General features: G+C 40.8%; 1 protein-coding gene and 1 long non-coding RNA gene across 4 annotated transcripts; one reads left to right on the top strand and one right to left on the bottom strand.

Annotated features, from left to right (window-relative positions):
- The first annotated feature begins 9,349 nt into the window (after positions 1–9,349).
- antxr2a (ANTXR cell adhesion molecule 2a) lies at positions 9,350–92,784 on the top strand. The gene is made up of 18 exons (XM_031734858.2): positions 9,350–9,550; positions 9,660–9,870; positions 16,146–16,217; positions 19,088–19,159; positions 20,243–20,324; positions 20,408–20,512; positions 20,765–20,833; positions 23,479–23,559; positions 26,548–26,608; positions 26,708–26,803; positions 30,749–30,818; positions 40,900–40,978; positions 41,466–41,561; positions 47,788–47,838; positions 49,865–49,954; positions 51,383–51,550; positions 52,101–52,181; positions 90,237–92,784. The coding sequence occupies exons 2-18, from the start codon at positions 9,698–9,700 to the stop codon at positions 90,273–90,275; spliced, it is 1,485 nt and encodes a 494-aa protein (XP_031590718.1). The 5' UTR covers positions 9,350–9,550; positions 9,660–9,697; the 3' UTR covers positions 90,276–92,784.
- Positions 92,785–115,244: 22,460 nt separating this feature from the next.
- On the bottom strand, positions 115,245–119,590 carry LOC120443123. 3 transcript variants are annotated; one of them, XR_005615158.1, is made up of 4 exons: positions 119,357–119,590; positions 116,896–118,970; positions 115,953–116,767; positions 115,245–115,835 (listed from the first exon to the last, which is right to left on the bottom strand). It is a non-coding gene; the product is annotated as an uncharacterized LOC120443123 (long non-coding RNA). The 3 variants fall into 3 exon arrangements; XR_005615159.1 differs by having other exon boundaries at positions 116,896–118,057; positions 118,929–119,590; XR_005615157.1 differs by having other exon boundaries at positions 116,896–119,590.
- Between the last annotated feature and the right edge of the window lie 24,589 nt (positions 119,591–144,179).

Below are 144,179 nucleotides of genomic sequence, written 5' to 3' on the forward strand. Positions count from 1 at the left end.
AATTTAGATTATTAGAAGTACTTCTTTGTTTTTGTGATTTTGCTGTTTGTCACGGGTTTATCTCTTGATTAGCTTCAACACCTCAGTGCTTACATAAATTAGCATTGTTTTAACTGTCGCTTTTGATTTTTTTCCCCCACCTTAACAGCCCCATGACAAATTGATGCACAACAACTATTTTCTCAAGCCACTGGATTCTCGTATATGCTTACATTTCCCAAATAATGGGAAATACATGCTTGTTGTTTTTCTTCTTTTTGTTCTCTTTGTTTTGTGGGGCTCTGCTCAGGATACATCAAGTTAGCTAGCATATACGGAAACCAAATGGCGTGCAAAAGAATTAACATTCTAATTAAAATCTAATTAGACTTTGATTTGCTAGATAATTATAATCGTGTGTTGCTGTTCTCTGGACTATTCAGATTTGATGAGGTGTGTTATGGTAATTACCTCACTGATATGGAGTTGTGTGACAGCGTAGTTTTCACAATGAGGCAAAACAAAAGAAAATGGGTTCAGTTTGTTTGTGTAATCCGTGTTTCAGGAGAAGCTGCGCTGTGAATAATTAGTTCTTATACTTAAATGAGGTGAAAGTACTTCCTCGGAATAGAAAATGTAAACAACGAGCAGTTCTACAGGCAGATGTGGACATCAGTATTTTTATATTACTGTCGTCTCTAACGTATTTGCTGGCATTTTATGATTTTTATGAGTAATGCTTTCCAAAGAATAGTGTTGTTTCAGCTTTATTCAGCCATTTGCAATGTTCAGATCAGAAATACACAATATTGTAAATTTTTATTTTGAATGTCTTTAAAGCAGATTTGTCAATTCCGGCTTTAAAAGGCTTTCAAACACTACAAACATTGTAAATTTCAGAGGGAGATTATCTAAATAGATCTTTTATAATCAATAATGGTTAAGCTACTTTCCCAAATTCCTTCACATCCCTCGCTTGCATGTCTCTACCTTATAAGTATGTTGCCCCTTCTCACTCCCGAGGCGTGATATAGTTATGATTTTTTCAACTTTTTCCCTAATACTGATGCCTTGGGACCTCTTGATCTCAATCTTTTTACGATAGTTTCAAAATAACATTTCACTGTGGCAACCTTGTCCTTGTAGAGTTAGTTTAGTTTAACCTCTTAACATCCACATCACAGGTAACCCATCCAGGGTTAGATGATTAGGGGTTTGAGTTAGGTTTTGATAGATTTCAAAGACAACATGGAAGAGTTATTCCAGAATGCTTATGCCCTAGCAGTTGAAAAGGCTAGTTTCATAACTGATGTATGATAAATTTCTTTATTGAAAAGATTGGCATGTTTGTCTCTATTCAGCTTGCTTGATTTTATGAGTTTGTTATGGCACCAAAATAAAATTCATGATATGTCAGTGTACTTTATAAATGTACTTTTCTTAACTTGGAGATGGAGAGAAATGAAGTTATGTGAATGTAGCTTCTTCTTCTTTTTCTTCTTCATTAAGCTGCTTCCATCTGTCTCCATCTCACCCTGTCCCTAGCGTCTTCCTCTGTCCATGCATATCCTCTTTCACTACATTCCTGAATCTTCTCTGAGGTCTTCCTCCTTTCCTCCTGCCTGTCAGCTCCGTCTTCAACTTCCTTTGACCACTCCACTATCCCTCCTCTGCAACTGTCCAAACCATCTCAGTCTTGCCCCTCTGATTTTGATATTATATAGGCACTGTTTCAGTGCTGATGGGAGCTACCTCGATAAGCAGAAATTGCAGTAAGTGTTTAAAATCTTTTAATCTACCTTTATTTGGAACATTTGTTGTAGCAGATACAGGTAAAGCAGGAAGAGCTCAACAGCAGCTGTGGCATTAATTTCATAGCCTGGAGTCACATCTACTGCAGAGCCAGCTGCACGCACCTTGTTCAAACAAAAGACGTGACTCATCACTTACGACCAAACCTGGAATTTCCTGCGTAAAACACCACCTGATGAAATGTATAACTGGTGTTGAATGTAACCTGAGGGGAAAGCTACTGAGATATGAAGGAGTTATGAAACTTAATTACTCATCTAGAGTCAATAGATACAACTGTGAAAACATTTGCATTATCTGTCTTGGTTTTCCCTTGAAGGCTTGGTTTTGGAATGCTCCTTGGCCACATGTTCATATTGCATTTGGTTAAATGGTGCTGTGTGGCTCGGTGGGTGGAGGATGGCTTTTGTTTTATGCATACAGCTCCATGGTACGCTGCCAGAATTAGAGACGGGGGTGGGGGGTGGCGGTTCAGCTCCCACTGTAGATCAATGTGTAGAGCAATGCACTAAGTCGTCCAGGTTGGGGGATTTAAAACTGCACAATGAGCCATTTATGCTGATGATGGAGGCCGATGTAGTTCTGTGATGCCCCTTGAGTGTAAACGCAAATTTAATTTCAAATCCAACCACGAATTCCCAAAGATCTGATTCAGATCATCATCTGTAATCCTTGCAAGCACTGAAAATGTATATGAAAAAACAAATGGCCACCACATCAAGTCCATTAAACTGCCTATAACACACTTCTTTGAGGAAACATTTGTTTTCATTCTTTCTTTCTTTCTGCATGTTTGTTTTTCATATTTGTTTTACTATCCATACCTACCTGGCTGTTTGTGAAAAAGTTATTGCCCTTGACATCTATCAGTCTCGAACAGTGTTGGGTAAGTTACTTTAAATTAGTAACTTAGTTACATTACTAGTTACTTCTCTAAAAAGTAACTCAGTTACTTCAAGTTACTCGTTACTTTCAAAGTAACTAGTTACTAGGGAAAGTAACTTTGGTTTTACTCAGAATTCTCTTGTTAATGTGTTGCTTCTGTAACTGGATACCCAGCCAGACTGCCAGTCTTCTAGCTTGCTTACTTGCCACAAGTGCACTGTGCCACCTACCAATAGAAAGGAAAAAATAATGTGCACATTTCCACGAGAGAAATCCCACGCCTGGACCGTCGTTGACCGCCACATGATTCTAGCCTGCTTTTTACATCCAACACAAAAACTGCAGTCGTGGTGCTTTCAACTGTACTCAGAACTCGGAAATTCTGCCTTCTGAATAGGAAGATGTAGGTAACACCAGACTGCAGATGAGCTGCATCCAGGGCTGGACTGGGACAAAAAAAATCATCCCGGGCATCTTGACTGGAGACCGGCCCACCATTATAGGAAAAATCATAAAGCCTTTGAATGAAAATAAACACTGTTGTGACAGTGATGTACACTGTTCTGATGGTATATATGTATCAATCTATCAATTGTTTGTTGTAAGACTCAGATAATTATATTTTTAAAAGCGAGACATTTTAAATGAGAATAAGAAAGAAAAGTATTTCCTTGTGCCCCCTTTCCCTGTTAATGCCCCTACCTGCCCCCTGGCAACACTTTGCTAGACCCGCCCCTGCACAGTTACCAGCTGTCAGCTACATAGAAAAGGATCCTGGTGTTATTTGTCTCTCAGAAACAGTTCATAACTTCCTTCAACTCATTCATGTCACCTAAAAGGTAAACCTGTTTCTCCATCACCTGTTCAGCTCTGATGATTCAGTAAGGACATCTCCTGGTTTCATCTTCATGTTTCCCTCTCACCAGATAACCAAACCGACATCATGACCAGCAGCTTTACAGCTGTGGCTCCAGCAAACATCAGCTGATACTAGAAATTAATATTAAATAAATTCTAACAACAGCTGATCAAGCTTAAACGTGCTGCTGTTGTTTAGCGCGACATCCGCTGGATTCCTCTTTAGTGGGCGATAAATAAACAAGAGAGAAAAGCCGATCAGCTGATCACTGATCAGTTTCATGATTGAAGTAGCAACAGGAGAGGGAGGGGGAGAGAATGAGAGAAGAAGAGGCAGCTGACAGCGTAAACAGAATAAATCCAGCTTTGTGTCTTTTTATTGTAGCTACAGTCCGGGACAAACTGTTCCTTTTCACCTCAATACCAAGCGTAATATTTTCTCTGAATACAAGGCGATTCCGTTTTTTAGGGCACGTTTGGCAACTCTAATAATTAACTGTATGAACAAAATAAAGTTCGACATCAGTAACATAGCACCCACCCAGCTGTATAGAAACTCTGTCATGCTAGCTAGCACGCAGTACGAAAAAAGTCAGCACAACGAAAATAAACTCCACCTAAACTTGGTTTATATCTGACCCAGATAGACTGCAGGTCATAACTTCTTACCTGAAGTTCAGTTCACCTGACACTCTCGGACAGGCGGCTGCTTCGGGTCTCTCCTCTTGCCTCCCTTTTCCTTCATCAACCTGCTGGCTTCCACCACTTGCTAATGTTATTGAATCTGTGGAAGCTCGCGATAGCCACCACACAGTAACGAATAACGAGCCTTTCTAAATCCCAGTAACGAGTAACGCGTTCCTGGTTTGGGCATAATAACTAGTTACCGTGCTCGTTACCACAATAATAACGTAGTTACTGTAACGCGTTACTTAATAACGCGTTAGTCCCAACACTGGTCTCGAAAGTGCTACCAAGCCCTTTCTAATTCAATTCAATTCAATTTTATTTATATAGTGCCAAATCACAACAAAAGTCGGCTCAAGGCGCTTTATATTGTACAGTAGATCGCACAATAATACATACAGAGAAAAACCCAACAATCATATGACCCCCTATGAGCAAGCACTTTGGCGACAGTGGGAAGGAAAACTCCCTTTAACAGGAAGAAACCTCCGGCAGAACCAGGCTCAGGGAGGCGGGGCCATCTGCTGCGACCGGTTGGGGTGAGAGAAGGAAGACAGGATAAAGACATGCTGTGGAAGAGAGACAGAGATTAATAACAGATATGATTCGATGCAGAGAGGTCTATTAACACATAGTGAGTGAGAAAGGTGACCGAAAAGGAAAAACTCAATGCATCATGGGAATCCCCGGCAGCCTACGCCTATTGCAGCATAACTAAGGGAGGATTCAGGGTCACCTGGTCCAGCCCTAACTATATGATTTAGCAAAAACGAAAGTTTTAAGCCTAATCTTGAAAGTAGAGATAGTGTCTGTCTCCTGAATCCAAACTGGAAGCTGGTTCCACAGAAGAGGGGCCTGAAAACTGAAGGCTCTGCCTCCCATTCTACTTTTAAATACTCTAGGAACAACAAGTAGGCCTGCAGTGTGAGAGCGAAGTGCTCTAATAGGGTGATATGGTACTACAAGGTCCTTAAGATAAGATGGGGCCTGATTATTTAAGACCTTGTATGTGAGGAGCAGGATTTTGAATTCAATTCTGGATTTAACAGGAAGCCAATGAAGGGAAGGAGAAATCTGCTCTCTCTTTCTAGTCCCTGTCAGGACTCTTGTTGCAGCATTTTGGATCAGCTGAAGGCTTTTCAGCGAGTTTTTAGGACATCCTGATAATAAAGAATTACAGTAGTCTAAGGCTTTAGGACTGCAGTGAGCCAGGGTAACAGCTATTATCATACCAAAATTACTGCAAGAGCACATCAACAACTCATCCAGGACGTCACAAAAGAAAGCAGAACAACATCTAAAGAACTGCAGATCTCACGCAGCTCAGCTGAGGTCAGTATTTGTGATTCATCAGTGAGGAGATGATGCAAAAATGGCATCCATGGGAGGCTCGTCTACCCAAGACCTTTGGGACTTTTGTGATGGCCTGGGGCTGCTTCAGGATGACCTGATGCGACCATGAATTTTGCTCTTTACCAGGGAAATGTCCGCTCATCAGTTTCTGCCCTGAAGTTCATGCACACTTGGGTCATGCCGAAGGACAGCGATCTTAAACGCACCACCAAATCAACCTTGGAATGGCTAAAAAAGGAAAAAAACAATTAAGTCCCAGTTTTGGCATGAACTTAAACAGGCCATTCATGCTGGAAAACCTTCCACTCCAGAAGAGTGCAAAGACGAGTGTGTGAAGACTCCTCCACTTATTGCCAACTACTGCAAACAGTTAATTGCAGTTCTAACTGCCAAGGCTGGTACCATCAATTATTCAGGCACTTTTTCACACAGGTCCAGGTAGGTTAGGATGGCTTTTATTACCTCTTGGTAGATGAAATCATCATTTAAACATTGCATTTTTATTTACTCGGGTAATATTAAAAGTTATTTGATGATCTGAAATGCACGATTGTAATTTATGCAACAAACAAATAGAATTCAAAAAGTGGGCCAAATATTTTTTCCACAGCACTTTATATAAAATCTAAAGGAGACAGACTGGAGATTAACAAATGAGAGGAGAGGCTTCTAAAGCTTCTCATTCTCGTAAAAATTGCAACAAATGCCACAATAAAAAATTAAGAAAGCATGTGTGTCCTTAAGCAATATCTTTTTGTGAAACATCTTGGATTTCACACATGGTGGACCTCACATCTGCAGCCTCTTCCTGTGCTTGTGTAGCCAGCAGACTTTCTGCTTCCCTTGGAGTGACTGTTCGATCTGTATTGGAAAAAGAGCTTTGGATGCCTTCTCTGTACGCCACGTGTTCATACAGTTTGAAATGAAGCATGTTGCAGCCAAGCTAATGTTAGTGCTCCAACAAAAGCCTCTTAACTCAGATGTCATAAGAATTTAGGGAAATTGTGTCATTATGAGAAAAGGAGAAGCTGAAGCATGTGTGGTTATTTCAGCTTTCATAGCCTGAAAACATAAATCATTAATCATTTCTCTCAGTTCCATAGATTCCCTGTGCAACAGGAAGCTTTGGAGCCTTGGAGCCAAAATAGCTAACTATATCCATTTGGTTTAAGAGCAACAAAAACACAATTTTTTTCACCAGGTTACCAAGTCTTTTGAAATGTCTCTCCGCGGTTTTTGAAAGATGAGACATCTGAGCAGAGCAAAAACAAAAACATTCTTTATCCTTCTTATGTGATCATTATTGTGTAGTCCTCTTCATAAGGTGATACAGATGTTGGGTGTGTGCAATAGGAACTCCAGCACTGCATAAGAAACAGCTGGTTCCATCTCGTGCATGCGCACTGGACTGGACTTGAGGCTGATGACGCCTTCAAGTGCCGTCAGAATAACAGCACTTTACCCAAGTTGGGCAAACGTTAGAAAAAAAAAAATAGGTCAGTGGATGACACATTCATCATCAGCACCATATTAGTCGCGAGCAGTTTTGTGGTGATGTCATATTTATTGTTTATTTTTTAACAGCCTACAGCTACATCATTAAAACCATTCGTTAACTCCGAGCACGTTCAGGAACTTTGGCAGTGGATCAGTGGATCCTGTGGGCTGTGTGGGGTGGACTTCCTTGTATCTGGTTTGTTCCAGCTTATCCTGCGGATGCTTAATCAGATGGGACGGTTTGTAGTTTGTAGACGGTAATTTGGAGGAAATAAACATTGGTTTTCTTTTTTTAAAGGTTGTAACATCAGGGCCGCCATTTCAGTGGGAGGAGGCAGGCAGGTGGGTGTTTGGTCTGCAGTAATCAGTAGCGGTTTTAGATACGGGCGACACGGGCGGTTGCCCGGGGCGGCATCGTGATGGGGGGCGGCATCACGGGCATCGGCAAAAAAAAAAAAAAAAGTAAATAAATAAATAAATGCTCGTACTCATGCTGCCCCGACGGCAGCCAGCGCATATTGGGAATGTCATAGACACCAATCGGTTTTCTATCGCCCATTTGCTGGGAGTAAGGGCGCCCTCCGTTTGCGAGGTGCGCCTGCTGCTTGCGGCACAGGGAGGAGAGGGCGGGGCGGCGGGGGATTCTCTGACCGGCTGGAGCAGCATCTAATAACCAACTCGCAAAATAAAACAAAATAAAAACAAAACAACAAACACGAAAACACCGGACATTATGATACAGACTTATAATTTGCACCGATGTTTTTCGAAATGCTATACACGAAAACTGAGCGCGAGAGCCCTCGGTGCGCCTGCGCGCTGCTGAAGTCAAAGTAAACTTTATTGTCACCTCCGCTACATACAGTCCAGTATATAGAGAGACGAGACGACGAGGCTCCAGTTACAGCAGTGCAAGTAAACAAACAATATATATAGTAGAGTAAGAAAATAAATATACACTTTAGGACTCGGGGTAAAGGGATCAATAACAATTTAAAATTTATAATTTACAGTTTGATGATTTAAAGTCTCACACATAACCCGTCGAAAGGGGAGGGAGACCTGCTGCTTCCAAATAGAGCACATTTCATTCATAATGTTGTAAATCCAAGCCCATTATGTATTCATGATTTGAATCCTGGGTTGTGTGAAATCCCAGAAATACACCCTAGACAAAGTTAATCTGTGAACTAAGGTGTAGGTCTATTAGGTTATGTTGTGGTGATCCTCTGGTTGAGGGATGGGTGTTCATACTGGAGTGCAAAATTAAAACGAATGGAAGATGGACAAGAAAAGTTCAAAGCCATCAGGTGCTCAGTTTAGAAAAAAGAGAAAAGAAGCGGAGGAGAAACAAGCAGAAGATGCAGGTAACCAGATGTGTCATTGGATAATGGCAGGTCATCCTGAAACAATCAGAATCAGAATACTTTATTAATCCCTAAGGAAATAATGTGGGTTACAGTTGCCCCAAGAAGAAATGGTAAAAATAGTAACAGTAACAGACTAAACTCCAAACAATACATTATGTTACAGATTTTAATATTAATTAGTCATTGTCAATTGTTGATTTGTCCTGTTCTCATTGTATGACCTAATTATGATGGCTGTTTGGTAGCCGTTTGCATACTATGCATACTCTCTCTCTCTCTCTTCATATGTGTGTGTGGACAACAGTTTTATGTTAAATCCTTAACATGTTTTTGTGTGTGTGTGTGTGTGTGTGTGGGGCCAGCCAGAGGAGTGTTCGCCCAGGGCGCCAAACAGGCTAGGACCGCCACTGGCAGTAATATTAGGGCAGAATGACTGGCTGGACAGGTTTACCAGCAGCACAGTGTATTTTAACTGGATGATCAAAGTTATATGCTTGACCTGTCACTTTTCTTGGATGGTTACATTTTTATGATTTTGTCCATTTTGTCCAGGTTAAAACACCTTCAGTGCGTTCAGGCTGTAGGCTACAGTAAAATGATGGACCTGAGTGATGATGGCATGGCCTTCGGGAAGATGAGCACTTTTAATCTGCATATTTTTATATTTTCATATTAAAAAACCTAAAAAAGGCAAATGTCTTGCAATTTACTTACAAAACAGTAACAGTAATATTCCTTTCCACCGCTTAACAAAGCATCTATTGTGTGCTTATTAAGAACATTTCTCTCCATTTACCAGCTTTGTTAAATTCAACACGAGCTCTTTTCTGGGCACATCTGTAAAACGAAGCAGGAACTTCGAAAGAAGCGATTAATTTTGTACCAAAGCTACGCCTCCAGCACTCAGCAGTACGAGTTTTTGAGCAGCTCTTGAAGGAAGCTCAAAGTTCTCACAGTTTGTCTCGGTGAAGTTTGGTAAAAGCTGAGATTTTGGGGTTTCTTCCGTCTGGGGTTTTGCGTGTTTTGTCGCCAGGTTTGATTTTTTTGAGGATGTGAGTGAGCAGTGAGTCACAACGATGTAGAAACTTCACCGGTGACGTGACGTGACGGTGATTTCCTTGATTTTGTTGCTCAAATTGTTAACTTGGTTGTTTTGGGAGAAGTCTGACATGCAGCTCCTCCTCCCCGAAAACTCATTTAAACTTTGATTTTTCTCAGCGAGCATCGACTCCTTATCGTTTCTCTGTGTCGCAAACATGCGGGAAAAGTTGTCACGATATTTTGGCGCGGAGGAGAAACTTGTGCGTGGACATAGCGGCTGGACTTCGGCGGCGGTCGCGGTGCTCCTGCTCGGGTTGTTCGCCTCGTCCTGCTGGGCAGAAGAAGCGTCATGTCACGGAGCGTACGACCTCTACTTTGTTTTAGACAAGTAAGTGAAAAGTGCAGACAGAGCTGGTGAACTCTAGATGACTCCTGTCTGATCGTGCTGCAGCAGCATGCATGCGTGTAGCTGCTTTTTGTTATGAACTCTGGTGTTTGCCTGTGGAGGACGAGCCGGTGCGCCCCTGGGATGATGATGGTGGGATAGTTTGGTTTGGGTGGACAGGTTTTCTGCGACCTGATTAGGAATATGAGTTTTCAACATATCCTGTATTTTTTGCAGACTTTGTATAAATTTGTGGCACTATAAGGTTTACAATGGGTTACTGTTACTGGCCGAAAAAACACTCAGGTCAGCATGCGTTATGGAGATGAAGTGCTACAGCCAGGAGCTTACCTAAGGGAGGGGGGGGCAAAGGGTTGTTTAAAGTGATGGGCCCCAATTGGTGCCTGCTACTCCACTTTAGTTTCACTGCAAACTTTATACTCTCTAGTCATTCCATTTATTTCATTTTATCTATTATTTTTCACATTTAAAAAAATAAATCTACTTATATGTGATGCTGTTTTGGTACTGAATGGCACTTTTAGCTATTTTCTTATTTCCCAAGGGGGTCACATGGATTCCCATGTGAGAGTTGGCAGTTTTTGCAGCTGATGAAGTCTTAGTTTTAATATCCAAACATCCAGTTTGGAGTGGCCTGGCCTAACTACCTCTGCCTGAATCCCATCTGTTGACATCAGCAGCAGGCCCCATTAATGCTGATTTGGCTGACTGGGGTAAAAATGTGTTGTTACAGAAGTGGGGTTGGACAGGGGGAGGGAAACGTAACAAACTAAAGCACTTTAAGTTATGATAAAAATGAATTGACATGTAATGGTTAACTATACAACTGAAACACAATAATCAACTGTGAAGTGATGGAGCTAACAGAGTCCAGTCTGGTTGCCGTCTCACACACACACATCCATGCATGTTTTAAATTCATGTTTGCAAAGAGACAGTTAGGAGTCATCTAGTTTTTGCATCAAAGATGTCATCTGTTCTGGTAACATCTCCAACACTCAAGTTGTTTGGCTGGGATTCAAAGTGGATTTCTAACTATTGCTGAAGTTTGTGTGTGCGAGGCGACTGATGGATACAGTCAGCTCTAATGAAGCTTCCCTGTGCTTTGAATATACTGTTGTTTTGCTAGAGTGCTTAAAGCTGTGGATGTAAAAGACCTTATCACTGAAGGTGATTACAAGTTCATTTGCCAAGACTCACAGTATAAAGAAGGAATATGCATGACAGCGTGCAAACTGATCACTCCTGGCACATGCTTACTTTGGTGTTGTTATGGCTAGCTGGATATCTTTTACATTCTTTGGAGTCTGCTACAAGTGGAGACTGGTTCATATTCAAAGTGAATAAGCTGCCGGCACGAGTCTGTGTTCAGGTCTACTGATATCTCAAAAATGCATCAATTAGATCCTGGCAGGAGTTTACTAGTGTGATAAAACCTGCTTCTGTATCATATTTTCTTTTTCCAGAAGTATAACAGTCTTTATTTTCTTGATACATTTAGGAGAAGACTACAGCAGGTCGGGGAAGTATAAAAGGTTATATTTACTGTGTTAGCATCCCGTTCATTCTCACAGCAGCAAATATGTCAGCCCTAACTGCGGCTTAAGAGTCATGTACATAGTTATGCAAGGCAAATTGCACAACAGTTTAAATGATGTATCACATGAATTACAGCATGACAAAGGATGATAGATTAGTAACTTCACTCATTTCTGTTGCTGCTGCATCACAGGGTTTTGAAATTAGGCAGTGTGTAAAATCGCACTGCTCAGAAGTTTGCAGATTGCAATCAATAAGTTGTGTTTTCTTTCACCTCCCAATTCAAGTAGATAATCCTAGTTATGGTGGTCACTGTAGGACAAACAACTCTGACCCCCAGTCATCTGTAGTCACTGTCAGTCTGCTGTTTGTTTCATCTGTCAATATGCAAAACTGTAATATGCAAATATGTAAAGCCTTGTGAAAGTCAGTGGAGCTGACTTTTGTCCAATGATTCAGGTTTTAATATTAGGCTTCAAACTTTCCTTTTTACTAAAGCATATAGTTAGGGCTGGATTAGATGACCCTGAATCCTTTCTTAGTTATGCTGCAGTAGGTGTAGGCTGCTGGGGAATTCCCATCATGCACCATATATTTCTTTTTCAGTCACCTTTCTCACTCACTGTGTGTTAATAGACCTCTCTGCGCTGAACCATACTTGTTATTAATATCAGGCTCTCCTCCACAGCATGTCTTTGTCCTGTCTTCCTTATTTCTCCCCAACCGGTCGCAGCAGATGGCCCCGCCCCTCCCTGAGCCTGGTTCTGCCGGAGGTTTCTTCCTGTTAAAAGGGAGTTTGATGTCGCCAAAGTGATTGCTCATAGGGGGTCATAAGATTGTTGGTCTACTATACAATATAAAGCACCTTGAGGCTACTGTTGTTGTGATTTGATGCTGTATAAATAAAATTGAATTGAACTGATACTGAGGTGAGATGTTGTGAATATCCTGAACCTTTCTGTCAGTGACTGTGAGCCGGCGTTTCTGAAGTTTTGGACTCAGACACTTAGTGAATAAACTCTCATACAAAGTGAGGATGTAATAGCACTGCTTATCAGAGACATTTAGACTCGGCTGATATAATTTTACCTTCTAACCAGCTGTTGTTGTTTAGCTGGCTTGTTGTCAGCTGCATGTCTAATCTCCTGTTAGTTTTCAGTGTGAAGTTTTAATCTGAACTATAACTAAAAAGTGGAAATGGAAACTGGGATTGCCTTTTAATGTAATGTAGAGCCTTCAGTTGGTCTGCAGCTGCAGGAACTTTGGATGAATTAAAAACAGCAGATGATGATTATGATGCATTGGCAGTTTACAGTTTATGTCTCTGGAGATTTCATGACAGGCCTTGAAAAAGGCCTCTGTTTGGCTGTTCGGCTGTAAAAAACTTTGATAAATGTTCGGGACTAAGGTCAGATATGTTAAAAAAACAACAAGTGAACTCGAGATCAAGCCTGGGCTGTGACCGCTCAAGTGAATGATACTCTCGGGCTGTGTCTTGGTTACGTGGAGTATTGCAGTGCCTCGTGGTTGCATGTGGTGAAGCGAGTACTGTGACAAACCTCATACCACCACACAAGCGTTACCGTGACCTCATCCAAATTTGAACAAGTAGTTTCGCACCCTGAACGTTAACCAGACTTTAACCATAACATCTATGCTATGTTTAAAGAGCATAGTTGGTAACATGTCAGTAACATGTCATGGGCTTTTTATAATGTTATCATTCTGGGAAATGCTGAAATGTTGAGAAGAGGAAGAATGAAGGTTTCTCACCTGTTGCTGTGTTGTTTCATTGTTTCAGTATCCATAGCAACAACTATCTGATGTGACAGCAGAGCATCTTCTAATCAATTAATTAATGTCTTGTAGTCATTGATTAAAGTCTTGACTTAAGTCTTTAAAACCTTTTTTATGTGACAGCATCAACTAGTGTGAGTTTTAACACATATAACCTTTCTTATCCTCGAATACCATCAAAACCACCCTTATGGTGCACCAACAAACCCAGTGCAAGCAGCTTCGAGCAGATGTTGATGCTGCGTTACTTCCTGTCTTTCACTCTCTCACAGCCCTGCTGCAGACATCACACATGCAGAGACTTCACAGCCACATTCAGTTCAGCAAAACTGCTTTGCAGAAGTAGTGCCATGCAAAAAGACCTCCTGTATATGAAGGAGAGTTTACAGCCTTGACAGCAACTGTTTTTAATCCCATCCTCCCACAGCTTGGACATGTGCCATCATGTTGAGTTGAAACACTGCTCGCCTGGCCGTTTTGTGTTTGGCCCACCCTGCCCTGGATAAAATTGCATAATTACAGGATAATGACCAAAGTTTTTTGGCACAATTTTGACGGCGTGCACACAGCTTTGCTGGTTCAGCATTTCTTTTTTATAAATTTGCCGAATCTGTTGGATTTACAAATGCAAGTTTACATGTTTGAAATGTAAAAAGTCTGAACTTTAGTGTTTTTTACTTGTCAGCTTGCAGTATCTCTAAGTTTACTTTATTTGCGCAGCTATGATGGCTCTACTTTAGGATTTCCTGGTTGAACTGATAAGACTGTGCTGTAATGTTTGTGGCAGCAATCACTGCCTTACTTTCTTCTTTCAAAACCCTTTTCAGAGCATCTGTCAGTCACACAGTAACACAAATCATAATCCTTTTGGACTCTATTAGGGAACCAACATTTACAAGTGAGCTTCCTGTTTTATAAACTAGCAGTTGAGTCCAAAAACCCATCGGGCAAGTGTTTACTGAAAGTACAGAGCAAGAGAACTGAGAGCTACTTTCCCATAGACTTCCAGTAGTGCAGTCACCACTGCAGGCCATTAGATAAAATGCTGGTTGGTGGCACTTCTGCACTAGCTTCACTTTTTAGCCTCACTTTTCATCTTTTTCCATTCACACTTGGCAACCAGCCTGTACATCCTCAGTGTGATGTCAAAGAAAACCAAACACTGATTGAAATGGTTTCTATTCTGCAACCAGTGGATTGAGCATACTCCACCTGGAGCTGTATTAGCCTTAAAGATTTATGAACATAAAAGACAGGTATTTCCAGCCTGTTAAATCATTCTGAGATAGTTTATTTAAAATGGAGGCTAGCTCAACACTATGAGAGCGACCTCTGCAAACTCCAAAAGCAAGAAAATCCCTGCAAAAGGTGCAACAACACACCAGCTAATCAAAACAGGTTGAAGGAGGAGATACTATCAGCTGATGCTGTATGACCCTGCAGCGCTCGCTAGTTAGACTCCATATCACAGGAAGAGCAAACAGGAGATGGAAATTACTGATTTGGTTACTTGGTGGAAGTGACTTCCATCCAAGTGACTTCTTCAGTCTCAGCGGACTGCAGGTTTCCCCAATCTTATAAACAGTACAATGACTGAAACCAGCCCACTGAAGGAACAATGGGCTGGGAGGTCAGTTCCTGGGGAAACCTGCAGTCAGCTGAGACTGAAGAGGTCACTTGGACGAGTGACGAAATGTTTCTCCCACTGAAAACGTCCAGATGAACAGAATCAACTTTTGGGATTTACTTACCTGGATGATTGAGCACGCATCAAGATATGCAAATTAATCTCTGTGAATTTTGGCACCAGGTTACAAGAGCAAACCCAAATGTTAATACACCAAAAAGAAAACACTCAGAATAAGATGTTTTTGTATTGTTATGAACACATAAGTAGATTAAGTTGGGAGCTTAATGCAAATAAACATTCAAAATTGCTCATTATAATTTTTTTTAAACCAAAGATGACAACAACTTAAAACTTGTTTGTTTGCTCCAGCCAGTTATCATTAAACCCAAGCATCGCACTGAACAAAGACGATGACATTGAGATCCTCCAGAGGCGATTCTCATCCCTTTAACTATTAAACCAATGTTTAGCCACAAAGAACTGTCTTCTAATTATATGCAGAGTCACCAGCGTTGTCAAAGTAGAGTGAAACTTCTTTATTCTTGCCTCTTTCCTCCGCTGTGTGTGACCTTGTCTATGGGCAGCAGGGAGGAGAAAGAGGTGGCATGAAAGATGAGCCTCCTAACGGTCAAACTCTTCTTTTTTATGTTCTCCGTACATACATAGAATTGTAATTATTGGTTTAATTACCTCTTTGTCGTTATATCAAGGGCACATTTTACACACTTTGTTCATTGTGGTCAGATCGACTTACTGAGGGGTGAGAGGGGCCAAGGGCTATAGGTTCACACCCACCTTGGAAAATTTATGTGTCATTTTTGGCAATTACCAACACTTAATTAGTTTTAATGAGACAAAAGACAGTAGAACAAGCACTCGCACCTTATTCCATCTTTCTCTGCATTTCTCGTCTATGTCACGCCACGGGCCTGTCAGACATCGGAGAACTCCAGTGTTACAAAACTGCACAAACTGCACTTAATCCAGTTATTAAGTTAAATTGCATTCAGTTGCCTCAACCTCTACCCGGTAACTTCCTGTTAAATTTCAGATCTGTTGGCCAACTACATTTGTAGAGAGGCAAGCCTCGTGTGAACGTTCGAGGATTCTAACAGCTGAAGTGGCTGCTGTAGTACACAGACTTTGCACAATTATCCAGCATGTGGCTGGTGTTAAATGTCCAACTGTGGTTGTGGTACAAAGCACAAATACTGTACAGTATTTTACTCCCCAGCACACAATCTGCTGCAACCGATGAGCTGTGAGCTGACTGTTGTTTTCTTGTTTTCAGGTCTGGAAGCGTTGCTAATGACTGGCGTGAGATATATTCCTTTGTGAAGAACCTTACTGACCGGTTTGTGAGGCGAGTATGATATTTTCCTATTTTCTCACATTTTACGGATGTTTAAAAAGAAAGAGGAATAAGTTGGGGAAAATGGAAGAAGGCCTTTTATTCTGTTTTACATCTGTTTGACATCAGCATGGTGGTTTTATGGGATAAATGTCTATCACTCAAGCGCTCACACCGTTACTTCCAGCCAGTTGCACTGATTTAAATGACTTCCCACCTGTTTTACAAACTATCATTGTGCAGAATCTATGGCATCCGTCTTGCTCATAATTCATTAAAAAGACAAAACGGCAGAAACCGGCTTGAAACGTTCAGCTTGCATAACGTTTGAGTCAAACGGCGCCTGCCAGCACAGTACAGACGGTAGCGACCCAGCCAGAATGAAGTGGTTGGTTGAAGAAAATAGCAAAGGCACCAGGTGGGAGTGGGTGGCAGAGAGGAGCAGTCTTCTGGGCTGTGAGAATGGCCATTTGCACCAGGGGGGGTCCGGCTCCACACTTATCCCCTGCTTCCACCACAGAACGGCTGACAGGCAGACAATGTACAGTAAAGCAAAAGAACACTGGAAGGCGATGAGGACAATCTGCTAAACAATGCTCGCTCACCAAGAGCACTTCTGTTCCGCCATGTGGAGCAAACTGGACTACTTCATCACCCCCCTCTCCACCATTCTCAAAGAAAAAAAAACCCAACACCACCCTCTGATTTGTCCTTGGCATCAACTGCGTCTTTATCCCAAGTCTTTCTTAGAAATAAGAAAAGATCCCAGTATTGCTAAAGAGGTACCAAATAACATCTTAAGCTCCAGTGAAAACCTAAAGTTCGACGTTAAGTCACCACCCACGATTTCTCATCTGTGACTTGCGCGCGGTTAGTTTTTAGTCCACATATGACTCCTGAAACTTGCAGACAGGATGTGGATGTATACGGCTGCTACCGCTCCCTGCCAAATCTGGCCGTGTGGCTTAAAGATTGTGCTATCTTTGCGGGGGAGGATCGCGACTGGGCCATGTGTCATGTGGGTGAGAAATATCAGCACCTCTCCTTATGCTCTGAAGGCTTCGGATCTCTGAAGGAAACACTTAATTATCTGAAGTTTAACTCGCTCTGTGGGATGGCATCCGTGTGCTTTCTGTCTGTAGCAGAGGTGGGAAGTAACCGAGTGCATGTAATTGAGTACTTACCAGAGTACTGTTTAAGCGACGCAGAAGTACCCTTACTTTGGTTACTTATAGCATCCTGTGATTTCACGGTTGCACGATGTTTTTCACCCTAAATTGTGTCGCTGATTGGAACGACGAGCTCTATCGCATCGCTATTACCTTTATGCACAGGATAAAAACTTTAAGGTCAAGCTTGCAGCGTGAGATACTTCTGTCTTTCAGTTGACTTGGACGTTTCGCTCTGCAGCTCGCAGTTTGTCTGTGGTCTGGTCTTTTTTACACCATCAAACAGTTGATGCTTGAAAAGCTAAACTGTAGGACACCAGCCTCACGATGACACGTCTATTTTTCCAGTACTCCTTTATTTTAAATTAACAGGAAAATGTGTTACAGTGAACGCCACATTTAGCATGAATGTCTCTCAATGCGGTCACTTCTCAAACCCACTTCCTTGTAATCATATTTTAGGCGGCTGTTGGCAGAAATATTTCTTTCATCATTAGTATTTTTAAAATAAAAAATCCCTTGTAGATGTTCTCTAAAGGTTTAGTGAATATTTAATTAGCCTGTTCGATATTTTGTGCTCCTTTTAACCGACAACCCCATCACGCCGTTGTGATTGATTTCAGTATTCTAGTGAGCACGAGTGAAAACGTGTCACGCCCTGCTAGTGGTTACCTAAAGCTTCTTTGGATTTTAGTTTGTTAACTGAATTTTACAGTGAAACCTTACACCGTACTAAAGAAATGCACTTGTAGTTCATGTTGGCTTAAATGAAAATATTGAGGAATCATTGTTTTTTAATATTAAAACTAAATAATTCCCCCAGTACTGGTCAGATCTTGTCATTTTTCAAATCCAGCTTAGTCAGAGCTTTTGTCCATGTACAAATATATGGAATTTTATATATTCTATTTCATGTATTTCTCGCTTTATGTCTTTAATTTCAGTTCTAATGTAATTTTATTAAGCCCAGTTTTGGGGAATGTCACCATGGTTGTGTACAGGACTCAGAAACCAGCCATGTTTGTTTAAAAAAATAAATTATTAATAATTCATGAGCCGGCGAGCGAGTGCTGGGAGATGACAGAGCGGTGCTGAATGTAAACAGCACTGGCTGTACTGCGAACACTTGACGCCACACTCTTTGGTCAGACACACATCGAAGTGTCCAACGTGTCGTTTAACACCCTTAAAAAGTCACAGGTACAAAATATATATATGTTCTATACTATATTTGCGCCTCTGTGTGTGCGTGCGCGTGTGTGTTTGTGTTTGTTCGTGTGTTTACGCGTGACTCATAACCACAACATGTTTCCTGTCTTATTAATCACTTCCTCAGTCCCACAGAAGCTGCTTTAAGTCATCCACTAATATTAGTTGACATTAAAAGAGCCCCTTCTGTTTGGTTCATTATTAATGCGTCTTTAATTCCCTTTAACTGAACTGAACTCATGTAAAAGCTTTATATAACACTGTCTGTCACACTGACACATTCCCAGCTAGTCTGAGAACTTCACGTGTTTGATTGTGGCCGCGATCGTTTGATAAAGACGACAAAGGACAGAAGTGCTGATTTTTTCACAGGATAATAAAACGTATCATATTGCAGGGATAATTTTGCCATTGTTATTTAAAACAAGCAGCTAAATGAGACATTTAGAGCATTGTTTCTGTTTGTTTCTTTAAAACGAATCCCTGTTCACTTCTGTTTTTCAGTCCGAGAATGAGAGTCTCGTTCATCGTTTTCTCAGGCCAAGCCAAAATCCTGCTGCCTCTGACTGGAGAAAGGTATCGAACTCTGAAGTGAACCCTCAGTGGCACACACATGTACAAAAGTACAGCTCATTGTTTTTATTTATTTTTTCATTTTGGTTTCATCACCACCTTGGCAGCAGCTTTGAGATGATGTTGTAAGAAGCTTTCAGAGTTTGTCACAGTCTCCAAACTCAGTCATCCTTTATTTAAGACGAGACTTTATTGATCCCACGGCGGGGACCATACATATATAAGGGGCATTATGCATGAAGTGGTAACCATATTTTCATGCATAATTGCTGTTTTTCGTAACTAAAATTGCAGAAGGGTTTTATATTTTAATATTGGAATTGAGCATTTTCACGTTTTCATCATGCTAAAAAGCTTAAATGTGAGGATCGATGATCTGCATGATAACTATTGATTTAGCATTTTAACCCCAAAGAAGAAAAATGTTTATTTACTTGATCTGAATTCCAATTCCTTAAATTAATATTAAATACTTTGACAAATAATAATAAAAGCATTTTTAAGTGTCTTTTATTTTTTGGTTTTTACCACTTTAGGGTATGAATAATTTGGCAAGTGGCATGTGGTCATCAAAACCACATCAAAATTTAGCACCATTTTAAAAAATGACATAAATACACGTTAGACAAAAGTGTGATGTGTGTTATTTCTAGAAAGTGAAACTTTGTTTTAATATCAAATTAAGAAAACAGGGGATGCACAGCTGACGTGAAAAGACACTGGCATCTGCACTGGAAACATTTTGGAACATGGCTGATGCTGAGAGTTTATTATGAAGAATAAAATAAGTGGTTTTTAAAGATGTTGGAAATGTCTTTGTTATCTTTGAACATTAAGCCAAACAGCAAAACTGATACGAAGAACAGGAACAGTAGCCACCAATGTTAAATGGTGGCGTAACTGTAATGATGATATTGTAGTCAACAAAGCTGATGTTGGCCTGAATAGAGAGTGTCATCATGTAGCTGCTGTAGAGACATTTTACAGATCAGTATCAGTACTGCCAGAGAACACGCTGAAATGTGATTGTGTGTCAACACGTGGCGCCAGCCGCTAAGTGTTTCTTTATATCGTCAACATTTTCAGACACAAGATTGAGGAAGGTCTGCGGCTTCTGAAAGATGTGACTCCAGCAGGTGAAACATATATGCACAAGGGAATCGAACAGGTTAGTTTTCCCTCCTTTTACTAGGTAAAGTAATCGCAAAACACAAATCTGATAAAATGCTCATCACTGATCTGATCTCGCAGGCCACCGAGCAGATACAGCAACAGTCGGTCAAGTCCTCCAGCATCATCCTGGCTCTGACGGACGGGAAGCTTGCGGTTTATGTTCATGAACTGACTGTAAAGCAGGTGATTTTCATTCTGACCACAGCTCTAAATGTAGCTCATCTCCCCCCTTCCCTTGCTTTCTTACCTCAGCGTAGTTTAAAATTAAACTCTCCATTTTCCTCATGCAAAAAATAAAAACCTTTTTTTCACTTATTCAGTTGCACAAGTATCTGTTCATCTGATTATTTGCACTCTGTTTCATGATGTTTTTTCTTTTTCTTTTTTTAAATTTCAACCTGTTGCACATCATCCTCGCATTTATTTGATCTGCAGGCTGACGAAGCGAGGAAATATGGCGCTCGTGTTTACTGTGTGGGTATCAAAGAGTTTGATGAGCAGCAGGTAAGAGGGCTTTAATCTTAATCTAAACATAAGACGAGTCTGTCACTGAATGTGTGCTCAGTGATTACGATTTTGGTGTAAGACACATTGGCGTGTTGGAAGAGTGTCAGGAAAAGGTAAACAACATCAGTGCTTTTACCTGTGTGGAAAAACCAGGGGAAGTAGCAGGACACCTAAAAGTGTTCTCGCTGTCAAATTTTCACCTTCTAAAAGCTTGATGGTGGCCAGAAAAAATAATAATAATTTACATTAAAGCAGAGAACAGAGTCTTCGGGAACTAAAGCTTGAATTCATGCCAGGAACACCGGATGTACAGTTGAGGGAACATGTGAAGTCTTTGGAATTTCCAGGATTTCTGCATCGATTACTCTTAAAATGTTGTTGATTCTTCGTCTGCTTTTATAGACAAACACCAGCTGAAAATACTTCTAACATGTAAATAGTTGTGCTTTTTCTACCTTTCTGAATGCTTCAGTAAGCAGCCATAGTCACTAGAAAAAGCAATGTAGTCATTCATATAACTACTGCATGATGTGGACGAGCTTTGGACCCGGAGCCATATTTCTGGGATGTCTTCATCCTGTCAGCTTGATCCAATTGTAAATTCAGTGTTTACTCATCGATTTCAAGGCGTACGAGGACGCCGCAAAGCTAAACCAAACCATGATGCTGCCTCCGTCATGCAGAGCGCACTTCCTTTAGTCCTCCACTGTACAGCTTTTTACAGGAAAGCCCAGCTTTAGTCTCATTTGTTGAAACTTGAGAGATGCTGCAGTATTTATTTGCAAAGCTTCCTTTGGTCTGTGTCAGTTACTGCAGTTACTGCGGACACGACCCCTCGGTTCCTTTCCACTCGCTTCATTAGAAATTCCTCTGTAGGCTTTTCCAGCTTCTTGCTTTTGTGAAAGCTGCTGTAATCAAAGCTTAGTTTACACCACCCAGCTATTCTCAAGAAACGCAGAGCTCGACAGTAACCAGACTTTGTATGCCTGTGATTATTAGGAACACCTCAGTCCAAGCAGCTCGTGGAGAACTTGTAAGCATAAAGGCTCACTTTTTTTTCAGCCTGCAGCGTGTCATTGTGAATTAGATTAAAATAAATAAATTCATGAATAATCAGTGCAGAAATGTGTCTAATCCAAAGCTTTTTTCTTGCACCCGCACGTGTGACCAGTTCTCTCATCTTAAATCAGTCTTGCTTTCAGGTGTTGATCTTAACCCTATAATGCCCTTTGTATCATATTTGATACATGAGTTTCTGAGACCTGTATCTCATCAACACGATCAATACTTTCCATGATTTCAAAATGTTATGGACAAAACTTTTTTTTTGTCTAAAATTAACATTGGCAACAAAAAGTTGCCAAAAACACCCAATATATCAAATGTGATACAAAAAATATATAATAAAAATATATCATACGCAGCATGATATAGCAAAATAAAATGGTGGATTTTGTTATAATCTCAGTTCCAAAAAATCAGAATTTTCTGTCTGTTTTTTGTTGGGTCTTACAGGGTAATATTAGTTTTCATTCCCAGTGGTCAGTCATTATTTTCCCAAAATAAGCTGGAATACTGTACATGACTTTCTAGGGCATGATATTTAAATATTTACTCTTTTTTTAGATTATATGATCAGTTATTACTTTTATACTTTTTATTTTTGGACAAGCTTCCTTTTGAAATGGAATAATAGAGTGCATAAAGGGCGTGCACGCTAATATTTTTGGCTCATCGTGTGTTTATTTTTCACAACATTAAACAAGACGTGGAAATTTAAACCGCTCTGAACTTTAAAATAACATTAAATTGAGGTTAATGACTCTACAAATACTTGATACTAGCAATATGACCAAAAAATAAACTAATACACAGTAAATGAAAGTGTGATCATACAGTAATCGTTAAAGTGTGTTTATATTATTAAGCCAGAGAAGCAAATTCTAAAAGGTTGATTTAGCGTGTCGATGTTTAATGTGTAAACATGGCTTCAGCCGAGTTATTCTGTACAAATGTTGGAAAAAAGCCACAATTGTTTGATGTTTTTTACACACAGACAGTCCGGCAGGGTCGCGCAGCCATGAGAAGATTATATTAAGCAGTACAGAGTACACAGGAGTGTAACTATTAAGGCTTAGTGTGAGCATTTGTTGTAATTAGAAACTGTGGAGTAAAAGCACCATTTCTGTTGGCTGTGAAATCGCTTATTGGCTCCTCACAGCGTTCACACTATTTTTATTGTATTTATTATTTGTCTCCGCAGCAAATGATGAGTTTGTGCTCATATCGTAAAGTGATGTCAAGAATTTCTTCCCTCTAATGTCACCGATGCTCAGTGCTGTCTGCACTTTTACTGTCACTCTTCCAACATGGTGGCCTGTCCCTTGTAACCATTGGTAACCATCCTGTGATGAGAACTTAAGTCAAAAACAATGGCAATATTGCTCCCAATTTGTGCTGCAATTTTTTTTTTATAGTTGAGCAAAGTGTTTGCCACAGTCATGCCATCTGTTTGTCTCCTCCTGCCCATAATATGAAAGGAAAGACAGAGCTCAGTCATAAAGAGGAAAAGAGAAAAAGAAGAAAGCCGTGTTAAATCAGCACTGCTCCCTGTTTACTCCATTCTTTCGTGATTCCAACAGCTTGCTGAAATTGCGGACACCAAAGACCATGTGTTTCCTGTCAAAGATGGCTTCCACGCTCTCAAAAGCATTGTCAACTCTGTAAGTTTGCCTGACGTCTCTTTTTTTGTGTCTTTGTGAGGTAGCTTTGTCATTCGTGTGGTAGACTAACAAGCTGTGGGTTTCAGCTAAACCTCTCTTCTCCGTGTGCAGGCACAGCTCCGCTGCTAACATAGTGCACGCTGTTTGTCAATTCAGCAATTGAGTAAAGTTGTTTCCTTTGGCTTCATGGACGTCTCTCACAAATTAGAGCAAAACCTCAGTGGACTTCCTGCTACACTGTTTGGAAAATGTCTGTGGAAATAACTGGTCGCTGTGTCCTCATTTTGCACACAAAGAGGGAAATGTCTTAGCCACTCTGTCGCAAATTACACGCTGGGATGGGAACAAGTAGTCACTGTCCATGTAGCATCCGCTTCACGCTGTGTTTTTTATTGTGTCACAAGGCGTGAGTGCAGCAGCAGGGCTTCAGTAGAGCTAATTCTTATTTTTTTAGATGATTTTTTCAAAATAAAAGCTGGTATAACCCACCAGTGCGACACAGAAATCAGCGAGTCGCCCTCAGAGAGTAAGAGTCCCTTAAACATTGTTTAAATGAAGTTTCTCGAGCAGCCTCCTCATCCTCTGCCAGCCAGTTAGTTATACTTTCCATGTGCTGCAGCTTTTAGCCTGAATGCTGTCAGCCAAGGTGGGGGTTTGTATGGCAACATTTTGACATGAGTGTGAGCCCAGAGTCCTGCAGAGCACTCTGACCCGAGCTGGACTTACATGAGCTGAAAAGGCCAGCAGTGTTTAGGAAAAGAGCAGAGCTAAATGCTGCTGTCAGACATGCAGCTGGAAGCGCACAAAGCTAAAGGGTGCGACTTGTTTCTGTGTGATGCAAAGAACCACAAGCTATGATTGATGGCTCTACTTTCAAAACGACTGTGATGTAGAGGAAACTGCTGCTTTCTACCTTTGTCTTATGAATCCAAAGATAAACGGGAGAGATGGAGATACTTCATGCCAGTTCTTTATAAATTTGTTCATTTTATAGATTATTTAAACACAGAAACATATAAAGCTTTTAATTTAAGCACTGCAGCTGCTGTTAGTAGAGTCTCGCTCGTGCATGTGCAGCCATGATTCATTAAAAGCAGCTGTAATTGTTGTTGAACTATTGTTGAGTGTGAGTAACCACAAAAATGAAAATGTTCTCACATGTAAGTCCAAGAATACTGTCAACTGTAAGAAGTACAGACATCCAGCTTGTAACAATTAAGATTAGAAGAAGATAAAAGACTTTGGGGTGAAGGGTGAATATGATTACTGATATTTTGAAGAAAATGCTTCAGTCTGTTTATTCTATCAGAAAGAGAGCTTTGTTCACAGGGGCACTCGTGCCATTAAAGGCACATCTGCGTGTTTTTGTGCTCTTGAGACGCTCGAACCGTTATCCAAAGCGCCTGAAAGCCTGTCCGAGAAAGTCCAGGACAACAACAAAAAAGCTCATCCCCTCAGAAGAGGAGCTGAGTGCAGTGACGCTTCCAGCATCCAAATGAAACGAGGAGCATTCCTCTCTGATTAGTAATACTGGATTCCTGACTAGTTGGCCTTCTTGCTTCTCTGTTGGATTTTGAGGATTTGAGATCATCTGTGCAGCCTTTTGCTGCAGGATCCACCCCGCCTCTGTGACCAGCATGACAAAACTCGCAGGAAAAAGCTCAGCAAAGTTGGGTTTCTGCACCCTGGTTTATTTCTTGTGCACTGGCCCTTTGTTGTCTGAGCTGCAGGCCTTTTGGGAAAGCCCCAAATTCAGGTGCTATCAGTAACTTCCTTTCCTACTGGACTGTTAAACTCTGCACCATTAGTTGTTATCTTGCGGCACTTTACTGCAAAATAATGCATATGACAAAAAGTTCATTGCCATATGAACCTTTCCACTTAATTATTTCCACAAAGTGATTAGACCAGCCTCATCCTTGCAGAAACCCCCGCCAGTTACAACACTGGCTGAGATATTTGGATGACTTTGGGTATTTGGACGCCTGCCTCCTTTTCCCTCTGCAGCCCGTAAATAATGTTTGTCACTAGATCCCAGAGAAATGAATAGCTGCTGTTTGAGTTGAAGCAAACGGAGGCCTCTAATCTCAGCATTCAAAGCTTATATTTTAATATCTTCAAAACACCGAGGATCTAGTTTGTGGATCCTCTAACCCAAACAATTTACCAAAATTTCCTTAAAAGTGAAAAATTTCTGTGCGTGCGAGATGGAATTTCTTCGAGTGGAAAATTTCACTAGATGGAAAAACTGTGTAATTCCTGAGGTCCTCCCATTATTTTAAGCTTAGGGAGGCAAACAGTCAGTTGTTTTTTTTTTTTTTATTTCCCCTTTTTTTTTTTCTCTATCGCACTGCCAACGAAGTAATTAGACCGGGAAAATAGTGGCACAGAGGAACAGCAGCAGATCCTTTTCCCTCCCAGCTGTCATCTACAACCCTCTCCCCTTTTAACAATTCCATATCAAACCGTCATATTTAATAAGGCTGCTGTAAACACTTTGGTCTTCCACTTCTCAGATTGAAGTTTAACCCAACATCAAATGAAAGGTTCAAGTGTCCTATATTGCAGTTAATATGCTTCTTTTTACTGACTGTGTACTGGGATTTGCATAGTTTGTCCTTTGTTGATTTATTGAATCATAGCCGATAGTGCGGCTCCATGACAGTGGGCTCACACAGGCTCTTTATATGGTAATGCAGGATCCCCGAGGTTTTTAATCGAAGTGAGGAACAGTAATAGTCTTGCATAATTTTCCCATAAAAGCTGACACAGCTGCTGTTCTACCTCCTGTTCTCCTCACCGCTGATATTCAGTGCTCTCCTTTAGCCTCCAGGTCCAGATGAGGAGCAAGACATTTCTCAGGTGTTGCACTCTAATCTGTTTTCTAAACTTGACAGAGTCGATAACGGCCAGGACTTGATGTATTTATTCTCAGCCATCAAGCAGTAATGTTTGCATTTCATTTCCCCTTCCCCTCTTATCCTCAAGATATTAAAGCGATCGTGCACAGAGATCCTGAGTGTGGAGCCCTCCAGTGTCTGTGTGAATCGTAAGTAAATCCTGATCGAGTTTTTGGAATTTTCAGATTGATATGTTTTGGTTAAAATTCGTCCTCCGAGCTTGTTTGCTGTTTGTTTACATTCCACAGAGTCCTTTGATATTGTCCTGAGAGGGAACGGCTTTGCCCTCGGACGCAGCAATGAGGGCGTCGTCTGCAGCTTCATCATTGGCCAGCAAACCTTCAGTAAGTGGAGAAAACCCAGAGTAAAAGCTTTATCTACATACACCATGTAGTGAGGTGCTCAAAGTCTTTTAATGTCATAACTCACTGTGTTCCTTCGGGTGGACTTAATTGGACTGGTGTGTGCAGTAAACTGTCACTGATGGGCGTTAGTTGGCAAACTAATCTAACATGGTGAGCGTGCAGTATTCAACTCTGCACAGTTATTGATTAATAATTTGAAATGGCTCTTAAATATACACCACAGATTCCAATCATAGGACAGTAACTCCCCTTTAATGAACTGCTGAAGCCACATTGTCAGATATAATCGTGATTACCCATGACCAGAATGATGTCCTGACGAGCTCGTTACATCCTGCACAACCGAGTAATCGTTGCAGCTAAGCTGTCAAATGATCATTGGCCCAGTCCTGTTATTCACACAACACATTCACATCTAAAACTTTTGAAAATATTTGCTCAGATTTGTATTTTTATAGTGTCGTAAGTTTAAATTTTGCTTGTGGTATTAAAAGTACTCTACCAGGGAAATCGAAAATCATAAAGAGGAAGTCAGCATGCCCGCAAAGGAATTTTTTTATGAAGACAATATCATGTGGCTGTCTACCACATCCTGTCCATACAGTCTTCTTCTTTGCATGACCCATATTTCTTTGCTCCTTCCAATAAATATATTTCCCAATCTTCTGACTAAAAGGTTCAAAATTAAATTAAATTGAATCTTCCCGTTGCTCACACGGCATTTTTTTCACGTCACGTCTTCTGAAATGTCTTCTTTATTTATATAAACAGTGTTGGTCAAACTACTTGAAAAAAGTAATTAGTAACTAATTACTGATTACTTCTCTAAAAAAAGTAATCCCATTACTTTATTGATTACTTATTTTCAAATTAATTAGTTAGTTACTTAGTTACTTTTTGAAAACATGATACACAACCTGAATATGTCATAAAGCAAAAGAACTTTCAGCCCAGTTCTATTTTTTCTGCATAATCCATCATAAAAAATGTAACCACATGAAAAAGTCTCTTTGTAAAAATTGTTTTATTAGTTTTAAGCTTTTAATTTTATGCACATTGCATCAAGCAAAAATTAAATTATACGCAACAGTCTTTGACTTGAAGAAATTCTTTAACATTTAAGCCTATTTTCTACATATCCCAGCATATAAAAGTAAAATATTTTTATGTTTGCACTCTTTCAAATAGATGCAAGTGAAACACAGCAGAAAATAATAAGATCAAATATTCAGCAGCTCTGAGTCCTGTCGCTCTTAAATCTATTGTCACCTGTTTATCAGGAGTGGGGCAGGTGGAGGTTTGCCCAGTGCCACAGCGGTCATGTCAGTGGGAGGATTTGCGGGTTTCTCTGTGAATGTCACATTCCCGTGGCGGCGTGCTCGCTGCTCGCTCAGAAGTTTAGGGGTTTTTTCTCTGTAGACAGAAGTTTTCTTCCCATGCAGAGTGAACAGCGGACGCTAATGTTTTTGTCACTTTTTACAGAATCAAACTCAAAGTAATGTGAGTACTTCCACTCTTTAAATGCGGCATGGTCGTTCTCTCTCCCACACTCCATATTATCCATTGTTGATCTACACACGTCTGTTGCCACGAACGTCGCACACAAACAAAATCACGAGTTAGTAACGCAGTAACCTAGCGAGCTTAGATGGAAAAGTAACAGTAATCTAATTACTTTTTTGCAATAGTAATCCCTTATTATGCATTACTTGAAAAAAGTAATCAGATTACAGTAACGTGTTACTGTACTGGCGCCTCAATGGACTTTATATTGCAGAGTAAAAACCAATACGCGATGGGGAGAAACTCCAACAATAATATGAACTCTCACGAGCAAGCACTTGGCGACAGTGGGAAAGAAAAACTCCCTTTTAACTGGAAGAAACCTCCAGCAAAACTGGGCTCAGAGACGGGCTTCCATCTGTTGTTAGAGGGGAAAGAGAAGAGAGCAGAGGCAGATGGGACAAAAGGCACACACGGGCAAGAACAAAGCAACCATCAAACCTTAAAATGTGTACTGTGGACATTTTTTCTTCCAAAAATTTGGAAAATAACCCAAAACTTGCAATAATAATTGCAGAATAACCCAAAATCTCAGCAATGTCCTAAAAGCAAACAGTAAGTGTTCCATCTGCACTGAGCTCAGCAAATTGTGTTTAACGTTTTTGTACGCTGCATCCTGAAATAGCTATCTTCACTCTGATTAAAGTTTTCCCCAGAGCCACACTCGCACTAACAGACCTCCACCCTCTTTCTCCACTGCTCTACTCTATGAATGGATCTCGTGTGTTCATTTATAGTGGGAAAACTATGAGGATTTATTGTCTTTTAAGGACGTAACGTGAGCTACACAGACATGGAATACCGTATGAGTTGGAACATCTTCATCTCACTGAGATATGAAATATTCAGAGGTCGGAAATGGCAAAACAAACCCGGCCCGGACATGTCTGTTATCTCACTCATCTGAGTGATCTGAATTCAACAGAAGGAAGGGGGGGATGTACAGTAGGTCACCGCGCTCCTTATTTTGTGCTTGCAGTCTGTTCTGATAAGAAATCCTTTTTTTAGGAAGCAAACGGGATTTGGCACCTCGAGCCAATCTTTTAAAGCTCTCATTTGGCCGTGGGATCTGTGGGATCGGTGACTGCCAATGACAACACTTCCATCCTTGACAAGTTATTTTTGATTTTCAACATTTCAACTTGACTAAAATACTTGGAACATATTTTTTCCCTTTAAAAAAGAAATTCATCTGATTTAGGAAGCGGCCATTAGCAGATGTCTTCCTGTTAGTCCTTTCTCAGTTTAGGCTGTCTCACATTCGCCCACTTGGGGCTATTTATTCCCTTACTGGCTTTTGCATGTGTTCAGTCCAGACCTTTTTAACAGTGGGGCACCTTATAATTATGGACAAGCATCATGGCAGCTATGGAACACAGCACATATGTGAAGCAGATGCTTCAGTCAAACCGGTTGGATCCCTCTGTAGAAAAGGAGGAACAAGTTTCAATCATCGGAGTGACCTCTGTGACTGGAGACGCTTCAGGTTTTTGTCAGGTTTTTGCTGATGAACGCTCTCAGATTATAATCCAATCATTTAGTTTATTTTGTGCTCAATTGAGTCCCAGTTCCAAAATCTCATAGGATAAAAAATCCTGAGCATAGAAGAAATGTTCATTAATACAAGTTAAAAGTTAAAATGTTAAAAGTAAGTTAAAATGTGACAATATCCCTGATTTTTAGTCAAATGGGATAGATTTTTATGCAGGTCTGTACAACACAGAGGCTCACAGAGGCTTGTTGGTTGCCAGAGAACCCCAGAACTGGCAGGTTCACCATGAGCGGAGGTCATCCTGTAGGGCTCTGGCAGCGCTGCTTTTGTTCCTCCTCTCACAAAGCAGCAGATACCTGTCTTACTGTTGGGTTGATGCTGGCCCTCTGCAGCTCTCCTTATGTAACTACCGCTCTGCTGCACACTGTTGAGACTATACTGGGCGAGACCGCAAACTCAACCTGAACTGGACGCAGTCACCATCTCATGTTACCAGTAGACCAGAACTAGAGAACAATCGGTCAGGAAGGTAAGGAGAGAGCAATGGTCTGTGTCCACCAACAGCAAAAATAATTCTGTTTTGTCTTGTTTTTGGTCCTCCAGTGGACCTGTTCTGTTTTAAATCACACCAGAGCAGGTGACATGGATTCGTGATGGTTTATACTTTCTAACAGGACAGTTTTGTTTCTCTGAAGTTTAACTGGCTTTGTGTTACGCTGTAGTGATCGAGGGTTCCCTTCATGTTTCGGCTGTGTTGATAGCACAAGCACAGATACATAAACAGATACTGTGTTACAATCCGTAATCCATACTTACCTCATTAAACAATCTGCAAAGTTAATAACAAAACTTTTTTTTATTTCTTCCAGCTGAGAAGCCGAGCACGGTGCGTAATGATTACCTGATGTGTCCCGCCCCGAAGCTCTATGAAGTCGGACAGTAAGTAGCACGTTGTTTTATTGTTGGAGGAATTCCATTATTGTCGTATATGGAGAAGCCGTCACAAACAGTGGAGTCTATGCTAACAGTGATGTTAAGCATCATATTATTGTAAATATTTTGTAACTGTTCTACTTAAATCTTTTTGTTTGAGTCATGAAGAAGAAACATCAATTTGACTGAGAGTAATTATTTTATTGTAATTGTGAATTGAAGGTCAGATACCATCACCTAACATGACACATTTGTCAGTCATGTGTGCAGTCCTGTCCACAGCTGTGGCTTTAATGTTTTTATTACACACTTTCTTTATCGAAACAGCGTTTTAACGTTTGGATCACTCAGCTTGAGAAAGGTAGAAGGGTGTTTCTTACATCTCTTCCTTACTTTTTACATTTTAAGTAGTTGCCTAGGTAACATGATGACATCACAATGTCCACAGACTGACCTAAGATGTACTTGTGTGCTAAGTTTGGTTGCTCAACACCTGATCGGGCAGAAGTTCATGTGTATATCATGTAGAGCTCCAACACAACAGACCTCCAGCTATGATGCAAAGGCGAGGTCAGCTAGACGTTATGCTTCTGTGCTCACCTTTAATTTAATTAAGACATTTAAAATTATTCAAGGTAAATATATATATTTCAGTATATTCTTTTTTGCCATAACACTTGGTGAGCATGAACAAAAGTGAACTTTCTTGGCTGTAAATATTCACTGTGTTGGAAATGCAGCAGTGTCTTCAGGAAGCATGTTCTCAGAAACATATGACATGATATATGTAGCTCATTTGTGTTTCTATAGATGCATTTATGTTTTCATCTTGGCACGATGACAGAAAGAGACGTGTGAAGTCTCGATGACAGGATCGCACTGGCGTCTACAAATAGGGACAATCTAAATAGATTCAATATGCTGTCCTATAAATTGTTACGGCAAAGGAAAGAAAGGAATGTTGTGTAGGGTAAATGCCAGATCTCAGTGTTTGTTTTTCAGCTTTATATTGAATTCGGGAAGCTTAACTCAGTCGGTGAATCATGTGTGTCTTCTTGTGTTAAGGCTCAGATGCATATAAAGTCACGTCCTTTTGTAGTAGTTACTTCCCCTTTCTTACATTACCCATATCAAGAATCTTCCCCCCCCAAAAAAGCAAACTTCCCGTTTCTGGAGAATTTAAGCTTCTTTTGTGCGGCTCAGGTCTCTGCGTTTGTTTGTTTTCTTATTATTTTTATTTAAATCTATCACACAGCTCTAAAGTTTTACTGAAACATTGGTTTCTCTCGTGCACATTTTCTTCTTTTTTTTTCAGTTTTTCAAAAGTCTTTTGTGCAAATAAACAGCTCCTAACTCTGTAAATTAGCTGTATGTTAAAACGTTAGCGTAAAGACGCAGTAAACAGTGTAGAAGAGACAAACACCCCATACATGCAAGCCGCAAACACTCGAGTGAAAACAGTGCAAATACGCGTTTATTCCAGCCTGCGCTGCTATTGTTTGATTTTAACGGCATCTCTTATAATCCCAAACCATAGCAGATGATCGCTAAGGCATTATAGATGGAACAACAGATTTTAATGTCCTTGCTGACTGCAATCCAATCAAAAATGTATGATTATGAGTGCCGCTGGCTCCTGAAGGTCTTTCAGCTCTAAATGAGATTGTGTATAATACAGTATGAGGGCGGCGATGCCGTAACTACACGTAACTACATCAACTTGAACCTCACCTCAGTTAATCCGCTCATGTCAAAAATCTAAAGTCTTCATGAAAACATGATATTTTCAGACATTCTTTATCATCAACAGAGTCATTTTTTTATACCCAAGAGAAACAGTGGCCTAAACTACAGAGAAGAGATGGAAAAATACACATACAGACACATACATCAATGCATTAATAAGACAGGTCTGCAAAATAAAATATTTTCAGCTGCATGGGATATTTTTGGTCAGTCTTATGTTTTTTAGGGTGCTGAATCCAAAAATGATCTCCATTTCCATCCATTATGTACAGTTGTTTTTTTTTTCAAAATACAAGGAGTTTACATTAAAAAAAGCAAAACAGTGATGAAAAAAATTCTGTTTTTATTACAGTTAGCTATGCATAATTTTTCTAAGATTCCTTACCTTTCACTATGAACAAAATAAACCTGTTGGGACCTGCTGATCTTGATCTTGAGTCTCAGTATTAAATTAATGTAAGAAATCATTATTGGATGTGGTTTTTTGACTCAAGTATAGATAACAGATTTCAGTTTAAGGGAAACTATGCGCTTAATTACACTAAGAACATGAGTTTTGCAAGGAAACCTATCGAGATTCAAATCAATACAGTTTTATTTATATAGCACCAAACCACAACAACACTCGCCTCAATGCGCTTTATATTGTAAGGTAGACCCTACAAGATGAAAATTTTTAAAATTTGGTTTCAGTGAGTAAAAATCTATAAGACAGTCAAAAAATCCTATGCAGTTTTTTGGTTGCAGACCTGTACAGTACACACGCATGCATAAAAAAACCCCTCAGTGTTTTTTGTACTGCTTATAGATGGAATTAGTTATTTTTCTGTTTTATTTTCAATGTATAAAGACTAAAAAGGTCTTTTCATGTTTTTATAAGGGAGAAAAAGATCATTTACATCACTATATAACTATTAGTTGTTTTGATTGTGGATAAATCTATCAAGTCGTTATTTGATGGATTTAATAGATTTTTCCTTGTTTTCTTAGTTGAATGCTACAAAAATCCCAGATCCCAGATCATATGGTTAGGTACCTTTAATCTCTTCAACCGGGAAGAATTCAGTGATGTTAATATAAAAAAACATAAATTCTTATATTTTGGAAATTTGAAAGATCATTTTGGCCATTTTGCATAAAATAAAATGATATTAGATCATAATTATAGCTGGTTATTTATTGTCTGATTATTTTAGCACTGAAAATAACTGAATAGAAGGAGCCTGAAGTTGAAAAGCTTTCTTAAGAATTCTGGAAAGGTCATGTGATACTTCTGTAATTTTTTACTGCACAGATAAAGTTGTGAAGCCATGCATATATTTTATATTTTTATAGAGTTTTGAGAAGCATTGAGGATTTCTCAGCATTTCAAAGCGTCTGCTGGACTTTGTCCAGGTTCTTTCTCCTGAGTCGAGGTCAGAACAGCCAAACACAATGTTTTGGTTCAGCCTGTAAAAAGATGAAGCGGACTCCCTACTTCACAGGTCTCCAGCACCTGATAGGACCTGAGCTGACACTGATGTTACGTACCCGCCATTTGCAAAAGGCCTGCTTAATTAACTCTTGGCTGCCGATGATGACCCATTAAGTAGTTAGCTGGTACGGGTGGTGAGTAAACACATCTGCTGGAGGGGCTTTAAAAGGATGTGCGACAGATGCAGCCGTTCCCTTTTCCGTGCTCTCCATTTAAATAATTCACCATGCAGTGACAATCCCTGCACCCCGGACCACCTGCGTGGAACTCCAGAGCCCAGAAACTTCCGTCTCCTTCCATCTGTCTGCTTCTGCTCCATCACCACTGTCGCCGCAAAGGATGCTCCTTTAACACGGCTCTACTCAGCCGGAGAAGAATTGTCATTTCATCGCGCAATCCTTTTCCCCCTTTTCAGCCATGTTTTGTTACACATGGGGCCTTGTCCTCGGCGAGCACTGCTTGAATTTTTGTTTTTGCCTCACAGATATGAGTTGCTGGGGAACATATTTCAGATACAGCAGTCGACTGAGCTGAGGTGCTCAGCTGCGGCTTCTTGTCCCGCTGGGGTCCCGGGGCACACGGCACCACATCTAGCTTGGGCGTCCAGGAATCAGAGCGTCCTCGGTCATCGAGCTGTGCGGGAGCACTCACGGCGGAGGCATCATCTGTGCTGACAGCTGTGGCATCAGGCTTGAAACTCTGGCATCTGCTGACACTCTATGCTCCCTCTTCCCACCCTCCATGCGCATCCCCATTAGGAGACCCCGCACACCCCGCTGGGGCTCCTCACGAAGTGTTCTCACAGTAATGGTGGAAAGAAAAAAATACCTGAAGAGGGAGGGGACAGCTGCTTTACACAGCAGGTGCAGTAGCTAACGCCGATATGCTGCTGCAAAGAACACCGTCACCCCGTGTGCTCCCCGGGGGGTATCAAGATGTTTTGATTGAAATGTCCTATTGTCTGAGTTTCCCTTCATGTTGCGGCACAGGCCTGCTTCGTGTCCGTTGATGGAACATGATGGATCTGGAACCGACCCACCGTGCCTGGGCCAACCTCATCGAGCAGCCCAGGGCACTTTATACTTAACAGCGCCAATGCTTAATCAATTCAGTTCAATTCAATAAAACTTTATTGATCCTGAAGGTTGACCCCGAAGGAAATTGGGTACTCACTCACTAATCACTCTGTTCAAATTCACTCAACTCTGGGAGATCAAACCTGTTGTAGGTGCAGGTCACTTAGTGCGAGTGCACATATGTCACCCTTCTCTGCTTTACGTCTCCGTTAGTCAGGTTTGTCCAGGAGTTTGGTGTTTCTTTTAACTTTTTTTTCTTGGTGTTTCTGATTAGCTGTAAAATTGGTAGGAGATTTTAAATTCCATTAATGTAATACAGATATCTCTAAAAGCCTTTTTGACTGTCTCAGTAAATCTGTCCAACCTTTGATCTTCAATGATGGTTAAACCGATCCCTGTCCTACATGACTGTAAGGACTTTGGGGATCTTTTTGCCACATTTTCTAGACTAGAATAGCGGCGAACCCTGTTTCCTGTCTCTTAATAAGATCCATCCATGAGAGGGAATGTAGGTAGAGTTGAAAGTACCAATCAGAAGTGCTCTCAGTTGGTAATATCTCAAAATTGGATTATTGGTTATAAGAAGCCGGTCAATATTCAAATTTTGTATAGGGAGCCAATTTTTTGAGTAATAGTGGTTGTCTCGTCTGGACCACATTGTCTCATCTGCTGTCCAGGCTTCGTGAGGCGATCCCTCCCATCAACTGAGCTTCCTCCCGTCCTTCAGAACTTCTGCCACACAAACACATACAGACTGATGATTCCTGGATGCCGGGTGACAGGCCCCACATATGCTCTGCTGTAAATTATTCACCCTCCTCAATTTTCACATCTTTAAGGGAAGTTTGAAAGCCATTAGCGTCAGCATTGTCAGCCGCTCCAGCTGCATCGCATCACCAAAGCTTAGCGTCACAGAAAGCCTACCTTCTGATGAATTATAGCGAGCCTGGGGACAAACTTTTTCCAATGCGGAGCCAGAGGTCTGCGGTGGGAAGGAGCCTTCGGTCGTTCAACCGGTGTCCCTGGGAAGCCGTGTCTGTTTTTGAGCGATCCCTCGGCCCTGTGACAGTCTGCCCTTTCAGCTCCCATTTATTCAAACATAACCAACAACCCACCAGCAGCTGCAGCTCTCTCCTCAGTGTCACTCATTGGCTTTTACTGTGGAAAAGTTAAATGACAGCCTGCTCTGTTTTCAATTATTCAGTTACTGCGTTGGCTCTTTGAATTCTTCTAAACCTTTTAACCCCCCCTCTCCATAATCAAATTGCTAGTATTGCATTTAAACATTTTTAACAACTGACTAACGAAAAAGCCATAGATTCATATTCCGCGAGCAGCAGAGTGACTAATCATTAGAGCAACACTTTAATAGATTTGGCCATGCAATTACTATATTCTTTTGGTCGTCTTCATGGAAATAAAAGTGTGTAAAAGAGAACAGGATCTATGACTTATGCCTTTGTGTCAGAGCAGATTCTGCCTACTCAACAGTAACTTGGTAAATTAGCAGTCAGTGTCTCAGAGAGGGAGGAGAAAAAAGGCCTCGCTCACTATGGTTGGGTTGTGGTGCGTTAAAGATGTCCGGCGTTGTCGACCGAGGGAGAAGTGGGTTCGTCAGTGTAACTCGCTTGGGAGCTTTCCCCCCTGCACACTGCGGGGTCCACGCCTCCAGCTTGATTAACAACCTGCCCACCATTATCACGGATTGATGGTGTCAGCTAAATTAGCCTCTCCCCTCACCCATTCAGCGCGAGCGCTTAGTTAACATGCAGGGACCTAGAACATCTTCGCCGAGCTACAGAGGCGTGCAGCGTTTCCAGTGATGTTTTCTGATGGAAGCAAACTGGTTCTTATTCAAAATATCAAGTTTTCAACTCTTAAAGTTACCATTCATTAATTTTCAGTCTAAAAAAGGCCTTTTTCTTTGTGTAGGTTTAAAGACTGGTAGTAGATTACTAACAGTTTAAAGGAACCTGAAACAGGTCAAGTAAAGCCTTCCCAGCAGTACCAGACCGTTTCTTAGTTTCCTGTTAATGATTTCTGGCAGAAAGGCTTGAAGGAAAACTTCTCCCACATGCTTTTTCCTTGAATTGCAAAGTTAATCCATCAGAGTGACATAATCGGTCAGTTCCAGTGAAAATATTGGAAAAACACCATGACTAAGAGTTATTGAGCAGCTTGAATTATATAAAAGTGATGTGCGTCATATGCTATGGCCCTCACAGTGACCCGATCTCATCCCAGTTGGGTACATTTGTTTATCAATCTTGGCAGGCCTGGCTTTTTTTTTTTCAAAGATTTATTTATTGCTTTTCCAAAAGTATTTTAAACAACAAAAACAGAGAAAAATAAAATAAAGGAGGACATTAATACAAATTGAGTATGTAATAATAATGTATGCTCATCGTATATGAACAGTGTGCAAAAACACACAGATATAGATATATACACTCACCCATGTAGATACACTCAGATATTGTTACAAAACAAAAAACAAACAAACAAAAAACCCCAAAAAACAAGGGAACAGACAGTGCTCAAAGAACAGGTATAACACAGTGGTTTAAGTGTGCTGCTCCAGGGCTTTGGGCTGGAGTTTAGTCCAAGGGTTTCAAGTTAGTTAGAGAGGCATCCGACACAACGGTTGCAGCGATGAGCTGTGTCCTCTAACGTTTCATGCCTGGCTTTTTTTCTTTTTTCTTTAATGTTGTCTTTTTTAATGTTGTCTGGTAGTGCAGCAGTGTTACTGTAGCATTCTGCAAATTTCGATGTCACCTAAAACAGCGGTCCCCAACCTTTTTTTTGCACCACGGACTGACAATATTTTCACGGACTGGCCTTTAAGGTGTCGCGGATAAATACAACAAAATAAAAAAGTACCGGTACCAAAAAAAGAAGATTTATTCATAACACACGGGAAACCGAGTTAACGATAAAAACGATTAAAAAAAATAATGATAAAAACTCTGAAAACCATAAATTTCACACCCGACCCTCAACTCTGGCGGCCAAACGACTCGGCTCGGGACCTAAAACTAAACAAACATTACATTTAATTATTATTTTTACTCAGTTGTATATAGCATTTGTATTCTATTTTTATCTTATTGTATATTTTATTCTATTTTATTCTACTGTATATAGTATTTTATTTTATTCTATTCTGTACAGTTGTGTACTGTATTTATTCTTATTTTATTTTATTCTAATTTTTGCTTCATAACTTTTGCACTGTCCACTTCCTGCTGTGACAAAACAAATTTCCCACGTGTGGGACTAATAAAGGTTATCTTATCTTATCTTATCTTATCTTATTTTGTTCATCCTGCTACTTTGTAATCCTTCACTGACTGTCGCTATAAAAGAGTTAGTGTATCTGCAGCACACATAACAGAATAGAATAAATGAATAGAATATTTTGCCCTCTGTAGAATTGCCTAAAATGCAGCAGCTGCTTAAATATGAAAGACCTGCATGTCCAATAAAGATTTTAATTTTTTTTAAATATAGCTTTATTAAGTAATAGATAATCTGAAAACAGAAGCTGATCATCAACAAGTTGGATGAGGTGTCAGAGCGGATGCTGCTTAAAGGTCGCTGCATTGTATTTTAAATATTTAGCGCAGTAAATAAGGTGAGGTGCAAAAAAGTCAGTTTCGAATATTTAGACGGCGTAGTAAAGGACACATGGTCTGGTCGCTCATCTGTTCAGAACCACAGGAGAATTGGTGGCCCAAGGCACTGCCTGAGGCAAAATCCACAGCAAAGAGAGCACTCTTGTTATTATTCCACTGCACCATTTTTAATGCAGGCCTCCCCTGTACACTACCGTGCACTCACAGCTGGCCCCTCGCACACAATACCGCTCTGCGTACTTCTTTCTCTTGCCTCTTTTCTTTTTTGTGTCGGAGGGAATATTTCAGGCGTTTCATTCGTTCCATATCCTGAATTCTCATTAAACCTGCGGTAATTGGATTGGGCATAATAGACATATGGAAATTGCGGTGCCGTTCATCATTAGGGTTTTAATTGCGCCCATTTTGGCTTTGCATTTTTCTCTCTAAATAAGTCTTCGGAGTTCAGGAGCCTTGTTACTGCCAGTCAAGTTACTTCACCCACACATGATGATTATGTGATAATGACAGGATTTCCTCCCACCGAGTTCCACCATTTATTTAATTCTGATTGTTGTCTTTATTGAGCATTGTGCTAACGCGACTGCAGGACTTATTACCGTTGGTGAGAACAGGATTTGCGAGAGCAACAATGGAGTTTAGCTCTTCTATTTTTAAAGTCTTGATCCAGAGCAAAGTATTTTCAGGGAGAACAAAATTGTTTTCAATAACACTCAATACATATGGTTAGATAGACTAAACACACACACACACACACACACACGTAGCACGGCAGAAGAGAGACAGGTAAATATAATAATGTTGCTTGGCAACAACTCGTTACTCATTACTTAAAGAGCAATTAAAGCTTCCCAAACAGTGCTGGTACCTCTAAGACGGCGGTGTCAAACATGAGGCTCGGGGGCAAGATTTGATGATCCCGTTTGGCCCACCGGATGGCTTCGCAGTGAAGTCATTAATTACACATGTTTTTGTTAAAAACAAACCACTGTTCCCAATGTGGTGATGCATGACCAACATAACTACACATCAGTGAAAATGTGTGCAAATCTGAGCAGACTCTTTGATTCATATTAAATACAAAAGCTTTACATGTGATGATTTTGTGTCTTTTCACATCCTTCAGTTATATTGTAACGACTCCAGCTTTACTGAATGTACAAAAACTGAGATACATTCTGTGTTTTTCTGAAGACATCTCAGGCTGTTTGTACAGGGATGGCTCGTTAAATTTGAAAATTAAATAGAAAAAGCTTCTAGAATTATTTTTGGCATTTAGGCTTTATTAGAGAGGGAAGAGCAGAGAGAGGACGGGAAACCAGGGAAAGAGTGGGGGGATGTGCTCCTGAAGTAGCCTTCAGCAAGCAGGTCGGCAGCTCAGAACAGACTTCTTTATATTTATTAAAAAAATAGGAAATTTGGAGGCGTGTGTGTTTTTCATATAGGCTGTGATGCTGTAGTTTTACTGCTTCCTCAAAGTGGGACCAACTGGAGTCAAATGAGTTTGACATCATTGCTTTATGATGTTAAAGGCCAGCTTATGTGAGGGGGGTGGGGGGTTCTCTGAAACATGTGTCCTAGTATATTTAAGGGTACTTTGCAGTACTCCAAAGGGGACTGAAAAATAAAAAGTCATGTATAGTTAGTAAATGAATTATCTTATAATAAAAATTACAATATTCAAAATTTCATTTTATTATTAAATCTGGATTTTTATGATTTTTTTTTTTTTAATTGATTTTTTTTCTGCACTGGTTGGGGGTCACTTGGCTGGCAAAAATCATTTCACAGAGGCCACAGTATTTTAGGAAAACTGCTGATGTGACATTTAGCACCTGTAAGACAGGACTGAGGGCACGTATAGACGTTGCAAAAAACACGAGCAGAAACGGCACAAGCTGCAGCACGATGCTTGTCCTCCTTAGAGATTAAAAAGATATCAACTGAGACCCGATGTTTAAAGTTGAAGTATCTTTAATCACAAAGTTTGCAAAAACAGAAAACCTATGACGAAAATTCCAACACAGTGAACTTCCCTGGAAATGCAAACATGTTTTTCTTCTCTGACAAACGTGGGAGGATAAAGTGAGACGAGGTTTTTTTAATGGTGTTTCCTTTAATTTCCTCTGATACTAATTAAAGTCCTTCCTTTACAGGACCATGGATGTTCTCATCAGCCTAAACAACGGCAAGTCTTTCATCTCGAGTGCCTACACCATCTCTGCTACCACATGTGTGAGTTTAATGCTGAGCTCTGATCTTCTGTCTTGCATTTTCTACCCGTGCATATTTCACATTAAACTTAAAGTTTCTTTAATAACATGAAGCTGCGTTTCCCAATTTTATAACTGAGGAAGTGATGCATAAAACATGGCCTGACTATATGGTTACAAGTTTTCCTGTTATGTTTGAGCAGAACTTCCTTTTTTTCAGTGTTTCTCGTATGATGATGCAGTGTCATGGTTTTATAGATACTTTGCGGTTATATGGAACATCTTCTGGGAGTCGCACAATTCCTGATGATGAAAATACAGATTTGTGAAACATCTGCTCTTTTGTAAGACGATACACTTGCTCCGATTTAGCTGTTATCGACCGCGTGTTCCCCTTTGTTTCTATTTCTTATTTCTTCTAACAGACTTTTAATTTTTCTCCTCCAGCTTTGACACATCCAGTTGTTTCCAGCTGTGTGACTGTTTTGTCTTTTCCTTTTCTCCTTCAGTCGGACGGTTTTGTGGTGGCGATCGTCTTCCTGGTGCTGTTCCTCCTCGTGGCCCTGGCCCTCATGTGGTGGTTCTGGCCTCTGTGTTGCAAAGTGGTGAGTGCTGCTACACAGCCTATAACCAGCACGGTCATGTTTGGTCAACCTAAACTGATAAATTAATTAAATCTGGCTTTGAGTGGAGATGAGAGCAGGTTCTCGACTGTGGGGGAAAAACCATGCTAAAGTGTTGCCTGCTCTTTGTTCTGCCTCGTTCGGTAAATCTGATGAGGATAAACCCTATCACCCACTTTTTTTTTTCGTATTGCTCTGACAGCTGTAAACATCCTGTTGCGGCACATGCAGCTCGCCTTGCTGAAAATGATGAGGTCACTTGAAAAAGCACAAACTGTCCTGTAAAGTCTGACTTAATTTGGGTGAAAGACGGAGTTTTATCACCAGTTAAAAAGCACAAAGAGGTGACGGGCAGGCTCGGGTTATTCACCAGGCCTTGCCGAAGGGAAGTGGTGCCGAACATCTGTTCAAGCTTGTCACCTCCCGCTCACCGCGATAAGTCACACTGGTTTAGCAACACCACAGAGGAACAACCTCAAACAGGAAGAATGTGAAGAGGCCACATCCTGCAGACCAGTGGCCGATTGCTGCACATGCAATATTTTCGGACAAGTGGAGAAGTCGCTTTACACAAACAGACTGTTAAAAACAATAACATAAACCAGCAGCAGAAAGATGTAAGTGACAGATTGCATGAAAGTTACCAGAATCTCTGTTTGTTTAGGACTAATGTCGGGCCTACCTGGGGACTGACGGGATTCAGAATAATCACACAGACTTTTAGTGGTTTTATCGCATTAGAATCCATCATGTCCTGCTTCAGCTTAAAACACTTTTACACATCTATTCAATCATGTTCTAGATACACTATTATGAATATTTCTTATTCTTCCTCAGTACTGCTAATATTGTTTATTTAAACCTGCATTAGGCCGAAGTTGGATTAAATTAAACGTCCCTCTACTGTAGCTCTGTCTGTGCTGTTTAAAACCCCGCCCACTAAAGACCAGAGGCCTCTGCGTGTACTTCACTAAAAGATAACTGTGAATATTTTTGCTGATTTTTGTTTGTTCCTCACCCGACTAACACAAAAGTGAAGATGCTCGACTGGACTGAGATCTGGTGACTGTGGAGGCCTTTGGAGGACAGTGAACTTGTTATGTTCAAGAAACTGGAGATGATTTGAGCTTCGCGGCGTGCTGTGAAGCAGCCGTGAGGAGATAAGCACACTGTCACAAAGAGATGGAGATGCTCAGCAATAATGCGACCTTTAAACTGAGCTCAGCTGTCACTAAAAGGCCGCCACTCCAAACCGCTGATACAGGCAGGATCAATCGATGCAGGTTTGACATGTCGTGCATTACGAGGCGGCGTCCTCTGAACCTTGGCTGGAACGAGGGGTTGTTTGACTTTCTGTTGCCTTCCTATGACTCAACATCAACAAGTCGTTTTCTCACACAGATCTGCTACTCAAAGGATATTTTCTTATTTTTGGACCATTCTCTGTGAACCCCAGAGACGGTTAGGGGAAAATCCCGGCAGTGCCTGTCTGCCACCAACAACAGTCAACTTCAGTAGGTCGTCTTGACCATGTCTACCTGCCTTAATTCCTGGAGTTGCTGCCACGTGATTGGCTGATATAACACTTGTATTTACAGGCAGTTCAACAGGTATAATTACAAAGGTGGCTGAGTGTATAATGCACACATATACCACATATGAAACGGACAAAAAACTATTTCCACGTGACAGGAAAGATTATTTTTAAGATTCTCATCCTCATAAAGTGAGTAAAGGATGTTGAAACAGCACAGAGACAAACATCTCCTGAAAAGTGGAAATGTTTCTGCTTAGGGATAAGGTTTTTTTAGTTTTGTGTTTCTTGGTCGTGCTTGTTATTCTCTCTCTGTGGAGGTTGGGAGGTTCTTCATTAATTCCACAAATCGCCACGTTTCCAGTCCCATGTGTCCGGGGTGTTTTAAAGTGGAACTTGAGGCTGCGTTTAATTAATTCATCTGAAATCTGCTCTTAAAGTGGGAGTTCTCTGTAATTGTTTCCTTTTCAATAACTTATGACTAGAAAAATATTTTTGCTTTTTTCGTCCAGAGTCAAAAAAAACTTTGGTTTAGTTGGTAAAAAAAAAGAAAAGAGTACCGTTTTAAAAACCTCGCTCTGGCCTCACCCCCTTTGGAAATAAAGTCTCCCCCGCTTAACCGTTTACAAAAATCCACAACAGATTATCGTTTGAGGCTATGAGAGAGGGGCTACAGATGGTGTGTGCAGCCTCTTTTTTCTGTGCCTCTGCCTTTTTCTATTGAGATCTGGTAAAGGCAAATTTACCCTCTACTCCGCCGACCCTCGCGGCGGACCGCTGTTCCCGCTCACCCGCACCGGCCCTTAAATGATAGACGTCACCTGGCTTTGTGGACCTGAAGGGATCCCATCCAGGATGAGATGGAAGCATATTTTGGAAAACCAACAAAGGCATTAAAATGTAAACCCCCTGCAGCATGTCTGGCGGTGGACGTGTTTGTCTTGGTGGAGAGAGCTGCTGTTGCCTTCCATCGAGGGACGCGGCAGAAGAGGAGGGCCATGTGTGGCTTGTTAATATTTAAACCCCCAGTCTGCCAGGTTTCAGCAGTCGGGATGAGGCCGCGCACACACGCTCGACACACACATACACATACACAGAGACACATGCCCAACCTCTTTCCCACAATCCCTCTCTCCCCGTCTCTCTCCCGCATGGACCGATGCCAGGAGAGAGGTCATACAAGCTGTGGAGTGGTAATTTCTTTGTTTATGATTTGTTTGGAAATTAAACTCGAATGGCATCGCCTTTAGTTCAAATCAAAGGATTCAGGATTGGAGATGCCGTTTTAAATTACATTGCCAGTTTATCCAAATTACAAACTATTCGCCGCTAAATTGGATGCACTTTTGGACACATTTGCGACTCATTTGGTGCTTAATATGTTATTAATCTCTAATTATTTCTTGTTATTTTCTGTACCCGTGCAGAACTTTTGTCGTCTTTGTTCTCCTTCAGTTGATTTTTTATTTTATTTGTTTTGTTCTTGTACAAACAGTTTCTCCGCAGATGAAGACCTAAAGCAATTTTAAACTTTCAAATATGCTACCCGCCACTGATCCGTCGTCATAAGCCTCCCAAAACAGCTTGACACGACACGGTTTGAGCTTAAGGTTGGGAACGAACGGATTATAAAGTCCAGTTGGACGTTTACGGAGACGGCCATATGGGGACAATACCCCGAGTGCCTCTGATTGGTCCAATTCCCCCCGGTGACGTGGCTGCGGCGGCGGGCCGCTGGGACTTGTGTCAGATGGCGAAATATCCTGTGGTTTAGTTTTTAATTATGCCACCGCGCTGCTCCTCTTCACATCTGTCCATCAGGTATCTGGGAAGCAGCAGAGCACCGTCATTTGTGTGATGCTTTATTTGTCTCACAACATGTGCAGGAAATCTGCTGCATAATTACTTAATAAAAGAGATAATCCTGTGAACGTAAGGTGTGGCTGAAATGATGTTAATCAGCGTATGGCGAGGCCACCAGTAGCCCTTTACTAGATTTGCTTACAGCCGGTTGTGTGTCACAAAGCAATTAATTAACCCTAATTGATTATTTTTCATTATTCTAATGACAACAGTAAGCAGAGAGTGTGATAGTGTCCCTGAGCTTAACAGTGAATGAAACAGCTGTTAGGATCTATGATATGCCGTAATTACATCGCTCCTTTTCCCTCCGAAACCACTTTAGCAAATGCATAACCAGCTCTGACACTGTGGTATCTGTCTTTGATGACTAATGAACAAAGGTCAGCTTTCCACTTTGCTGCGCACCTCAGGTTGAGATATGTCCTCAGTGCAATTATAAGCACTGCATTTATAGGGCACCTACTGTGTCCACCCCTGTGTGAGGAGCGGGAAGGTGAACAGAAGCATTTTCTCCGTTTGTATCAGGATTCAGGTTTGAATAAATGTCCCAAAAATTCCCCTAACACCTCCCGAGCTCAATTTGATGACTTCAGATGAATAACTTTGATCCAAAACTTGAAGATTTTTAACAAACAGTAACAGAAAAAAGTAAAATGTCACTGAATTTGTAAGAAGATACGTCTCCCTGCCTTCACTATAAATTATTTACTCGATAGTTAAATAAATAAAAGTACTTTTTTTGTCACCAGCATGTTAATCGATTAATTGACTCATAATGGAGACATTATTCAGAAGAGGTTGTGACCTCACTGTACTTTAAGATGTCACACTAAGCCCACAATAACAACAGTATCTCCACACAGTCATTCTGCAGTACTCGCTATATCATCAGATTTCATGATTTAGTTAATTAAAATCTTCACTGTGAGCTGCCTTCCATTTATATTACACTCTTTGATGAACTTCAAGTCGTGAAACAGAGACTTTGTTCATTTAAAAAACTGGCTGGGGTCTCTCTTAAAAGCACCAACGTGTTGTAGTGAAAATATTCGGTTCAGCTTCATCCATAATTCTATCGCAGGTACAAAATATTGGATTGTATTGGTATTTTTACCTGCTGGATCAGGTAGACACTTGGATGAGTAATCCAATCGTGCTAATCTAAGGAGCTTGGAAAGAGAAGCAACTGGATTTCTTTAAGTTTCTCGAATAGGAAGAAAGAAATTAACCAATCATCCAGGAAAGTAAATCTCCAAAAGTTGAATCTGTTCATCTGATGAACAGATTCAACTTTTGGAGAGCAACTTTCAATAAATGTAAAGAAGTCCAGTCACTTTTTTTCCAAGCTTCTTAGGAAACTCATCTAAGTCTGCACTTAAATAGATGTAACTCAGTGCACACAAACTACAGGCTGCAGGTCAGAAGGACACATGCTGTAATTTATTTGGATGCACTTCTCCCAACAATTAAAAAAACTGTCCTTTACTTCAACTGCTGCTCTGTGTGGTAATCATCTGTGGATTTCAGTAGCTGTGCATCCACAGACCTTCTAGTCTGTTTATAAGCCACATGTGAGGCTCACATCTGTTGAGTTTTGCGTCAAACATTGGAGACAATCAGCGAAAGACCTGATGTTCCTGCCTGCACCACAAGATAATGAAATAATTGAATTCCAGATGTTGATGCTTAAATGTGTTTCTAGGATTTTTTTCTTCTTTTTCAGTGTGTAAAACTTGACTTGTATGGTGACCGGCTGAATGCTTTCTCTTAGTTTCCTTGTGAAAAATACACAAAAGAAGAGAAAACTTGTTAAAAGCCATTAAAAAGCATTAAAGATGCAAAAAGAACATAAATAAACTGAAAGTGGGCTCATTTCTGAAGAGAAGCAGGCCTGTGTTTTCGTGTAACGGCTGTGACCTACAGCGACTGACAACACCGAAGAATAAAGCGTCTCGGTCTTTCCAGCGCGAGCCCGCTCACAGATGGGTTTGTGGTGAGTGAGTGGCACTAGCGTCTTCAGTAAAGAGTCGGACATCAGTATGTGAAGCGTCTGACTGACACCTGACAAATGTCACTGTCAGGCCTCGCTCTGTGCTTTGCCTTGCACATCTGAAAAACCCGGTCGAGGCATCTTGTCCTTGAGTGGAATCGCATTGTGGACAACCTGCTCCTCAGGTGCCCTCTCATCCAGTGTTGTCACAAACAATGCCGCTGGGCCGGTCACTCTGCTCTGGGAGAGTCGTGTCCTGGTTATATGTGGGTGAGGGCGCGTGTGTGTGTTTTCTTGTGTTTTTCTGTGTGTGTTTGCCGCCACTCATCTTCCCTTCAGACGGGGCTTGGAGCTGAGCCCAAGCCTCCTCCTCTGTATCTCATTGGAGCTAATTAACTCCTTAGGACTTTATGATTGGGAGGATTGCTTGGAAGCACTGAACCCCATCCAATTAATTAAGAGCTAAACGGGCAGCGGCGCTCGCCCCAAAGACTCCCCTGTCAACAAGTTGATTTTCAGCTTTTCTTTATTTTGCACGGGGGGCCCCTGATGTTGGTTTACAAGCAGAATCCTTGTAATCAGCAGTCAGTGACGCGATGGGGCAGCAGTTGCTGCTGCAAAACAGGCTGGCAGCGACGGCGTCTCCACCGTGAGATGAGCTCAGGGATGTTTCTGTTTGGCTCAGTCACCTGTCACGAATCACCTCTGTCAGCCTTGTCTGTGCTCGTCTTGATGAGGTTTGAGCGCGTGTGTTTGTGTGTGTCCCAGTGCGTCTCCTGACGGGCTGTGCTGACGCTCTTTTGCTTCTTCTGTTTATCCAGGTCATCAAGGACCCGCCGCCGCCGCCTCCACCATCTCGTCCTCCACCGCCCGTGAGTCACAATTGTTTTATTTTCAGGTTTGAAAATACGTGCGGTGCAAAAGAAGAAAATGAGAGTCAGAAGAGCTTCCAGAGCAAACGTGGAGCTCAGAATGGTGCAGCACTGAAATTTCAGGGAAACTTTGCACATTTTGAGAATCAGGATTATTGAGCGTCTCTCTGAGAATTTCACAGGGCTGTTATCGCTGCATTGAGCATCTAACTTAAGGCAGTTCAGCGAGACTAAAACCGTAACGTGTCCCATTTCTGTTTATGTACAGATCATATAAACAAGATCACATTTTAATTAGTGAGCTGGTAGATGGATTTTTGAACTTTGGACAGCGGCGTGCTCGCTGTTTGCCCCGTGATTTCAGTCTTTCTGCTAAACTAGAGTAATCCCAGCTCCAGCTCTGCACACAGACATGAGAGTGATGGAGCTTCTTTCTTTTCATGATGAAATGAAGTCAGTTTGCATATTTCCCAACGTGATGAGCAGTTCCTTCAAAAAATACCTTTAGAAAAGTTGGTGCTTGTAATACACCTTTCGTCCTCACTGACCAACGATTATCATAAAAGACTGAATCAAAAAGCGTCTTCTGCACTACGAGATTCATTAACAGAAAAAGACTTTAATGATTATTTTAGTGAATTAAATTCCAGAGAGAAAACAGTCAGTATCAAAGTATCTAGCTGAGGTCTAATATTTTAGATTTTACTGTGTGAAATCAATATTTTCACACCATTCCTGAACTGAATCTCTGTATCCAGACAGATAAGTGGATCCAGGTTATTTTGTGATACTTAATCCCCCCTAAGCTGGACCAAGCCTCACCATTTTAACTTGTCTATAACATTTAGAGCAGGGGTGGGGAACTCCAGGCCTCAAAGACCGGTGTCCTGCAGGTTTTAGATCTCACCCTGGGCCAGCTCACCTGAATCAAATAAGTAGTTCATTACCAGGCCTCTGGAGAACTTCAAGACATGCTGAGGAGGTAATTTAACCATTTAAGTCAGCTGTGTTGGATCAAGGACACATCTAAAACCTGCAGCACACCGGCCCTCGAGGTCTGGAGTTCCTCACCCCTGGTTTAGACAGTCAGAGAGATGCTGATGGAGTTACTCAACCTCCTTGGTGAAAATCATTTGCAGGTTTTTAAAAACCAGGTAAAATGCTGTACCACTTGTAAAGCTTTACACTAAATTTCCCAGCATCCTCAGGGAGCTACTACCTCAGGGGTCTCAAAGTCGCGGCCCAAGTCACCCCTACTTGACGTGAAGAAATATAAAGCAATTTGGTCCTTGGAGTTAATTTTTTTGTTAGGGAGGATTTGTTTGTTGTTGAGTGCAATGTTGAAATAAGTTCTTTAAAAAGCAAAAAATTGGCTGTGTTAGTTCAGTGAGTCAAAAACTGATGTGCACACTTATGTTTGCACATTTATTTTGTTAAATACGAACAAATTTATAGCAGAAAAGTTTAGTTTATTTCCAGAAACATTGTAGCCTAAAGTAGACATTTAAATATCTGGCTTATCATTGGCTGAATTTTTGCCAAACACGTTAACATGATGCTACAGTTTTGTTTAGTTTTTTTCTGCAGGGCGCAGGATTACAGTGTAAATGCTTCTAAAAGCTTTGCCCTGTGTGGTAGTTGATCCCATCCCACTGCAGCATTTTCAGTTCGTGGCAGATGGAACTGTAAACGTCAGCGGAGCGAGACGAACGGTTTCCCCTCTGCACTTAAACACGTGCGGAGCCGAGTAAGAGCCTACGTTTCCCTTCCTTCCTGATAAAGTGACATCTTCCCGATGAAAGGAAATGTGGTTCGGGTGTGTAGGGATAAATATGGATGAAAGAAAATAGAACAATAGCAAACACATCATTGCACTACCTTCCCTTTGTCGTTACACTGACGCTGATTAATGTCATACATATAAATATGGAAAGAAAATTTGCACGTGGCTCCGGCTGAATCACACACTCTTATTTGACACACAACTATGTGTTTCCTGGTTTTGTTTGCTATGTTTATTTCTTAGGAGCCTGAGCCGCTGCCCAAGAAGAAGTGGCCAACTGTGGATGCCTCATACTACGGAGGAAGAGGAGCCGGAGGGATCAGTCGGATGGAGGTCAGAAACTCAAGACTATCGGCCAACATGCTGCTTCCGAACCATCTTTTCTTAGTGAAAAGCTGAATGAAACAAGCAAAAATAGCTGAAATTTTCAAAAGGTCAAAGTGCAGACAGCAGGAAATGAGACATGTATGTGGTCCCATAAATTTGCATCATCATGTTCAGTCTTTTCTGCGAGGTGGGAACTTTGTTGAGTTACACAGGAATCAAGAGGAGAAACCCACCGACCGAGCGACTGACTGGCTGACTGACCGGCCAGGCCGCTGTCCTCGTCAGCCCACTGATGCCTCCGACATGACAGGCCCTGCCATCTCGTCCTTGGCCGTCGAGGGCTGATTGGATCAAGTCGCGGCCGGGATGAAAGATTGAGTGCTAATGTCAACTTGACATACCCACCTCTCCTCTCCGCTTCCCCCGTCTCAACTTCCAGACCTTGGCAGCTCGCTTTGTTATCCGCCTCCTCCGAAGGGAATCCAGGTTTAAAAGCAAGCTGCCCCTCCCCCTCCTTCCTACTTAGCCCCGAGGAAGTTGGTGGCATGGCAGGGATTTCCCAGCATCCTCGGGGAGCTCCTACCTCTTGACTTTTTCCCCCCAGAGTGTTGCTGAGATCCAATCCTGGCTGTTACCTTTCTCTGTTCTTCCAGTAGCGGGTTGATTCCCACCGACAGGCGCGTCTCCACATCTGAAGCCCCCCCTCCCTCCCCGCCGTCACCCCACTGATAGATAACGAGTTGCTTGTAGAGACCAACCCGTCCTCTCCTCCGCATCCACATTTAAGACGTCATGCTGAGAAAACCACCTCCGCCGCTTTGCCGCTGCCAACATTTCAAACGATTATTGAGGTGACAACATATCTTTTATTCATGGCAGCCTTTCTCTTTTCCTGATGATGCGGCAGGCCGGCGATGTATCCCAGAGATGATTCTGAAAAGCTGTTCTATATTGTCACGGCTTAACCTACAGCTTGAAAACTGTGTCGCTAATTAATCACCTCTCCCCATTCATGTGACGGTGGATTTTTTTTTCCTTTTTTTTTTATCTCCTCCTTGTAACAGATGTGATGAATTCAATTAAAAAGCAGGACAGCTTTACTTAACACACAGGCTTGCTTTCACACGCTGACACCCTACACCCCCCCAACACGCGCACACACACAATAACACATTATACCAAATGTAAACGTCCTTATTGATAAAAGAATCCAAGTGATTTTTCCAACATGTACAGATCTTTTACTGAAGCTGTAGTGCTGAAGCTAAAGTTGATCATAGTAAGAGTCGTTTGGCCGGGCTTATCACGCTGACACACTGTTGTAGTGGTCACAATGTAGCAACAGTCCTCACAGCATCTGTAATCTTATTTCCTGTAGTTTTCCTCAGACTGACTCAATTGCCCTCATTTAACGTTTCTATTTTCTTGTTCAAGGTGCGCTGGGGGGAGAAAGGCTCTACTGAGGAGGGGGCCCGGCTGGAGAAAGCAAAGAATGCCAAAGTGTCCATACCAGAGGATGTAGAGGAGCCAATGATCAAACGGCCCACTCCAAAGCCCGCTCCCAACCGTCCACCCGAGAACAAATGGTACACTCCTATCAAGGTGAGAGTCGCTGCTGTAGTCTTCCAAGAGTTACTGACTTACTTTAGGAATTTTCTTTTCCTACTTTGGTTACTTCTAAATGATACTGATAGGAAAAGTCTCAGCTTAAAGGCCCATTTAGTAGTTTTCTAATCTTCATCCAGGAAATTACACTCGTGTGAAAATCTCTAAACAAAACTGGCTTGTGGTTAAAAGTTGACGCTGTCTTTGGGTAGTTGAAAGGAAACGCTTCAAATTAGATTCCATATGAACTGTAAAGTCTTTTTTATGTTACCATGAAGTGAAACTCTTGAAATAGAGAATGGTTGAATATTCATTTATGAGTGCACATCTACTGTGGAAAACGGCATGCATGGATGTCTAGTGCTTTGTGCGTTACCTTAAAGATCAGTCTGTAGAAACACTGGTTTTGAAAATCTGCACAAGATAACTTTAGCAAATATGATCTGAAAAAAGCTCTGATTCTCACACCTTATTATTTTGCATATTTTTTCTTAATGTTTCTGTAAATAAAGACAACCAACACAGTGCTGTTTCTGTGCTTCATCAGGGTCGTCTCGATGCTTTGTGGGCTTTGTTGCGGCGGCAGTACGACCGCGTGTCCCTCATGCGACCCACATCAGAAGACCAGGTAAGTCAAAATTCATCCCTGATGTTCTTCTCAGACCTGAAACAAACTTGAAGCTTTTCAGCTCCGGTAATTTGCTCTAATGGAAACAAAATATTTGCATATTAGCCAAAAATACAAACTCATTTGCGATTGGTGAATTATGCAGCAGGAAGTCATACTGAGAGTGAGGTATACACGTGTGCAAAGATTGTGTAGTGCTGCTTTTTAGTTGCACAAACCAACAGCTTGAGGCAGTGAGTCAAAGTCTCATCAGTGGTCATCAGTGCAGTTTATAGTACACAGGAGCAAAAATAGGAAATATCCTGCTGTAGTCAGCAGCGTGAATGTTCTTCTTTTTCTTTTTTCAAGTGGTAAATGTTCCTGTAACCATTCCATGAAGTCCCTAATCCCCTCTATGCCTTAATATGAATACTTTTATCCCTCCAAATCTTTAAAGTCACCACAGTTACACTTAAGAGCTCATTGTTTTATTGTTGTATTGTATCGCAGCTCCTCTCGGCAGAGGAAGCTGCTGGCACAAGTTGTGCCTTGTGTTGTTGTTACCTAAGGGAGCCAATGTGAGCTACAGCTGCAGATACTCACAGAAGGAAGCGTGACAGGGATGACCTAATATGGTTATGCTCTGGGTTTTTGGTGTGTGTTTTTTTTCAACCACTGTAAAAGAAGAGGAAACAAATCGGCTCCACAAATCGGCACAGTGAAACCTGACGCTCCACGGGCGGTTAAGAAAGAACGCTGCACAGAAACCACAGCTAAGTCAGTATACTAGATGTTTTTATATATTTTTATATATTTTTAATTGCTGACTACAATCCAAACTCAATACAATCTGCTGTGCTCACTGTGCTGTATGCCAAATGTGAGAATTAATGGTTAGATTAGAATCAGGTTGCAGACGAGTGGAGCAGTTATTACTGTGGCCCACAAACACTTCCTTGGCTTTTCCTTGGCTTCTTCTTCTGAAGTCTGTGAGGTAATTTTAGAAATTCCCCATCAGTCTCCTTTTTAACATTACACAGCAGAACTGTATTACTATTAAAACTGCCAGGGGAAAACCAAACGTGAATCTTAAACGAGAAAGCACCGGACTCTTCCAAACTCCAAAGGACGATGCTTCACGGGCACAAGCTGTGCAGGCGAACCGGCCAAAAAATCTGCACCTGTATGGTGCACATATATTATTTCCCTCATGTCTCTTACTCAGTTCTCTGCATCTTCCTCATCACAGAGGTTAGAGAGCAGGAACCATCCAAGCTTTTAGTAGTTTAGAGAATGATGTCAGGCTACAAATCTCTCAAGTGGAGTCTTGTTTTGCAACATGGAAAAAACCCGAGCCAGTGGGCCAGCTGTGAGCCTGCCAGTTGCTACTCGGGGTGTCACCGTGCTGTTTAGCAAATTTCAGAATGCCAGAAGATGCACTGGTAAAAATAGATAACAGCTCTCATAGTTCCAGTGAGTAGTGATGTGACAGATCACATTTTAGAAGATGTTTAGATATAGTGGTTGAAATTCATCAGAATCTCGCTCGAACATGTGTCGCCAAAATTTGAATGGAAGTATTTTAAAGCCATGCAGACACTGATGTTTCTGAGCCAATGCTGATTTTTATTTTTTTTAATTCCAGCTTTTGTTTTTTAAGAGATTTTTGCGAGATGTTTGTATTAATATAGAGTCTTACAGTCTTACTTCACATTAGCAGATATTCTTATCATCCATCATTCTGATATAACTTTGGATGCTTATCTTAACAAAGTATGTACTAAAATCAGTTTATGTACTGCATGATGTCAGTAAGCCCAGATATCCCTAATATGGTCATCTCAGGCGTGCAGTTCTGATTGTGAGCACAGAAGCTCCACCCACCTGCTGATCAAACGAGGTTACGAGGGGCAGCCAATCAGACAAAAGCCCTGCTTGAAAAGAGGAGGAAGGGAGCTTAAACAGGTTGTTTGAAACAGTGAGATTAACTTGAACTGAATTATGCAGATCTGATGTAGTATAGGCTAACTGTAGTAATGTGAACATTTGGACACGCTTCAGTTTATATTTTGCTTTTCTTTCTATTAAAAAACAACATTTTTCTACATTTTTCACCTGTTTTATATATATGAGATTTTTTTGTCTTGTAGTTATAGTCTCTCAACTCAACAGTAACCACACTCTCTCCTTTAATGTTCATCATTGTCATGACGACCAGAAGTCAAATTTTGGCTCATTTGTACAGTGTGGTGTACCTCAGTGTGACAGTGGATATACTGAGATACAATACAGAGTCCTGAGTTCAACCGTTAGTGCTGATATATCAGTGATGGATCAATATAGAACATTATAGAGCTCTGTTTTAGGATTGGCGACACCTTAAGGTGCTGTGAGCTGTAGTAATGTGTAATCTGGACTTTTTAAAGTCACAACCTTTTAACCAAGTTAGTCGAGACATGAAATGAACATCGGTGGAAGTCAATTAGATGTCTCTGATCTGTTTCATAAGCAACTGAGCATCAGCCAGTTATTCTCTACAAGAGCGTAAACAACTCAAGTATGATGTGAAGTGACAAAATAAATTGTTAAAAGTTTGTTAAATAGGCTGATGCTCTTTGAGTTTGTTAAAAGGCTTCACGATGAGACTAAACGTGCATATTTACCTGCAGTACAGGGTTTTCGTGAAATGACAGGAATTCCCCTGCCCGGTATTCATCCAACTGTCTGAATGTGGAAACATCACGGCTGCTCCAGCTGTGTAGAAGATGACTGATATTCCCACACAAGGGGTCACCTCTGTCGCTCTGAGCAAACTGTTTGGAAACAGAGTGAAGCCCACCAGTGAGTACACAAGTTATGTCAAAGCACGTCGGCCGGAGGAGGGAAAGGCTGCTGCTGATGAAGTCTCGCTTCATTCTCATGCCGATCGCTGCGTCCACATTAAGTCTGTGATCAACATCGTACGCACAGGACGCGGGAGGGAATCAAACAGAGGCCCGCGAAGTGCATTTGAAGTGATTTCTCAGCTGATAAGCAGTGGAAGGTGTTTCAAAACCTAATCACGTTTTTTTAGATGATTATTTTAAATCACCTACTGGCTCACAGTTTAATTTCAGCCATGTTGCTAGCATCTAATTGATTTCATGCGAGTTTCGTCCGATTCAATCCGTCTTTCATTCTTGATTCTATCCACAAATATGAAACCCAATGAACCGTTCGACTGATTTGATTCACTTTCTAACTCTGAAACTAGACAGTGAACTGCTAAGTTGTAGCAATTTTCAGGCTAGTTTTTTGAGAATCTTTTGTTAACAACACGAATTCTCAAACTTTTTGGGAGTTGGGATCCTTACAGGTCAGACATCCTGAATGATTTAATGACTTAATGATACTCCTAAACGAGAGTATTTCCACTAGTGAGACTACATCATGTCTGGAACATGGGAGAAAAGAACTGGAGCCTAGACCTGATTGTTTATCTCGATGTGTGGTTTTACATTTCATTGTCCATTTGAGTATTTTTCCAATCTCCATGATAAAGTACCATCTCTTTTAACAAAAACTGGCGCTGGTGTCACATGTTGCCTTTTGATTGGAGTGGAAATGCTTTGGGAGCTTCCATGCGTCTATGTTCTCGTGGCAAATATCACATATTTGACATTCATTAGTTGTTAGAGAGCTTATTTTGAATCCGTGCGCGCTGCTGTTGTTCGCTTCTCCAGCCTGGCCCCGCTGAGACGCGTGTGATATCATTCTGAACAGATTCATCAAAGTGTGAGGTGTCTGAACTGTCCAGTGACAGGTTAGGTGTAGATGGCAGAGCAGACAGTGACAGAGAGAGGAGAGCGGCGGCGGCAGAGGGAGGGGACGAGGGAAGGAGGGTAGCGGTCTTTGAAGGCGGACAGGAAACCTCCAGGGTCATGAATTTTTCAACGCGCTGCTTCCGCAGGGTTACAAGGACTCGTACAGGTGTAAGGAAGCAGGTTGTCGCAGACATCTGTTCTGCACGGGGACCCGGGTGTCCGTGCTACCCCCTCGCTCCTCTCCATGCTTCCATCCCTCCCCCTTCTCTTTCCCAGCAGTCTCCTTTTGTGTCTCCCCCTCCCTCCCTCAGTGCTGCCGCCCGGAGCCAGACCGCTGGATTGTCAGCAGATGCAGAAGAGAGACAGAAAATGAGAGTGAAACAATTTTTTTTCCCTTTTTTTTTGTGGTCTCACATTTAGCGCCTGAGGGCCTTCAACACCAAAGGTAGAGTGGGGGTGGACACAGCTGCAGTGCCGAACTTGCCCCAGGCACAAATAAAGAGATCTAATGCGGTTTGACTGTGTTGTCGGTGAGACCAGGGAGCCGGGGAGGCACTTCAGAGCCAACTTAGCACAGCAACATCTGCCGCCAAGTTTTGCCGGGGATCGACTGGGGACAGCAGGTAGAGGAAGGTGGCAGAGAGAGAAGGGGAGGGCGAGAGAGAGGGAGGTTGGCCTTATTCTGATGCTCTCTCAGGCTCTTTTTGAAGAGGCGGCGGTGTGCGCGCACGCATTTCTTTCTGCATTTTCCACCGCCTACCTCTGAATTCTAGGTATTGTTTTCTAAAAACAGCTGTTTACAAAATGTCCAAACAGGGTGCATCACCATACATTAAACCCTCCTCATCCTCCTGCGGATCAAGACGCAGGAAAAAAAGCAGAGAAAAAAGGCGTTTTGAGTTCTTGTGTGTCCGTGAGGGTTTACAGTTGAATTTCCATTTGTTCCTCTCAGGCTCATCTGTTCCTCACCAGGGGGATGTGTGGGCTGAGTGTGCTGGTGTGTGTGGAGGTTAATAGTATTAGCTGACGCTATTGCTATTGGAAAAAACTTATTTTTTTGTGGGGGGGTGGGGGATCTCCCTTCTTGAACGTTGAAATGGTAGTTTAACGAGGTGATGGATTCTGATCCCAGGGGTAGAGAGAGGACACAGAAGAGAAACAGAAGCCTTGTGTTTCCTCCCACATCCATCTCCTGATGTCATTTTATCCCAACCTCTGCAAAGGTTCTGCGTTTATCGAGTTTTATACTTTTAAACAGAACAGTAAACACAAAGCTCATCGCATCCAGCGTGAAAAACAGTCAGAGATGCTAAATGCAATCAGGGGATTATTCTCCGTCAGCTAAAGAAAAAGAGAATAGCTCAAAGTCAAAACATAACAACAAACTACAGGGATGCTACAAAAGGAGGTTTGAAAGTTAGACGTGAAGAACATCTGCAGCCCACGAATCCTCCTTCCTCAGCTGGTTTGTCGGTCCCTCCCTGCCTGTGCTTGTTTCTCTGACAGCATCAGTGTCTTTATTTAACAACCACTGATCGAGTTGTGGACGGCATTTAATTAAGTGACTGCAAGCAGAGCAACTCCACAGACCTGCTTGGGAAGGAGGGGGAGGAAGCTATGGACGTTAAAGGGAGGTGTAAAAAAAATAAAAAAGGACCGTCTCGAGTCGAGGGCCACTCGGGGCAGGGGTGACAGTCTGCTGCCAGGCATGCAAGAGAGCGCGGTGCATGGAGGTCACAGCAATACATGCTTCATTTTATGTTCTCCATTCTGAGCAGCTCAGTGTTGTGCACCCGTGTTTTTCTGCTTGTTTTTATTTTCTTTTATCAGTTAAGATGTGACACTATTGTTGCCTAAAATAGAGCCAAGGCAAACAGTGGAGTACGATTTTTGCTTTTCAGTTTCAGTATTTAAGCCTTTAACATCAGTAAGTCATCAGTAATTACAGAGACATGATTATAATTACTGCAAACAAACACGGCCATGGCTGAGAGGATTGGCAGCCTGTTTCTGGCCTCTGCACTGCATTTTTACATCGTGAGCCACGGGGTCACATTTTGTGGGAAATGTTCTTCCAGTGCAAATGGAGCTCAAGTTTCTCTCAGAGTTTTTCTCAATGGCAGATGGTGGAAGGAGTGAACGACTGATGGCGGAAAAAAAATCCAATATGTTTACAATCTTCAGAAAAGCTTTCATCATATCATCATCTGTCTAACGAGCACTGGGAGGTTTATGGAGGCGTTTTCTTAAAGAAGCTGTACCATTATTTTGTTTTATGTTTCTGGCAATATGTTAGCCGAAGCAGGGACTCCATTAAGTTTCTTCCTTAGTAGTAGTAGTGATCATTTTACAACACATTTTTGGTTGTTTTGAAAGAAAATTGCTAATGGCCTTGGAAAAGTTGCTCAGTACATCAGCAACGCCACCATGTTGGCAAAACTGAGGTGAAAACTCAGAGTAACCTAATATTTTGGCACAGCCTCAGTGCCAACGCAAACCATAAATGGTGAAATGGTTCAGTGTCAACCCTTTTCCAGTGATGCAAAACAAAAACTAGCAGCTTACAGACAGGAAGTGACTCCTACCATGTAAGAAATGCTTTGTAAGGTTATTTAAAATCTATAAATATAAAGTGGACTGAACTATTCTGATATAACAGGCTCTCCTGCCACCTCTGCATGCCTGCAAATCATGCAGAGAAAATGCCCAAAACATAAAAAACGTTTTCAACAAAGAAGAAAATCTAGTTGAGTTTTATTGTGATGTTCTTTTAATCTGTAATCAGTCATATTCGATGTCCTAATGTAGTTCTCGACCAATGTCGTACATTTGCAGCTTTCACTGAGTCTACAGACCTAAAGTCTGAGCCCAGATACTCCTGCAGAGGAAAATTAAACAGTTTCATCCTTTTAACCAGAGTTCATGACCATAGCTAAGATTAAGATGAACGATTAGGATCTTTAATTCACAAAGATATGCCAGTTCATTTACAACAGCGTTCTCCAACCCGGGGCCAGTCCGTGAGTCGTTTGGTACCGGGCCGCGAGAGTCGAGGCTCGGGTGTGAAATTCATGGTTTTCAGGGTTTTTATCGTTATTTTTTTTGTCAATTTTATCATTAACTCGGTTTTCCTGGGTCTTTTCCCGTGTGTTATGAATAAATCTTTTTTTGGTACCAGTCCTGGTTTTATTTTGTTGTATTTATCCGCGACACCTTAAAGGCCAGTCCGTGAAAATATTGTCGGACATGAACCGGTCCGTGGCACAAAAAAGTTTGGGGACCGCTCATTTACAATATGTGTTGGTGTCTAACATTCGACTGAACATGTAGAGCAAACCCAGTTTTAAAACAATGAACAGCTACATGTGGTGGGCTTCATATTTAGCCTATAGAGACGTATTATTAATGTACTGATGTGAAACTGATTTAAAGTAATACATGCAGTTGTAGACTACAACTGAATACCACTGAGATTTAATTGTCCAATCAAATTTAAACCTGTAAAAAACAACTAAAACCCTTAAAGTGCTGCACTGGACACTTCACTGGAAACTAGGAGGCTGGTTAAGGCTTAAGAGCTGCACAGTGACCCATTTATACAATACAGGGAATAAAAAAAATACTGTGAAAGAGAACGGATGAACTTTAAAACTACTCTGAGCTGAAAACTCCCTCAACAAACCGTTTATTCTTCTGTCAGCAGCTTCTTTCTTTGCATCTTTTGTCGCTTCGTCTCAGTATGTAAAGCGGAGCAAACATTTGTTGAATATAAAAAAAAGAAACCCACACAAACAGATGCACACATACTCATCCTTTCACGCTTTCCCTGCTTTTGTCTCGTTGCATTACAATGCCACATTGAATATGGTGAGAACATCTTTCTTGAAACTAATAAAGCCGTCAAACTGTATTGTTCGGTGTAAAAATAAATGCCTGATAGAAGCCAAAACATGACACATCCTTGTAGGGTTTCGGCGCTGGAGAAGGCCGTTTTGCTCTCTCCACAGCCGGTGAAAGGAATAATTTGGTACCTAAATGCTAATGCGGCGCTAACAAATGCCTAAAGAAAGAGTCGATAGCAACGCTAACGCGGCACAAACGCCAGGCGATGCACGTGGGAGGACTCCTGCATGTTGACATCAGTCAGGATGTTTACCGTCGCACGGACAAATGCCTCGCTGAAGCAAATGTAACACCTAATTTCACAATAAAAGGCTTTAATCGAAAGTAAACAACCTGGCAAATGACATTAAGTTGAAACAAACCTCGAGATCAGAGAGCATGAGATTTCCTAATTAACAGGGGTAATTGGAATTAAACCAAGGCGTCACGAATAATGAAGCGTTGGGAGAAGAGACTCTGCTTTATCGAACAGGGCTGGAGTTGACTCTGAAAAACAAAGCTGCAAATGTTGCTCATGCTTGAAGTTTAACCCTCAGCTACTGTTAAAATGATCCCTTCAGTTTGAGGATGAAGGCATTAATTCAGGGGCTTTTTGCTCTGCTAAGAGAGAAGCGCGGGTTGTTCTTCATCACGCTGCGTATGTGCTGTGTGGGCTTCACTCAAGAAGGAGACGGACAACAGGCGACATGTTGTAACTGTCCAACACGGTGAAATGTAACATTTCAGGGAAATCTGCAAGTCCTTTAGCTTTTTGTTGAGTTTGTAAACTCTTCTCAGTTTCTCATCACGGCTGCTTTGTCGTCAGTCCTCCTACACATACTTTCAAAGGGGGTTTAAAGCCATTAATACAAAACCTAATGGGCATTTTGCAGATCGGCTTGGGCGCTTACCTGTGACCGATAATTTCTTTTTAATCAGAAGGAATTACAGGAATTAGTAACAGCGGATTACAGAAAATCTACCGCCCATGAGAGCAACCAAAAGAGTGCAAGAGAAGAAAAAGCTTCAGTTTTTGCTGTTTTCCAGCATTTAGATGTTGTTTAAAGTCACAGTGTTGCAGATGTGTCGACAGTCTGCAGAGCTTAAACGTGTTTCTTATGTATAAATCATATTTTTCTCAAATCCAAACCCTGCCTTTTAAAAAAAAAAAGATGTGTAAGAAGAATCAAATAAAAATAATCAGATGTTTTTAGTATTTTGTTTTTTAAAATCTGCCAAAAAAAATCTGCTGATGAAAGAAAGAATTTATCCATTTTTTAAAAATTAAAACCAAAAAATGTTTCTTTCTTTCTGAGTTTTAGATTTGTAACTGAAAATTAAGCTCGCCCTCTGTCCTTCCTCCTGCCTTTGAGCGGTGTATGCATTGTATAGCAGAGACTGCAGCTGTAGTAGTGGCGGTGTGGGCTGCGTGGGGTAGCGCCGGGCCCTGGGCCTCATTAGTCCTATCAGTGGACGGCCTTGTTAGCCTTAACAAGTAGCCAGCTGACAGCTCCATTCAGCCGCCGCTCCCCCACAAGAGAAGTGACAGCTTTAACTATGGCAGAGAGTGCCGCCGATTTACGAGCCGCGCCCGCGCTCTCTTAACCAGATTAGTTCTTTTTACATTAACCGAGGAAAAGTAGGGCAGATGTCCGTATGACTGGTTGTAAATTTGATAATGACCACCATGTTAATCCCCCCCCTCCCCACCATCCCAGCACATCCTCGTCCTCGTCCGGCTTCACGACCTGGCTGGTAACAGGATTACCGAAGGGGGGCCCTCGTGTGTGTGTGTGTGTGTGTGTGTGTGTGTGTGTGTGTGTGTGTGTGTGTGTGTGTTTCTTTAACCAATAAAAACGAAGCTAATTGTTGTTGGTGGTGACTGGTTGGAGGAGTAAAATGAAAAGTGGTGTAATGTGGAGAATGATGAGAAAATCACCATGAGACAGACACACACACACACGCACACGCACACACACACACACACACACATGCACACATGCACAAATTAATTTTAGATCTTTCCAAATTTTCCAGAGACTGATTCTTGGATTTGTTTGGTAATGAGAAAAAAAAGATCCTGTAACAGCAAACGTAAACGTGTTAATTGAAATAATGACGCAGATTTGGGACATTTTAAAATGCAGTTACACTCTGACCAGTCCAGGCAGGGAAGTACACACAGCTTGTGTGCATTTTATACTCTTTCCGTATTTTTAAGTATAAATTATTTGTGTCTTTGAATCTGTTTATTTTGTGTTTTTGAAGTCTCAGTGTTGTCTCGTGATATCAAAGAAAACTGAACAAAACAAGCTGTTTGTTGGACGCTTTAATATCCTTCCAGATTTAATGTCATTTCTGAGCATGTGAAGAGTCTGACGCTGGATTAGCTCGTGTTTTTCTTGCTCCCTTAAATCTCATTCTGCACTCAAATCCACTTTGCACACAGCTTTATATCCTCAGCAACAAAAGTATTTTCCAGTGTTGCTGAGCTCAATGTTGTTTTCTGGGACGGTCCAGCACCCCCGCCAGTTGGGCGGTCTCCCCTTTTCCTCTCCATTAGCTGATCGGTGTTGTTGTATTTGGGTGGCCGGGGCTGGTACCTGCACCCGCTGTCCCTCCCTCTCCTCTCCCTCCCTCCTTCCCTCCCTCCTCCTCCGCCTGATACGATGTGAACTGATGTCCTGCCGGTGCCTTTTTTCCCAGTACCCCTCAGACCGGTGGGCGCGGTGGCGGCGGCGCCGTGTGCCGAGCCTTTTCTTCATCACCTATTAAAATCAAAGCCCCGTCGTTTGGCGAGGACCGCTGGGATCTTGGCTTTAATTAAATTACATTATTGTTAACGTCAGCTTTGCCGAGGCCAGCTCTGTCGCCTGCACTTTGCCCTCCTCCTCAGCTCACCTCCTGACAGACATATAGGGGTTGGGGGGGGGATACATGAAGTAATATATTCTAAAGCTCTCCTCTCATCGATTTGAATTTTTAAAAAGATGAAAGCAGAGAGTCGTGTTATGCAGGGAATATGTTCACAGTGAATATTCAATTAGCCCCATCGTATTTTGTATACATAAATGTAACGTTGTGACAGTGCCGGCTAATATGTAGTGAAGGGCCCTCGCACGCAGCTTCATGCAATAAGATCCATTCTAAACAGTTTGCGTTGCGTTTGATAGCAGACGTACGCTATGAATAAACATGTAAACATGTGCCTCTGAGCCTCAGATGGTAACTCTCATAGTGACGCTACAGTACGGCAGTCTTTAAGTTAATTCTTGTTTTCATACTTGTTTAATCCTCGCTCCTTCCTGTCTGCGGTAATGCTGTTTTTCTTATATCGCCTCTCACACGAGCTTATATGATAGTCCTTCTCGTCCTGTAATGGAATTAAACTTTTTACCAGCAGAATCAAAATCACTACCGACTGATCTTTGGTAATATTTGTACTTTGTTTTTAATGTTTCTCTGAGAAAATATGCCGAATGGCCGGATGAACATCTCACCCTGTGAGCCTCTTTCTTCCATTGTGAATAGAGGGTGCAGTGAAGTGTCACTAATGTGGCTCTATTCATTTGCTCGCAGGCTTGAAATGTGTCTTCATGACGATAAACACCCCGACAACCTCCTCCTTTCTCCTCTGTCCCTCTCTCTACTGCTGCCGTTGCTCCTCAAAATCGTGTCGATAACACGGCTCCTACAGGTTAGCCACTTTGACACCCCTGCTGGATACTAATAACAATAAAAATTAAACCTGATTAGATTCTCCTTTACATCATTGATCTGTTTGAACGGTCACTCGGCCATAAGAAAACCTCAGCTTGTACAATGAGGAGCTCGTGAAATTGAAAAATGATTTTTGTGCCAAGGAGTAATGTCCAGTTTCTTTCAGGTACACTCAGCTTTACAAACAGACTACTGCACATATACCGCACATGCCCTCCCAGTTTATGTATTTAGGGTGCAAAGTTTCTCAAAATAAATGACTAATTTGTAACAATAAGGTCATTTAAATATTACATTCCTCAAAAGCATCACACCTCTGGACATTTTCATCTCAAAGAAAGTTTTTAGCTCGGTCTTTTCAGAATTAGACATAAAGCCTTTTCAGCAGTACTGGCCCCGTTTGCATGTTTCCATTTTCAGGCTTCACAGGGTGATGAAAACATATCTGGGGAATTAAATGCGGGTCAAATGTGGTGGACATCCCAAAAACTGTAACAAATTATTAGAAAACGATATAATTCTGGAATATTTGATTGAGCGCTCTTGGCTAATAATGCTAACGTGACGTTATAATACAAAAATTCAAATTACAAAGACATTGAACTTTATTTGTGACAGTTATGTTGGAATATTAGCAAATACTTAGTTTTAGTCTGACTGAAGAGTGCAGCAGTTACAGCATCTGAGATGAAGGAGAATAAAACTGACACCAGTGTGAGTGTTGGTGTAATTACTGTCACTGCCTTCAGGGGGAGACGAGCATTCTCGTCTGCAGGCTTGAAACGTATCTATTAAACCGACTAGTAATGGTTAAAATTAATAAACGCAAAATATGATGCATACTGCACTGAATCAGCCAGAAACGTATTATTGTTAATTACGGATTTATTAAAAATATTTCCTTTTTTTTTATTTTATTGCATTAATATTTTTAAATATTAAGACGTCCCCACGGTGCTGACTGTATCTCACGCGATCCAAATGTTCGGCCTCAAGCAGCCATTTAAGTGAATTAGCGGTGCCCCGTCGTGAAAGGGTCACTTCTCAACCAATTACCGGCTCCACCTCGTTAACTCTTTCAGTGCCGGGCTTCTGTCGTTTCTTTAACATCCTTCCTAATTAAGCTAATGAACTTAAGCATTAGCTCTTTCATCATAAACTGTGGGCTCAACTGCTGTTTAAAGATGCTTTAATTTGAATTCAATTTGACCTTTTAATTAATTTTTTTCCGTGACCTTAGATGAGAAGAAAAGCAGCTTAAAGCCTGGTTTCATTATTTACGCAGCGGAGCGTTCTTTTATTTTTTTATATGGCTGTTATATATTAAAGAAATGAAAGTTTATTAAAATGTTTCTGATAAGAAACTCCAACCTCCTGAGACTCTTCACTGTATATGCCCAGTGATTTAAACAGATGTCTTCTGTAAGATACTGCAAAAAGCTTCTTTTTTTTTCTTTTTACTTTCCAGTGGTTAAATTCTTTATCCAACTGCAGCCTGAATATTTCATGAATAAATTACAGCATTTCATAATTGATTGAGAGAAAAGATGCAGATGTGACAGTAGTTGGCAGAGCAGCACAGTAGCTAATTGAAAACACTCTTGAAGGGCTTCCAGATGTAGCTGTAATTTTGGGGGGTTTCTTTCTCACCTCTGGAAACATCCTTAGTACAGTTATTTTTTTTCTACAGTCACAAACAGAATCAAGGTTTCATTTTTATAAGACGATTTCACCCGTTTCTCTCTCTGCCCACACCAATGTAGCCGTTTTTCAGAAGCACACCCCATTTTTACTACATATTTTATCAATATGTCATTTATTATTATAATAGATTTATCTAATGTTAATGATGATAGTTTGTAAAACAGCTTATTAACCTTAATGACAGTGTGATCTTTTACAATTGATCGGTTGTCTCAACTTCAATTACACTGAGTAATGATGATACAGATTTAATTAATGCTTAAGTGCTCTAATGGCTTTCTTTAATGCCTGTACAACAGCTCACAAGTGCATCTTTTAGTGGGTTTTTTATTATTTTTTGACATTTATTTATATCAGTGTTAGCCGGAGGCACAATAGCAGATGTTTACTGAGGGGCACACGAGAAATACATAGTTTAGTGCGCCTAAAAGTGCAGAAAAAGATTATTTTTAGGTGCAGTACTGCACATAAAAAAGAGAAGCACGTGAAAAAGACTAAAACAAATGGAATGAAACGCGAGCAAAAATTAGGTAAACTAAACCACAACATACTGCGATGATAAACAATCTTTAATTCATCTCGAAGCCGTGTTTGTTGATGAGCTCCCAACGAGATAAAGCCTCCATAGAAGTGCAGAAATAAAAACACAAAAAGAATCTGTGTTCCTGAGTCGTCCCTTTGCTTCTCTGTGGTCCGTCTGTCTATGTATCTGTGTCTCAGAATGAATGCCTCGAAAGCGGCGTTCAATCCCACTGTTGGGGAGCACAGATGCACATTCAGTCCTGTGTTCTCTGCAGTCTTAATAGTGTTAACCCGTCAGCTGTCCCCACACTGAGGACACAAGCGTCTCCAGTGTTTTCGCCACTAAGCCGGATTTTCACTCTTTCTCGCTGAGCAATTAGCCAACACAACTTCCACGTTTCATCTCTTCAGCAGAAAACCATCATCCGCCTTATTTTTTTGACTTTCCATGCTTCTAATAGCGGGCGTTTAAAAATTGTAAAAGGTAAAGTTTAAAAGTTAGATTAAAAACAAAACACTCTTAGCTAGTAAACAGAAGACAGTATTTAGGCAAGGAATGTTTTACATGTTTAACATGCAGAGTAATTTCAAGCTTATAGCGCTTAATCACCATTTTTTGGACCCTAAATTTAAATATGCTTGCCCCTGGGTGCTAAAATTATCAAAGTATTAATGCATTAGCCTAGTGTTCAAGTAAATATTGTCATATTTTAATCATTTTGTCAGTTTTAGAGTTTTTTTTAACATAGGAAAATCTGCAAACTTAGCCTGTCTCAAAGCGGGCCTTCAGGGGAATGACAAAGCACGTGAGCATGACTGGTTCAAATGTGGTTAAGCAGCTTGCCGTGCTTAACAGTCCCTGTGCAGAAGACGAGGTGTGTGCAGGATGTGCACCGTAAGCCTCGAAAGATCAAGACAGTCTGACTGGATGCTTGAAGTTTGTGCTAACTCGCTAGTTTATGTAAGTTAGTTTACATCAACTTATTTTTTAGTTAAACAAAAGCAGTAATGGAACGCGTGCAGTTACAATATTTAAATCATTATGTGATCATTTCTCATTTTTTCTGTTTGCACAAAACTTAAATGGTTCTCCTGATTGACAGAGGCTTGAAATTCCCTTCAATATTTTTTAAGGTGAGCAAACTCTGGACAGAGGTCTTTGTGCTATCAGCCCACTGCACTCGTAGTGTCACACGTTGGGTCGTTTGGGTTTCATATTTCTCAAACCGAGGTCTGAAACATTACTTCCTCTTTCTCCCTCCCACTGTACATCTTTTCCTTCCTTCTCCCTCGCCGCCTTTGTCTGCCACCTTCGTGTCTGACTTTGCCCTCCTCTTCGTCTTTCACACTCCCTTCCCGTCTCCATCCTTCTCTGTCCGTTCACATCGGGACGAGGGGCGCTGGGTGCCACTGACAGTGCTCCTAATTAAGACGTAAAATTGTGGGCAGCAGGTTTCTGAAGGTTACACTGTCTATACTGCGGGAAGTGATAAAGAATGGAGTCACTGATGACATGTGACGTTTTCACCAGGGATGATGCAAACCGCTGCTAATGAAGCCAGAGCTATTGAGGAGGAAGCGATGGGGACAGGGGGTCTCTGTGTATCTGAATCTGTGTGTGTGTGTGTGTGTGTGTGTGTGTGTGTGTGTGTGTGTGTGTGTGTGTGTGTGTGTGTGTGTGTGTGTGTGTGTGTGTGTGTGTGTGTGTGTGTGTGTGTAGGGGGGATATTAGCATGTGTGTGTTGATGTGTCTATGTGCAGTGGCCTCTGGGATTTCAGGGGCAGTATATTTGAGCCAATTAGACAGGTCAAGTACGCGAATTGCTGCCCTGCACTTAGACTCATGCAATGTATGATGGTCGTGCTGTATTCTGCAGATATAAGATCATTTCTATGGCTGGGTGACGAGAGATGCTGTCATTTACTGACTGTTAATTATCTGTATTCAGACTTGTTATCCAAAGGCATTTGTAAAAAGTGTGTGTGTGTGATTGAGTGAGTGTGAAGCCTTTCATCAGCATCTTTGCACGTGCTCTAAAGGATTTGGGAGTTTAACCGCTCTATCTGACAATGTCTTATTAGTTTAAAGTAATTGGAAACATTTAGTCTCACTGCATCTTTGATACTGCAAGGATAACTTGATAATCTAAGTTTCTGTGTGAGAACTTCATGATGCCTTCTGCAGCATCTGCGTTCACCCATTCTCCTGCATATCAGGCCCGTATGTACAGTTCATGCTATTTGTTTGCATCTCCCGAAGAATTATTTCTGTTTAAGTGCAAACTCTGGTTTCATAGTCTGACCAGTACTGTGATTAGACTAAATATTAGCAAGGCTCAAAACTCAAAGTCGAAACTTGAATGCTTGAATTTTAAACTTTTTTGGCTCCTTAAAGCTGCTTTGTGCTGTTGAGACAGAGACCTAATCAGGAAACAAGTTTGATCTGACGGTTGTTCAAATATTTTCAAGATATTAAATGTTTGGAGTAAAATCGTGGTGGGAAAAACTGCAGCAACCAGTCTTCAAGTGAAATTATATTATTATTAATTTATTCTTCTGGAGTAGAGGTCGGGTGCTTTTCTCCAAGATGCCACACTGACTTACATAAAGCAGGCAAAGGCCACACATCATAACACGGTTACAAGTGCAGTGGAAATGCTAGCTCCACTTATGATTCTTACCTCGTGTCTTTCACATAAAATCCCAAAGTTTCTATCCTGACTTTTAGTTTTTGTAATAGCCCTATGAAGCACTTCTCTTCTTCTTTCTTTGTAAATTAACGATATCTGTTGGACTCATGCAACTTGTAACCTAGAATTAAAAATTGTGTGTGAATATAGCATTTTTCTTTCAAAACACATTTTTTTATTTTAAAAAACAGCTTTGAAAAAGAAATTAAATGAGTGAATAAGTTGCTAAAAAAAACAGACCTGGCCAGGCGTGCTACGCTGACTTTCTTTTCTTGAGTTATTCACACTGGGTGCTACAAATACGTTTCCCTTAAAAAGTATTGAGCTTCTATTTCCAGAAGTCCTAATTAAAGAGGTTTGCTTCTTGACTTCTGAGATTCATGCATTGTACTGGCACCAGTATGGAGAAATGTTGAAATGATGGCAAATTACACTAATTAAGATTTAAACTGCCCTTCAGTGTTCAGTGCAGTCGTGTATAGATGTAAGAAAAACTGAAATAAAGCACGAGCTGGAAGACTATTTTACATCTTCTGCCAAAAAGTGCCCAGATAGACACACCTGTGGTCATTTCACATTCAGATTTGGGTTATTTATTGAGGATAAATTCATAAATGATGTAGTGCCTAAGAAGAAATTGTTCAGTCCATTTGTTTCAAAACAGACCAGTTTAGACATAATCTTTGAAATAAAGATGAGATGATGCTATAGCCAAACACATTTCCATCCAGATGCTATGTCAGTGTCAGATCCCATCGCCGCTGTGTCGAGGGTCTGCTGGCACGCAGTCAAGGCCGAAGCATCTGCGGCGGATGTATGAAACCTGTACGCTGTAAAATATAAAAACTGAAGCTCAAGTCAAGCTTCATCGTCCAACAGCTACGCACAAGTGAAACTGAACTGAAAGCGAATGCATAAAACATGACAGCTGGCGTTTTCCTTCAAACGAAATAATCTTGACACGCTATGTTGAAAAGCGCATAATAAAAGACTACAGAATGAGGCGCCGCTGATTAGCATGCATGTCGCCCTAACAGTACAGCTTGACTCCCCAAAAAACTTGGATACGTGCAGCGACATGCTCTCGGCCAGTTAGCGTAACATCATATGTGGGTCCTCCTGGTGAAATATCCTCTCGAGACTCGCAGTATGCACATAGTAATGAACTGCATGGCCACCAAACTCGCCATTAGGAAAACGGCGGTGATATTAGCCTTTTTAATGCCACGCAATGGAGAACGGACCCGCTCGCTGTTGAATAATTACACTTAAGACTGAGTGTGTTTGAGATCGGGCTGCAGGCAACTGCGAATGTCTGTAGTCTCCAGCATATGCAAATAAATTACCATAATGCAGATCGTGCTCAGATTTTTGCTCATGGCAGCAGCAGAAGTTGAAACGAGTGTTGACCAACTGCCTGGAAACCCGATTAATTAAACAGTGCAATCAGTGTTACTGCAGAGATTTAAATCGTGAAAAGAGCAGCGACAGAAAGTTGATTTTCACATGTGGAGCTTCACATTTGGAGATTTTGAGTCTCTGACTAGAGGCCGACTCAGATTCTTAGCTAATATTGTTCTGATGGATGTTTCGATATTGATCTTTTTCAACAAACATCTGTTTGTTTGTTTTTCAATTAATCACCTCAATCTGTAAACTAAACTAGTGATAAAAGTGAATTCATATTTTTTTTATTTATCAACTAATTGTTTCTGCAATAAAAGGAGTCATTCATCGCTGCTGAAGTAAAACGAGGAAGAATGACTGTGACGTGACATGACTAGCATTTATCTGACAGGAATCCCTGGCAGCCGTGTGACTAAACTATTTTCTTTTAGGTGCAAGGGAAGACGTTTTGTGATATTGTTATTGGAACTATGAAACTGAGAACATATCTCAAAATATCTGATCACCTTAGTCACTACACTGCAGGAAAATATGGTTTAACGCCTCAATTTCTTCCTCTCCTGAACCATAAGCAATTATGAATTTACAGTAATCAGTAAATGCATTTAAGAGTCAACTATTTAAATTTCAAATGTTGAATGGAACAAACTTAATACCTCAAAATCATACAAACATCAGTCGTTTTGAAAGGGTTCCAATCTTGTTATCTGCTGATGTAAGAAGTGCTGACAGAAATGTAACAGGAGAATCTGATTCAGCTCTTAACTCAAACTCAGACCTGGAAAAAGTCATTCATGCACTTTTTTATCTGCTGCATGCCTCCTTTCTGACTGTATTATAAATTTGTGTCTGACTTCGTCTGACCTCTTTGTAAACTCTGTGTTAAAGATGCTGTGAATTCCTTGTACACTATGAGATTTACATGTTTTAAACAAATACTATGTGCAGCGCTCGCCTGGTTGTGACGGTTAATAGAAACATACAGTTGGACTGCTGGATGTCAGTGTACATGCGGTACAGTTTTCTCGCCGCCGCCTCTAAGCTGCTAAATCTCAAACACGACCGCGGTGCCGCAACTCGACAATCCTCACGAGTTCATTGGTGTGAGCATCTGAGCCCAATGTGAACTCTAGCCCAAATGTGACACGCTGGCTCTGGCCATATGCAAGCTTTTCACCCCTCCTCTCTGTGCTCATACTGGTGTTGTGAGTACACGAGTCACGACTGTTGGCTGTGGCAACACTCTGACTCACATAACCCCTCATAAAAGATCGGGCCAAGCTCTCAGCCCAGGCCAAGCCAGGCCGTGTCTGCATAAGACTGTAATTGATTTGATGGACTGTGTGCCGTTCACACCCCTTCCCCAAACAAACAGTCCGCCCAAGATTTGTCTCCATTGAGACAAAGAGGCAGTGCCCGCCCTCCTCTTGCGAAGAAACACTCTGCGACTGCCGGAGAAGGCAGCGCCGGCCTGCCAAACTTGCTAATTTCACTCCTGTGCCTCAGGGAAGGTTTTAGTGTGCTGTGCAACGATTCATCATATTGCAAATCAAGGCTCCCGCCCATTGTTATACCAACTCCCAGGTCACCCAGAGTTGACACAGGTTTGCAGGCAATATCTTGCCAGCATGGCCAACACTGTTCATGTAGGACAGCTATGAGAACTGTAGTTGCCTTCGAGAGTTCTTGAACAATCTAGATTTCTTTAAGTGTAACACACTCTAATCCATGCAAGTACAGCGTGGCCTTTTTCTTTAAAGAAAACTCCTCTTGACTTTGCACTTTGCATTACTCAGCATAGTTTTGTCTCAAAGCATGAGGAGTAGCTTTCCAGTGAACTCTTGGCCACAATGTGCCTCTTTCACCAAGTGTGCTTGAACAAGCTGCTCGATTATGGCAAAAATGATAATCACGATTATTTTCACTGAAATTGAGATCTTGATTATTTGATGATATTTATTTAACAATAATGGCTTTAAAGATTGTCAAAAAATAATATAAAATAGTGTGCAAATACTGATTACAGTGCAAATGTTTGCAATATAAAAAATAAATGAAAAATGTAAACATCTATGTTTAGTGAACTTCAAAATACTGCACAATATTTGATCCACGTCTGACTCCGCGAACCCATAATGTTTCCACCAATGTTCCCTCAAATCTTTCATGTGTCTGAGCGAACACACAAACTCCCTGAGCGTCCCTTGGACCACTGTGAGCGACATCAGACATGTGCACTGTGGTCACGCCAGCATCTAATCCATCCAAGTTACATGGTTTATTAAAATAATCAAACTACAGCATTTACATTTATGTTAGACTACTTTTAATTAACTGCTTTAGCCCACTTACAATGAAAATTTAAAAAATCCTGTTCATGACCTGTGTAGTATGTTAACACTATTGGAAGTAAAAATAACTTGAACTCCAATTTTGAAAACACAACTTTCTTTCTTTTCTTTTTTTTCATAAAGCTCTGACTTGTATTATGAGTCTGTGGTCTGGGAGAGAGTCCTGTAACTCTGTCTGCAAAATACCGCATATAATGACCAATGTTGGGCAATTAATTATATAGTTACTACTTCAAAAAAGTAACTCAGTTTGGCAAACAACAAAGTTTTTTGCAGCTATTTTTTTTTTTTTTAATGCAGCCAAGGCGTTTTTTTAAATAAACATTTCAAACTATTTACAGAACAATCAGCTGTTCTGCATCAAATCTGATGCCACACAGATTATTTGTGTCACTCCAAAAAATCATTTCTGTCCACTATGAGATAAAGGAGAACAACAGCCTGATACCTGCAGGCCTGACAACAGGAGATGTATCACTCCTGTAACACCTGTAACATTCAGCAGCTGCCTCATTGTTCTGACACACACAACAAAACTATTGACTACACTACACACTAACTACACACTAACTACACACTAACTACACAAGATTTGCGCTAAACGTCTCAAATCTCTCACATCTCAGAACACCGCCGTCACTCCTAAAACTTCCCCCCGTTTCTTAACAACTAGATGCCACGTTGCCATATCATTTTTTGATTGGTCGACACGGTACTTTTTTCGACCAATAGGAAAGGGTGGGGGGTTTTTTGGTTTTGTTTTTGCTCACAGGTGGAGAGTGCTTTCGAGCGGTTTCCTTATAAAACGCCGTTTTTACCGTTTCTTCCCGCAGTAAATATAAACAACGATAGTATTCAGGAAGAAAACCAAACATTGCAGATATTTTTATCATAACTCTGGTTTTACGTGGCCTATCAACACAATTTAAAAACTGGTATAAAGTCCACACTTTTTCCGTCAATTGTTCCGTCTGTCCTGCTCACATCTCCAATGGTTGTACACGTTGTCGTTAACATGGCTTCACTGCACATCAGCCACCCCGCTTTGCTTGTTAAAACACCGGTGTCGGCACATAAGGACGCTGTCATAGCCTGTCAACAACATTGATTGGCTGCGTATATACGAATGTGAATCGCATTATTGGCTGGACTATAGGATAAGGTGGCATCGTTCTAATCCCACACAGGAGCAGCCAGTCACTTACTGACTAACACTGCAAAACAGAATTGTTAAAGTTTTAATTTTAATTTCAATTCAGGTTAGATTTTTTTTGTGCGCAACGCAGATTTTCTGTGCGCAGAGACCGTGCCAGCAGCAGCGCAATTGCGCGTCGTGCGCAGCTTAGAGGAACATTGGTTTCCACACCACTGAAGTCGTTTTACCTCTTTTCAACCAATGGCATTCTTTCTTCAGCAGCCATTATCCTGTCCTCTCCAAATAACTTCTGCTTAGCTTTCCGAGCTTTCCAAGCTTCCCTCGGGTCCTCTTAATTGTTGTGACGCGTGTTCGAAATGCAGAGAGGTGCGCTCGATTTGCCACACGGAGCAGCGCGAGAGTAAAGCACGAGGGAGGTGCTAATAATCGGCTCAGTCATTTTTAATGATCGTTGAAAACCCAGATCGTAATCGAGATTAAAATTCGATTAATTGAGCAACCCTAATTACAAAAGTAATGTTTTTATAACGGAAGCGAAAACTTGATTGAACGTTTTATTGTCTTGATGTACAGAGTTTGAAACACGAAAGGGTGATTTATGCATGTGTTTGCTGATCTCCTGTTCACAATTTTAGAGTGTAAGCTCTGAAAACATGGTAAAGGTCAAGGGCCTGTTCTCACTCCAAAGGCAGCGAGGTGACTCAGTCGCAGTCAGGCTGAAGTTACAAAGGCGCCGTATTCCTGAGAAGATGGCAGGCTAGTGTGTCCGGACTGTTACCCTGCTGAGCAGACGACGATGACTAAAATAGACTTACTGGTGATAAAAGAGAAAAAGTGGGGTTATTTTAATCAGAAAGAGTTGATTTATTCTGTTTTCTCCTCTTTAAAGTCTTTGGTAAAAGCCAAAGGGAACCTAGTATGACTAAAACACAACGCAGCAGATAAATCTGTAATGTTCTCCTGACATTCTTTACCATGATGATAAGAACTGTTTGCGTTGGGCCTTGAGCTCAAACAGCAGCAGAGTTTTTGCCCCCTTGTGAAGAACTGTTGATGTACTAAGGAGTCATTTCTTGTTTTGTGTCAGCAGAACTTTATGGAGACCTGAAGTTAAGTGATGATGATAACAACAGACTTACTGATGTTTACGTAGTTGTTGAGCAACATTAAGCGTAACACTATGTTTGCCTTGAACGTGCTGGATAACTTGTTAACCTGACTGAACCACTCGCCACTATAGTCCAAAAAAAGATTGTTGCCGTCTGAATGGATATGCTTGGTAGCATCACACTCTGGGATGTGCCTGTATAAAGCAAGGAGAGCAACAGTGACAACAAATACAACATTAAGTGGGTGAGAAACAACATGGAGAAAAAGAAGCAGCTGGGGTGGAGGTGGGTTGCAAAGTGGTTTGCAGATGTGCAGTAATGTCTGGAATCCTAAAGCCAGTTGAATGTTTTGAGGGCTTATCAGATGATCCATGGCAGGTGAAAGTCAGGGTTTGCAGCTGAGCTTGACTTTGTAGCTCCACTATTTTTTTGTTTTTATATATAAGATGTTTTGCAGTCTTTATTTTGAAGGTGAAATATTTGAAAGCACTGAGAGGAGTAGGATATAAAAGATAGAGGATTTGTTTTAATTTGATACATTGTATTCAAATACATGCATGTATTAGGACTAACTATGACACTATATAAAATAGATACTGTAACATTATTAACATCCACACAGTGTATCTCAGTATGGTGTATATCTAAACAGTTACATAGACAAGCATTAACAATCAGGTGTGTATATGAGGCCAACCTAGGCTTCATTCATCAAGCATCAGCATTAATTTGGACTAAAAATTTGTATTATCGTGATATTATTTTGAAAAAAAGATGATAAACTAACATGCAAAAAACACAGTGAAGCCAAATTACATCCACTTCAATGTTGCTCACAAAATAAAAACTTGTTTATTGCTTTTCTCATATATATTTCTTCGTGTTTGTGTGTGGGTTGCTGCTTGTGTCTCCTGTGCTTAGGACATGTTAACCCAGCTCTCACAGTTTGTAGCCCATGTTCAAAAACAAAAAAGACAGAAAGAAAGAAAAGCACACAAACACCTCCCTGTAGTCAACGTAGCTTCAGGCTCCTTCTCACGCTGTTATATTTCCAGCATCACTGGCCTATGATCGCATTATTTACTGCTTGTATTAACATGCGGCTTGATAAGCATATTTTCCTCAGTAGAGCTAACAAGATGCTTTATCACCGAGCCTTTCCGCCCGCCGTAGCAGGCTGCGGCCACCCGCTCGTATTTCCACCCTGTGGTAGTTTACAGCCTCGTAAATAACAACTTTTCTCCAGTCGAGATTTAAAGCTGGAGTTTTTGCCGTAAAATCAGATTTAACTTTGAGCGTGAAGACAGATTTTGGCTGTGATTTATACACCCAGAAGCTTTGGTGTAAATCAGCCGCAAGCTCTGCTAAATAAGCAGAACAACTTTGGAATATATACAACACAACAGCACAGAGTTCAAAGTCAAAATGACAAAAAGGGAAGAAAAAAAAAAGAACCGGCCTCTGCCTTTGAGTTTCAGTGAATGCGATGGTTTAAGGTGTCATTCTTAAACTTTCGAAAAATCAGGTGTATGTTAACTGTTAAAACGGCATATTTTTTGCTGCAGAAATAAAAAAGATAATGTTTAGGAGGAAAACTGTGCTGTTGTGATTATTAGCACACAAAATAATCCAGAAGAAAGCTTTAAATACCACGAATGACTAATTGAGTGTGGGAGAAGGAACTTTTCTGTCTGTCAGCGCCCAACAATAATAAGGCAGCTACAGATGTTCACGTCCTGGCAAAGATGAAATAAACCACAGTTGTCAGAGAAACTAATAATAACTAATTCATCAGCCCACAACGCAATTATCTCCTTTGTGTCTGTGATTAGACACAATTTGCCATTAATGCTTTTGTTTTACCTTTTTTGTAATTGTAGTTAATCATGTCAACTGCGCGAACGCCGCGTTGCACGTCTTTGGCAGTTCACGCCGGCATGTCGTTAGCTGCAAATCTGCATCTTTAATTTGTTGATTAACTCTTAAAAGAGAAACGAGGGGCTGTGATCTCGCTCCCGCTAATTGCGTCTGAAGGATCAATGATTCAGTAATGATACAAATATGAGCTTCTTTTCTTTAGATTTGGGAAATCGTTTTTTTAAAGAATCGGCAGGAAAAAAAATATGAATATTCATAGCAAATTAAATCCAACGGAACTGTTAAAAGTGTCACATTCGAGGATAACACCAAGAAAAGTGAAACAAGTAGAAATAAGTATTTAGGATTTTATCTAGACGCACTTTAGGTCAACCTAGACCGGCCCTCCCTTTTCACCTGTCAACCAGGCAAAATGCCAAACCCGTTTCCTCCTGCATTAGTCTCATCAGGGACTTTAATGTGTGGCACCCTGTAGTAGGGGACCCGCCCTGGCATGTGCACAAACACACACACACACACACACACACACACACACACACACACACATATATATATATATATATATATATATATATATATATATATATATATATATATATATATAGAAACACACCGCCCCATCTTGACAGCTCACTCCAATTACTGGCCCTCGCTGTCGCATGGCCTGCATCTCCACTCAGAGCAGATCGCATGTGACCCCGTCCAGCATGCCGCTGGTGGAGGGGGAAGAGGGGGACCCACGCAGGGAACAGGAGCACGCACGCGCGCACACACACACACACACACACACACACACACACACACACACACACACACACACACACACACACTAAAAGGACATTTTCCAAAAATCAAGGCCAATCAAAGAGTTTCATTCCAAACTGAGCTCTTCAGCACTTGAAAATATATCTGCCTCCTCTGACGAAAACACGACTGGCATCGAAGTAAGAGCACATTGCTGCTAGTGAGTCATCTTAAGACCTTTGTTTACAAATAGGTTGTGAAGATTGAATCATCTGTGTTTTTCAAATATTGACAGATTCATTCGAGGCAACAAAGTTTGTCCAAAATGGATATTTGCAATATTTGTATAAAAAGAACCTTTAAGACTAAAAAAAGAAAGTAGTATGTCGGTGGTTTCCTGAAGATGTCCTGTTACTACGTTGATTATGTAAATAATTGGCGTTAATGTTACAAAGAAAACTGGAAACCAAAGAGCTGAAATCTAATGTCAAATTCTTAAACATAGCATTGAAAAAATAGAAAATGTTTAATAGTAAAATTTTAAAGGCACATTTATCCTCCTTTGACTTTTTTCAGTGCTTTTAGTTTTTTTTCTTAACTTGATTATCATCCCCATATTCTTTATTTCTTTGTCCTATTGTGAATGTTATAGATCCATAAATGATGAAACTGGTATCTGATTTCACATACGCAGAAACATTTCAAATATACCAACGAAAAAAGATCGTATTTTTTACTTGTGCAAACAGACTCACGCTGCAGAGCTGCTGAGTGACTCTGATGAAGTCTGTGAATATCATCAGTGCGTTTCTTATTGTCCTGTGGAAGTTTTCTTTCCTTGAGGAGGGACACGTGTTATTCTGCCACATTTAGCTTTAGGATGCACTGATATTAAAATATGTTTGAGTTGATGACGACTGCAGGAATGACTTTCTGTTCATGCTGTAACGCCAGAATTGCACCAGCTGACTCAGAGCGATTGTTGTCACCTCACCGCCGTCTGTAACTTTGAAATATTTTGCATTTTGCATTGTAAGTCCAGCGTGCACGGTGTTTAGTTATCCCCCAGCGTTGTGTCGTGTCGTCTGCAAAAACCTGTTTGTCTGCTACCTTGCTTCACATTTTTGAAGTGTGCTGATGTGTCCTCGAGCAAAAAACACTGACATGTCCAGCAGCTACACGAATCCTATTTGTCCATAATTTAATTATCGGTGCCTTTGTTTACTTTAAATGTCTAACAGCCCTCAAGTTTAAGCAGCAGCGAGGTTTGTTCCTTTGAGCGTCACACGCACAAATATTCAGCGCGCTTTAAGTTCTAAAAGATGCTTGTTGATGATGGCCGGGAGACATGATGTGAGCTTATGTTTTTAGTGCAGTTCCGAGTGTTTGTGGCGTCTCTCCTGGCCTCTCTGTGAGGACAGTTGTGGTGATGACGCGTAATTTGAAAGTACAGATGAGCCCACTGGCTCTCTGTGGACACTGATACACTGTGGCACCCAGAAGAAAAATTAACAAATGCCCCCCTTCTTTATTTTTGGTTTGGCGTCCTTGTTCAGAAGTGTTGCACATGTTATCTGAGCGTGTTGCACTGCAGATCTGAGCTTTTGGGACACTAAACAGCTGACTGTCCGCTGCAGAACTGGCTCATTTTTGTTTTATTTGTTTTTGCAGAATTCAGGTGCTGCTAGTTTGCATGTTTTTACCTGAAGTGTGCAACAGCTTAATACCTCTTTTGGAATTTTAGGACAGATTGGATATATTTATTGTGCTCTACTTGCACCAGAGAAACTTTTTCTATGTATTTCAGTAGTTTTATAATGTCGTTCTATAATTTTCCAGTTCCAAGCTGCCCACTTATCTGCTTTTTTACTCCTATTTGAAAGCCGCTTGCATTTTTAGAAACCACACAGACGGCTGAAAAAAGCTCAAACATAAAGTATCATGACCGCTTGGAAGTATTTAAACTTTTATCAAAAGTACACGGCGCTCCAAACAGGTTTTTGGGAGCCATTTAGCACTAGCAAAAGCTGTGACTAGTTCTTCCTACAAGCATCTGTTTAGCACTACTAGCTAAATAAGAGACATAGGAGTGTTTTTGTGAATGCATTACACAACAAATGTTAAAATTGTGCAGTATGTGGGCATCACGTGGAAACGCAGGGAAAGATTTCGTCAACGAGGAAAAAAAGAAAGAAGTCTAAATGCGAGTCTGACGCCTCACGGGTCTCGGAACAGGCTATCGGCTGGCTCGCACGTTGTACAAAAGTACCATTGTACCAGGAGAAGGTGCAGTCTATAAAGCGGCTCTTCCTTGGCACAGAGTGTTTCAGTCTGTCCATTAGCTGTATACCCAGTTGTCGGACTGGAGTGGGTTGACTTGGATGAGGCCTGTCTAAATCGCTTCAGCACATATCAGCCCAGGAACAATCTCTCCTCTGTCTGATCCTCCTGGCACCGCTCCACGCTGATCCTCCCACGGTCTCCCTCTCTTATGATTATTTTATCATTTTAAATTCTTTATGCCGCATTGCCGTGGCACCGGCCCCGCTAGAGCAGAGTGACGCGTTGGCCATACAGTACATTCACACTACAGTTATTTGGACGGCGCTCCGGTGTGGCTCTGTCCCGGTCCCTCGGTTGGATTCTGCTCGTCCATTAGTGCCATCTGTGCCTTCATGCGCCGTCTGTGAGGGCCCCGTTGACGCCAAAACGATTGGCATTTCTCTGGAACAACCAGAGGGACGGTGCCCAGAGCTTTTAGCTGCCAATGATGTGCACTTATTCTGACAAAACCAGAGAGGATGGGGGTGAGTGGAAGCAGGCGGGAGGCCTGGGCAGGAAACAGCTGCACCTACAGTACTGCTGCTTCCGGAGATGTCGTTTATCTCTGCAGCGAGAGACGCACGATGCAGAGGCTGTTACAGGACGTACATGTTAGACATTTAGCTGGTCCTGTACTGAGCACGATGATCAGCTGCGTGCTTGAACAGGTACAGGTACAGATTAGCGCCTGCTTACCAACAAGCTCGTCCTCATCGTCAGGTGGTTAAACCTAATTTAACCGAGTCGAATGGAAACACAGACCTCAAATGTTTGCTGACATGTATTTGTGCATTAAAATTACACCTTTTCTGCAGGAAACTGAAAGGTTGCCTTGCCTGCAGAGTAGTTTTTTAGCTTTATTTGCAAGTAAACCGATCACACATGCAAGAAGTTAGAAGTGAAAGAATGGCTGTTCCTCTTTTTTCTGTCTGGGTACTCACTCACAGACTTCTTGGAGATTTTGATGTAGTTAGTTCATAGTTTTTCTGCCAAGTTGGGTAGAAAAGGAGCTACGAAAAGCTGAGATGATCCCACCAGCATAGACCCAGTAGTAGATACATCTGTCTGCTAAACATCAGGCATCAAGGTGTTTATTTGATGTGTGTGCTGAAGAAATTAGGCTTGAAAGTTGTGACAACCGAAGGGGAGGATACACGTCTTTGCCGTTGAAGTAATCTATAATACAAAATGAACACGTGGACTGTGAGAGACAGTAGATGCAGTAGCGTGGGATGTGAATGAGAGTGGAGATGATGATCGTGTACGAGGCATGAAAACAAAACCAAAGAAGTGAAGAAAAACTAAGAGGGTGAGCACACAGCAGCCAGGCAGGAGAGGAGGAGCGAGAGAGAAAGATGCAAGAGTGCCAACAACAGTTGTATTGTCTGGAAACACTGGGCGAGGAAGGGGCTGGGGTCTTCACAGCGTTAAACGCATCTGTTTTATCGTCTCCGGGTCGCGGCAGAGGGCGGAAAACAGAGGAAAACAAAGGCTAGTGTGTAACCAAGACGTGCAAAAGCTCGACTGCTGTGAGTTTGATGCACAGAGAAAAAACATTGAAAAAAAAATCTACAATGTACATTCTTGTTAATATTAAATGAATCAGTTCTTAACTATAATAGCTCTCAGATTTCTGTAGATCTGATCTTTTGACTTTGGCCGCTGACTTGCTGTAACTGTTAGAAAACAAACTCGATCTGCTGCGAGATCCTCGCAATCTGATCAATACAGTTTCAAATTTGCAGCAGAAACTTAAAAAAAGAAGCAGACCAAAAAACTCGACCGTTTTCTTTTCTGCCTTCAGATTCTCTTTTCTGCTGAAATATTCTCCTGTCTGCAAGAAATGGGAGCCAGCAATGCTCTGACAGTCTGCAGACCATATGCTGCTGCCTGTTAGCGTAACTTTTTTACTGCAAGCTGTCACTCACTCCCTCTCTGCTCCCAGGGTCAGTCAAGTAGCCATCACAGCCCGATTTCCCATCATCCACCGCTTTATTCACAGAGAAGCAAGGCGGCGGCGCTGTTCAAAAACCCTGAAATGTGAATATAGTGTAGAGAATTCAACTTTATCATCATGTAATTTCAACTGCAAATCCTAGTTACTGGATTATTAAAGATGTCTGAATGTATATATTAGTACTACACAGACCTGGATATTTATATTTAATTGCAGCACAGTTGGTGTGGTGCACCCGTGTTTTCGTTGGTCGTGTACAACGATAATAAAGGGCTATTCTGTTCTAGTCATGCTATTCTAATGTATTAGCGGTTGGACAGTGACTCTCTGGAGGTGTCTTGCAATAGAACAGCAGTGGCTATTTCAGGTTGGGATCATTGTCATGTTTCTGGAGACAACTTTTTTTTTTTAATTGTCTTGCTGAGGGAGACTGCAGCCATTGGGGAGTGCCCCAGGTTTCTCAGCAGAGCTCTGTATAATCAACAGGATGATCAATGTAATTCACAGGTGTCAGTGATATTTAAACGATGGCCAATTAGTGTATTTAAAGATTCACAGAACATGTTCTCAGTTATTTGGAGATTCTGGGCGGAGCCTTTCTGTGTGGCGATTGCATGTTCTCCTGTGTTTGTGTGGGTTCTTTCCAGATCCCACAGTCCAAAGACATGCAGTTAGTGGGGTTAGGTTAAATGGTAGTACTAAATTGCTCATACGTGTGAATGTGAATGGTTGTCTGTCTCTATGTGTTAACCCTGCGATAGACTGGTGACCTGTTCAGGGCGTACCCTGCCTCATGCCCTATGGTAGCTGGGATAGGCTCCGGCACCTCCACGACCCTCATAAGGACAACTGGAAGAGAATGAATGGATGAAACAGATATCACAGCAGACGTGATGCAGTCAACAGTCTCTTTGGGACTAAAGTTAACATTTCGAGGGATGTGCAGTTTCTGCACTTTGGGTTTGCAGTAGTTTTTTTCTGGTCTGAATTAGACTCCTTGGACTTTGTGCTAGCATTTTCTCCTTTCTATGCACTGATTCCTTGTTGAAAAAGTAAGTGTTTTCTATGCAAAACCTTGGTACATACAAATATTGATCCATTAAAGTAAATTGCAGCATATGCAAGACTTCTAGCCTCAGCTAATTTTCAGACTTGACATGGTTAGGTTTTTAAAACACAGCATTGTTAGACAAAGATATCGAACCAGCAGTAAAGGAAAGTCAAACTGAAACAAGGTATAAGGCAGAAACAGTGACTTTGATATTTTATTGATGTGCATCCCAGATATGACCGGTCCATCAAGAATTTGTACACCACTTTTGACGTTGAGGAATTTGACTAGTTAACAGAACTCTACCCTCAACCATATCCGACACTTGTGGGATATATTCAGAGTTCAGCACCCAGCATCAGTGTTGGATCTTTTACTGAAAGGAAGCAAATTCCAGCGGCCAGCTTACTCCAGAAAACGGGTGTTGGTGCTTTATCTGTCTGCATACTTTTGACCATGCAGTGTGCACGTTTAATGAGTATCAAAGTGCGTGTAGTATTGTGGCTCACTGTACTATAGTGTTTGCATATACCCACAGCTCTTAAGGACATTAAGTAAGAACGGAAACTCTTTCCTGTTTTGGAACTTTCCTCCTGAAAGTCTTACTTTTTTGCCAGCTTCTTCTGAGCTGCTAAACTTCACAGCAGTACTGAAGGGAGTTACTGTTTTTTCCTCCAATGTACCTTATGTGCTTGTGTAATCTTTATTCATCTCTTTACAATCAGTAGAAATGCCCGAGTTGTCAGCGAGCATCATGTATTTGGCCGAGTCTCAGGTGGCTCTGATTTCCCAGCAGGCCAGATGGCAGTGCTGTGTGGGCAGTGTATATGTGTGTGTGTGTCTTTGAGCATGTGTGTGTGTGGACGAGGGGCTGTGAGAAGAGGGCCAGCAGCCTCATGAAGGGAGGATTGCTCACACTCTGGCTCTGTCCTCTGTCCCCGTGCAGCTGTGCTTCTCCGTCCAACTTGAACTTTTAATTTGTTCAATATGTGGCAGAGGACACCGAGTAAAACAGAACACATGTCTGGTGGCTGAGGCTCGACAGGCAGGGACTCGAAGGGGAGGATGACACCGCGTGGAGTTGTTTTTTAACATGTCGAAGTCTGCTGCTTCCGGGAGATCGTGGATTTCATAAGGGAATAGTTCGCACCTTTTTTTTAATCAAGCGTTTGCTTTCTTGTACTTGGGTTTGAACCAACGCTGCAGAAATACACAAGGTGGCTGCGTGTTCTTAAAAGTCTCAAACATTTACTAATAAAAAAACTTACAAAGTATTAAATCGACTTAAGTTCACGTCAAGTGGATATGTTTTCAAGTTTGTAAGAACATCACTGTGTGAATTTGCAGCACACGGTGGTGTTAGTTACAGTTTATACGGTCTGTTTGTCTAATGGTAACAGTGGGATGCTTAATTCACGTAGCTTAAACATCTTAAAAATACTAGAATCTCATCCTGCAGGTCTCTGACAAAAATTATATTTGCAGCTGCTTTAGACGCACTGATACAGTCTGATTTTGCATGATTGAGTCAGTTAATTTTTCCTGTTTTTTATAACATATAAATTGGAATTGTTATAAAACATAACAGATTAAGTTAAACTTTTATTCCTCTTCAGGTCACTGCTGTCAGTGTGATTTAAAAATGGATCAGTTGAATGTTTACATTTTTTGTTGGGCTCACAGAAGTCTTAAACAAGGTTTAAGAAAAGAGCTTAAATTAAGTTAAATCAAGTTCATCCATAATGTAACTCAGGAAACAACAACATGGTCACATGGTATCGGATTTGTCTGTTTTTGGTGTTTTGTTTACTAAACTAAGATTACTAAAACTAAGCAGCTTATAACTTAGTTCAGAAACCTTAAAGAATTGATTCCTTAATTTTTTGAACATGGAAAGAAACTTTGTATTCATCTTTCATAAAATTCTGTCCCTGAAGGACCTTCATATTTATTAGTTAGCAGGATACCCGGTGAATCCTCATCTGTTGGATGGTAGCATATATCCATCCCTGTATTGCCATCTACTTAAAGTCAAAGTGTGAAGTGTAGCAGTCTCACAAAAGAAGAAAAAATCACTGGGGTCTAATCCTTACTTCATATTATCTCATTCAAAACAAAGGATTGAGACGAAAACAGTGAATCTGCAATTATTGATATAAAGATGTGCCGTGAATCAATCTGGAAAGATATCAGTGTTTGTTATCGATATCTCTGACCCAGAGAGGGAACATGGGCTCGGGACTAGATTGGTCATGACAGGAATATTAAAATAGTCATTGAATTAGTCTTAAAATGCATATTTATCCTTGATCTCACCAGCAGCAGTTAGTGTGTAATGCACTGGCAATGCAAAGGCAGTAAGGCCCTTTAATACAAAGGGGGGGGGGTCATATGTGGTGCACTGATATTAGTTTCCTGCACCAACAGAATGGTGTGGTATCTGTTGAGGTGAACAGCTAGTTGTGTTTGTTGATGGAGGTGAGTGTGTCAAAGTAACATGAAAGGCCAAATACAGAGCTTCCTGTCGCATTTAGAAGTGTAGTTTTATTTTTTCATCTCTCTGAGGCAGCAGCACGACTGTTGGACAGTCTCCTCACTTTTATTTTGATAGTTTAGTTCCTGATGACCACCTCTGGTCCCTAACATTTACAAACACACTGCGGTATTCAGACTCATGTAGCCGTCTCTAATCTCTCGGTTGGACAGACTCTATCATCTGGAGCTGCAGAGCAGTAAAGACACTTTTATCAGCAGCTCCGGTCCAAGATGTTGGAGGTGGTGTCCGAAAACAGGATCAGGAAGTTACCGATCTGAGGAAGCTGATTGTTGCTTTGTTATTTGTTGTTACAAAGGATTTATGCTATTATCTAAAACTTTATTTAAAAATTTTGGGTGCACATGCTACTGCTTCATATACAGCGAACATGTTTCATTGGGACAAGTCGCTTCTTTAGTGGTTTGAATTTTGCGGACGATCGATGGATACAATATTTCATAAGTGTCAGAAACATTTGTCGCAGTCGTGTTGGACGTATGATCTTTGTCATTGTTAGGGTTACTACTCTGACTTATGATGCCCGAGTGTGCATCACGAAAAACCTCGATCTGACCTCGTGCTACACGTGGTCACTGTAAGAGAAATGCAACATGCATAACTGTACGCGAGTACTTTGCAGTATGAATTTGCTGCTCAGCTTATTAACATTTTGTCTCAACCAGAGACGAGTGTTGGAATAATGAGTGATGAGTGTTGCTGTTGGATTAAGTAAGCCCTAGATTAACTAAGCTACTGTATACGCTGCAAAGCCCTAATGTGGAAAAAAAGTCTCTGTTCTGGTAATAAAATCTTTCAAAGCCTGTAGCTTATCACTGCAAAATAAGCATCTTGCAACTGGATTACAACTCTCATGCTTGCAAGTGTTTTCACACTACAGTCCAGATGGGAGATTCGTTCTGTAACCTAAATGGATTCTTCTTTTCGTGCATCTTTTTTTTGGTTTCTGATATTGTAAATGTGACAAACTATACAATCAATTAATACACCAAGCCAATACAAACATTTGGAAAGCAGCTAATTCTCCATCAGCTGTGTTTATTTCCAGCAATCTCCCAAAAACGCCGATGGAAAAACATTTCAAACTTGTTCTGACAAACCCAAGTTTTTCTTTAGCTTATAAATCATTGATGGTTTACAAGTTATTTGTTTAATTAGTGCAAGAAAGTCTGGAATACGTCCTCAGGTTTGCTTCATTCCAGCCAACAGAGGGACCCACAAAGTTGTCAAGGTGTAAGTCCGCCCTTGTTGCGCGTGTCCTAAAACGCTGCAGATTCAGTGCCTAATGCGTAGGAAAGTATTCGGCAGTGAACGGAAAATAATATTTTCCGCTTCTTTAGTGAAATGAAAGCCGGGTCCGCAGCTGTGCCGGCTTACTAAAAGCGTTTCCTGCACAAACATTTCAAACGCTTCAGATTCCAGGTTCATCTGTGTCCATGTCAATAGCAGACACAGTTCACTCTAAATAAGTTCGCGAGGACCCGAGTGATTGTGTGCAGATGTTGCTTTTAATAGAAAGTTGACTCTGGAAACAGTTGCAGTCTACACACACACACACACACACACACACACACACACACGTTATGAAAGCAGGTTCGCTAAAGCCAAAGCTTTCTGAGGTTATGTGACATTTCTTGAAGAGTTTACACAACCTTACAGACTTTGTTGACTCAAGTCATCCCCTCTCCAAGTTGATATCAGTAGTCAATGCATATACACATGCAAACATAAAGTATACAAATGCAGTAAATGAAAACACTGAAATAATAAAAAAGTAGACAGGGACACCTTAAATATTGCAGTTTCATATAACCGAAAGGCACAGAGATTTAAAATGCGAGTGCTGTGAAGTTTGAACCTCACGCAGACATGTGGCAGCCAATCTGTGGTTCGAATTTGTTGTGAAAATGCACGACTCGAGTACAAAAAGAAGGAAAAGTACTCCTCCTTAAATTCCCCGTTAGTTTACTGAAGCTTTGCTGGTTATCATTTGCAGGCTCGTTTAATAGCAAGAAAAAAAATATCGCAGAGTTTAGTCGCCACTAACAGTTTGCAGAATCTCACAACCTCGTGCAGCAGAGATCTTCAAAGAGTTGTGGGGGACTCGAGCTGCTCAGGGTGTGAACGCTGCGAGAGATGAGAGTCAAAATCACACATACAAACACACGCACACCAATTCACTTCTGGAGCTGTGCCTCAAGTAACGAGCCGACAGTCCAAGTGACAAACATGTTGTCTGAGGACTGGACGAATGTGGACCTCTGCGGCTCCTCTCCACACGCCGCGAGGCGAGGGCCTCCTAACACGGCTGCGGCGTAGGTGGCCACAGCTCCGATCAGATTATTATTCCTTCCACTTTGGAAGTTTTTTTTTCTCGTGCTGAGAGTCTTGCAGAACAAAACTGTGAGTAAATGGTGCGTAAATCCTTGGATTATTATGGTGTTTTACCTCTACGGTATGTTGAGGTCTGTTTTAAGCCGTTTTTAATGTTTCACCTTGTGTTATCATGTCTTAGACCCAAAGAAGAATTTTGTTGTTAAAAAAAATCTAAAAATTATCACTACCTTAAAGCATTTATTTCGATTATTTCATATATTTATTTTTTTATTGCAAGCTGTTTCCATTTGTTTCAATTGAAAGCCAGCGGGGTGTCTGTAATGAACCTTATTAATCACAGTCTTCATTTGGATTTGATGACCCTCTCTGACCCACTCCCCCCTCCTCTCGTCTCCGCACCTCTCCACCTCCCCATCTGACTCATCCGACCGTCCATCCGCGGTCACGCTGCCGTCCGTCTGATGAGCCTTCACCGATGTTCCATGCTGACATATTCAGACTATTGTTCTGCCGCTGCGGGTGGCACAGGTGGGCCTCCGTCTCTCCAACATGGCCCAGTTACAATGCAGCGCTCCCTGCCAAGTCAGGCCCCGTTCATCCGGGAACAGGGGAACTGGAATGGGTTTGACCGTATTGTGCTGCACCTGCTTCGCCCTCGCACCATATCCCCCTGCTTCGCCTGCCATTCTGCCACTGCAGAGAACGCTTCTTCCCTCGCAAGCCCCCGCGACGTAAAACCCGTAAAATCCACTGAACTTAGCCGCTCTGATGGCCGCGGCCAAAACAGCATCTGATGTGCCTTATTTGTTGACTGTGTGAGATTAGTTGCAGAGGGTACACGTCGAGGGGCTTATCATGCAGAGATGGAGCAAAGCCCCCACCCCTCCACCAAACACCCACCAGCCTTGCCAAATAATGAGAAATGGAAGAATCTCCAGCTTGTCTAAAGCCCTTGTCACAGTCGGTCCGTGCACACTTCTGCTCCCGAGCCAGACTGTAGAGCAGATACTGTAAGAGCTGCGGGACCAGAGGAGCTGGCTGCTGAGCTCCACATTCAGCAGGCAGCTCGGGAGCCAAAGTCCTGGTCATTTTTGTCCGCCGTGCCTCAATAGGAAGCATCCACCTGGACGGCGTTAGGCCTGCATGTGAAAGAATGTGCTTTTGTTTTCACAGAAGGAGAAAGAAGCAGCTGTAGCGCTCGAACATGTGCACGTGTCACCGTGTCGGTGCAAATGCAGCACAGGAAATGAATCGGGGCCTTTCAGATGAAATCTTCAAAGCGTTTCAGCTGCCTCTGTGTTGAAAAGCAGAAATAAAATGTTCATCTGCTCTTTGCTGCTGTGAGTCAATGAGCTGCTCTTCCTGCAGAGCAATGCAGCCGTGCAGAAATCCTGATTTTATAAACCCTGGGAGATGTCGTAGCCGCAGTATCTGTTCATGAGTTTTGCAGGACTTGCATAAAAAGCAGCTGTTTTTTCTTCTTCTTTAAGCTCATAAATCCCATAAAGGTTTGATTTAGGGGTTATTTTCCAGAAAAAATCAAATGTATAGAACTCAATCGATCATATTAACGATGGAATTACAGAAACATTTCACTCAGGCAGCCCAGGAGCGGCCTCGACCTCAGAAAGTTCAGGGTCCAAACTGTACTGCTGTTATTGTTAAATGTGTGAATTGACCATTCGCAAAACCTAAACGCCAAAAACTCCACTTTAGCCAGAAGATTCAAAAATGTTTACATGTGCTGGATTTTCCAGTTTATTCTCCTTTTGTGCAGTTGGTCTGTGGCCTGTGACCTCTTGGCCTGTGTTTGAACCAGATCTCTCGCCTCCCAGAGGGCGCGAGCTTTGCGTAATAAAGAGTCAGTCAAATTACAGAGCAGAGGGGGGCAGCTGCTTTAAACCTCCCCAAATAACTGTTGGTTTATGAAGAGTGTGGAAACAGTCTGTGTTGTTTATCTGCTGGTGAGACGTGTTGTCACTTCTCCTAATAATTTACAATGAGTCAAAGACAAATTCCACAGCCAGCATCAGTGAATGAAGTATAGCTGAGCACCTGAATGATGCTGGAGTCAGGCTAAAGGAAACTGAGAGAGAGAGAGAGAGGAGGCTCATGCAGGCAGAGATGTGAGGATGGAGGCTGACGGGCTGCTGGGGATTCGCTGTGCGAGAGCTCCCTCTTGGTGCCAGTCAGCCTACTGTTAGTGAGCAGGGCGCTGCCGCACAGAGAGGCTCAGGCAAAGCTACACACACACACACACACACACACACATACACACACACACACACACACACAAGATAAAACAATGCACAGGGACGACTGAGATCTCTTTTATTTTGAGGGGCAAGCTTACTTTTTTTTAAAGCGCTGCTGCAGGGTCACCAGTTGATTCTTCGTTTGATCGAAGCTGAGACAAAGATTTCAGCTCAGTGTAGATTTGTTTCATTTGATTTATCCTGAATATCCATCCCGGTGTGTTTACACAGGCTTTGTGTGTGTTCTCTGTGTGCTGTGTTTATGAAAATCTTCTTCAGCTTGTTTTTTGATTTATTTATTTTTTTTGTTGGTGGGGAAGGGGATCATTTTGGGAGACCTATATCAGTATTTTATAATATAATCGCAATATTTATTGATTTATTTTGCTGTCTGAATCATACTTTTTTTTTTTTTTACCAATTTAAAGAATATATAATATGTATAGAAAATATCACCCACAGGAATACAGGTTTTCAAATTATGCAAATTCGAAATCAAATGCAAATCATTTTATTTAATATTAAGAAATTTTTAAAAAATGTGTAATTTGCTTGAAAAACTGCAGTAAAATGCAAAGTGGAAGTTTATTACTAAAGTTTTAATACTCTCGGTGTGTGTGTGTGTCATTTTCAGGGCCGGTGTGTTAATTTCAGCCGTGTGCAGCATCAGTAAAACAGAAGAAGAAGAAGAAGAAGAAGAAGAAGAAGAACTACTGTGTGAAAACCAGCATGTGCTGATTGCTGTGGACAAGAGAAGAATTTCAGGTTGTTTTCAAAGACGTGTAGCCCTGCAGCTAAAACCACTATCTGTTTGCTCTGCTTCACTTTGTGCACAAAGTTTCCCCCTCTGGTTCTTTTCCTCTCTGCAGTTTTAAAAAGCACACAAGGGGAGAACGATAGTGTTCTAATTTTCATTTATTAAGTTATTTACTAGATTTTCCTCAAACCAAATCTTTTTATTTAATAAAAAAGGCCAAAGCAGGAATGCAGCACGCCCCAGAACTTAGCACTCAGACAGGGTTAGCTTTTCATGCGCACCAAAGGCTTAACATATTCTGACCATATTGCAGCTTCTGTGAAAAACCTCATTTCATGGACACAGACGGAAGCTATCTTTAAAAAAAGAGAAAAAAAACATGGAGAAAGGGGCTGTTTGCCTTTGGCGTGGAAGTCGGAATAATCCCAGCGGGCCTCGCAAGTGCAGAAGTCCACTGCCTTTTGGCAATGTCTCATCACGACTCCTCTCCAACTTCGGCAGTGCTGGATGCCTGGCGGCTGCCCTTTGACTGGCTTATCTTGTCATTTTAACACTGAGAAGTGCACACGCATGACAAATTGTAGACAGGATGCCCCAAGGTATTGGAAGGCACCAAGACTTTGCCCTTTAGTTTTTTGTTTTTTTTTTAATACACCTTCCTTTCATTATGCACTCGGGACAAGGAAATTAATAGAGCGTTATTCGACCGCAGGACAGCCTCCTGACCGGGGTGATCTCCAGCTAGGTTTGAGGGATTGATGCCTTTAAGACCTTGACATGGCGCTTGGTGTTTTTTGCCCCTGTTTTTAGTTCAGTCTGCTCCCTGCTCAGTAAGGCGTAGCACATCACAAACCATAAACAGGCCTATCAGTTAAGAGTTTTAAGATATAGAAGCGGCTGCCTCGACGCTGCCCGACTCTCCGTCTCAATTCTCCGAGGGCTCCCGAGCTGCGTCGCAACTCGCTAGTTCTCTCAGCAGCGGAATATCAAAGTTTAATTAAAATAATTAAAGGCAACAGCAAGCAGCAGCCTGTGAAGACCTGGCTGTCTGTTTTTTATGCCTTTTGACATTGAATGACCTATTACCGCGTTATTCACAGGAAAAAAGAGGACACGGTGCCACGGTGACGGTGCACCGCGTCCAAAACGCAAACCCAAAGCAGCGGATGCGATGGACGGATAAGTATTGTTCATTTCCAGAAATTATTTCGTCCCCCTCCCCTTCCTCCGCCCCAACCCAAAAAGCAAGGGATATGTACTTAAATATATTGTGGATTTCTCAAGCGCGCTGTCACGACGCCAATCCCAAATGATGTTAGTGTGAGCGGAAACACTGTGGGGGAGGAAAGGGGGCAGCAGCTGAAGAAAAAGGCTCGAATGATCCAGTCACTTTGGATACCGTACTTCAGACGCAAAATGGATATTCGAGTCGAAACCTGACAAAGCGTGCCGGCTTTGACGGGAAGCGGTATAGACAATGACCAGTGGCTGGGTCAGTGGGATGTCTCTGTGCAAGCAGGGAAGCTTATCAAATGACACTAAAAATAAGTTCAACAACCATCAAGTTTGAGGGGGAATGGGCGAGCGTCTCGCATTCGGTGGGCACGAGGGCGCGCGAGACGGGCGGCGAGCAACACGCTGGACTAATTATTCCTTTGTTTCCTCTCCGTCCCGATCGGAGGGACATAAATAATTCTGAATCGAATCCTCGGGGTGCGCTGGTATTTATGTTCGACTTAAACGCTTTTAGCCTCTTGCATAATTTTGCAGGCTGACATTTAATAGGCTCATCAGCTCTGGACTTACAGGGGACGAAGAAATTTTAGCACTTAGATCTTGTCTTCTTTATGTAGCAACCGAGAGCACGGGAATATTATTAACCCAAACTAATGAGATATTTACATAGCAGTCACAACACAACTCATCCTGCTTACAGCATGTCACAAGTCACCGCTGCGTCCCCTCCCCACACCACATACGCCGTTGTTGTACATTTAAAGGTAACAAATCAAATTTGCTTGTACCTCTCTGTAAATTAATGCTTTTTTTTATAAATGCAAGTATTTTTGTACTTTTTAAAAAAATCTTTACAACAACTTTAAACTTCACACTTTGATTTTTGTCCACTTTTAACAAATTCCGGCTTCAGTTCGATATGCATGCACAACTTTCCGTATCAGCTTATTTCATGTGCAGAATTGTAATTTATCATTTTAATATCTTCAAGTCTTTTTTTTTATATTCACGTAGCACCTTAAAGACCACGTTCGACTCACATCCGTGTGAGCCGCTGCATCTTCTTTTGTTTTTAAAGCTTTTCTGAGTTTTGCACTGTTTTTATTTTTAATCTGACAATTTTTTCTATCACTGTTGTACACTGCAGTCTGTTGTGTCAAATATACATCCAACAAGAAAGTGAACAGTGTCTTTGTGTGTGTGTGGTTTTTTTCTTCCTCTTTCTCTCTTTTTAACACATGTGTGCTGGTAGGGGTGGTCATGCTAAAGGCTATCTTTAATTGGGCCCTTACAGATTTATAGGGCCCGACAGGGAACGTGATTATACAGAGTGTGTGTGGACAGAGGAGTGGACAGTGTGCAGCCTCTCCCCCTGTGAAGTCAGTCACCGGAGGCACACACACACACACACACACACACACACACACACAAACAAAATCCCTTCAAGGTCTTCAACGCCCCAAAAATGAGGTCTTCCATTTAGTAAAAAATATGCGCTCGTACACCTTCTGCTTTATCCACATTTGCATGCTGTGACAAGATGCCAGCTGAGGTGTGTGTGTGTGTACGGGTCGGTTTGTGTGTGTGTGTGTGTGTGTGTGTGTGTGTGTAGGCTGTATATACAATAACCCCTCCGCCGTGTTGAGGAAGGATTTGTCGTGTCATGAAAACACTTTTTTCTTAGTTTAAATGCTTCACTCATGAGTGTTGTTCAGCAAAATCTGATTTGAATGTTCTTTCTGGTATTTTAAACATCAAGAAATAATCTTGTGAAGTCCATGAGTCAGTTTTGAAATATAGTAAAGATGTTACTTATTCATAAAGCTGAAATTACCTTCACATACCTGACTTTTCCTGATAAAACCCCTTTTTAAAAAAACTTAAGTTTAAAAGTCAAAACAGTGGTCACAAGTAATAAAGGGTGCTCTTTCTTCAAGCACGTAATAGTTACAAGTAGATAAACTAAAATACACTCAGGTGTTCACAGGTTGTAAAGTCATAACGACTGTTTTTTGTTTTTGTTGTTGGTTTGTGTCAAATTTAATGAAACTTGATGCAGAGGTGGAGCATGAACAAATCTATTCAAACGGTGCAAACAAGGCTCAGTTTCTTTAAAACTGCATGTCTGGACATCGAGCTTTTACTTTTACTTTCAACATTTTACCTAAAATGTCCTGAACAGACCCAAACTGAATTTATAAATGTAGCAGTGATCATCTTCTCACAGTCAAGCAAGATCCTTAAAGAGTCTCGATTTCCTCTGAAACAAAAGAAACAGGATTAAGACTAATTAACACTGTGGTTTAATTTAATTGTAATTATTTATTATATCCTTATAAAGCAATTTTTTTTCTTCTGCCTACGAGATCAGATTAACTTTATTGATCCCACACAAAGGAATTAAAGTAAAAGCAGTTCCAGTGTTCAGAAGAAATAAGTAGATGGAGGATGATGCCACTGGGGAATTGATGTTTTCTGACAAACTGACTAATCAATCATTAAAATTAAAAGTATTCAAAACATTCTCAGTTATATAGTCACAACACACACAAATACATTGACTTATTGACAGCATTAAAATATGAGTCATAATCTTATCATTTCCTTGCAAGTAACTGAAATCTGACAATTTTTACAAAGACACTGAAGAAAAACTCACTTATGGCCTTTAATTGTTGATTAGTCAAAAACATTTTTTTAAAGAAAAAAACCTCTACATACAGCATAATTCAATAATGAACTAAACCACGAGAAGACCGTTGACTTAGCTTTTAGAAAACAGAGACATTAGAAATCATCTTTTTCCTAAAAATGAAATTGCACAACTCTACAAACAGCTTTAGTGAAATATCAGCTCGTCTGCTCTGTTTACCGTTGTGCTTAGGACGGCAGCTACACGCGGGGTTGTTTTAAACAGAGCAGGCTGCAGGAAGCACTTGGTGATAATCTGACTTTAGTATTCAGCCCATAAAAGTTGACATTTCTAGACTGAAGTCTGGTGCATGGCAACGACTTCCTCCACAGGGTGGGTTTATGTAGAAGCTGGCCTCTGATTTTAAACTGCACATGTCAGATATTTATATTAAACACATTGAAATAAAGGAATGAATTAAAAGATAATAACTACAGAAATAAAAACAACTGGAAGGCATGACTAATCTAACTGCAGGTAAAAATGTGGTGCTGATCAAAATTGAATTTTTGCATTTTAAATGTTTTTTTTTTTATACTAGCAAATTAATTTGTGGGATATTACAAAAGACGTGTGTTCTACTCCAGCCTCGCTCGAACTGGATGAACACTGCTGCTGTTTCAAACACGATGCAGTTTCATTTTTTGAAATTATAAACTAAAGTTTTTTTTTTCTTCTTCCTGCGTTTTGCATGATGAATTTCCTCCTTTATTCTTTTTTTCTCGGTTTGTGTTCGTCAGTACTGAACGCTCTGCAAGATCGCATAAAAATGTGAGACCGAGTCCGAGTTTCTAGCAAACGCCAGCTGAATGTCTTCACACAGAAGGGGTAAAAAAAATCACTTGAGATGAAATAAATCCAAAGATCGAGTCGCTATCATTCTGGGAAAATTCAGCTGTGAGATGGTCATCAGAGCTACCAACAAGATCTAAGAAGCTTTTTTTTATCATTATGGAGGCTGTGTAGCCATTGATGTGTCTTAAATAAAAACAATAAAACACACATAAATGAGAAGAAGAAGAAAAAACAAACTGCAACCGCAGTGATGCCGAGTTTATCTTCCAAAAACACTCTTCACACATTTTTCACTCATCTGTTTTCTTGCCTTTACTTCACTGAAGCCGCTTTATATACCATGCTGTCATTCAAGCTTATACATCATGTGCTATGTAAATGGACTCGGTGCATATGAACACACTGCTATACTAGAACAAACAAAATAGTTTGGAGATGAAAAGACATCTGAGAGGAGAATGAAGCAGCCGATTTACCCAAAAGATGTCGTGTGTTTAAAGAAGCTTAGACGCTGCACATATTCTTCATTTTAGCGGGAAAGAAATTCACAAATGTGTTACAAAACAGAAACATGAAGCGCCGTAGAGGAGAAGTGAATTTTGGTGGTAATTTTCTGACTGAACGCTGGAGAATTTCACGTCCTTCCACTGTAGCGGCGTCTGCCTGTAATTCACTATTGTATTTCAGATGGAAACTAACGTCGTGCTTGGAATAAAAGTGGCACACGAGGACAGCGGCATCCGAAGGTCTTTGCATTCTTCTATTTTTATATTAGCGCTTGCAGCCAAGAAAACAGCAAGCAAACTCCTAAATCCATCCTGATCTATGCCACAAGGTTCTGTTTTCGCAATTTGATGGAGGGGGCTTAGCTGCCATAAAATTTCAACCTCCACTTCCCCTGATAAAGTTTCTCTGGCAGGCAGCGAACGGACTTAAGCAGCTGTTGCCCCCCGAAAGCCCGTCTGGCTTCCCAGGTTATCCAGATTTGCACAGTTGTCTCTGAAATTTGGGTAACTGTGGGATCAAATGCTGCAGCGCTGTATAGCCGCTAACCTTTCAAAGCCCGAGCCCAGACCCTGTCAGATCCAGAGGGCCGTCCATCCGCCCTAAGAACAGCTTGTTAGAGTTGACACTTGATTTTATGCATTGTATTTCCGAGAGCATTACAACTAAATCCCCTTCTCAGGCGATATGGAGGGCTGCTGTTCACTGACGGCTATGGAAAATGCAGGTGGGAGGATTAGGAGAGCTTGACGGTTTGGGATTTCAGAGCTTTATCTTGATGCTCTTTTCTGTGAGCTTGCTGTGAATTTTAAAGCCCAATATACTATATATGCTGATAAAGATTTAGAACTCCTGTAAGATGATTAGAGTGTTGGTAATGGTGTACATTTATTTCAAGAGAACAGCAAAGTAGTGGAAAGCCACATATATGTAATGCAAGTCATAAAGCTTTAATGTGACGGAAGAGAAGAAAGTACGTTGTGTGATTTTTCCAATGGCTTTAAGTGAATGTGGAGGTGTGAAAGTGCAACTACAGTGACTCAGTTCTGCTCTTAAATGATGTTCTCCATCAAGACGAAAGCTCCAGGGCTGACAAACAAAGTGCCAAAAACGTCATTCCACGTAGGTACCCATGATAAAAAACTTTTTGATTGCGTGTTTGACTTTTTTGTTTAGTTTTTAATAAATAACTCATTTAAACATTAGAAAGGCCTAAATCTCTGTGCATTACTACATAAAGAGTCACTTTCAGTTACAGGTGGGTGCCATTTGCTTTACCTACCCTAATTTCAGTTACATCTTGTTTGTGTTTGGTGCATTTTGGAATATTTCAATGCAACTATTTGTCATATATGGCTTCTCATGCACTAATAGCACATTTTTTGGTGGTGAGGCTTTTTTTTCTGTGTTTCTGTGAACCACCTAAAGGGGAACAGTATAGAACAGGGGTGGGGAACTCCAGGCCTCGAGGGCCGGTGTCCTGCAGGTTTTAGATAACACCCTGCGTCAACACACCTAAATCACATGATGAGTTTGTTACCAGGCCTCTGGAGAACTTCAAGACATGTTGAGGAGGTCATTTAGCCATTTGAATCAGCTGTGTTGCATCAAGGACACATCTAAAACCTGCAGGACACCGGCCCGCGAGACCTGGAGTTCCCCACCCCTGGTATAAAAAGTGCTTCTCTCCCCTATCTGGTCAGGGTGAATGGCTGCCCCTCCATGAGCCTGGTTCTGGTGGAGATTTCTTCCTGTTAAAAGGGAGGTTTTTGTTCCCACTGTCGCCAAATGCTTGCTCATACAGGTCCATCTGATTTCTCTGTATTGTTCTATACCTTTGAATATAAAGCATTGAACTAAATTGCAGAAATGTTTGGGGGGCACTTGGCTAAAGTCTGATTCAACAGAAATCTACAGGAAAACAACGCTTCTGCTCCCTTCATGTCTGAGGTCTTATCGGATATAACATCATGTTAAGTTTACATTAGAGTCAGAAAGGACAATTAAACAGGATATGATGTAATTGACAATTACCCCATGAGCCTGCAGTCTTACTGTTTTTGTACAGTCGACCCAACCCTCGGTCATGACACTCAATTAAAAACTCCAAAATGGTGAGGACATTTATATTTCATATACAGTCAATTATTAGCTGTAAACCAGCCGATTGTTCCCAGACAGACAAAATACATCCAAAAATCTACTCTGCTGGCACGTTGGTTTTCAGTCAGGTTCCTCGCGTAGTTTCACAAAAGATAAGGGTATCACAGTGGCTATGTCCATCTTTATTAAACATTCAGTGTCCTTTGGATGTGCCTTGCTAATGCTAACAAGCTAAGTTAGCAAGTTAGCTAAGTTAGCTAACAGCATTTTCATCTAAATAGCCTGAGGCTCCAAAATGGACAAAATGTTCAAATAAAATGTGGTTTAAAAACAGGACTCCATACACCAGTGAGTAATATCAAGGTGGTTTTGTCTGTTTTTCTTATTTAAGTTCTATAACTGAATTTCCCAGAGGAACCCACCCGAGGGATTAATAAAGGTCTATCTAATCTAATCTATCTATACTCTGTAGTTTCAGAGTGTTTTGATTTGCATCATTTTGCATCATGTGTAAAAAAAAAAAAAAAAAAATGGTTAAAAAACAAAATACCATCTTGCAGGGCTGGACTGGGACAAAAAATCGGCCCGGGCATTTTGACTAGAGACCGGCCCACCAGGTATTATAGGAAAAACCATGAATCCTTTGAATGAAAACAAACGCTGTTGTCACAGTGATGTACACTGTCTTGTTGGTATATATGTATCAATCTAATAAACTTAAACCTACACCATCCTCCCTATTCTGGTATTCTAAACAGTACCCGAAAGTAGACTGCTTGGTGGAGTTAACCTCCTGAACTATCTACAGGACATGGTGAAAACCTGAAATTAAGACAGAGAAGGCTAGAGGTGAGACATGATCATTACTGATTACTGATGACAGATTTAGATATATTTTCATAAATCATTCATTTGCCACATCAATAAACAGCATGGCAGGTGTCAGGAATAGAAATATTGTCCTGCTATTAGTTGCTGCTATTTTATAATCATCATTAACATTTCATGTTAATAGGGATGTTGCATTCAGATGCACTCAGATGTTCAAAATATATTGGTATTATATTAGTCTTTATTACAGGTTCAGTTATAATCAGTTGAATCTATAATTTAAAGGTTTCTGAATGTTTTATATTCTTACACATAGTCTTCAGTGGGGGAGAAGCTGATTGCAGGCTGACAGGAAACGGTGTGCTTTTGCAAAAGTGAAACCAAAACCAGAGTCTGGGTTTGTATAATGAGTTTATACATTTTACATAGAAGTTAAGATCATCACAACACAGGATGGCCTTAGCCTGGTTGCCTACGTGAGGTCAACTAAGGTTCAGAAAGCAGATGCACACTCTGTGCACGCGCAGAGAGACATACACACACACACTGTTAGGGTGTAGGTGAGAGTTGACTGATGAAGCAGTAGATGCACGATGCGAGAGCTGAGCTGGCTTACGGAAACCACCGGGAGAAGATGGAAGCCAGTGTACTTTTAATTGTGCCTTAAGCTGTCAAATAGAACATTTGTGGTTTTGAAGCTGATGTATGTGATGACGCAATGAGGGGCGTCACTAAATATACTCTGATGCATATAAAACTGTATTTTGATGTTAGGAGGATGAGATTGTGGGGCTGTCTGCTTACGGAGTCCGCTCATTCTCCCACGCGTGTCATTTCATTAAAATCATCGTCTTTACCCTTTGGACCAGTGTGGTTACTTGCATTCCTCCTGTGTTTCCTTCCCTATATTTTTGAACCTTAACATTTGGGGGCTTCGTCCGAGGGGGAAGTGAGACAGGATGGAGAAAGGTCCGAGGCGTCAGGCGCTCAGGCATTGGTCAGTGGTCAAAGTGAGTGACAAGCCGGCATATAACAAAAAGGTAGGCACCACCTGTTGATCTTATGAACCAAAGTGTGTCAAATTGGGCTGTGTAAATTGAAAGTCTACTCACTGAAACTACTGGTAGATGTCTGCTTTGATTTTGGTGAAAAGTTGAAGGTTGAAGTAATGATAATGATAAGGAAGTATAAGTGACAGTACTGAGTAATGAGAATAAAGGAATGAAAAGAGAATTAAAGCAGTTGGACTGCGAAGTGAACTTTAGAATGATAGGGAATTTGGTCATTGTGTGGGTTCAAGTCCCATTGGTTATGCAACCCTTAAGAACTTTCTCGGAGGTGACGCTCCCTGCTGGATAGAGAAATTTATCCTTCACCTAGCGATGACTAGGGATAGTTTCGGGCAACATTCGAGGAGGACTCGGGAATCTCCAAAACTGTTGAGGGTTGTCCTTAATCTTAATCCTGTTTTGGGTGTAGATTGTTGTTTCAAATTATTCTAAAATTACTTGAGGACGAGGAGTCTGGGACCCTTAAGAAGCGCATTTTCTCCTTGGTAACGCTTGCGCTAAGACAGGACGCTGATCTTAGACCTACTAGGACAGTAGGGATAGTACCGTCGACAGCGGAGAGAACTTGGGAACCTCTGAAATTGCTAGGAGTTAGAGTCTCCTATTTGCGCTTTTTGGCTACGATAAATTTGGTTAGGGCATTAGCAATCGGGCCACCGTCAGGGACGGAATACTGGCTAAAATTGGTCGTAAAAAGTCAGGGACTTTTATCGGTTGGACCGTTATGGATAAATTTGTCGAAATTTGTAGGAGCGACAAGGCCTAAAAAATCTGTGCAGTTGTAATTAATAAGACGTCTGTAATATAAAATATGAGATCTATGAGTAAGATCAGTCTCTGTGTCAGTCATGCACAGCCGGATGTGCACTGATGGTGTGTGTAAATGCAAATGAGCAGCAGTGACGCGCAGAGAGGGTGGTTTCAGTTTTCGAGAGGACTGAGCTTTTTGCTAAATGCCTGTATATAAGAAGTTGGTTTTGATTATTATGAGAGTGTAAATACAGTGTGAATATATTAGTGTGGATGTATAGTAAATGACTGAATTTTGATAGATGTATATTTCGTGAGCCATAAAGGTTGGTGTGTTTTATTTTCAGTTATGTGTGTGTGGGGAGAAGCGGTGAGACGATGAGAGGTTTCAGTTTTTTTTTTCTTTTTCTTTTGACTTGCTCTTTCTGATCATGGAAGGCATGTCCAAAATACTCGTATGAAAGCGTATTTTGCGTGATTTTAACTGTGTGAAGGCTGTCAGTATTTGATTTGAGTGACTCTGCATGATTTGTCTGAGTGAGTGGAAAATGGCAGTTTGAGAGAGAAAAGGCAGTGTGTGAGACGATTACTGAATGACTAAAGAGGTTAGAACTTTTAAAGGTGTGTATGGAATAAAGGAGTGTGAAATATATTTCTTGTGTGAGGAAAAGTAGGATGTTTTAAAGTTTGAAAGTGCTTTTAATTCAAGAAATCCATGAGAGATGTTATGACAGGTTGAGTGTATTTTTCCGATTGAAAATACATAAGTATATGTACTTGGGAAACCCAGTTAAGAGATTATTGGGTGACTGATGCTATAAAACTGACCTAAAGAATGGTCCTGTCCGTGGAGAAGTGTTAGTTGTCCTGATGTTTGGAAGAGCTCTATTTAAAAGTGTGTGTGAGAGGAAGGTGTGTGTGACTGATGATGTCAGGGGAGCACCCAGAGAAATAGACAGAGTTAAATTCTAAGAAGATGAAGCGAATGCATGTGTTAAGAAAAAGTAATAAAGTAATAAAATTATATTAATTACAGGGTTTAGAAAAGAGACAGACTGAGAGAAATAAATACAGGAACTAACAATTACATTAAGGAATTGAAAATGCACGTACACAAACTGTTACATGTGAAATTATTGTTGAAAGTTTAATAAAGAAAGCAGTTTACACTCCTTTAATTTCCAGAACCAGTGTGTCCCCTAGACCTGATAACACTCTTGCCCAGTTGGCTCCTGTAGTAGGCGGGCATGGAAGGCTGGACAGCCCATGACGGGTAAGATCCCACCTCGAAACCCTGGGACAACCTAAGGCAAGGCGCAGTCACGATTGCTCGAACCTAAGTCCCGGAGTGACCTTGGAGTCACTGGAGGAGACGGATTTAACAGGTAAGGCCACTGGGCACAGGCGGAGGGGAAATGTCATTAACAATGACCAGTGATGAACCAGAGAGAGAAAATACACCCTGTCAAAAGGAGTTTGAAACACTGCAAAAGAAACATTTATAAAAACCACACATACAAACAGAAAATGCACTAACCTTACAGAGACAAGCTCATGAAGATTAATGAACAGATAATGACTTAAAACCTGGCTAAGAACACAAACATACGTAATTAAATCAGCCTGCTAATTTCATGAGGGTTAAAATGGTGTGAATGGTTAATACAATTGATGGAAAGATTTAAAAAGATGGAAAAAACAAAAGAAAAGTCTCTATAAGAGTGACTCAGGAGTGCTCTTGCACTGATTGATCAAAGTAAGTGATTAGTATAGAAAGAAAATGAAAATAATTCAATAATGTGATAAGGTTTAAACATGTATTCCTCTTGTTAAGTTGGCTGTTGAGCTGTGGGTTTATGCAAATTAGCTGGAGTGAGTGAGTGACAAAGACACTTCCTGTGTGCGTGTGTGTCGGAGGCTTTCAGTTCAAGAGAGATCGGGGCTGATGAAGAGTATGGGGAGAAATATATAATGGTAAAGTATCAGGATATTTGATTACGGTGGTCAGGTCTGTTCAGAGGGGCAGATTTGGACAGGAAATTTATAATTTAAGGATGATACGTTGTTGAAATTGGTTTTATCTTGTGCTGAATGAAAACGGTCTTTGATCTTTTGACGAGGTTTTCGTGTGTTGAACGGGTGAAATTTAAGATTGTTTCAGATTTTTGAGGCCGTTGTTTTATTTCCAGAGAGGGTGTTTAATTAAGACATGGATATGTCTGAGAGGGGCCCAAAATTTTTTTGTAGTAGTGCACTCAGAAAAAACCTGTCAGGTGATTTTGTTTTGTACTTTGATGAGCTAATAATCAGCTCTCTTTTTCATTTTGTTCTAAGCAGGCCTGGAAGAGAGTGAATGGACGGCGCTGACAAAATTACCAAGCACGAAAATCAGGTGGGCATTACGGAATTATAATTGATTACAATCAGAGACTGATTGGCGGCGAGTCTCTGTCTAAAAATGGGTTGTATCGATTCAATCCAGTCAAAAGTATAGAGAACTATTTTCCTAAAAGGAAAACGAAACGAAACAAATGCAAATGATTGAGCTCATTTTGCTGATGTGGAGCATCTGATGACGCGCGGGAGGCTGCAGATCAGCAAAAATATCATGTGTGAATGCATGTGAGTGAATGTGAGTGGTTGGACCAAGGGGAAATAAATAAAAGGTTGACAAACAGGAGAAGTGGAAGACTTAAATCTGGGGATGCTGATGTTCCTTTGGGTGAATTTCTGCTTTGTTGATTTGGGTTAGACCATATTGATACATTATAAAATGCTAAAGGGAAACATTGATGTAACTTAAGTTACCATTAACTGAGGTAACACATGATTAATAACTGTTCTGTTTAAGTTTATTTTGTGTCATGACACAGATTGGATCATATAGGGGAGAGTTGAGTAAAGGTTTTGTTTTCAGGAAATTCCAAGGATCCAGACTTTGCATGGAGCAACGAGTTGGAGGATTTGACATGATGATTGAATTGATTTTGTTCCTTAAACACAGGTTTTCAGGGCTGGAGCAAAACACCGGAGAGGAGAATTGCTGAGCTGTTCTGGGAAATGAAATGACTAACCTTTTTCCTTTTGATTTGTTAAGCTTGGGTGAAGCATGTTGAGTTTTTGCCACATGAGATGTGTCAAAAAGAGAGGGATTTAAGATTTAATTTGTTTAATTTGAAAGGGTTTTACTAGGATTTTATAATGATCGGGGTTGTTTGATAATTTAGAGATGGTAAAACTGAGGCAGAGATTGTTAATTCTAAAGAAAGGAGTAAAATGAACCGAATTCTGTTTAGAAGATAAATTGCTGGGGTTAATAAGAAGTTGTACACCAAATTTAAAGGGGAAATTGTGGGAATAAAGGATATGCTTTGGGGAAAATAGTGAAGATTTTATGAGTAGAAAATGTGGGATTTCTTTTTGATTTTTAGGATAAGTTGTAACAGTGACATAATGTTAGAATGTTGTTATAATGTAGTAAATAGATTTATTTTTAGGGTAGAGGAGAGCTTTTATGAGGATGTTAAAAGTCTCGCTGACTCAAATGAATAATATTGGAGATTATATATGTAGAAATGATTTTTCATACACATTGCATTTTTGTGCCTTTGATGGAGTTGTGGCTCAGAGAGTCGTCTCTTGAGGGTCACAAACTTTTGGTTAACGTTATGATTAGCCAATCTACTGTGAGAATGACCTGAGTTATTGAAGGATTGCACACGCTTACAGACATATAGAGTTCATTAAGACCTGACAGTATTGATTCCAGGCAAAAGGCCTGAAATCCATTTAGCATTTAACTGAATAGGAGTTTCGTTTGTAACTAAATTGGGTGACATGTAAAATATGGAGATAACACATGCAGTTCTAAATTAGTCCTCTTATATAAAATGCAGTTACAGGATAACAAATACTTGTTGAAGGGATCAAGTTTTTGCTTTAAACCAGGTCCAAAGGGGAAAAGCTTATGTATTTTGGTTAAAACTGATAAAATATAATGACTGATAAAATATAATTAGAATGTACCATTACATTAAAAGCAGCAAAATGAAATAAAATGATATATTCAAACAGGTTATCACCCAGGAAATGGGAGTTCAAAATACTGTTAGAGTTCAGCTTTTAGCTATGATGAAAGTTATTTAGGAGTAATTGATTATATGCTTAAACTTAGTTGATTAAAATGGTTGTTTTTCTTTGATCCTTTCAGTAGAATAAGCCCTTATAATGATTTTATGATGATTTTGCTTGTGAAAGGTGACTTTAGATGAGAGGCCCTTGCAGCAGTGGCAGTTTTGTGTACAGGATGTTGATGATCAGATAAGGAAAAACAGGAAACGTATGACAGCAGTGCTGTAAGACTGTTAGAAAGCTGTAGATTGAGATGAGTGATGTTTAAGATTATATAGGAATAAAAGTCAAAAACCAAATACGAAATTAGGTTCATGTTTTGAGAACAATCGAGGAATAGAGTAACTTAGAGCATAGTAGGGAGAAAGTGTTTTGTTTCCTTTGCAGGAGGCCCAGAAGAGAGTGGGACCCAGAAGAGGAGCAGAGACCACTTAAGCATGAAGTGTTCTCAAGTGGGAGAGGGCATTTTATAACTAAGACCACCTAGATGACATGAGGTTGTCTGATTTGTTAAGTCACAGGATGCCAAGAGAGAGTCAGAGCTAAGAACAGTGATCCTAAATGTCCATGACGTCAGGGGTGGACAGGGAAGCAGTTGAATGGGCCAAGGAGTGACCCAACACACAGTATGGTGACCTCTTGTGGTCAAGAGGTCAAGAGAGGGAGTGTCAGGAATAGAAATATTGTCCTGCTATTAGTTGCTGCTATTTTATAATCATCATTAACATTTCATGTTAATAGGGATGTTGCATTCAGATGCACTCAGATGTTCAAAATATATTGGTATTATATTAGTCTTTATTACAGGTTCAGTTATAATCAGTTGAATCTATAATTTAAAGGTTTCTGAATGTTTTATATTCTTACACATAGTCTTCAGTGGGGAGAAGCTGATTGCAGGCTGACAGGAAACGGTGTGTGCTTTTGCAAAAGTGAAACCAAAACCAGAGTCTGGGTTTGTATAATGAGTTTATACATTTTACATAGAAGTTAAGATCATCACAACACAGGATGGCCTTAGCCTGGTTGCCTCACGTGAGGTCAACTAAGGTTCAGAAAGCAGATGCACACTCTGTGCACGCGCAGAGAGATACACACACACACACTGTTAGGGTGTAGGTGAGAGTTGACTGATGAAGCAGTAGATGCACGATGCGAGAGCTGAGCTGGCTTACGGAAACCACCGGGAGAAGATGGAAGCCAGTGTACTTTTAATTGTGCCTTAAGCTGTCAAATAGAACATTTGTGGTTTTGAAGCTGATGTATGTGATGACGCAATGAGGGGGCGTCACTAAATATACTCTGATGCATATAAAACTGTATTTTGATGTTAGGAGGATGAGATTGTGGGGCTGTCTGCTTACGGAGTCCGCTCATTCTCCCACGCGTGTCATTTCATTAAAATCATCGTCTTTACCCTTTGGACCAGTGTGGTTACTTGCATTCCTCCTGTGTTTCCTTCCCTATATTTTTGAACCTTAACACAGGGCAAAATATTTTTTCTAACATGGCAACCTTTAATAAGTGAAAGGAGATAGAAAGACATGAGAAAGAAAAACTTAATTGACTTTTTGATGGCATTTTACACACAGTACTGGTACAGTATCTAGAAAATGTGGGAAAATGCTGGCATCATAAACAGTACTTAGCTACTTCTGAAGAAATTATGATGGGACCCTAAAAAAAATACTATGTACAATAATGGATTTCTATACATTTTACATCAGATGAAAACGTTTGTTGTAAGATTCAGAGCGATAAACAAACAAGAGAGAAAAGCCGATCAGCTGATCACTGATCAGTTTCATGATTGAAGTAGAAACAGGAGAGGGAGGGGGAGAGAAAGAGAGAAGAAGCGGCAGCTGTGCAGGGTAAAGACAGAATAACTCCAGCTTTGTGTTTTTTTCATTGTAGCTGAAGTCCAGGACAAACTGTGTTCCTTTTCACCTCAATACGAAACGCGCAATATTTTCTCTGAATACGAGACGATTCCGTTTTTTACGGGAAGGTTGGAAACTCTAACAACTAACCTTATAAATAAGATAAAACAAGTTCAACATCAGTAACATCACAGCACCCGCCCAGCAGTATATAAACTACGTCATGCTAGCTAGTACGCAGTACGAGTTATTGTAACTGACTGTAAAAAGTCAGCATAACGAAAATAAACTCCACCTAAACTTGGTTTATATCTGACCCAGATAGACTGCAGGTCATAACTTCTTACCTGAAGTTCAGTTCACCGCCTCGGGTCTCTGCTCCTCCTGCCTTTCTGTCATCCGCCTGCCAGCGTGTTGCATCTGCTGGCCTCCACCACTTGCTAATGTTATTGAATCTGTAGAAGCTCCGCAACAGCCACCACCAAACAATTGAGTTATTTTTACACATCTCCCAGCATCTGGCCAATCCACCACCTTTCAGTGTTTATACCGTTACGGAAAAAAACGAAGAAAAAAACCCCCATTGGCCCATAAAAACGAAAAATCACCATCGGCCCACCGGGCCAGTCCAGCTATGCCATCTTGTATTTGACATAACGTGGATACGAACTAATATTTCAGTTGCCAAAATGGTTTAACACACATGCAGCCCTTTTATGTTTAACTGTCTAATCAAAACAGGACTTAATGCATATCAACCCTTAAAGTATACTAGCACAAAAAATTAGTTCTAAATGATAAATTCATTTAAATTAAAATATGTACCATCTTTAACCAAAGATTAGTCGAGTAGAGGTCTACCAACTCTAAGTTCTTGTAAAGTGGTTCATGGTTATACATTAAAAGGCGATTTTAATTTAGTGTAGATACAGAAAATTTCTTTATAAAAGTCTTGAAGTAACAAACATTTTAATGCTATTTGCCATTCCATTGGCTACAGTCTTTACATTTACCACTCAGGTGAAGTGACATGATAAGCAGGAGTTCCTGTGGAGTCTGCGTGTGCTTAGAGTGTATGTTTAAAGTAAATTTCTATGATCAGTTTTCAAACATGTGATAAATATTAAGCTAAGACTCTGGTAGTGGTGAGCGACATGACAAAAGACTTGTGTTGCTTTCTGAAATCACTTGTGTCGAGTGTTTTTGAAGTTGTTCTAAAATGAGCAGATGGCCAACACATACAAAAGGTTACGGATGCCATTTCTGGGCTTTGTTTCCCTCTCCAACCTATTTCTACTTATGCGGGGAAAAAAGCTCTTTTCACAGTAGCCGGCATTTGCACCTACATTTGGGCTGTGCTACGTGAAGCTCCTGCTAGGTATGAAATAATGATGGCACAATATGTGTGTTGAAGCTCCACGGGGGCATATGTTGAGTCAGGCGGCCAGGGAGAGATCACCTGTCCGGCCGGAGGGGTCAGCAGGCCGTCTGGAGCCTGATAATGATAAACCTCCAACATACTGGCTGTCAGCTCATGGCAGGTCTTCTTTGAGCAGCAGATCCACACAGGCAGCCGCGGTCGCTTCTGCTCCACGTCTGAACCCATACTGACCCACTACCCGCACTGATGGATGGCCCTCTGAGCCAATCGCGTGGGGCTCTGGGAGCCTGGGCTGAACCGATGGGGGTGGAGCTGCAGCAGACCCGGGTCGAGTCACCTTGCCAGCAGCGCTCTGCATTGCACTTTAATGAAGGCGGAGGGGAACATTGGCTGGAGGTGTTTGTATGTAATCATGTCACATTTCCAAAGAGGCATGAGCAGAAGAGGCAGCAGATCGCCTCTGACTTCTCCAGCAGATGTTTGGAAATGGTGCTAATGTAGTGGATTATGTCTGTGGGTGAGCAAGCAGTGAGAAGCTCTGATACTAATGAGAACTGAGTTAACTTTGGTAAAATGTGCTTTTGATTTCCTGCACAAAGAAATACATGAGGTAAGCAGTGGTGGTGCTTCACTTTGCTGTTTCCCTGTAGTCTGTTACGTCTGGGTGGTTTTACTCAAATATCACACATGCCTGCTTTGTAAAAGTGTGCTCAAATTCCTCCATGATAAACAATAAATTATCCTCCAACACAACGACACATATGCAAGCAGACAGGTATAAAATGACTGAAGAGACCAAACGTGTTATGTGCTCTCCTTTAGCTTTGAGTCTTTTTTAGTGTTACTTTCTTCCTTATATGTAGTATTCATCTATTAGTATCTGTTAGTCGTCTCTGTTTTTTACACTTCCTGTTTTTTTCCCTTCCATGCGCTCATCAGTGGATGATTTTCCCCACCTGTGTCTTCTGAGTAAATACCCCTTTGTCTTCTGCTTGTCTTCTAGTGTCTCTGCTCTTTGCCCAGTTTCAAGGTCTTTTTTTTGTTTTATACTGAACTTTTAGTAATCAGCTCTCAATAAAAGGCACTTTTTGCCCTGTTCTTGACGCATGCTCCATAAGAGGAAAGATTGTCACCTGAATGTCTTGCATGTTTGGTAATCCAGGTAAGGAAATCCCAGAAAGTTGATTCAGTTCATCTGGATGAAATGTTTTCAGAGAGAGAAACGTTTCATCACTCATTCAAATGCTACTGTGCTGTTTAAGGTTGGGAAAACCTGCAGTGACTGAAGACGTCACTTAGATGAGTGATAAAATGTTGTCCAGATGAATTGAATAAACTCTTTGGCATGTCGCCTCAAAACTTTGGTTTAAAATCAAAGATCCAACAACCATTATTTGCAAAATGAAAACCATTATTGTGGATATGATTTGAAGCTAACAACTGAGGCTATAAACTCACCAGGAAAGTGTTTACTGATGTCACAGATGCACTCGTTATTTTCCCACGGACTTTTAGTGGGTTTTCCCCTGCTGGCCATTAGAAAGCTTCAGGTTGCAGATGTCAGAGCTCACATGGAGAAACTAAAAATAACCCTGGGTGACCAGTCAAAGGTCTTGTTGACTCTATTTGGTGTTAGTAACCACTTGGACTTGCATACTAAGTGCGTTATTGGGATACCTTCTGCATTTTGCATTTCAAAAGAAGTCGCTCTCTCTTATTTTGAATGGATTGAAATAGAAACTGTATGTGTATGAATGCAGGGAGGTCAAGCAAAATACGGTTGTAGCACAGTGAAACGTTATCCTGCAGAGAGGTGTGTTGGCTGGATCACACTCCTAGTGAGTTACAATCAACTTTTTATGGCAGTTTAACTGAATAAAACTTTGACGTGTCAGAAAAATGTGGTTTAAACTTAGGGACCTGCAGTAGATTCAAAGTGTGAAGATGAAGCCTTCACAGTTTGGGACCTCTGTGTGGTACAGGCCATCCAGGAAGTTTATCCTCCAAGCTCAGTGAAAAAATGTTTAGGCTCCAAAAGACAAAAACCAAGGATTAACCTTCCGGTACCTAAAACCAGCTTTTTGTACAGCTTTTTGCTACAGTATTAAAAAGAGATTTCCAAAAGTACCATCTGACTTCTTTAAGTGCATGTGTTTGTTGATTATACCTTTGAAATTAGAAGTACAGGCGTAAAACACAAACCTAAGAAGCCATTAGTTATGGTGTTAATCACATGTATGTATTGTACATGTCATTCAAAGGGGCTGCAAAAATACACATGAGCATCTCATCAAAACTAATATTAAACTGAAAACACTGGTCTGAAACCCGGGCCAAAAATCTGACATTGGTGTTTAAATAGTAGTTTTGCTGAGGTTCTGTTTCTCCATTCTTCTCCCCCTGGAGATGAGGTCTGCTCGGAGCTCCCACTCCCAGCAGGCCCTAATCTAGGCCAGACTGCGGAAGGAGGGCAGATCTGAAACGCTGTTTACAACCTCAGCTGCTGCACTCGCTGGGCCGAACAAACACAGGCCTCCCACATGCCCGGTGCCACTTTTCTCCGTGGCTGGCATCGTTTAACATTACGATATTTTCCCGGTGTTTGCCCACGGATGATGAGGCTCTCATTGCTATGCATGTGCCAGATGAATCATAAACCTATACCATATGCCATCGCAATTTGCTGATGGGCCCAAGCTGTTTTGGTGGATATAAAATCCAGGGATTATGGAGGCTTGATCCTCAGTGAATGAGGGGAGAATAGGACAGGGAGATGGTGAGAGTGAAGGGGAGAAAGGTGGAGGCTGGTGCTCACTCCCTGCTTTCCTATTGGTCCACTGCAGAAAAGGTAGTAGGCAGGGCTGCTGATTGATACCTCTCAAACTGTATAATCTAGCAAAGTCTGCGAGGTATTAGCTCAACCTCGTGGTTTGTAAATGCAAACAAACAATTTCATGTGCACACAGACAACAACATGTTTGTCACCTTGTCCCCAGTGTCATATGGTGGTAAATGAAGTAGCTGTCAAAAACAAAGGGACAAAAGCCTTCAGGGAATTACTGTTGTTGTCATTCTCCTCCCAGAAAGTGAGAGTATTACATGTGCGCCTATCATCCTCTTTGTTAGCGCTAAAGCTCATATTTTAGAAAGAAAAAAACTGTTTATTGACAGAAGGTGAGGTATTCCACTCTGCAGCAAGATGAGTTTGATTGTTAACCAAAAACAGGAGTTAAGAGCTTAGTTTGCATCAGTGAGAGTGGATGTTTTTGTTTTTCCTCCTGTAGTACCTGAACACCTTTCTCTAAAGTATCTCGTTCCAACCTGAGGGGGTTCTCATGCACTGCTATAGCAACATAACATCTCCAGTATTAGAAATATGGAGCGGGTAGTCAGTGTATATAGTTAATAAAAGCATAATAGTGTTTTACATTCAAATCTAATATTTATTTTACTTTTTTATTTCATTCCTCTTTCTATGGTTTTCATATAATATCAGCCACAAGTCGAGTCTTAGAATGTAAAAACACATTAAGGACAAAAGCTTCTTTTTGGACTATGACATTTCATTATGTGTTTCCTTGATTGTATTTTTAAATAAATTAGTTTAATCTGGAAATTTTGAGATTTAGAGAAGTGGACTAACAGTTAATTGTAAATCTGGATTTTATTAATGAAGGTAGGATACAGGTACACAAGAAGAAGGGAGGACGAGTGGTACTGTTTACACTTTGTTTCATCGTGGTAAAACCCAACAAAGGTATTTGGAGTACTTTGGCACGCGTGAATTTGTCTCTGTTCATCTGTCGACAGATTTTGTTTACTCGATATCAGCACAACTATGTATGCAATGATTAAATCTTGCAGATGTGCAGTTAAAATAAAAAGAGTGATCATTTTTAAAGATGGGTCTAATGAAGATAGTCCAATCCATGATTATTTCATGAAGGGTACTAAAAGTATTGTGGGAAAAATAGTCTTATGGCCCTTTTTGCTCTCTAACCGATGTGCAACCCCCTTATGACGTATCAGAGTGGATGTAAAATGCACTATTCAGGAGTCACTGATCTAAAATGTAGGCTGGCTTTGACACTTGGTGTGTTCATGTTTCAAGATGGTCTTTACAGTAAATTTACTATTTAGTGTTTGAAAAAACTTTATTGGATATAGAAATGCTTTATCAGTCGTTCACATGAAAAGTTATGCTGTTGATTTTTCATTTCTTACTGCAACACTTAAAATATTGAATTCATTTTGTACCAGTTTAGTAATTTATGGTACAGAAACTTTTTTCTCCAGTACATTACATTAGTGGGTGGCAGTGGTTTGCACCGTCACCTAACAACAAGGAAGGTGGTAGATTTGAACCTGTCGATCGCCCTCTGCCTTTGTTTGTATGTTTTTCCTTCGGTTAAGTTGTTTTTATACTGGTGCTCCAGCTCCCACAGTACAAAAACCAGTTGCTCGTTAGTGAATGTGAGTTTGAGTTTCAGCCGAATCAATCACCCAGGCTCGTTGGTAAGAACATTTAAAATGACTGTACTGTCACGATAAATAAAATATGAGTAAAACAGATCTACTCGTCATATTTAATCTTTTTTGTAAATAAGAGAGATCCTATGTTAGTGATGGACATATCCTGTGTTTTTAATTCTGGTGCAGCCTCTGTTGTGTACATCCTGAATACTTTGTTAAACTGTACAGTGATGTTGCAGCTTGTACATATTGCAGACAAATTAATACTTCAATCAGAAGGCAAGAGCGGGCCTACTCTAGAGTGGTTTCTCACCCCGGTGTGAAAGGTCAAAAAACAAACCGATAAACAAGTAAAGAGGCTTAACTCATTTCCAGGTTTTGATTAATATCAATATTTGGCTTACAGACAAAGAATTCATGTCACGCTACAGACAGTGGAGGAAGGGGATTATGTCTCACAGCAACATTCGAGCAGTTTTAATAGGAAAAAAAAAGAAAACCGTACAGTCAAACTTTCTATTTAACTTTACTGCACTTTTAAAGGTCACCTGAACTTAAACCTTTGGTACCTTCGGAGGTTTAATGTATCATTTCTTAAGTAATTGCACAATAGACTCGGGAGCACCAGCAGAGAGAGACCGCACTAACCACCATAACTCAAACTAACAGCATGTATAAGCGATTACCTCTTACTTTTTAATTGAGTGGGTTCAGAGAAGCTCTAACTTCCAAGTTTTACGAGTCAGGGGTCTTTTAACGCCTCGGCCACAGTAATTTGATAATCATTTTCATTTGGTAGAATGCTGGCGATCAATCTGATGGATGACTTCATCAATCCTTATAACGGAGTCGTATAGGCCGCAGAGTCTGAGTGTAAGTCGAGAGGCCATGAATCGTCCCTTTATGAATCACATTCCAACTAAAACTTGATTAGTGAGCTATTGCAGCAGGGAAATACAGCCGCACTTGATATTCATTAAGATAAGGCGTTATTGCCAGCGTTACATGGTTTGTGACAATAAATTTCCCATTTGCATGAAAATGGGCTCAGAAATTTAAATGGCAAAAATACAGTCTAGCTCATTGTGGCACAGTTTGGCAGTGAGGAGTGGAATAATTTATTCATGAGGTTGGCAGGATGTTGTGTGCTACCATCTGAAGTGTGTGGTGAAGAGTGCTGATACTTTGTTGATCTTTCCTAAGTGAATTTCACTTTGTTTTTTGCGGCATGTATTATTTAATTTTTTTAGCATGTATGGTGGAATCCATGTAATTCCAGGATTTTTCCTCATCTCCAAATCCACCAAAAGCAACATGGTGAAGTCAAACAACATAACAGCTGACCAACGGACTGAGCCAAAAACAAGTCACATCCCTGATCCCAGTTTGATTATGTACATGTATATATAATAATTCCCTACCTACGTTGGCCTGCCTTTGTTTTGTTTCAGCCTAAAGTCTTCAAACAATTGATGAATAAATCATATTTCTTCCATCCTATTAACAACTGAGATTATCCTCCTGATTATCCTGTTTTGCACTCCAGCCTCAGCAAACTAGATCAGGAGGAAATAGTTACAGCAGACTTTGATAACCTCATAGACATCTGTGTAAAGGTAAACACAACAATAGGGTATTTTGGGGGCGGGGGGGGGGCACTTTGGTGTTTTGGTCACTCAGCTCAAAAACACAGGTTATAATAGGAAAGATAAGACGAGGGAACAAAATCTTAAAAAGAAAAAACAACTTTTCGATTTTAATTTTCTTCCCTTTCTGTTCTTTCAAATTTTTTGGAAAAATTATTCATCCACACCTATCGTTACTGAAATTAAATTCAGGCTCATATTTTTAAAAACGGCTATGTGACACAAACAAACGATTTAACGTTTTCAAAAGTACACTTAATTGATTTTTTTTGTTGTTGTTGTTGTTGTTGTCAAAAAGTGATTCAATACACACACACACACACACACACACACACACACACACACACACACACACACACACATATATTAAATATCAGTTTACATTTAATAACAAAGCCTAACTTTAGGGGTAAAAATGGAAAGAAACAACTGGTCTAACATATTTCATAATATATATAAAAAATATGTTAACTCACAATCAAATCTAAAAATAATACTTTCATGGAAAAATAAACGTTTTTACTATTTTTTAAGTTTTTACTGTTGTTAATGACACTTGGAGGCACCATGGAGCCCATAGGTTGTTTCCTCTTTATCCCCTATTAAGTTTCACCTTTATAGTCGTTTTTGGTATAGGCCCCAAAAATGGTGAAGTTTGTAAAAAGCAATTGTTTTAGTTCATAAAACATTAAGTGAGGTACACATATCACTAAACCAACACCGCATGAGTTGCTGACACTGCAGCAGGTTTCGTTAAATGGTTTAGGCTTTAGTGCACACGTTCTCACTCACAGGGTGTAATCATCAACAAAACATTTATCATAAAACACAGGCAATATTTCATCATCCATCCATCCATACGGCCCGGGTCATGGAGGCAGCAGTATAAGCAGAGATGGCCGCACCTCCTTTGCTGCAGCCACCTTCTCCAGCTGTTCTGAGAGCACAGCGAGTCATTTCCAAGCAACCAAGAGACATTATCTGTCCAGCACGTCCCAGGTCATGCCTGGGGTTTTCTTCCTGTTGGATATGCCAAAACACCTCACCTACCAGGTGACCAGGAGGCGTTCTGGTAAGATGCCTAAACCACCTGAACTGGCTCCTTTCAATGTGGAGGAGTAACAGCTCTACAGGAACATAGTCTGACCAGTAAATTAACAGAACTCCTTGAACTCTCATCCACCCTTTAGCTGCTTTAGTCTTCGCCACAAATTCCCCAGTGCAAGTTGGAGGTCCTTGCTAGATGAAGGCAAACTGAGAAACATTTTATTATCATAAATAAACATGTGACACAGGGTAAAAAGTCGTTTTTTCCAGTATTGTGCAATATATACTGTATGGAATTCAAAAAAATGCAGAAATAAACTGACAAGAATAAACACTAATTGAAAAACTTCCAAGTGATTACTAAAAACTACTTATAATTGTTTAAACATTTGACTATTAAGTTACTACTTATTAATAACTCAAAAACCTGCTACAGTATAGTAGATGGACAGAGTATGGCTTTGGAAATGCATCAAAATACAGACTGTCCCTAAAATCAGAATCACATTTACATTTTTGTTTGTGTAATTACTGTAAATGTTTTTGCAGTTTGTTTCTCATTCACACACACTCACACACCAAAGGTGGCAGAGCTGCCATGCGAGGCGCCTTCGGCATGTGTCTGTGCCAGGGATCAGATAATAGACGACCCGCTTTGCCATCTGAGTCACCGCCACCCAGGCAATATTTAAACAACCAAGAATTTAGTGAGGTTAATGAAAGAGCTTTAGAGACTGCTGTTTCTGTGCCTATGATAGATGAATTACAATTACAATGCTTTTTTCTCTTCTGATTTAAAGCAATCGGCACCAGCAAAAATAATTCCTGAACCCTCCGTGTGTCGCTCTCACTAGTATCGCCTCTTCCTCATTGACTTGCACTTCTCCCAAATCCTGTTCGGACAGTTGGCTGGAACAGCCTCCATCATCTCACTCGCCTGGATGGATGAAAGTGAATGACGTTAAAATGAAGTGAGAGTGGCCCCTGGGGGCCTGTGTGGCTCTGCCGTGAAGAAATCTAGCTCCAGCTTAAGATTTCCTTGACATGTCCTCACCTGAGCAAGGCCTTGGGCGAAGGTTGGCCTCATCTACAACCCTGCACTGCCTCCTTCTAATACCCCCCCCCTTCTCTGCTGGAAAGAAACACAGTCACTGATATCAGCCCTTCAGTCCAGGCTACAAAACCTGTCAAGCTCTGACACCATCAGCATCGCTCAGTCTCATCTATTCTTTGTTTTGAAGCTAATGATAACTGTCAGCACTGTAACAGCAGTAAACAGCAAGAAAAAATGACACCAGGTATTGTTTTCAGGTGCCATGTGTAACATTTCAAAAACATCACATTGAGTTTTAGTCTTTGATTTAACTATACGATTTTTTTTCTTTCACACATTTGATATATTTTGGATTTTTTTTGTAAATGCGGGGCTCTGTTGGTTGAGAATTTTCACTTTATTAGTAGCAAATGTGTCTATTACATTTAAAATAGGGTCATATGTTTGGTGTTTGGAGCAAAGACTGCTGCCCTTCTTAAGTCAGCTATTGGTTTGTGGACTCTTGAAGAATAAGTAAAAATAAATAAATAAGGGCAGCAAGGTGGCACAGTGATAAATTGAGGCCTCTCAGCAAGGTCTTGAGTTTGACTCCACCTTCTGTCCGGGGTCTTTCTGTGTGGAGTTTGCATGTTCTCCCCGTGTCTGCGTGGGTTCTCTCCTGATGCTCCACCTTCCTCCCACAGTCCAAAGGCATGCATTTAGTGCGGTTTGGTTAATTGCTGATTCTGATTGCCCATGTCTATCTCTATGTGATAGCCCAGTGAAAGACTCATGACCTTTCCAGGGTGCCCCAAACATCCCCCACCCCTGCAACCCTGATAAGCAGAAGAGAATGGATGGAAAATAAAGTAAAAATCCAGACACTTGCCTGCTAATTAGTGCTAAACAATAATAATAATAATAATAATAATAATAATAATAATAATAATAGAATTTCACTCACCTAAACCAACAAGAACATGAGATCGGCGCAGTGAAGTTATTCACTGAACTTAAGTCTTGCAGATTGACCTAAAAGGTTGATTCTGTTCATCTGGACATAGCGTTTGACTGATGATTGAGCATGCATCAAGACGTCTTGCAGATAGCTGCCTGTACTGGCATCAACCTGTGGCTACACCTTTAATCAGGCATAACTTTAATCAATTTCATACAGAAAGAGAGATGAATGTGCATGCACTAGGGGAAGTTTTCTCATTTTTGAAGAGATGTTCTGAATTATACAGGCCAACGATTGAAGTGGGATTTGCCCAGGTCACCAAGACTGTGTCTCCTTGGCGACAGGGGTGTCCTATCACAGCTGATTTAGTATGTAGCAACACCATTGATGGTTGGTTTAGTGACTTGTGCTAGACTCATTTTTAAGTTTTCTCTCAAAGAATCTCAAACCTGGACAGATGTAGCCTGAACAGATGATGAACATTGTTGCCTGTGTCTGTGAAGGTTCTCAGCCATCCAGGTCATCGTAGTCTCTGCAGCTTGGAAAGAAACGCGTCTGGACGTCTTTCCTTGAAGACCCCTGTTGCCTGTGAGAAGATGTTGGGAAGGCTTAGTTTGAAAAATGAGATGTTTAGAGAGCAATGGGTCATTTTCTGATTTCATATCCAAAGACAAAATGAAAAATAACTTGGTATGAACCAGACGCCGTGTACTGAATGTCTGGCAAATAAATATTTCCCAGTACTGTACAAACTGTCTCACATCCCTCACTTCAGTGCCTTTTAACTGCCTTGTTCTAAATAAAATTTTCCATAATAAAAAGTCTTCAAAGTCTTCAAACACTTAAAAAAACCCTCTGCCCTGTATGGCAGATAAAAATTAGATTAGGTACTGATGTCAAACTGTAAGTAAAGTTGAATGTTTTCATATTGTTTTATTTTCTTCTCTAAAAAAAAAACATGTGGAACCAGCTTTGCGCCTGTGCTTGATTATGGCGGTAAACATTCAGTCTTTATTCGGTGTTTAATGCATCTCTACATTTTTGACACATGCCAAGTGTCTGTGTCGCTGCTACATAAAGTTTACCTTTGCAACCTTCTCTGTTGCAGTTCCAACAGTTTCCAGCTGTGTTACTCCAAACAGCTGCTTTCAGTGTGCCGAGTTTTCTGACAGATCAGGGGGGAAAGGCATTTTCATACAGACCTTGGACATGGAATAATTTTCAGGAAGCCCTTAAACTCTTTACTCTAAATATGTGCTGTTGGATGTACAGGTGTAATGAGGACCGTGGTAAAGTAGACATGTGTGGCATGATGTTTTTCTTGAGAGGACAGTAGTGTTGTTTTGTTGTGGCTATTTGTAGATCTTGTATTTTGTGTTGTATTTGCTGTACTTTTAATACTTTGAGGTAGTATGGCTTCTACTTTGGCTAGCCCTTGTAACGTGATTTGATCTCAGTGGGACTTCCTGGTTAAATAAGGGAAATAACATGGCAGTCTTTTGGGAGTGACTCACTGAAATTAATTCTTTTCACATTGTCACTTTTCAGCCTAGGAGACTGCTGTTCTGCTTCTAGAAAAACTACTCTGTCATATTGTTAAATAGCAGCTCAAGAATTTATGATGTCATTAATTCTCACTGTCATGGCAACATGGACATATCTAGACCTGTAGCAAGTTTATTTACAAAGTCCCCTCTTTGTATCTTCTTACATATTTGATTTGTGAGATCAGTGCACTGATAATGAATTGTATGTCAGTAAAATCTTTGCTTGATTTGACGTCCATCTCTTTATCTGTCTAAGAATCTGCCTCAAAGTCCTCACTGTGTCATAGTACATTTAAAATAAATGAAGAGGAGGCTTTTTTGGGGGGGACACTGTATTCATAAAGATGTATAATATCGTTGCACGTTTTGGTTTATGTATTACTGCAGGTGAGTCAGTGTGCAGAGCTTCCAAATACCAACAGCTATACGATCATTCCAACTTTCTGAAGAAATAAAAACAGCTAATCAAAAGTTTCCACATTTACTTACATGTTTGTCTGCTGCCGCAGAGATCTGTGAAGAGATCTAGACCTACATGATTTAAATGCATTTATTACCTGAGTGTCACATGTCAGAATATATTTGATTCCATGTAAAACAGCATTGTGCATTTACTGAATTTGCTGCTAACACACACATCCTTCCTCAAAGGGCTTCAGCCAGTGGGATCAGTGAAAAACCCACGATCTTGATTACATTAGAAATCTGTCCGTCTCTTCAGAGAATTCAGTCAATGCTGTATAAAGATCCGATGTGTCCCTCAGGGTTTTATCCAACAATAATAATCAGTATGAGAGAGCACATATGTATTTTCATTTGTACTGTATGTACTACATAATCCTGTATATTTTATTTGTCTGGAGATACTGCTGTAATCTCCAATAGCGTGACCAAACTTACGTGACCTCCAAACTTACACTGGGCGGATCATTGGCTGGCGGGTCGCTGATGTTATTATGAGGACCAAATGAAAATCTGTTGGGGAATTTTCTGACATATTACACAGCTTAACTCTTAGAGTTCTTAAGGCAGAGCGGAAGTCATGGCAGGATGGCCCTACAGCTTATCCTGTTTCCAGCTATCCTGTAAAAAAAGACACGTATTAAAGACCTTCCTTTAGAGAAAATCAGATGAGATTAAAATATGTAGAGCATGTCTTTTCTATAGGGAACTGAAGAGGAGCAATTTGTGAGTTTTAGTCACGTGCTATTATACTGTATTAAATGATTAAATGTTATTATAAATACAATTTAGCACTATGTACCATCACTACATCCTCCAAATATCCCCATAAAGTTTTCTGTGACTGAAAATATTAACTTCACAAAGGGATCATTTAAAGCGGGCAGCTCTTGTTTTGGCACATTATTTTTACTGGGTGAATCAAACTAGCATCTACAATTATTCAAATACACCATCAGATGAACAACAGCATATAGAATATTTCACCTTGTTGTTATTTATTAAACACAAACTAAACTAAAATTCAGAAGTGGTGTGGGGAAAAACAAAATAGCCACGATGCAGTAGATCCACGTTTAGCAGTAAGAACTTGGACATACTTTTCTGACAATAAGGCGCTCTGGATTATAAAGCGCATTAAGCAAAACAAACAGTCATATAAGTCAAACTTTACTCAACTCATTCTTCTTGCATTGATTCATTAATGTTGAATTCTCTCCCAGCTGCTCTATTCCCATGTTGTTGCAGTATATTAATGACTAACTTCGTATTGTGGATGGATTATCTCAGTTGTTCTCCTGACTGAAGTTTGGTCCGTTTACAGCATCCTGCCATGCGATTGCATTTGTCCCTAACCATCGGGAACCCTCACGTTAACTTTCATCGAGTGGAAAAAAGTTAGCGTTCATCCTCCAGCTTCACTGGTTATGTTATGCTAACACAGCTGTGTCGCTAGCGATCACGTAGCAAATCAATATATACCAGCTAGCCCAACTTCAGTAACCCTACAAACATCACTGCTGTTTAGTTTTATGTCTTCATTTATGTTGGAAGTGATAGCAGAGCTGTACGTTTGAATTTTTTCAGAAATCTCTCAGTCATAACATGGTGTATCATGTTTAGGTTGAAACTAGCGAGCTAACTTCCTGCTAACTTAAAACTCCGTTAAATTTAATAAATTCTGTTTTCATGGATGCCTGGATATTAAACTTACCTGGTAAAGCAGCAATGCTGATCATTTTATTACAGATGAAAGAATTTAGTCAGTTTATAACTCTCAGTGATGCCGCAATGTTTGTTTGACTTTGGGACCTGAACTGGACGGAGTTTAGGACCCAGATGACTCCGCGAGGCTCCTGACTATGGAAGCCGTAATGCAATCCATCAAGCGTGCGGCTTCGTAGCTTACCAAAGTCGTACTAAAACATTTTTTGACAGATTTTTGAGCGCCGTGTACCACATAAAATCGGTTCGAGGTCAATAAGCACAACCAGAATTGCTACATAAGGCGTATAATATAATATATTATAAGGCGCACTGTCGATTTTTGAGAAAATGAAAGGATTTTAAGTGCGCCTTATAGTGCAAAAATTACAGTATTAATTTTCTGTGTGACTTTATCAGTCCCTCAGTGTGGAGAATTTTTGGCCCAATCTTTACAGTGTTGCTTCAGTCAATTGAGGTTTGAGGGCTTTCGTTTATGCACAGCTTTTTTGATTCAGTCCGGATAAGGTCTGAATTTTTTTTTCGGCCATTCTGTTGTAGTTTTCCTGCTGTGCTTGGGATCATTGTCCTGTTGACCCAATTTGGGCTGAGCTTCAGCTGTCAGACAGATGGTCTCACATTTGACTCTAGGATACTTTGGTGTACAGAGGAGTTCATGGTCGGGTCAGTGACTGCAGGTGCCCCAGGTCATGTGGCTCCAAAACAAGCCTAAACGATTGCCCCTCCACCATCGTGGTGACAGTTGGTATGAGGTGTTTATGGACAAACATCTCCACTTTGATCCAAAAGACGTTACTCTCTAAGTCTTTGTTCAGATTTGCGATGAGACTTGATAGGAATTTAGTGATTCTGATTTCATTACCTATATCACGTATCGATTTGATAGCTTATCGATTCTCATTGGCTTCTAATTGGTTCCGCTTTAAGAATCATGTTATTGTATTATTACACATCTTTACAGAACATTCTGTAAAATGACTTGTAATGCATTTCTCATAAGTACTAGTTAACAATATTTAACGGTCCCACACACCAACACAAATCCCCATCCTAATGAGGACACACATACAGTCTTTGTCTTAGTATTTAGGTAGAAACACCAAGCTGACAGCTCAAAGCAAAGATGAAAACCAAAGAGACTTTAGAGTCGCTGTGGTGACTGCTTTACTGTAAAACCAGTTCTGGCCTTCCATCCCTGGTTCAGGAGGCTTTCTCCTGGCAACCTTTGCAAACATAAGCCTTACTTATTTGTCTGTTTCTTAGTGTACTGACGTGGACTTCAACATTAAACATGCAAACTAGCTGCATTCATTAAATGTGTGAGTGCAACATATAGGCACACATGCTAATTAATGTTAAGTAAGTAAGTAATAAAATACTGGAATCATAAACGTCTTGCATGATTTGCACCACACAGCAGGCCATAGTATTTGTCAGATAAATAATAGATACAGATACATAGATACAGTAACAGATCTATTTACATAATTTCCTTAGGAATTATTAAAGTCTTCTGATTCTGATTCTGATTCTGAGATCATTAAAATGTGATGTTAATCCACATTAAAGACAAAATGGGCAGAGGAAAAAGACAAAGACCTGTTTGGGTTGAAAATGAGTAGATGTGCCTTCAAACACAGTGCAAGTCACCATGAGCCACAGTTATATGTGTGCACTGGCTCATAGGTTCCCACATTTCAGCTGCTGATGTTTTTGGGGGGGAGAAACTGCCATCTTTGCCATTCCTGAATTTTCCCATGTATTCCTATTCATTCTGATAAAACGTTTCTGCTGTTGTGTCTAAGCACTGATGCCAGTGAACGCCTCGTGCTTAATTGTGAGATTCATATGATTTAAACCAACATTAGAAAACATCTTAACCGGTTTGACTTCATGACCATGACCCTCCCATAAATGGAGCTGAGACAATAAAACAGTTTATTTCTTAATCAGTATTTTTCATGTCAGATCAACACAAGTTTGAGGCTCTGGAGAATATAATTTGTGTAATTGTCACCCACTACAACAGTGTGAATGCTTGTTGTGTTTCTGACAACAATAAAAATCGAAGGCACAAGCTTTACTGCAGCCTTACCGGGCTCTGACAGACACTCGGCGATTCCTTCTCTGGCACACTAGTTTTTTCTTTCAATCGTGGAAATGCGACTTCTTAGGACCAGGAACAGCCTTTGTCTTTTAATTACGACACAGACTCCAATTACCTCCTGTTGTTGCTGTTGGCTAAAACAAGTTAAAAAGTAATAGGCATTAAGAGCGTGTCTTAATTTTGGTGCATCAAAAACTCGTGTATCTCTTGTATACATAATTATAGGAAGCCTCGGGGAGAGATAAGATTGAATTCTCTATCAATCAAAAGTCAGAACTGCATGTTAGTTCAATTTACATAAATATTAATTTCTAAATACTGTTAAATTATTTGTATAGCACATTAATTCTAAATTAATTGAAAAAAACTAATCTTTGTGAATTGCATGAATGTGTGAACTACATGCAGATAATTAAGTACATAAATATAAAATGAAAAGTTTTGATCAAACACCTCGAGCTCCTGTTATATGATCCCACAGCCATTTCCTGTCTTTAAGGCTGTGCACATTAATTATAAACCTCACTCAGAGGTTCTCTAACAGACCCAGTATTAACACAGCGTGTCATTAATAAGGAAGCGAGAGTGACATGTGAAGGTCTCACATTGTGACTAATTGAAAAGGCATCAATCATCTAGGACCATTTTACTTGCCTCAGCACCTGCTACTGTATGGAGGAGGTCACACTTTGAACAGGATCAAGACAACTTAATCTAGACAAATTAACACAGCGGACTGTGCCAGTAGGATGTCTGCCATGTCCCTGATCTCATCCTGCTCTTTCACACAGAGTTTTATCTCATGGGATCAGGTCCATCTTGTTCCCTGCTCCCCTGAGGACATTTCTGAAGATTGTAAAATGCCTTTTTTTATTGTAACCGAATATTTAATGAATTTTTTCAAAGTGTAGCATGCAGATATTGTACTAAAACTACAATCCCAACGGCTCCAAAAGTTGGAATGCTGTGCAAAAATTAAATACAACACTGAAAGCCTGTATTTAGGTTCAAGAGAAACATGTCTTCATGTATGCTCAATCATCCAGGTAAGGAAATCCCAGAGAGTTGATTCTATTCATCTGGATGAAACGTTTTCAGTGGGAGAAACTTATCATCACTCATCCAAGTGACTTCTTCAGTCTGACTCAGTCAGTCCCTAAAATAATACAAAAAAACCACAACAATCAGATGCACCCCTATGAACAAGAGCTTTGGTGACAGTGGGAAGGAAAAACTCCCTTTTATAGGGAAGAAACCTCCAGCAGAACCAAGCTTATCGAGAGGCAGGCATCTGCCACAGTTGGTTGAGGGTGAGTGGGGGAAGACTGGACAAAAACACACACTATGGAAGAGAGACAGAGATTAATCATAACTAATGATTAAATGCAGAATGTTGTATGAACACATAGTGAGTGAAAAAGCAAAGTGAAGAAGAAACACTTCATGGGAAGCCCCAGCAGCCTAGACCTTTTGCAGTGTAACTAAAGGAGGAAAATGAAAGTTAGACGTCATCCGGGTCTTTATGTCTTTAAGACATTCCTGCAGTTTAACTAATTGGTGTGTTATCGGGCTTCACTGATAGATAAAGTTGGGTGTCATCAGCATAGCAGTGAAAATGTGCACTATGCCTTCTGATGATACTGCCTAAGTGAAGCATGTATAATGTAAACAGAATTGGTCCTAGCACAGAACCCTGTGGAACTCCATAATTAATCTTAGTGTGTGAAGAGGACTCCCCATTTACATGAACAAATTGGATTCTATTAGATAGATACAATGATACAAACCACAACCACCAACAGTACTGAACACTGCACTGAGGTCTAGCAGCATAAGCACAGACATGAGTCCACTGTCTGTGCTGTGCTGGGCTCTGAAACCTGACTGGAACTCTTCAAATAAGCCATTCCTCTGCAGATGATCTGTTAGCTGTTTGACAACTACTCTTTTGAGATTTTTTGAGATAAAAGGAAGTTTAGAGATTGGCCTATAATTAATCAAGACAACTAGATTTTTAATTTTTGTAAGTCCAAGACTTTTATGTAGTGGTTTAACTACTATCAGCTTGAAGGCCTGTGGTACATAGCCAATTATTAACGATAGGTTGACCATATTTAAGACTAATGGCAGGACTTCTTTGAGTAGTCTTGTAGGAATGGGGTCTAAAAAACATGTTGATGGTTTGGAGGAAGTAATTACTGATGTTAACTCAGAAAGATCAACTGTAGAAAAAGAAAAAATGGTGCTGAAAGTAGCTGTAGATAATGTTACGTCCGTGAGATGGTTATGAGTAATTTTTTTTTCTCTAATGGTTAAAATTTTATTTGTGAAGAAATTGATCAAGTCAGTCAGACTAGTTAACAATAAAGGAATGGTTGGTTCAACAGTGATCTGACTGTTTGTCAGCCTGGCTAAAGTGCTGAAGAGAAACATGGGGTTGTTCTGATTTTCTTCAATCAGTGATGAATAGTAAGACGTCTCGCTGTTATTATGAGGAGGGAACCAATTTAAAGAGGAGAAAACTTTTTCTACCAGGCTGCAAATGTACTTACCTCACTGAAGAGACCCATTACTGTATTAAAAGTTTCAAAAGCAACATCCTTTCTTATTCAGGATAGGATTTCAGCTGCCCAATAGTTCATAGCCTGTGTTGTCATATTCTTTGTGTCAAAGTGAGTCAATTTTTTCCTGTGTGTTACGGCCCTAACAGGCCTTCCTATCGCAAGTAAACCTTAAAATCACATAAGATGAGATCAATTTATTTCAGATTTCCATAACAGGATCTGACATAAACATAGTGTTGTCTTTGCATGGAGTTTTAACATGAATTTTTGGATGCAGAGATGAAGTGTGATCACAGACGGCAGAGGTGTTCCTGAGCTCGTGCAGTGATTTCCACTACAGAATCACATCTGCTTTTTAATGCAGCTCTGCACGATCACAGATCACAGCCAAACAGCGGTTTAGGGCCTCGTCCCTTGAGTGCAGAGATTTCTCTGGATTCTCTCAATCTTTTAACGATATTATGTTTGTAGATGATGAAATCCACAAAAACGTGAGTCTTAAATTATTAAACCATTTGCTCAAGCGGTCTCTCGCAGAGTGATGAACCCCTCCCCCAGCTAAAATCTCAGCCTTACTGTGAAGCTCTTTTAATATCAAATCATGTTACCAGCAAATCATTTGCACTTTTGGAATTAAGCAAGACTTTAAAGTGGGAGTTTTCAGCTCTTACTTACTTGAGAATATTTTATTTCTTCTAAAAGTTGAACATATTATGGTCTTTGTCTGTGAAGCTGTTAAGCAGGCAAGTTTGCATCCAGCATTCATAGTTAATCTCCTTTTCACTGACAGTGTTGTTTAACTGGCCTTGAGGGACTTTATCATCTTTACAGTACAAGCAATAAGCAAGCGCTCAGATCAGATCCTGGTTTAGGAAAAAAAGAAACGAAAGACAATGTAGGAAATATAGACCGTGTTTGCACTAAACTAAACAAGTAAATTCATAACTATTGAATTTGTTACATAGGATATTTTAACTTGTTTTATTCTATACTGCTTTGTAGTTGAAGGTAGACTTCATGCCACTGATTTGTGCCACAGTGGGTGTATATGCAGAACTATATCATTTTGTACATAAAATAATTTAGCTTTATTTATCCTATACAGTACTACACCAGAATTGAAGGTAGACCTCATGCAACTGATTCTAATGAAGATGCATAGCAGAAGCAGTGGATTGTATTACGTACTAGAAATCCACCGCGAAAACGTCTGCTTCAAAACAAACTTTCAGATGGGATAGCAGAAGGAAAACATTTCTGCCACCAGATATTCAGCTCACTTGATTTCTTCACAATTTAATATGCCAAATAAATCCTCTTTCATAAGTCTTTGAAGCTTTATTCCTGTGTCTGATCTGCTTTTTCGGTTTTATAGCAGCCAAATGACAAACACATTAAAAGAGGAACAACGGGAGAAAAGAAATCACTGAGCAAATACGCATTTTCCTTATCTAATGGCGATTTAGATTATATCACTAGATAATCCTTATGCATTTTATTAAATTATATTTATTGTTTGTCCCAGTCAACGTTCACGTACTGTGCAATGGATGCAATGAGTACAATCCACACTAAAACAGGAGAATTACATGCAGGAACCTCTGACCTTGGAATGACCGTGTACTACGAAGAAGTTCTGGGAAATGAGAGAGGTAGCAGCTCTGGAGACGGGATGAGAGATCATCAATAACCCACCGCCCTGCACTCACTTCAGTGTTTTCCTTTCTACACTTGTCATGTATTTTTCATCCTCGTGTCCCATCGGCTCAGGATAGGTCACTCCTGAGCAGCGCTCCTCAGCAGCTCCAGCTGAACAGATGTTGGGGATGGCAGATGAACACAACTTAGGACCCACATATGCTGCACAATCAGGAGTGTGGAGTGATTTATTCATAGAAGTGAATAATGTAAACACACTTTTTAGTGAGCGGCAGTCTGCTTTGGGTGTGTGTGATTCGGTTCAACTTAAGACAAACTGATGTTAACGTCACAGGAAATAACAATCATGTCTCATGTCGGGGAAAACTGCACAGATGTGGACAGATGAGGTTTCTCTAAGATCGCTGAGATCTCACAGCTTTCTAACCTCTATTTTTTATATACATATATACGATCTTATATATAATTATACGTTTAGGGCACTTTGACTGTTGTGAATTGGAGGTATACAAATAAAACTGGATCCTGCAACAAGTGTGACAGGATTAAACCGTCATGATCTTTGGTCTGTTACTGGGTTTTTAGCCTTTTTAGAAGATGTTTAAGATAAGATGTGTTCTGCTTGGTTTTTATCATTCTTAGTTTCTTTATGTTATGTCGAGGGTTTGCCAGCAGGGTGGTGACTTTCTTTGTGGCATTCACATATTCTGCCCATGCTAGGTGGGTTCTTTTTATGTACTCCAGCGTCCTCCCACAGTCCAAAGACATGCTGTTAGTTTAGCTGGCGATTTTAAATTGGATTCTAAATTGTGAATGTGAGCGTCAGTGGTTGTCTGTGTTAGCCCTGTCCAGGCTGAACCCTGCTTCTTGGCCTATGACAGCTGCAACCCTGAAGTGTATAAGCAGTTAAGACGGATGGATGTTTGATTTTACATCCCTGTATTTTTTTACTTTAGTTTCTCTTATTGCTGAGTTCTTGCGTACTGTGTCGTATTTTTGACACTAGTGTGGGGTTTTTTAATCCATGTTTTTGTATTTTGTTTTTGTCATTTTTATCTCTCAGTGTTTCCTGTTGCTCTCTCCGTTTTGTATTTCTCTGTTCGGACGTATTAATTTATTCATCTTTCAGCATATTTTTGTGTTTTAGTTTAAATAAATTTGCCATAACTTTCTTTTTCACCTTTTATGGCATGTTTTATGAGGTATTGTGTGTAGAGATTTTCAGATGAAAATGAATTTTGTCCATTTTAGAATAAGGCTGTAACATTACAAAATGTTAAACAAATCAAGCAATGTGAACACTCTCCTGATGGCTCTATATGACACCCTGGGAAGGATATAGTATATCTTAATATAAGTATATCTTATACTGAGATATTCAGTTTACTAACAAATTAGAAAAATGTCAGAAAATACTGTAATTACAAAAGTTTATTTAAGCAAGGCAGACCTTACTGTAAAGAGAATGCCAGCATTCCTGCACAGTTAATTCGAGCTCCCATTTCCAGATGCCTGTGAGAAAGGATCAGATATCTCAGTGGAGCCACTGGAGGCACCGAATGAGTTAATTACCTGCCTCCCATCCGGTGAGTTAGATTGTGCTGTTGAATGGTGAATTAGATATCTAAAATGACCAGTGCGATTGTAATGACAGCTCTCTGTAAGAATCATTTCATCTGCCTACATTACTTTGGAAGACGTGATTAATGAAGCGCAGCGCCCTTCACATTTCTCACCCACTCTCCCTCTCATTCCCAGATATACTGATCTGCTGACATTTACTTAAGTTTGGGCTAATGTATTAATTCCAAAGATAATTATTCAATATACTTTTGTCACTGTTGATATAGCTCAGTGTCACCCTGCGTGCTCTCCTCTGAGAGTTTCTATATGACTTTGCCAGATGGGAAGCGGGCTGCTGCAGAAATCTCGTTCTGTTAAAAAGGCCATATGTGAGAAGGAGCACGGAGAGAAAAACAGACGCGAGGAACATGGTTTCTACAACAGAGGCAGGCAGAGTACAGCTGATTTATTTCTGATGCACTAGGCAGTGATGGAGATCATAGATTGTGCTACAACCAATCCCTGACATATATGAACATTCACCATACAGTCAAAAAATTGGTTTAAAACCAGTAGTAAACAAATAATAACAACACTGAGTCTTCATTAGTTACTATGACGCTATAAAGATGCATGTAGCCACCATAAAATAACCCAATGGTTTCTGAACTGCTGTTTTAAAGGCTTTCATTTGACATCAATAATATTTCCGATGTTTTGTCAGATTTGATCATTTCCACCAGAAAGCTCGTCAGTGGTTATCATTCATTCTAATCATGGATAAATGGAGAGTGTACTGCATCTGCTATGATCGGGCAGTCAGCTAAACTCTGATGACAAGATTTCCGGTTCACAGGTTTAATGACACAGGGAAAGGTGAAATTGCAACATACAGTACAAGGCATAATCACGTTTACTTATTCACCATGTATAACGATGAAAATATATTAACCCGGTTTTTTAATACAAGTCAAAGTACAATATTCATATGAATTACTTCCCTTTTTAACTCAAATACAAATATTAAATTATCACTCTAAAAACTCTAGCTGTAATGAATTCCTCTAATTTGTTTGTAATTGCTCCATAAGTGATTGCTAGCGTAAGTTGTAGGAGATTGTTTTCAACATTAAACTTGCACAAAAATGGCCTTCAAAAAAAATGATCCATACATGCACATAAAACATAAAACACGTCTCTACATACCCACAATGCTACCAAAGGCATAAGATGTATGTGGATGCCGCTGAATTTAACTAGCTAAGGCCACCAAGCTGCACAAGCCTTCTCCTCAATTCACAGACTAACTTCCTGTTTACATTCTAACATCATGTCCTATTACAGACTACACTGATTTTAAGGTGGCACCAGTGAGTTACAATTACATATTTAACATTTAAGACAGCGGTCCCCTTTTTTGCGCTACGGACCGGTTTGATGTCAGACAATATTTTCACAGACCGGCCTTTAAGGTTCTCGCGGATAAATACAACAAAATAAAACGATATGCCCAAGACAAGAACTGTGGTATTTTCTAAATATAATGATAATTCACTGTGTATTTGTGTAACTTTATTAGCAGTGTCCTCCTGAAATGCGCCAACAACATTGAGAGTAACATCCTCCTTTCTGCACCTTAATGCTCTCTGGTCGCTATGGTAACGCGTAAATATTTCTTTCAAAATAAGACACACAAGTACAACACGGGAAAAGACTCAGGGAAACAGAGTTAACGATAAAAACTATATCAGAACAGAGAGCTACAACATTATGAGACCTCTAGCAGTCATGTGAAGACCATCTCTGGGGGTAAATGTCATTGGCAAAGCGACAGATTCGCGTCGACGGGACTGGCTGAACAAGATGAAATAACCTCCACCTGTCGCTCCAAGCAGTCATGCCTGTGATGGTGCTGTTTTCTGTTGTTCCTGTTGTATTTGTTGTATTTCTTCTGTTCTTACAGTAGTTTGTGCTGCCTTCTGTCTTCCCGAGTTGTCTTCATGCTTTACTTATTTGGCTCTCCAGCTTTTGTTTTTTTTCCCTGTTTGTTGTCCCGCCCTCATTAGCTTCACCTGTGTTTGATTGGCTCCACCTGTGTCTTGTTCCCACCGTTTCTTTTAACAAGTCATTACTCTGTGTATGTATCCGGTTTCACTTCTTGCCAGAACTAAATTTTTACTCATTTAATAATAAAAGACTTATGAAATCCTTATGATTGTTCTTTAGTAGCAAAGTGTATGAAGTGAAGCTGTCAGGTTACTGATCCACAGTCCTGCTCTTGTCTATGAATCCATGACTCTCATCTGTGAGGCGTTGACCAAACGAATAAGATCACAGATAACTGCTTAAATGAGCTTCTGAGGGGTGTCTCCACTGTTCCTTTAGAGAGGATGAAGCCCTCAGCATTTAATTAGGACATCGCCTGAGTGAGGAGTTTCTGACCAGTCCAGCTGTAATAGTGAAGCAATACAAGCTACCACGAACCACAGAGAAGTTATAATGCTTCCGCTGGTATGTTCACATGCAGCGTTGAAGCATCACCCCCTAAACTATTTGGCATAAAGGCGTCAGTCGCAGTGAGAACAGCCACTGCAGACTTTTCAGGCAGAGAATGTGACTCTTTCTAGAGCTGAGTGGAGCTTTTATGCATGAAAGGAAACTAGGATCAATTTTTCAAAGATCACTGGAGTCATCTGTCAAATAGCACACTCAGCCTTTCAACAAGTTGGACTGCCAAAACATCTGGCTGAGCCATAGCCGCTCAAGTGGGATCCACATGCCATCAACTTTTTTTTTCTCTTAGATTTGGTATTGTCAGAACTGCGACATATCCCCTAAGGAGCTGGAGTGCAACAGGTGTGGGGCTGAATGGGAAACCTATGAGAAATAACTTGGCACAGATTTATATTTCCCTTCTAAGTGTGATAAGACGGCATTGTGAAATCTGAAGGAGTCCAGGAACCTAAAACTCCCACTGAGGATTGAAGCTGATTGGGTGAAACCAAAACCTTGTGAAGAAATCTAATCTTTATAATATATAGTCTGTGATAGTGCAATCAAACATGATCATTAGCTGAACATAACCAGATGTTTAGTGATATATTATCTACTGCTTCTTTTCTGTCTGCTCTGGGGTCATAACTCCATCATTCACATGAGGATCATAAAATATATTCTCGTGTTTTTCTTGTAATTTGAGTTGTTTTCATTCACTGGTCTATTGTTTATCTACAGTTTGATCACAATTCATGTATTTTCTACCTAAAACAGACTTTTATCAATGTTTTGACACCCATATGAATGAAAGGACAGCAACGGATTATACTGTATGAACTGGATAGAGGACTTCAGGTCGAAAACCAGATTTTCCAGGCTTTGGGAGTAATTAGAGACACCAAACTTGGGGTTGAACCAAACTTCAACCCCAGGGGCCAGATCTGATTATAAGACCAACAGAGATGGCACACTCATACGGCAGGGATCTGTCAGTCTGAAGGTAGACCTGCAGAAAGGAATACTCTGCTCGTCATATGTGATTCTAATGGAGACCAGAATTTACAAAAGGAAATTCATGATATTTGTAATAAGAGGCGAAATTAGCAATTTTAACCATAAACTGACTGGCAAAGTGTTTACTTAAGGTATGGATCAAAAGTGGGCAGCACAGTGGTGCGGTGATTAGACTGTTGCCGTTGTTGTTCTCCTTGTGTTTGCGTGGGTTCTCTCCGGGTACTCCGGCTTCCTCCCACAGTCCAAAGACATGCAGTTAGTGGGGTTAGGCTAATTGATAATTCTAAATTGCCCATAGGTGTGAATGTGGGTGCGAATAGTTGTCTGTGTCTACGTGTTAGCCCTGTGACAGACTGGTGACCTGCCCAGGGTGTACCCTGCCTCTCGCCCTACAGTAGCTGGGATAGGCTCCAACCCCCCGCGACCCTGGCAAGGATTATCAAATGAGAATGGATGGATCGACGGATCAACAGTGCTGTTGACTATTTTCTATCAAATTTATACAACTAAAACTCTTTTTGCCTTCAGTTTGCAACATTTCAAAACTTCTGGTGCAGAATCTGGACCCTTTCCTCAGACCACCAGTCACTGTTTGCAAAAGCAGATAAACATCTGCAAAAAACTAAAAAGAATTTAAACCATCATCAACTTCTTTTTGAGATTTAACGTAAGCACATGCAATCTGTGATTTGCTCAAGTAGCATTTATTTACATGCCAGGCCTGCTCAAGCATGACCAGTCAACAGAACGACAAACCAGTAACTGGAAAACAGAAGGATTTTTCAGTTATTAAAAATCTTTGCTCACAGATATTTGTCGACAGAGATTAGATTTCTACCATTTCAAGTGTGAGTAATTGTATCACAGCAGTGTTAGAAATCAGTAATTACATGGAAACAATACATTATACAATACATAGGGCGATCGTGGCTCAAGAGTTGGCAGTTCGTCTTGTAATCAGAAGGTTGCCGGTTTGAGCCGCAGCTCGGACAGTTTCGGTCGTTGTGTCCTTGGGCAAGACACTTCACCTACCACCTACTGGTGATGGCCAGAGGGGCCGATGGCGTGATATGGCAGCCTCGCTTCTGTCAGTCTGCCCCAGGGCAGCTGTGGCTACAACTGTAGCTTGCCTCCACCAGTGTGTGAATGTGAGAGTGAATGAATAGTGGAATTGTAAAGCGCTTTGAGGGTCTCCTTAAATGGCCACAATTTAGGTCAAAATATGTCTTTGACTGTTATCTTTAGACTTTATTTTGTGGTGTTAAGAGTAACAACAGGGACTGAAAGGGATGCTTTTTAAAAATTTAAACAAAAATGAATGAATAGGACAGAATACCACCAGAGATAATAACAATCAGCCAAACTGAAGCTTAGAAGATAAGCAAAGGAATCAGAGGAGCCATCAAATGCCTGGGCCATCCTGATCCAGAAAGGAATGTGGCATCAGGAATCCGTTTGAGTTGGAAACAAAGAACAGAATTTCCTTTTTGCATGTCAGTCGACACAAAAAGCAAAACAGCAGGAGCTGGACGAAGCCAGAAGAAGAGCGCATCACAGCAGCGTGCTCGTCAACCACACAGCAAAGTCGACATCACAGCAGTGCACGCATCAGTGGGGTTGTGTGTCCGAGGCCATCTTGCAGATGTCTTTGTTGTGTCCTCTCTCTCCGGGCTGACTTGGCCACTGTGTTTGTGTGATAGATACTAGGAGACACGGGGGGGCTGTCTGTAATATTTCAGCAGCTGTTTCCTTTATGCAGCTGCACCGCTGCAGACAGGACACTTCAAATCATGCTCAACGCTGCCACCACTGTGTCTGTGTGTGTGTGTCTGTGTGTGTGTGTGTGTGTGTGTGTGTGTGTGTGTGTGTGTGTGTGTGTGTGTGTGTGTGTGTGTGTGTGTGGCAGTCCAAAGGGATCTAGTGCTTGACGTCATAGTGAGACTCAACAGAGACACGAGGGACACCCTACATCTATCACTATGGATATGATCAGCACAGGTTCACTGCAGAGAGGGCAGGTCGTGTTTGTGGGAAGAGAGCATCACTAGCTGAGTTTCCATCCTTTATTCAGTTTTTTCTTCTCGTGTAAATACTGTTTTAATTTCAGTTTTATTCAATACTCTTTGTGAGCAAACTTGCACATTTGACCTAAATGAAGTGTCTTCTCTCCAACAGCTCTAACTCTCAGAACAGATGTAAAAATAGCTTTCTGTCAATTGGATTAACATTACAGTAATAAACTGTCACTTAAAAAATGTGAAAACTAAAATATATGAGGAGTATTTCTGAAAACAGTAGCAGGTAGCTGCATATCTGAAGAGAAGACTGTAAGTGGATGATGGGATATGATCAGTTCTTGCAAACACTGAACTTTACATTTTAAACGTGCCTAAAACTTAAGACTCCCACATTTTTATATATACATTAATTTTTCTCAGACTAAATGTTTGACTTATCAGAGATGTGGCCCCTCGCCTCTGCTGACTCTAATCTCTGAACTGGACCTCCCGACCAGCCTTCAGGTGTCGCCTTTTGGAGCATTCTTAACCTGACAAATAATATGGACTACTGTGCAATTACACACCTCTGCAGAAGTTTGTGCTCCGGTTCTGGTGAATGCAGTTCTAGTACTCAGTTAGCATTTATTAGAAGATATCTGTGGCTCATAGTTGCAGCATTATAATGGTTGCTAACCAAGCTTGCTAATATTGGCTGATAATGTAAAACTTCTCCCTTCTTAACCCCCTTTTTTTTTATAGCATAGCAATGGCCTGGATGCTAAAATTCAGGCTTCAAACTAATATCCCAAAAGGCACTGGGTCACTCTTTCTGTCTTTCATATAGAGTTTAAAGGCCAGACTAAAGATTAATGAATGAAAAGACAACAGTTGTTGTTGATGAATTGAGAAAAGTCCAGCAAAAATTTGCATTCTGTTGTTATTCCCATCAAAATCCTGCAAAAGATGATTCATAATAATACAATGGGGCCAACAAATCATCTCTTTGACCGCTTGCATTTAGTCCTTGTGCATGTAAATCTTTGCACACAACTGTTTCATATATCTAGTTAGTGTTATATCTGTTTTGTCATTTACCAGCTGCAAAGACTAGATATCTTTAATTAATGGGCTTCAGTGAACTGTTTAGTTTTATCTGATGGTCTAAATGCATTTCTAGGATCTTGTCTTCTGTCTTTAGTTTGAAGCAAACGAAATCTTTGCTAGCTATCAGTTAATTGTGAAATGTGGCCCTCTCCGTTACAAGGTTCACACAATCATCATCAATGACAGCCTTCAAAAACACGTACCCATCGAATGCCTGTGTCAACAAAGATTTCTCCCAGCCACAACGAGACAGCCCTCTTTTATTTCCTCATTTATTTTTCATTTAAAGCTGAAACCACATTGGCGTGCCCATGAAAAATACAGATTTCACCCTTGTCCAGTTGGGGGAAAAAGATCCAATGAGGCAGAAAGACACATCAACAGGGAGGAGAGGGCAAGAGAGGAGAGAGGGGAAAATACACACAGTGTGTCCTTTGAGCCGGTGTCACCCTGCTGGGCGGAGTTTGACATTCAGACCATGCGACAAGGCTCGGCCCAGGGTGGACGGCCCCCCTGCAATATTAACTCTCATTTGGAGAGCAGCTGTGGCTATGAGCATGAAACATTGAAGGAAACAGCTGCCATGGATCCAGTGCCATCGCACCACCTCTCGCACTGTCTATTAAAGCGCCCTCCCTACTGTTCCCTTAAGCCTGCATGAAAAAAAAGCACACAAACTGGCTTTTATTCCTCATGTAATTTCCCCTCTAACTTCAGTCTCAGGGTGACTTAGTCTATCTGTGTGAGGCTTCAGTGGCCTGGGAGATATCCCCAACATCTGCACAACAAAAAGTGCTTTCAAGGCCTCACTGTCTTAAAGACTGAGTGGGCTGTGTGTGACTACAATCAAGGAAATTTCTTAAAAGTGTGGAAAGACAAAGACCAATAGGGTGTAGACATGGAAATGTTTTCTAGATGTTCTAATGCTGAAAGTTTGATGAGCACGAGGAACAATGAGTGCTTTATTCTTATGAAAATGTTAAGCATGTTTTTTAAAGATATCAGTGGGACCTCGGAATTGTTTCTCTGCTCTTTGGAAATATTTTTGGTTTCGTCAGCTTCATCGGGCTTGTTGACACATGGTGGACTTCTTCCTCTGGGTTTTGGAGCTGATGCTTCAGGTGGAAAGATTTAAGTATCTGTAGCTGTTTTCACACGTGCACTGCAGCCCTGAAAACAGCTGCATGTGAGAATACAAATGTTGGACGTGGTTGGATATTTATGTGTTTAAGCTCTGCACAGAGTCTGTGTGATATCTAGTTACACCCATGTAAAAATATGGCAGGTCACTGTCAGGTCAGTTCACAAATCGTAAATGCTAAATGAACATGAAGAGTGCCCTTTCAGCTCAAAACATGCACCGGTACTGATACACAATACTATACGATGTTATCTCTGTTTCTTCCTTTTCTTGTTCAGAAACTTCAGGACCAGCTCATCGTCGCTTGATGTTGACTTTAAGCATATTTTCCTACAAACACAGCCCGTTCAGTGTGTGTTGACTGTATATGTTACACAACAATCTGAAAAATTCCAATTTCAAACACTTTTCTTGCGAGCTCAGGGTGTAATGGCCTTTAAGTGTGTGTTAAAATGTTACCAACTTCTTCACAAGGCTGTTAAATGTTTCCAGCATGATCTCTGTTGCTCTCTGTCACTAATTACAATAGATGATATCTACGTATTGAGCAGTCTGGAAGGCAAGGTATTGATACTGACATTCAGTGGACTCAGGGTACCAACTCTACATTGGTACCCTCAAAAAAAAATCTTAACTCTCTGCTGCTTTTTCTTTCATTTCTCACACATCTGTTACAATCCTTGCACATGTAAATACTGATTTTGAATGAGCATTCAGGGCCTCACACACCCAAAACCGTGCAGAGCTGTGGCTATCACTCTGAAAGCTATAGAAGCTCTCCTTCCATTTAACTATCACACATTCATAAGACGTGCGGTGTTTTAAAAGACCCTTGCCTTGTAAAGTAGCTCCTTAGAGACACATGCTAATTTACTTTAGCTTTAGGAGGGGTGGAGGGGGGTGACAGCAATAAAGGTCGTCTGTGATTTCTAGTGACAGGCTGAAAGTAAGTGTACAGGCGTATGAACCTGAAGCTCCGCAGGGACCCGGACCCCCTGGTGTTCTCCTAGTAGCTGTACAAGCTCCCGTCGTCCGTGCAATGTGTGAGTGACGGATTCAAAGGCAAATGGCTCGCTCTGAATTATTGATCAGTCGGGTCACTGTAGCTGCGGATTATAACCGTGCGAACACTTTCCCGTCTCCGCTTGTGTGTTTAGCCATAATGAAAAACAGCAGCTCAGAAAGTGACAAAGAAACGTCATGTACAACAAGAATATGAATAGATTCCTCCTGGAGAGCTCGTGCTGCCATCATCAATGTAAATGAGGCCCTGACTCTTCGCCAGAATCGTGGACAATTAAGCTGTTATTAATTATTCAAGAGTGGAAATAATTGATCAGCAAGGTTGAAGTGGCTGCGGATTGTAATGGCATGGGCAGTGCCACTTTCACAGGGGATAATTAGCAACAGGGGTAATTACACTCACAGCCAATTTGTAATACCAGCGTTTCTTAATGTCTTGTGTGTACGCCGGTGTCTGCGTGCAGTATCAAGCTTTAAGCTAACAGATTTTTTTTTTGCTCTGCATTTGACACAGATTATCACAGTCATTGGTTGGTGGTGTTGCCAATTATTGAACAGCTTCCTTATGGAAATACTACATCCAACTTTTCAAAACAGTAAAGTAGTTTTATTCAAGTTTTAGTTGACTAAATATCATAAGACTTGGAGACTAAATCGGTTCAGACTTAAATATAAAGTTTATATATATATACTGGTTTATGGTTTACAAAGAGTCTTATTTTCCTTCCATTTTGTCTCCTTTTTAAGAGGAGCAGGGAGCATGGGAGCTAGCCTGAGTCGGAGCACTTACCTAAACTCCTTAAACTCCTGAGGGCTTCAGGATAGTATGTGGGTGTGCATCTGCTCTGCTGATATGCTAACCAGATGCAGTCATTTCCATCCACTGTCCGCTGTCATGCTTTGATCCATTTCCATATTGACTGGTCAGCTTGGTCGTATGTCCGAAATTACCAATTAGTACCTCGTTTCCACTCGCCAACTGTATCAGAGGAATCAGTTATGATGTGTCACTGCTGAGAAGGTGATTACTGAAAATTATACGCCTGTGCAGGAATTCACTAGTCAGAAACATACTTGTAGAAACAGTAGTACTACACTGAGCTCAGTCAACTCTTCACATAGAGATTCACATACTGCAACACAGCTGGACTCCCACCTCTCAGAGTGCAGCCTACGTCTAGCTCTTAGTTTCCTCTTAATTATCAGTGCTGTATGTGCGACGCAGTAATGACTCAGCCTTTACTACCGCTTGGCATTAGATAACACTATAAGAAGTTGAGCTACTGTAGAGCTACCCTAAGCATAAATGTAGTTTGTCAGATTGAATGTGTTTGTATGATATAAAAAGTTTTTTGTATAAGGTGACACTTCTTCATACCTCACTGTTCATGGAAAAGGTTTTCAGTCTAAAACTGGGTATTACCAGTTTGTCCTTTCGGGGACATCTGATTCTGGTTTTTGTTTAAGTTGTTTGTGTCCCTCCGCGTCAGAGCTTGATGCGCTGGTTTACAGCAATAGTGGAAAAAGTCTGTGTGAGTGAAAACGATGGTGTCACATTTAAATACACTTCTTGTGTCATTTTTGATATGCATGGTTACTGATATGCGAGCTGTGGGTAGTGACCGAAAGAACGAGATCGCTGATACAAGCGCCAAAAATGGGCTTCCTCTGAAGGGCGGCTGACCTCTCCCGGCTCAGAGTAGAGCCGCTACTCCTCCACATCGAAAGGAGCCAGTTGAGGTGGTTTGGGCATTTGATAAGGGCACCTCCTGGGTGAGGTATTCCGGCCATGTCCCACAGGGAGGAGGCCCCGGGGCAGACCCTGTTAACGCTGGAGAGATTAAATCTCTAAGCTGGCCTGGGAGCCTTGGTGTTCCCCCGGATAAGCTGGAGGAGGTGGCTGGGGAAAGGGAGGTCTGGGCTTCTCTGCTTAGGCTGCTGCCCCCACAGCCCAGCTCCAGATAAGCGAAAGAAGATAGATGGATGGATGGTTACTGTTATAAACTGAGTATTTTAGCTCAAACCAAGACATTTACCTTAAGCTAACCAAGTAGGTTTTAGTCCCTAATCCTAAGCAGTGAGGGAAAGAAAAAGTAAAAAGTAATTGAGTCCAAAGGAATCAGCAATTAAAAACAAGGTGAAGGCAACAACGGTACAAACACGACACAAATTATTGACACGACACAACATCCATGAAATGACCAACATATACCAGTCTTTTAATTCATTAGTAAACCCCTCATTGATGAAGCACTAATTAAATAATTTTCTGTAATAACCAGCTATGTCAGACTTCTAATAAATACCATATTATTCAGACACCTTTTGAGTTAGAATCTCATACAAAGAGCTGCTACTCACAAAATAATATAAACTGCAGAGGCGGTTAACTGAAAAGTAAAAGCACAATGAATCTCATTATGCTATATGTTTGTTCCTGTTCTCTTTATTGTCACTGTCTAACACACACTCCCCTCTCCGATTGGGCTGTCTCTCATTTCTCTCATGATTCATTTCCAATGTGCCCTTTGCAATTAAACCCGGGGGTTCCTCACTTAAGACCGACAGGCCAGGGGAGGCGGGTGTCAGCTGAGACCATCAGTCATGCATGGACGCTGCTGTGTGGCTCTGTGGATGTGATAAAAACCAAAGCAGAGCACTGCAAACAACTGCTGCTGTGCACGCACACACACACACACACACACACACACACGGATACACATAAACAGTCAATTATCAGTGAAATAGCACAACACTCTCTTTCTTCTGTATACTGTTTCCCTTTCAGTCTCTTGCACATCACGTCGTGTTCCCGACTCTCTCCCCGTCACTCTCTGTTCCCCTCCCCTCTCCCTTTCTCTCTGCAATCTCTCATCATCGCTTTAGCACATTAATTGACTCATTATTCCAATTCGTACTCGGGGAGGGGGAAGGGCCCGTTGATTAACGAAGGCAGATGCCCAGTCTCTGCAGAGGAGCTCTGGATCGCTGTTGTTTGTCCCGTACATTTACAGGAGTTATTAGAACAGCTCGAGACTGCTGGCTCGAAGGCAGAGGAACATTTAAATGTTCTGACAGTCACTGTGATGTGTTTGTGTTAAATGGGTGATTGTTTAATTAGCACAATCTTTTTAAAAAAAAAAAAGATAACCACCAATTTGATTATATGTGGGATTTGTGGAATGGTTATGATGAGGAGGGAAAAAGGTGTCGTTCACAACAAAAATTAAGAATATGTGAAAATTGTGTGGTAAACAAAATAAATCTGAGATGTGATCATCACTGTTTGTTTGGGTTTTTGGGTGATTTTTCTTTTTTGTCTTTAGTCTTTTTTAACAAAACCTAGTATGAAAAGTTTTGTTCCTTTGAAAATCCTCTGTAGAAAGTGAGGCTGTATAAACTGCATCTTTTAGGTCAGCAATGTTTGTCCATTTAATTCAGTTATTTCTTTTTTTCTGGCCCAAACTAAAAGTTGCAATCATGATCTGCCTAATTGATTATCAATGTCAATAATTATGCAGCATTGCTACACTTTTGACTTTTACATCTTTTGTCAGTTCATATCATTGCAGCCACATCATCTTTGAGTTTTGGATGCAACTGCTGCAATTGGACAGACAAAAGAACCAACTTGTGACAAGCAAATGATTGATTTCAATAACAAATATCAAGAAGATAAAAGTAGAAAACCTGTAGAAACACAGTGGCTAACATGCTTCCTTCCATATTAAAAAACATTGGTCAAATAAGAGGCTCCCACATTTCTGTGTTAAGAGCAAATCCAAATCAAGGTCTGTATAAATATCCAGTTCTTTTACTAGTGTTGCCTCATACTACCACTACTGGTACTATGAGGCAACACCTGGACCCTACAGAGGTTACACAGGTAGTCCAGCTTTTCCACAATGGCACATCAATGCATGCCATTGCCAGAAGATTTTCTGTATCTCCCAGCACATTGTCAAGAGCATGAAGGAGATTCCAGGAGGCAGACAGTTAATCTAGGAGAGCTGAACAGGGCCGTAGAAGGTCCTTACCTCATCAGCAGGACTGGTATCTAAGGAGGAATAGGATGAGCACTGCCAGAGCTACAAAATGACCTCCAGCAGGACACTGGTGTGAATGTCTCTGACCGACGATCAGAAACAGATTTCATGAGGGTGGCCTAAGGCTCCGACGTCCTAGTGCCCCTGTGCTCACTGCCCGGCACCATGAAGCCTGATTGCCATTTGCCATAGAATACCAGAATTTGCAGGTCCACCACTGGCACCCTCTGTTTTTCACAGATGAGAGCAGGTTTACCCTGAGCACATGTGACAGATGTGAAAGGGTCTGGAGAAGCCGTGGAGAATGTTATGCTGCGTGTAACATCGATCAGCATGACCGGTTTGTAGTAGGATAATGATGGTCTGGATATCCATGTAGGGACACAGAAATCTACAGGCTAGGCAGCCACACCCTGACTGCCAGGTGTTGCAATGAAGTCTATCAGACCCTACGTTGCAGTGGGTCCTGGGTTCCTCCTGGTGCAGGACAAATCCTCATGAGGCAAGAGTATGCAAGCAGCTCCTGGAGGATGAAGGAACTGATACCACTGATTGACCCCAGGCTCGTCTCAACTGAATCCAATAAAACTCCACTGGAACATTATGTTTCAGAACATCTGATGTCCTGGAGCAGAGTAATGCCCTGGTTCAGATACCTGAGGAAACCGTTGGTCGTCTTATTAGAAGCATACCCCGACGTTATCAGGCATGCCTACAAGCAGACGGGGGCCATGCAAACTACTGGGAACTGTTCTGAGTTGCTGCAATGAAATTTCAGAAAATCTGGACTAGCCCGCCGCACAGTTTTTTGTCTTTGTTTTTTAATTTGACTGAATTTTGGGATGCCTTTGAATTATTAAAAACTAATACTTTTGAGCAGTACGAATGTTAGAAAACTTCTGAAATATCACCTTAACATGCTTAAAAAAATATCACAAACCAGTCCATGTCCAAATATCCTCGATTCAAGGACTAAATTTATGATGTGTAGAGGAAATTAGCTCCAAATTAGTCCCCTGTTACACCCATTAAAAGATATTAATAATACTTTGTAAAAAGCAAAAAGCAGATTTAGGTCAAATAACACTTTCTATTACCAAATAATTATTTTTAATAATATTTATATTTATATTGTATATCAATCAGCCAAAACTCAAAGGAGGAAATTGCTCCTGTCTCATGTCCCATCCCCCACCTCCACTCTCTGTCTCCCAGCCCGTCTTCATGTCTCTCTGTATGTGATGCTAGCATAAGATTTTTAGGCCATATTTTTAACCCCACTGTTCTGTAGTGACAGCTCAACATTTAGCTGCCCTGACAAGTCCAGTTAGCTACAAGCCCAAAGTTTACCTGACACAGGGTGGCCTACTTATTGTCTCCCGTCTCTTTTCTTCATCTACACCCCCACCCATCAAATCTACCACCATCACCACCACTCTGTCTCTTAATCCCGCTTTCCTCTTTCTGCACCCTCCTCATCTTGCTACATCCTATTTGAGGGAATTAGGAGAGAATCAATCATTCGTCAGGGCCTACATGTTGTCACAGCCAGCCTTACTTCCCAGCCAGGGTATCTCTCTGCTATCTCTAGGCGGACAGCATGGGATGGAAGGGCAGTTTGGGAGGGGGGATATCATATGAAGATACCAGGAATGCAAAGTGACGCAGGTTGGAGCTCTGGTGGCCGTTGAGTTCCTCTGACAAACTGACTGCAACACCCTGGGGCACTTTTTTTCCCTCTCCTTTCTATATCTGTCCATTTCACTCCTGTAACATCCCCTCCACCACCACCACACTGTTCTGTCATTCAGCGAGAAGGGAAGCCATCATCATCATTGCTGCAGCAGCCAGTAGGAGGTCCTGGAAACCCAAAGTGGTGTGTCCGTCCATTTTTGTTCTGTGCTTGTGGTCTTTCAGTGTTGCTGACTCAGCAGCCTGGACCATAGCTGTAAAAGGGAAAATCTGGCAATTACAATGAAAGATGAGGTGGAGGTGTATACACCGGTGTTATGAGAATACTTTGTGATAACTGAGCTTTAACAGAGGCTGTCTCAAAGGATCCACTTAAAAATAAATCACCATTTCAGCAGAGCCACCTGGAACTTCAGTGGATCCACCAAACTGACCTGGAAACTTTCACTATCACTCAAGTCAGTGTTGACTTCTCAACCCAGATCTTTCTCTTGCTTTCACGTTGGTCGCTAAAAGCTAGAAGGTTAGGCCAATAGGAGGAGCAAAATGGAGTTACAAGGAGCTCTCCTATCAGATATCCATCAAGTCCATCAGGCAGACATATAAACAGAGCTTCAGAAAATATTTAAATGTTGGTTAGAGACAATGTATAAAGATGGACAGACCCTAAGTGAGACACAGAGCACTGGCTCCAAAATGCTGTGCTGTGACGCAAGACCGGGTGTGTCTTTGGATTTTGCATTAACTATTCATACATGCACATGGATACAAAGAGTCATGGATACATTTTTGGTTTATTTAATCATTACTGTATCCGAACGTTTTAGGCACTCATTTACAAAGAGTAACAGAAACGAGTCCTGTACCCACAAATCTACTGTAAATGTGTCCCTACAGGAAGTTGAGTGTTGATGGGAATTATTGCAGCATAATGCTGTAATTCACAGAAAGTAGGATGTGGAAAACATTGGTCATTTTCTTATTTGGAGCAAACCAAAAGAAGCCACCATCTTTAAAGCTTAAAAAAAATTGTATATTTGCCCATTTATTTATGCGTCAAAACAAAACTGTAAAAATATATCGAGCTTGTGTCAGAAACGGACCTTAATTCAAAATAAATTATTGATTTAGAGCAAATGAACCA

This window comes from Oreochromis aureus, linkage group 12, assembly GCF_013358895.1.
Source record: "Oreochromis aureus strain Israel breed Guangdong linkage group 12, ZZ_aureus, whole genome shotgun sequence".
Lineage (NCBI taxonomy): Eukaryota > Metazoa > Chordata > Actinopteri > Cichliformes > Cichlidae > Oreochromis > Oreochromis aureus.

Coding starts and splice junctions, on each gene's coding strand:
- antxr2a (XM_031734858.2), top strand. CDS start 9,698: ATGCGGGAAAAGTTGTCACGATATTTTGGCGCGGAGGAGAAACTTGTG. Junction 20,834..23,478: donor AAGAGTTTGATGAGCAGCAG/GTAAGAGGGCTT, acceptor TGATTCCAACAG/CTTGCTGAAATTGCGGACAC. Junction 51,551..52,100: donor AATGGTACACTCCTATCAAG/GTGAGAGTCGCT, acceptor GTGCTTCATCAG/GGTCGTCTCGATGCTTTGTG.